This window comes from Mastacembelus armatus, chromosome 4 (assembly GCF_900324485.2).
Source record: "Mastacembelus armatus chromosome 4, fMasArm1.2, whole genome shotgun sequence".
NCBI lineage: Eukaryota > Metazoa > Chordata > Actinopteri > Synbranchiformes > Mastacembelidae > Mastacembelus > Mastacembelus armatus.
In genome coordinates, this window is record NC_046636.1 from 5988409 (window position 1) to 6110304 (window position 121896).

Consider the following 121896-nt stretch of genomic DNA (forward strand, 5'->3'; position numbering starts at 1 on the left):
TGGACTTCTCAAGTGCACATTCATGTTAACCATTTACTGTAGTTTTTGCCACTAGCATGATAATTGGGTGGCACTCAGTTACAAATGAAAGAATAGGTTCCAAAACTTTCAGTTTGATGGAATATGCCATCCCATTAAAAAATGGAAAATGATATTGTAAGGGCTGTCAGACATCCAGATTGTTGATGTGTGTTTACTACCATAACAAGAGGGCCTCTGAAATTCAACATGTCACTGCTGACATGCTACGGAAATATGTGCACTGCTTTAAGCTCCACATTTTATTTTGTAAGGCTATTTAAATGGAAATTACTATAAAATTTGAGGGTTCAAAAGTTGAGGTAATTGTCATTTTATTAAAAACCAATGAGGAGAGATGGTATCAGAGCACAAATAGTTGAGCTCAGAAGCTGGCTTGTGAAAATGGAAGTGAAATGATAGAAGTTGGACAGGAAGGTAGCTTGGAGAGAAAGCATGAAACACATTTGGACCAGTGCTGATAGATTCTATGAGAATTGAAATGTGGATTTCAGGAGCGACTGCAGGTGTGACTGCAGTAAAAATACTAACAGCTAATTACCTAAAGGGGCATTAACATAAAAGCTAACTTCACATTTGATGTTGGTATAAACTACTGACATTAATTATTAAAATTGATGTGTCTAAAAAGACTGAAAGTCCTATAATTGATACAGTGCTGTAAGCTCTAAACAACTGAAATTGTTAATAATCAGTTGAATTTCACACTGGCCATGTTTTAGATAAGTACAATTGTTGGGTCACCTTAGATCTCCTTCAGAGTTAACACTAATGAAACATGGTATTTGAAATTATTTGACATACGTATGGATTCAAAGACATAATAAGTAAATGTATTGGTCCTGGTTACAAGAAACCAATAACCACAGACAAGAAACCAATAACTGCTGATTGTGTAAAAGATGAACCACAATCCTTGGTCAAAGTTTGTGCAAGTATAATGAGTCCTGTAGCTCAAACCCAATGAAATTCACAGTAATAGTATTTCCTTTTTTCTGCTCTCTTCTTAACCAGGCCTTTGATCTTTCCCACTGATTCATACTGTCAGATGTGGATCCTTGTAATACCCAGATCCAGTTAACAAAAGGGAACCATTAGAATCAGGATCATGATCCAATCAGGACCCACAGCCACAACTGCAAGAACCGTTTATCTAAGCTAACACAGGCATGGTGAATAGCTATTTTTAGGCCTTTATTAACAAATGGGCCTAATACAATTGCTTCCCCCCAGTGCTGAGAAACATTCGAAAGCTAATCTCTAAATTACTCTGCAATTCATCCCAGATATTCCAGATGATTGTCTCACTGAAAGAGAACTAGCAGATGTGACCTAAAAACAGAAAAGATAGAGTCAAAGAGAGAAATTAGTGAATAACCTCTTGTCTATTTGGACAACTGTCATATCTGCAAAAGTAATATCATTGAAATTACATATGCCACAGGTTATTCTGGAAAAAAAAGTTTTTCCTAAGAGCAGAGAGACCCAAAACTGCTGAAAGGTTTGTGTTATATACATATTGCGTAAATTTCCTCATGATACACCTTTTGGCCCATTACTACTGTTTCTATGTCATGCTCCCTGTGTTACATTTATGTGGTTCTGAAAATCTACCACCCAAGTACACAGAGAAAATGTAGACTCACCTTGGGGGCACTATTCACTATAATACACCGTCATGTTAAAAGTCTATTCTATAGCACATAACTTGTGATCAGCAATCAGCAAACAGATAAAGATATACAAGGGGATAACAACATAGCTTTCAAAGATTGTGAGTAATTGAGTGCATTTGAAATAAATACCAGTAAAGAGATAACATAATGAATACACATTTATTTTTATGGTATATCACCGCACAATGTTGTTATGGATCTAAACAACCTTGACAGTAACTCATAAAATTGCCAGCCTGCTGTTGTGAGGCAGCTGCCAAGCCTCTACAATCCCTCACTAACAGGTGCAGAGCCCAAAGCACTGCTCATTAACACAGCTCATTTCACAAGCACCACCACATAGTCGTAACCATCCGGACAAAGCACGTGTGAAATGGCACATTATCACCCAATTAGCATGACCCTGTGTAGGGCACCTGGTCCTGATTGATGCAGACTTTCCCTGACTGCCACCCTGCATGTCGCACAAACAACTAAGGTTAAATGTGGTTAAATCAGGTATGTACAGTAAATCGTTTATAAATGTTTATAAAGCTGCTTCATTGAATTGCTGTTGAAACATATTTGTGTAGAGGTTATTTGCATACATAGAGTATGCAGAGAGCATGTCAGTTATTTCAATGCACAGGATTGCATTTTTTGCATGTGTTTGTGAGTGTAGGGTGCAGGAACTTAGTTGGCAGGCAGATGTTTACTCATTCATATAAAAAAAGGCATGAACCAAACAGGAGCACACGGAGAGTTACCTTCACTAGTGTAGTTGTATACTGCACGTGTTTGTCAGTTTTCTGGTGCCCTCAGAATCAGTGAAGATAAAACTGTTTTGGGTTGTGCATGTTTTAAGTTCTGCTCAGACTTTCTCATCTGTCAAGAATCACCTAGCGACCTGTGGCAGTGAACACTGAAGCCCATTTTCTGTCTCCTGTCTCCTGTAATGAAAAGCAGAGGTCTGCTCTGTCGTCAGCTAGTAATAATACAACATTAGGGCCACATGGCAAAGTGATAGGCTCCCTGTTATACATTCAAACCTTTGATCTGCACTTGCATCTGTATGGTTTAACATTTAAGATATGAAACTTCAAATGTTAATCATAGTGATGCAGTTGGATCATTTTGGACCCTGCTCTCACACACAAGTGTAGTTTGTAGGTGTGTTTGCCATAGCTGGTAAATTAAACACACTCTGTTGTTTTTCTCATCTAAAGTAAGTCCCAGAAGCTTGTTTAAGTTAAATCATAGAGAAATGGGAAGCTGTTGACAGTAACGAGCTGCTTTTCCTCCATTTTGTTTAGCACACTCTTATGCAGTTGAGTAGTTTAGAAAGCAGTTGTGCTTCTGTTTCCAGAGGCAGTCAGCACAATTGTGGTTTGTTGTTTCTCCTGTCTGTCTTGGGATATTTCCAAATGTTCGACCTTTCTCAATTTCCCACACCGGCCCTCATGCACTAGCATCTATTTTGATGTTTATTCACAATAGACAACATCCTGTCATGTTGGAATCCATATACTGTATGTGCATAGGACTAAGGCTCACAGTTACTCTGAGTTACTTTTGCTGTAGCTTTTAATCCATGCTACAGAGTAACAACAAAATACTCCAAATACCTTTAAGTGAACTGACAGTGGAATTGATTTACCCTGCTGAATAACATCCTTTTTATTTATGTATTTTAGTCAGGCCAAACATGCTAATGGTCTTCTCCATTTCCTCTGCTAACAGGGTCTGAGTTTCCCCAAGACCACAGTGTGCTCGCCACCACTTCATGGAACAGCTCTAATAATGGTAAATGCACACAAATAAACATACACACTCACAAAAATCATTGCCTGACTTGAACTGGGGAACACATCTGTTAGAAGCAATCCACTATATGTTCACAGTGCAATTAACACAGGCTGCATGGAACTGTAACCCCACATGTGTTTTCTGAATTCAGTGAGGTGTTAGAAATTGCACATCCTCAGTGAATGGTCACCTTCAATAAGTCAGACAGCACCAATTGTCCCAGTGTAGGGGATTGTTTATGGGACGAATTACACTATGATCTACTCAATATGTGGGATTACAGCCACAGGCGCACTGCATTTCCATAATTCCCACTGACCTACTTTAGTTCTCTCTTAAAAAAGTGAAGCTTCAAAATGTGCTGGTGCTTCAAGTACATCTTTTAACAATGTGCTGCTTATGTCCATCACAGTATCTTTCTTCTGTGATGGCCCCTTTATTTCATCAGCTTGCTCAGTTTGACTCCTACCCCTCATTTGGGCTAAATACAGGAAGTATAGAGTGTGTACAGGTGAGGTAGAGACCCGGAGTTGGTTGCAGATGTGCTGCAGGGGCAGATCATATGATAGAGACTGTAACACAGCAGAGAGTGGGAGTAGAATCACAGCCACTGCTATGGATTTTAGCTTTTGTAAATGCAAGAGAGGGCTGAGCATCAGTGGATCCTGTAATGAACTGATGTGTCCAAGGTCTTCAGTCTTGCAGTGGCATCTTCATTTGACAGGCACATATAGAACAAACTTTTCAACAAGCCACATGCATTCCACATGGTCAAAACCTCAAGAAAATTGACTATGGGATACAATATGGAGATGAAAATGCCTTGAAGTCTGCCTGACTCTCCTGCATAGACTTGGTCAGCTTGTTCCATTCCTTTCTTGATCAATAAAGATTCTTTCCACGTTATTAAAATTATTTATTGTGTGGCGAGGACAGCACTTCCTGATGCAGGAAGAATTCAAAATTGCTGCTCTGCTGTCAGTGCTGCAGGAACAACTGAATCAGATCCATAATGTTTTCTGGATATGTTATCAACACTGTTGCACAGAATTATCAGTCAAATCTGTTAGCCCCAGGCTTAGAGAGCCAACATCTGCCTAAATCCCCCACGAAGATACCCTGACTTGGAACATCCTCAGCAAGAGATTTTATTGAACTTGACCTTTATTTTTTTGTCTCTCCTTTCGTCTGCTTTGCTTAATTCCTCTGTTGCAAAGCCAGCTCTCCCACATCATCCCTCCGAGAGCAAATTCTAAGTACACAAAAACAGTCACGGGCGAGAACGAAGACAGTAGTGCCTGGACATGATTGAACAGTTTAGTCTAGATAATGATTATGGTGACCAATCAAGGATGTTTAAAAAATCCTAACTACAATGAGGAGTAGTTCCAAATAAATCACAGAGGCAGCTTTAGTTTTCCACAACAACATGAAATATGAAAACCTACAAGGGAAGCACATGTGCATGTGCATAACCATGTGTATCAAGAGTATCTGTGTGTGTCATTTTGAGCTCAGCCCCATGACTAACATCTGTTTCTTATCTGATGGATGGATGATGATTGTACCACTTGTTTTGTCTGCAGGCAGGGAATGGTTTTGATTGACCAAACAGACAGCATTCAGGTAGCACGGCTCTATCAGTATGCATCAGTAGCAGGAAGTTTTCATGCTGAAAGAGGCTCATTATTAGGTTGAAATCAAGGGTGATGATAGTTTAATGAACTCATTTTCCCCCAGGCCTTTTTCATTCTATCTTTCTTTCTCTTTGTTCCATGTTCTACAGTTTTTTTCTTCTCTTCCTTCCTTTCTCTGTTGGAAAGTGACCCAGCTTTAATGAAATTCACCTTTAGCCATAGCTGGCAGTGCTACAGTCCCAGGTTCTCACTGTGTCTAGTGAGTATGTTTAGTTAGCTGTGCAGCCACTCGGGTTTCTGAACTTTTTGTCTTGCTGAGAGCAGCCTTCCTAGCACAGCTTTGCTCTTGTGTAACCTGTTGAACGTAGACTTATATGTGCATGTAGAATACAGTGTTGCTGGTGAAATGAAGAGGTATTGTGTAACTTGTCTAGTTTTAAGGCATGTACAGTTTGGAAGTGTTGTGGTTGTGTGGGTGTGCGTGTGTTTACATTTGTGTGCCTGCATGTGAGTTTTTGATTGCACAAAACAACTGCAGGAAAATGCAGGCTGATGACAGGGCACCATTCAGTCGCCTGCCACATTAAAGGGACAGTCCGCAGCAAGGGTTTAAGTTTCACAGTGCTCCTGGTGCCAAATACCACAACACTCACCACGAGACAATTACATACAGAGTGGCTTTGTTACACAGACATTGGCAGGACATCTTTGCAGCTAAATCACTCGTTGCTCTCTTTCTCCTCTTCACTTCTCATCATCTCCTCGTCTCTACATTCCCTCTTTTGGCTCCCCCACTACTTTATTGTCAGTTATTATAACAGCTAATGATGTGTGCAAACGCACAGCTCCAAAAAGCCATTTTCTTTTCCATCAACTCAACTAATGAGACGGTGATAAAGTGACTCATTTTCTGTGACCTTCTTCACTTTGGCAAAGAACGCATCTTTTAAGAGGAGGTCTGTTCTCATTTATTATACGTCCTAATTTTTTGTTTTTACATAATATGGTTTGACTCAAGAGAGGCATTAAGGCAGGGAAGTGTTACGTCAACATTCAATCCAGGATTCAGTCCACTGCACTGATAAGTATGTAACAGCAGACCCCCATGACTTTGTGTTGATAGTTGCTAAGTAAAATCTAAATGAAAACACACACCCCCACACACTGAAGTGAGCTTGGACAACCTGTCATGTACACACACTCAGATAAATGTATCACCCAGTAGCAATGACCTTGTTTTGCTAGTGTGTGTATTTACACACCTCTGTGATTTGTCTCAGCATGCTCAGTCACACATCACATACATCAAATCTAACACCATGTCCTCCAAGTTCGGTGACCTTTTTTAAGGAATCAGTTTTTGTAGTGTGTTATGAAAGATTTTATTACTTTTTGTTTGATGAGGAATACAATGACAAAAGCACAAGTGGACATATACAGTAACCAAAAAACCCGGAAATACATATCAACCAAGGTGACAGCACCAGTTCAGACACAGCTCCAGCTCCAGACAGAGTCATAGAGTGAGCAGTAAATAATAATTATTGATTCTACTATTTATCCCTCACCAAATCAAATTTCCTATCAGGTAATTAAGAGAGAACAAATAATTATAGCAACTATATGTCTCGAAATCTGAAGGCATCCACACGTCAGGAAATAAAATTGCAATAGCACAATATAATGATTATCGCCTAATAGAGACAGCAAAAAGCTGTGCACATGAATGTTTGTTTGTGAGATTTAAAAAACTAAAAATACTTTATCCAACATATAAAAAGATTCCTAAAAAGAAAATAAAAACAAATTTATAATACATTTTTCCAATGATCAGTACTGTTTCACTCTAATAGTATTTTACCATTGAGGTCATGGCACTTGGATATGTAAGGTTAGCAAGTTGTTTGAGTTGGCTATTGCCAGTGTCAACAACACAGCAGCAGAGTGAAGTTTAAATAGAAAGTATTGCTATCAAGCCACATGCTTGATACGGATGGACTGCAGTCATGTCCTCCAGCTCTGGTGGTTGTGTGAAGAAATTTCAGTTGATTACAAATGGTAATGTAATCTGACTCAACAGATTAAATTAAAAGGTGAAGCAAAAAACAAAATAGAAAAACAGCTGAGTAAACACATTATGAAAGAAAACAAAACAAATGACACTAATTAACTGCAGAAGCTGCTGCGTCCAATATTGTTTTCATTCACTGGAGCTGGCATTTCCAAGGCGTACTGAAGCAAACATCAAATACACTGGTCTCTGTCTATGCATACATGGTGTCTATATGATTATGGTGAGAGTTGAGGAGTAAGTAGATGGGGAGAGACAGTAAAGAGTATAAGGAATGGATGGTGATCTAAACATTTTCTCAGTGTTGCAGGAGGTTTTCTCTGCAGAGCTGGAAGGTGGAGAGAGCTGTATAAATAAGGGAGACTGAGAACAGATGAAGTGAGAAGTGGGTGAGAGGGGGGAGAAGTGAGGGGGAAATGGTAGCGTGGTCAATGGTGGGAGACTCCTCACATTGTCACACACTTGTTAATACCACATTGCTCTGTTAAGCCTGAGGCTTTAGGGAGGACAGTGTGTGTTGTACTGTATATTCTGCCGAGCACGCACACACACACACACACACTGACGCTGTAGGCCAGGACAAATGTGCTCACTTCACTTTTTAACAAACACGTCAAAGACACTCATTTTGCACGCCTCGTTACAGGCATCAGATGAGCTGTACACACAACCACAAGGGTTGATATGGTGACAGAGAGCACCAAGTAAGGGCACAAGTATTCCCCAGCCAAAGTGCATGTGAAACCCTCTCCTTCCATGCCTCTCTCCTACGTCAATATTGGTGAGGTCTGTGGCCAACAATTTCTGTAACTTTCCAAAACTGACAATCCACCATTCATACACTTCATCCAGTGATCACCCAAGTGTGTGGAGGCGAGGAAGTATTCAAAGTCTGACCTTCTCTGTCTTATCTGTCATCTTAGTTGTCATATTTTACTGTGTGTGTTCAAACCCTATTAATGCTTTCCAGGAAAGACCATCCAAAAGTGGATGTCCCCATAGATATATTAAAATAATGTTTTGCCCTTTTGTATGAAGTCTTTTTACTCCATCAGTTGTGGTTATGTGGAATAGCTAAAACACTTCCCCCTTTTGATTTTGTCCATTTACGCCGTTCCAAAAAAGTTTATTCAGAAAAGATGACCATGTCCTCAGCACTGTTGACTAAAAAGAAGAAAGACATTGTGCTGTTTCTGCTGAGAACGGAAAGTAGAAAGAAATCACAGCTCAACCTCAGCCAAGACCACAACTTCTAAAATAATACTCCAGTAATATTAACACCAGCTCACTGTGGTTTATAAAGGGTCTTTTGACAGCAGTCACATGCCAGAAATCTAAGCAAACATCTGACAACCAGTCAGGTGTCATGACCCAAACTGCATGTCAAACAAAAACCAATCTGGGAGAAATCTGGCCTGATTTTAATATTAGTTATGGGGGGGTGTGACACGTTCGGGTTTAATCTGTGAAGTGAATAACTGCTGCTTTGATAGAGAAGCACAACAGCTTCATGACAAAACCCAGTAAATGTATAAAAATATATGGTATTACACGTACCATGTATATACTGTAATCAACAACAGAGGACATGTTAGGAGACACCAGTGCCACTGCAGGGAAACCCTGGTTGGGAAATGTTTTGGTAGTGACGTGTTCATCTACTTCACAAGCAACATTCCTGAAAACTCTTTTAAAGTCATCTGACATATGCCTCAAAAACCCAAAGCAGAAAGCTATAATATTTAGATTTGTTTAGTTTAGTGAATAGATGGTGTAAGTGATTAATTTGGACTGCACAGTAAAAATGCAAATATATCAGTGCGCTTGCATTAAAAAGACGTGTGGCTCTAATTCTACTCCTCAGCCTCTCCATGCACACACACTGAAGTTCATCTGACTAGTGTTTGAGATTCCCCTGTCTGTGCTTTTCCTCTTTTTGTTTGTTTTGGCTGGTTTGTGTAACCAGGAGCATTTCAGCATACCTAACTTGGGTTTTGGGGTTGAGGGAACTTTCCAGAGGTTTTTCATGACACTATACCAATGTTTTTCCTGCACATTAAACTCTTAGGTGGCCCTCTAGATGTTTTTTTTCTGACCACCTTGAAGAGAAATCCGGTCCTGGATATGATGCAGAAGATTTTTTTTTTTCAGCACCCTCTAAGCACATCATCACATTGTGTTATTATAGTGGTTTCTGATGTATTATTTTCATTTCTTGCCATTGTTCATTATTTTCTTCTCCAAAAACGTACCCACAACAAAGGTGTTGTTGCCTCATAAGCTCATACAAGTGGAGTAAAACCCTCTTGCGTCATACAGTCATGATGAAAAGTGAAATTAGGTGTCACCGCAGTGGAAACTTGCAAAGCCAAGTTTTGAATATGTATGCCTGAAAACACAGAGTTGCTTTACCACTATGATTTAAATCTGGGTCTAATGTAATACAATAATCCAGTGCCATAGTTTATTCTCATCATTTTATTTAAGCCTTTTGCTTTCTCTTTATCTAAATTTTCTTTCCTTCCACCTCTGCCTCTGTGTCTTCAAGGGCCCTTCTTCATCCGACTTGAAGCTCCCATGAACAACATCACCACCTCTCTAGGACAAACAGCTGAGCTCTTGTGTCGCGTGTCTGGCAACCCGCCACCCACTGTGCGTTGGCTGAAGAACGATGCCCCTGTCGTGCAGGAGCCACGCCGGGTGTCCTACAGGTCCACGCTATACGGATCCCGCCTCCGCATCCGCAACCTGGACACCACCGACACAGGCTACTTCCAGTGTGTGGCCACCAACACCCAGGGCACCGTGTCAACCACAGGCGTGCTGTTTGTCAAATTTGGTAAGACGAGTTAGCATGGTGACAGACACAGTTTCTGTGTTCAGCTGCCCCCTCTGGCTTCTTTTTACAAACATTTGTCTCAGACGAGTATCACTTGTAGCTGGCAGCTTGCACACAGAAAGAATCTGGGAACAATATTGTTTATCCTGTTGTAAAATTCTTCTTTCTTCTTTTTTTTTCCAGATCCACTCCCTACGTCTCTGCCTGGAAGGCCAACGTAAGTTACTTTTCCCCTAACCAGTTTTCTCTCTCAGGCTGTCTCTGCTGTACTTCGCAGAATGTAGTGTGGGGTATGACAAAGGTGTTTTTGAGCGCTGGTCAGAAGTTGATCACAAGATACTACGTGTCCAATTTCAGAAGTGATATATTTGCATATCTTCATGGATGCTAATGTATGGGTTCTTCATTTTGATGAGAGAATATCATGCAAATTTACTTTGGCTCTGGATGACAAATGCAGCTTTGTTTTTATCTTACACTTTTCATTGTAATTCATTGGCTTCTTGAAAAGAAGCACCATAAAAATTAACTGTAGTCAGAATGTGGACAACTTGGACTGTTGGGTGTCAATGGTCATTAATCCTAAATTGTGGCTACACACTATAACACACTATAAGGAGTCTGTAGCACACTGGTCTTACTATTGGTGAAACTGGTTTAATTTTAGTTTTAGCCAACTCTAGTCAGAAAACAGGCAGTGACTCACAAATTCGAAATCTGTGCTGTGAATTTAATTGCATTCGTCTGATTTCAGAGCTGTAACTAAGTTGCTGTAATTACAAGTGAATGTCCTGTGTCTACTAGTGAGTTTAGCTGATTAACTAAAATCTCCCTCAAAGATTTCCAGCATTAAAAGTGTGGTTTTTAGTATATAATGTTTTACCAAAACCAAACACTGTCCTGATCTCTGAACATGATCCCATCTGTCAAATTAAGGAGAGTCATGAGCAGCAAATAAGACCAAAAAATACAAAATATTTTAAAAAGTTATGAAAAAATTGACATTCCTCTAAAACATTTTCATGTGGTTTTCAGTTTCAATACTGCGGCCTAAATTAAAATTTAGTTTGTGTCTGGCGAGCTTCCTTTGCTCTGTTTTGGTGTCTCCTCACATTATGGAATAAAACTCTATGAACTTTCTCAGCTCGATGGATTCTTGGAGCATCAAAGAAGTTAAGCTGGATAGTGACATGATGCCAAGGCTCATCGCCATGTTCCATGCAGCGTTCTGTGAATCAAAACTGCTGGCACAAAGGGACTATCAGACACTTAGTGAATCCACCCGCACGCCGAGATGAGTATGATGTGCACAGTGTGCACACATTAGAGCCATGCACGAGTTCTCCTTCCCAACATCTGTTTCGGCCATTCCTTTGTTTACGTGTTTTTGATTTTTAATTAAAAGCTTTAATTAACTGAAGAAATCATAGTCCAATTTCTAGAGGGACAATAAAAAAGAAATTTCACAATATAGTAGTGCAGATAGGAAATAAACTAAAATGGAAAATTAAAGAAAAAAAATAGGAGGATGTAGTTTTTGCTTCAATTTAAAAGTTGACATAAAAGATTATTAGGATGCCGTTCCTTGACATGTATATATTATGATGTTAGAAACTCATGTCTCAAAAATTAGATTGCAACATTCTGTTTCAAAAGACTTAATATCTAGTCTACTAATCAATACCTGGACATTTTAAAGTCTTCATACTTTGTTATTGAAAACTTTATATCATCTTGAATCTTTTCTTCTTCTGCTTTCAAGAAATAGTGCATTTTTATTATATACTATAAAAGTTTATAAAGGGCTTCAAAAAACCTACACCCATAAATTATGTGGTACTGCATGTGGTACCATAAAAATCACATTGGTGAATTTTAGTAAAACACTTTATTACAGTAAGTTAAATCCTGCAGATTCATGCCTAGTTTTTAAGACGCCTTTGATCTTTCTAGGGTTCAAACTCTTTAAGACACAGCTTTAACAGACCACAGTACGTTTTATTGTTCAAGCATACCTTTGTTTGTTTTTTTTGTTTTTTTTTTTGTTTTGTATTGTTTTTTCAAAAATGAAAGTGTGGCAGTTTTGCAAAGACCAGTCATGCAATCTTGAGTCTCATTACAGTGGTTACAGCCTTCATTTAAATAGACAGGGGCCTCCTTTAACGGTGGCAGAGCTGAACTGATCGCTGCTGCTGCTGCTCATCATTAGTGTCACAGCCAACTTATTAGCAGTAAAGTCACTGTGGCAGCCATCTAGGAGACAGGGTCACCTAATGATGACACATGATGACCTGTGTCTGCTTACCTCATAGTGCAGCTGTACAAATGTCAAAAAGTCTGCTCCAGGGTTTTGAGGAGACATCTGGTGCAGACATTTGTCAGAGTAAATGAAATATATTCATTTGCCTTCCACCACATTTTATCCTCTCTCCACTAAGCAAGTGAGCACAGTTACCTCCATTTTCTGGGCATAAATTAGCCACAAATATTGCTTACAAATTTGCGGAAAAATTTCTTACCACCCACCTAACATTGACTTCCTCTGAATATCTTCTGTGTTGTCCTTGCTACAGTCTGTGCCCTGATTTCTTCCTCTCCAAGTACGCACTCTGTCGGGTTCAGGACATTACTGGGTGTCTGTGTGTGTGTGTGTTTGTATATACCTGTATCCTCAGGGGGTTTTTGAGAGTAGCCACAGGCAAAATTCAACACTGACAGCCTGGAATCTTGTGTCCAAAGTAACCGCATGAGACCAGAGATGTAAAGCAGAGAAACAGGAAGGAGGAGACATGAGGATGATCGAGATAGACAGAGAAAGAGGGAAGACATGGTGGAAAGTTTGAAACATGAACTTCTACATAAGCACAGACACTGTAGATTCCCAAGTATTTCTTCCAGAGCTGTCTTCAAGTCTTTTCAAGCATGTCTATGTGATGTGTAATATCATTCATGAGAAGTTTATAAGTCAGGTCCAAAGTCCTTCAAGAAGAGTCCAAGTCATGTTTTCAGACATATGCTGCAAGTTAGAATGAATGTCTCTTTGGCTTTTGGATTCTGATCATTCAATGACACACTGGTATTTTTGTTCCAAAGCTTATAGTGTTTTACTTAGTCAAGACCAAGTCCTTTGAGTATGGAGGCCTAATAATTAAATATGTAAGATATTTGCCAATTCAGTATTTCTTGTTTTTTCTTTTTTTATTTTCTTTGGTTTGAAGACTTTACGATCCATTAACACACCTAAAGCATTTTAATGAACACACTATAGCTTGATAGTGTGGCCCATAAAAAGTGTGGTACCATAGTGTGATTTTTATGGAGATTGTTGCCATTTTTGCCATTAGTTATCACTAAATAAGAGAAAAATGAGCGTGTTACCCATGCTCCTCCTCCTTCATTCTCCTTCCCCCATCATCCTCCTCCCTCCCTTTCCTCCCTTCCTTGGAGATGTTTTCATAGAACCAGAACAAACACAGAGTGAGGGGAAAAAATCTCGCCTGCCAAAACGAGACCCCCAATTTTCTCCATCTCTCTCTGTACCCTGCCACACTTCCTTCATTTGCAGAAAAAAAGAGTGAGTGAAAGGGAGAGAAAGAAAAGCAGTGGTAGCAGCGTAGGAGGAGGATGGTACCATTAACACTCAGTGGTACATGTTCTTCAAATTGCCCACATTGTGTCAGAACATGCTAAAACTGTCGGTGATGCAATTACACAGTCTGTTCTTAATCTTTTCATTTTGTCTTTTTTTCTTAGACTCATTTGTGCAATTAAATTAAACAGCAGAAATAATGAGCTCTTCTCACGTTTGGCAGGTGGGGCTGAAACTTGCTCTTTTTTTTTTTTTTTTACTGGTAATTTCATTGTTTTTTTCTTTCGTATTCTGTTACAGATACCTGGATTAGACATGCAGGAATTCATCAGAGTATATCAAGACTGATATAAAATCTTTGCAGCCTTTGTAGTAATTTTAATACAGCTCCTCAGTGAAGCACTATGTGCATGCTGGGGTTTGGCAAAGCATGGCACATGGCTTGTAGACTGTGAAAAGCCCTGTTAAGATGCAGTTTATCGTTAAAGCAACGATTCTCATATTTTCAACAGACATTAACTGTATAATGTGAAATGTGTTTCCTGTAGTGCACTGCCTGCACAGAACCAATCAACCATCTGGTGAACATAGTGCAGTATAGCATCTAAATTGCCTGATATTTCCCTTAGTATTTGGTAAAGCCAAAAAACACAGCTGTGCGAGAGACAATATTAGACTTCCATTCGTCAGGTGGTCGGAAACATGAGTCCAAATAAATGCTAATGTTGTTAATGTGGCAGGATAAATGTAAAAGGTTGTTTCTGCTGTTCCCAGTCGGCCATAAAGCCAGTTATTACAGTTTTAACTTCATTATTTCATAATTTCTCTATTTTCAAAAAGCACAGCTCCTTTTATATTTCTAAAAACTCCGACGTACTGGATGCAGAAAGTTTTAATCTGACAGCGGCGATAAACAGACTTCTGCAACACGGCCGCTGATCCCAGAGTCTCTGTCTGTGTTTATAATAGAGGGTTTTCTCTCTGTTTGAAAAGATTAATACCACTACACCCTGGCTGTCAAGGCTGTTTAAATTTCTCAAAACTTTCCCGACCACTTTTCTCTCAGCGCTGGCAAAAAAAGCAATTACAAAAATAGCTGCTTTTCTTCCCTCCTTCCCTCCTTTCCCTCCCGTGCCTCTCTGCTCTCTCCTCCGTCCACTCTGTACTGGAGAATGAAGGAGAGACGTTTTTAACAAAGAACAGATTCTCTCTGCACTGCTTTTTTTTCTGACCGTTTTTGTCTTTGCTCTAACCTTTCTGCACTTTACTTATTTTCAATCATTCATGACATTTGCATCAACATTTGCCTTTTTGAAAAACATTTTTGACAGTAATTGTTGAGAATGTGCTCTGCTGATCCTTTTGTATCATTTCAAACACTAAAATGCCTCATTTGACCAATGTTTTTCTCCCATATGTCAATTCAAACCGCTTTTGACTGTAAGCCCAAGAACCACACATGCCTGCAAAGTGGTGCTTTATTATGTATAGGTATCTATGTAATATAGTAAGTCCTTTGTTTATTTGTTGTAACTAATTTACTAGTTGAAATCTTGTTTGGGTGTAATTTGAAGACTCAATAATTGCTTTAATTAGGTGTGTTTAATAAACACACATATACAGTACAATATGCTGTAACTTTTTCTACAATTTTGTTTGTTTATTTTCTGTGTGTGCGTGTGTGCGTGTGTGCGTGTGTGTGTGTGTGTGTGTGTGTGTGTGTGTGTGTGTCGCTGTGGGGCACAAAAATCAGCCAACATGCAGCGGATGACTCGCTAATTAGCCAGCTGTCAGCAAACTGGATTAAATTGACCTTGTAGCTGACGTGACAAAAAGACTGTGGGGCCCACACTCCCATCAGCCCACTGGCAATCCAATTATCCAGCCAAAGCATCAAAGAGTTAAAAACAAAATAATTTGACTTTGTATGGACAGGACTGTGGCGTGTGTGTCTCACCCACAGCGACGCAGGAGTTGATTGACAAATTAGTTTAAGGAAATAGTTTCTAAAACCTGTAATGACTTGAAGATGTCACACTAAGTTGATCTTGGAGCTTGCTCAGACCTGTTTAAAGGTATTAGGCTCTAAAATACGTGTGTACTGTAATCTTAAGAGATTGATTGATACCCTGAAACCTCTTATCTCTTAGCTTTTCTATTCTACTGCAGCTGTTGTGAAAGGCTTGTACTTACAACATCTGTGTTATTAACATATGATTTATTAAGACGACAGGTACAGTAATTATACAATCAGTGCCAGGGACTGCCTTGTGTTCTGCAACTGTCGGAGGATAAAAAGATACCGTCAAGCGCTTTATCTAGCATCGATCTTCAAAGCATCCAAGAATCCTCACTGATGAAATCTCAAAGCATTTAAAATACTTAAGCTGCAATTAATTTCTTAAATGAGATAATTATTTAAGAAATCTATTGCATACATTTTGCTTTCAGCTATAACTTTCACCATTGCTGTCAACATCTAGGCCGACGGGCAAACCAAGAGTGACTGATCTGATCAGCCGGCTCACATTGGCAGCTACATGTCTTCAAAAATACAAGTCACTGCAAAGAAAATGTCTCACAGTACCAGTAGACTACATTGCCCATAGTACATTAGTTACTTGCTGAATGTCATTTTAAATGTAATGAGGACGAGGGCAAAGCTGACTGGATGTCTTTGAGGTTCTGAAAGTATTAGCTATTGCACAAACACACATCAGTGGCTTTTTCATATTTATTGTAGATACCCTGCAGTCCTTTTTGTGGTATTTACATTTTTAATGTGCCACCTTTGTGAAATACAAGGTAATTGAATTTTGACTTGCCAACCACAGCCTTCTTCTTCTACCTGCACCTCTTAATTGACTGTTTTCCACACAAAACTGACTCGTGGAAGCTGCGGGTACCTTGGGAAATCTGCTATAAACTATACTTGTATTTCTTCCTATTACCTATTATGCCTCTTTATAGATGTGGTTTAGCATTCTAGGAAATGCAGTTAATCACATTCTTTTTGAAGGTTTTACGTGAAAATGAACACCAGTTTCATGGCTGTGTGCAAAGCACAGCGACTGGAACGGCTAGCCAAACGTCTGAAGGTAACCAGCACCACTAAAATGCACCTATTAACAGGTTGGATCTTGTTTATTTAATCCACACAAAAACCAAAATGAAAAAAACACAATCCCCTGGTTCCCTGGCGACCTCACTCTGCCATCAGACTGCAGGAAGTCATTGCACTTGGCCAACAAATAGTCCAGCAAAAAAAATCCCCTGTAAAGCTACAAATTGGCATTTTGAACTTGCACAGTTAAGCTTCACTAACTGCCTGCTGCCTGTAGCTTCATGTTTAAGATGCAAGCATAAGAATGGTAAGAATCTTCTTATCTGATTCTCAGCAAGACAGCAAATATTCATATTTCCCAAAATGTTGAACTGTTGCTTTAAATGAATGTGCATAAATGTAACACTATAGCTGTGCTGGCGTTGCCTGTTTGATAAATAACAATCTGAAATGAAGCAGAAAAGTCTGAAGTGGTGCTTTCCTGACGTCTGTCCTGATCAAGGACACCTAAGTCATAAATGCAGATTTGAACCCAAGTCCACTGTAAAAACCATCCTCCTCTCTAACCCCACCACCCTGCTGCCTGCGGTAGTCTGTGAGTGCTGTTTTTGGTCACAATCAGCTTTTAACTCAGACTGTGAACTTTTATGTGCTGTATTGAGAAACTCTGGATTTTGGTTTCACTTCTCCACACCTCACTGCCAGTGCCTGTGGTTCTCAGACACTGGCCAGAATATATGATGATTTACCTCACACCACAAGCATCACACCCTTTCAGGCTGAGGGGATGACAGGCCCACTCAATTTTTGGATTCACTACTCCTCTACCACATGCTGATCCACTTTAGCACTCCACATCCGACTAACCCAGGGGGTTCTGTTAAGCTTATTTCATTTTTGGGATCCAGTTAAAAAAAAACTCACTGAGATACCTTTCAGAGCTGCCAACAACAGGCTCTGTACCCATGGAGTTTTCTCCACTCTTCCTTTAACCCAGAGTGAGGGCAATAGCTGTTGCAGGATCCCCATATAACCTTGTGGTCCTGCAATGTGTGGGTTATTACACTGAACCCACACAAAAACAAAGACAGCCCAAAAACACTTTTTCACCTCTGTGCTCAGACGTTGCACATTCACAGTAGACTGGAGCTTATTTTGTGTCACTACGGTTTTAGCCACCCGCAGTGACACAAATGCACGTCTACATAAAGCACTGCACACGCAGTTACTCTTACAAACCCTATCTGTCACACATGTTTAGTTAAGTCCTCGGCGGGGCTTAATTGCCATCTCGTTGTGGATTCTTTTTAGCGCAGTGCTGATTGATTGGGGATCAGGATCCTAATATGGCTCATCGGGGACAAGCCCTTTGACATGGCCTGGTCCCAGGGCACAGGCACTGTTTGAAACCTGAGATCCCACCAGAGCACTCTCCCCCCAGTCTGGATGCCTCTCTGCTAAATGCTGCCCAAGCTGGGGGCTTCAGCACATAAAGGCAGATGAATGTGAACACACACGGGGACTCTGTCATTATGTTTCGATGGCTTAAACCATTAAAGCATTTTACATTGTTAGGCTTTAGTAAGGGTGGAAGCTGGTCATCACCTGCTTTACCACACACCATGAGTTTCTTACACAACTCATTACAAACAGGGCTTTCACACTCAACATGGACAGGGCCCACTTCCTGTTTCCTGTTTCCCAGAATCCCCTGTCTCTGTCTGCTGGTGATCCTGTTGGCAGGTCTGGTCAAGGTCAGGCTTAAAAAAGTGTGTGTGCATTTTTGTGAGCGTTTCTCCCTAAGGGTTACAAGGTCTAGATGGGGGTATGTGGGGCTTCCCTGAACTCTGCCCTAAACCTCCCATGAACACACACATTTCTTCCCAGGAAAAAAAAAAAAAAACATGCACGCAGACAAGCATGCACAGAAAGTGTTCTTTCTTTGCCCTTGGTGGTGGTGGAGGAGCAGTGTGTCAGAGAAACACAGGGAGGCACAGTGTACCTTGAGTATTTCCAAGTATAAATAGAGGCTTTTGTGTGCAGTTTAGACTTATATCCTCCGAGTCTGAGCCAGGGGATATTTAGTCAATTATCGACCTTAATAAGATTAATGCAGCTTGATATTACAAGTGTTAGAGAGGAGCCCCTTTCTCTCAGGCACTTAAGGTCAATTTAAATATCAGTTATGTAGTTATTGGTTCTGGCGTCCACCAAATTTCATGCATATGATTAGGAGATGGTTTGGCTGGTAATAAAGCAGAAAGTCATGACTCTAAGTTTAGGTCCAGCCTCTTCCTCAGAGAAAGTTTATACAAGAAACACAGTTGCATGTCAAATCTAATTACATGAAAGCTAATGCAGTAATTGTTACAGATTTTCATTACAGGCATCTTGCTCTACAGAGATAAAGCAATAAAAGTGGGATGAAGATAGATATTATCATATAGACACACACATCACAACTGACATATTATCAAAGTCATTTCAGTTCATCTGTTTAGTTTGACATCAGGGAGGCAAACTGTGATGCTTAAAATATAATTAGTGTCAACAGGCTTATGACCTCTTGATGACCTCATCATTTGGTCTTTGACAGATCTAATCCTTAAACCTAGTCTTAAAGTGACACAAAAGTAAATTGTGTAGATGTAGAGAGGTCAACATTTTAGCCACTGAGGGTAAAATAATTTATTGAAAAAAAGCACAGTTTAATTTCTGTCTTGCTGAACCAGTTCACTCCAGTTTTTCTGTATAGCCAAAATAATTTTCACACACTGACATGTCAGTGCTCAGTGTAAGTATCTCTGAATCTTCATATTTAATGATGATGAAAACTTTGTTGAGATGCTACAGGAAATAATGCAAAACTGTTTTAAAAAGCACTTTGATCAAAAATAGGTTGTTTATCTGCATATACCTGTCCTTTTTGGGACTGCATGTTACTTTATCCTCTTGGAAACCTTCAAGATGTGTGTTTATAGTCCTGTTTGTGACTTTTGGCCAAAGTAAAATCTCCAAACTTGTTCACACAGCAAGGGAAGAATGTCACTAATCTGATTGTGTGTGACATTTAGTGCGTACCTGGGGTCATTTGAGATCGACTTTACTGTTGTGCCGACATTCCTTCAACATTTCTCCAAACATCTTCTGAAATTTCATTGTCGGATGTCGGTTTTATTTGTAGAATGACAAAGTGATAATTGTAGGTCACATATATAGTAGAGCTTTTCCTGTCAAGAAAAAGCTGAACTGTAAAAGTCATTTGTAAAGAGTCATCAGTAAGTCGTGCAGCGATGAGGCTGCAGAGAATGCATGAATTCATGAAAGCAGAGTGTTTGTGTTCCAAGTACCTGCATCGATATCTGGCATGATGATTTGTTCTTGAACTCATAACAGAAAACTGATCCATCAGGCAAAACCTCACAAAGCGACTTATCAACAGTTGATTAGCAGCTTTGTTTAACTGTGTGAATGTATTAAGTTGGCCATCCTTTAATCAGACTTAAAGCCTTTTCTGTTTGTTTTTGTGCTCTCTATACACCTTTGACAGCAGCATGTGTACATGGAGGTTATTTATGGGCTCCAAAATGTGACTGTGTTTTCTTTCCCAACAATACATGTCTTCAATGCCTCTTACTCACTGTTATCAAGGATTATTCCACTTTCCTCAGGAAGACTGTTCAAACGTGTGTATTCTTGTTCCTTAAGCACCGTCAGTAGCCAGTCAGCCAAAACATGTGTCCTCCTGTCTGTTTTAAGTGCCTGTATTTGTGTGTTCAGATTGGGATCTGTGATCTAGGGAATAAGCTGTTGTAAATCATGCAGGATAGTGTGTGTGTGTGTGTGTGTGTGTGAAGGCAGGGTTGCATGCTGTCTAAATCACAGAAGCAGCTTTGCTCTTGGCGATCTCTTTCCCGTGTTCTTTCTTTCTTTTGTGCTCTTTTTGCTTTTCCTGTTATTATTATTTCCACACGGACGTTTAAAAGCAGCCTGGAGTCAATTCAAGGAATGCTATTAGAAAAACTAGGCAGGAATTTTTACAACCACAAAAAAATGAAAACAAGAAGGAAGTTTGGAATATTACTCCTGAGGGGAAAATGTTTATAAAAACAGATGATAAGCTGCTTTGTTTGTAATATTCTTTTGTCAGGGCTAAAAATCAATGTCATTAATTTTAGTACATTAAAGGTCTAATTTTTAAAAGTATTTTTTCTACACTGTTGGCCCTAACGGTAAGAGAGAGATGATTAAGTCAGCTGTTATACTTGGCTGTTATACCTGATTCAAAATAAACATAGGAGGTCACTCACTAACAATTAAATAAGCAACTATTTATTAAAGATAACTCGCAATAAGCAAGCAGTATGGGTGTAGTGTGCTAACAGCAGGTGCTGATACAGCATGTAGAATGAACAGAGAATAAACTAAACAGGACTAGAGCAGACAAAACAATGCCTGAATGGCATCGGCCTACCAGGAGGGAGGGAGGGTGCCATCCTGAATGTTGACTGGCTTAGAGAGACTTCCAAAGAAGTGGAGCCAATCTGGGGCCATTCGAGGTGGGAGTGGCCAAGGAGGGAGGACTTGAAAGAGGGAGGCAGGTACTGTCATATGGTCCAGGGCCAAGACACGGTCCTTTAGGTAGCGAGCAGCTGCCACTCCTGTGATTGCACGCAGCCCTGTGCTGCTGCATTTGGAGTTTATGATGGTTCAGCTTTTCCAACTTGCCACCGCAGCTTATCGTGTGATTATAGCAGCCACAGAAACCATAGCGAAGGAAATGGGGGATAGAGCAGCTGATTTTACTGCAGTTTTCAGAATGAACAGGCAGATACAGTAAACAAAGAGAAATGTTATTGAAGCAGTAAAACCTGCTATGTTAATTGTTCCTTGTTGTTAGTCATATTGTCTACTTTAAACTTAAACATGATCTGTTTTAGCTGCATGAGGAGCTCACACTACAGGTGGATAACTGGGTACTGTAGGTGGATCACAGGTAATTGTGAAGCATTGCCATTGTTAGGTTTTTTTGTGACACCTTGTCAGATGTACAGTAAATGATGGTAACATACAGAAGCAAAATAAAAAGCAACTCTCACACACAATACATTGTTAAGCAGCAGGTGTGTCTGGCTGAACACTTTTTGAGACATATTTACCTTCCTGTCCTGCTAATTGACAGACTGATTGACACCCTGTCTCCCCTTATTGTGAACTCCTGATACCCTACAGTCCATCCTTGCATGTCAAATCATGGAATTTGTGTTAACCCTGTTATTAACACTCTTAAGCCCCTTCCACTGTCAACACTGTACAGGGCCCAAAAATGAATTCTTTTAGCAGAGTTCACTCCAGCTCTCTGTAACTGGGACTCATTCTGTGCACTGTTTTAGATAAGATCAACATTCAAGTTCCACAAGTGTAATGTTAACATAAATAAATGTGTCATTTCTTTCAAAACTCAAAAGTAATTCAATCGTAGGCAGTTTCTTCATAAAAGCTTTAGCGTTTTCCGTTCAAACCAGGCACAGGACCTGCTACGTCTTTTCTGGGAAAATTCCTCACACTCACTTGAAGTGATGCATTTTACATTTCTGGCAACAGAAGCAATTCCTTGTTTGAAATAAATCCAAGTCCAGTATACCATACTTAGCAATGAGCAACGATAGCCCTCATTTTTTCATATGGGATCACTCTGTTGATGCAGTGTGAGAGTTGATGTAAACGCCTGCAGCAAAAATGGCTGTCTGGAAAAGATCCTTCATTGGGTAGATCCATGCAAGATTGTATGTCTGTTATTTTTCTATCTATAGTATCTAATCTATTAATTATTGCTACTGTGATAAACTTTCAAGGTGGTAGAATCCTTCCCAACTGTTAAAATGCTGTTCGCTGTTCACATTTTTTTAATGTGAAGATCTTCTTGGTTTGAAAGTCCAATAAAGGCTGTAAAGTGCCGGAGTTTTTCATCCCTCCACTCTCAGTACACCTTGATTCTCTCTATCAACAGAAGCCTCTGTTGTTGCAGTCAGTTAGCAGTAGTAACATGAGGACCCAGGAGGGTCCTTCTCTTTCTCCATTGTATCCTAATGCAGTGCCTCAGTTGCCCTCACTCGCTGCTCATTCCCAGTGCGGTCACGGGCCACTGGCAGCCACACACCCCAGTCAACCTCAGCCTCTGGTGGCCATTTTGGCTCTCTGTCAGTGAGAGATCTTTACACACTGCAACCACACACATATTTCTCCGGTTTTCCTATGATAATTCAATTAGTCTGTGTACGAGCAGATGCCAACAAAAGAAGGCTGAAAACATGAATCACATGAATGCTCTACAAGTATAGCCCTGCAGTCATTGCTAGCTGTTGCAAAATGTAGTCTGCCGAGATTAAAGTGAAAAACTCAGATTTTTTTGCTGAGCACTAATTCTGTGGTACCTTTCCTAATTCTAAGCAGACATAATAATGTTGAACAGATTGTGTTTTCTCATTTTCTCTTTTTGTGTGTCAGACCTATTGCTATAGGAAACAGTCTATTAAAGACAGCAACCATGCAATTGTCTATTGTTTTCTTCCTCTCATCCTCTCTGCCCATCTGTTCATTTCCAGAGCCACAAGTGTCTTTGATTTATTGTTGGACACCTTCCCTTTAATACATACACGCCATCTCACACATGCATTGCCCTAAAAGAACCTTAAAATACACCTACAACAAACAGTACAGGTGGTTTTGCACACTTTATTAGCTCATTTATTTGGAATCACATAATTTACATCACAAATACCCTAAATAGGCTGTTCTGTTTTAGAAATTTAGTGTATTTGGCAAAGTCATCACTGATCAAAAGAAAAAACTAAACATTTGCATCTCTTGCCCTTGGCCAGATGTTAATGCATCTGGACACTAGAATAAAACTATATATCTTGTACTTTTAATGTATGTACATTAAAGTAAATATAATGCACAGCATTTTTTTTGTTTTGTTTAGGAGCTAAAAATAGCAAACACTGACAAACAATCTGACAAAGTTTCTGGTTTTCACTTTTTCTTCCAGCTTATTGTCGATTCAAAAGTCTCCACAGTTTATATTGAATATTTTCAAAATATCATCGGGAAGCTCAGAGTAAATTTAGGGACTTGGGGGGGTGATGCAGCAGCTGTGACCTCACGTCACCAGTAGCTCATCTCCTCTTCACTCAGCACCCACAACGGCTCCTGGAAACGAACCCTGAAATCTAAAATGTCATCGAGATCCGCCCCTCGCCTCCTCAGCCTCAAATCCCATCCTTTCTATATCCCCTCCAACAAAGAGTGTTGACTTTCACATCCCCTTAACCCCAAAACTCAACACAAACCCGTCATCCTCCTCCCACAGCCTGTTGATGAGAATTATTCAAGGTATGTGCTGAAGGCCTAAAGATTTTTTTCATGATCAAAACATGAAAACAACTAAATTACAGACCCCACTAAGACACATCTAAGCAAGCAGTAGTTTGTTTACTCTGGTATAAACAAATCATGTGCTACAGTAGTAATGTCACAGACTTTTTAGATTTTTTAAAAATATTTTAAAGAACATTTTAAGGAGTTTTGAGGGTAATTTAAGGAGGCTCAGAGGTCTTAGATACATAATTTTCTTTTTGGAGTCCATTGATTCAAATGCTTTATATCATTGCATATTTCAAGTCACTCTCACCTCTGTATTTTAAATCTCACAAAAAAGTATTTTCAAGTCCTGCAGCAGGGATTAACACAGACTATGAAACTAAATGTGGAAGATTTGCTCTAGCATGAACCAACATGTCACTAGCTTTGCCAAAAAGACGATATTTTGGCATTATTTAACCAACTGGAAAACTACACAGGACTTGGAATTCTTCCATCGTCTTTAATGATGCACTATGCTGTTTTTAGCCCTCTGTTTGCTTTTTATCTGCCAGTTGTCAGTGCTATCCTGTGTGACAGTCTGTGGAAAAAGTGAAGCAACGAGGCTAAAGCCGAGTCATCTTTGTAGTGGGGAGCGTCGTGTTGAGAGATGGAGTAGGTTGAGGGAACTGGCGAGTCCTGTGGAGATGGTGAGAATAGGAAGACAAGACATTTTGATTGATTACGAGTTTTAAAAGAATCCAGTTGTTCTGCCTTTGATGACAAATTGAGCTTGTTTTTGAGGATGATTAAATGTGGAGGCGACTGACTAAATCATGATTTTTGTGGGTTGAATGTTCTTCCTCCGCAACTTTAAAAGTTTTCCCTTTCCTGTCAATGGGACATTTGTCAAGACTCATCAACCGTCTAATCCTCATCTCTATGGTCAAGGAATGTGTGTGTACCTTTTACTGTGTAGTTATGTTTGGGTGTGTACATTAAATGCTAATCTCTCTAATGCTAAAGTTCACAAAAAATGTCCCACATTAATACTTTCTGGTTTTTTAGTTTGTCATCTGAACCTTTGTGTGTATACTGTATGTTATTTTAAAGAAATACTCAAGTGTAGCAGCGTATTTTATCCTGTTCCTTCCTTAAAGATATATTGCTTTTTTTTTTTTTTTTTTTGCTGAATTTCCCTTTTTTATATTGTCTAGTTTCATGATTTTTGGAATAAGACCTTTTCTCTATCAACACCCACATGACTGAAATGGAAAGTTAGATGCATCCTAGGGAGAATCAGTGTTGCCAATTCATAAATGTTGCCTAACTTCCTCAAACATCCACAAACAGCTAAACCTGATCCTGCCTCAACACTGGAACTGCAGTCTGCGTCTTAAAATCACCACCCAGGTGTAAATGTATGGAACCATTTGGATGTGAGTTGGCGGCGTGCTGGGAAAAGAGAATGGCTGCTTAGCAACTGCTTTCCTGAATAAATGTGTCCTCAGTACCTTGTTTAGTTTCTGTGGTGCGGATCGTCTTTCTGTTTAGATCTGGATTATAGATTGGGTCTTGGAGGGGAAAGCCTTTCCTTATAATTAACTATTATAAAACATTACACAGAGGGCCCGTGGTGTTGGTGTGTAAAATAAAAGGCCTGAGCAGCCTTCCACTGTTTACACAAATAGCAACCGCACTTGGCTCTCTCAGCCTGGGATTGCTTAGACACACATATGCAGAAATAAATGGATACATAGAAACAAAAGTGGTCAAAGATTTTCAGAAAACCTCAAATATCTGACAGTGATTAGTTTTCTATAGATGTGTATTTCCTACTGATGTTAATCACGTTGTAAGTCTTTTCTGCTGTATTGGACAGGATACAGACACTTTAATATGTGTCTGAGACATGGTTTTTATTCTAAGTCGACCTGGAGGAGAGTGAAAGAAATTCAAATGCTTTACAGAAAGGAGTGAGGGTTGATTTACGATTTGGACTGAGTGTGCGCAGTTTAGGTCCTTTGGACTGGCCTGAGTTGTAATTTGCCTACAGGGATCTGGCTGCATTGTGGTGGATCGTCTGCTCTCCCTTGTCATTTACTTGTCTGTGTGTGGCTTGATGTTAGTGTGGATGTGTGTGTCCACCATCCTCGGTGACGCACAACCAAGCTAACCTCTCAGCTGCCTGGGTTCACTCCAGCCCTCACTCTTTATCCTGTGTGATTTCTCGTGCTTTAGCTACATTTTCATATTCTGCTTCATCACATTCAGAATGGTAGTAGCCCCGATCTATCAACCGTCCCATTCACATAACGGCAGCTTTTTTATTGTGAGACTCTTGTCATACAGCTTTAATGTCAGAAATCATTTTCATCTAAAGAACAAGAAGCTTTTTGCCAAAGGAAAATTTGCTGAAGAGGAGTTTGTGAGTTTGTGGCTTGATGAAGAGGTGCTAAGCCATCTACAGGCACACCACAGCATGAACTCATTATTAGTGATATCCTCGTTTTACTAGGAAATTACATAGTCCAGGATAAAATCTGCTTAAGCATGTATCATGCTGTAAAATGTTACTGTATCTCTGCGGAATTGGCAGTATGCAAACCACTGCTCTGTAGACGTGATTGTGTGTTTGTGTTTTTGTGTGTGTGTGTGTGTGTCTGTGTGTCTGTGTGTCTGGAAAGCCCATTTATATCTGTACAGGCAGGGGTAGAAGGAAGGAGCTGACCTTGGCCCTTCAGTCCTGAGAGAGAGGGGGAACCTAAAGACCACATACTCACACTGCGCTTATACACCACTGGTATTACTAAAGTTGTGCAATGTTTGTGCAATGTATGTGTGCCCACACAAATGTTTATGTATTTATGTGTGGATGCCTTCACAATTGCCACCCTGTCTTTAGTTGCATCTTTAAAGCATTTCAGTGGAGTTGTAAAGTGTGTGGAGTAATTAGTGTAATTCACACATTGTCGTCACCCCTTGTAAAACTACCTGACTCTCATCAGCAAAGGCAGCAAACATGACTGGATGATAATGAAGTGCTAAGCCACCAGAAGTTAGCCACAATGTGAAATGAGGCATTGCCTCTATGTTTACAAAGTGGATGCAACAGTTTATTACTAAAATAAACAGTTTGTTAAATCATCAAATAAAATTTTAAAAGTTTAAAAATAGAGCTTTTTCAGAGTCAAAGTGTGTATATATATAAAATATCATAGTATTTTATATTTTTATTATTAATCTACCAATCTGAGCTGTAAACTATTGTTGTTTTTGCATCAAATATTTTCAAAAATGCCGCTTTCATGTCTGTGTATGTGCAGTGGCATCATACACTCTATGGTATTACCATATTTTTATTATAGTCCCCATATGGCACATAACACAGGCCAGCATGTGGTTTTTGTGTGTGTGTGTGTGTGTGTGTGTGTGTGTGTGTGTGTGTGTGTGTGTGTGTGTGTGTGTGTGTGTGTGTGTGTGTGTGTGTGTGTGTGTGTGTGTGTGTGTGTGTGTGTGTGTGTGTGCGCGCGCGCGCGCATATGTTGGTTTATATGCAGAATGAGAGAGGTGAGAGATCAAGGCAGAAAAGAAAAAAGGGAGGGAGATTATCAGATTTGAAAAAAATTGAGACGTATAGAACAACTATGTCACCTGGGAAGAATAAGGCAATAAAGTCAAGAGTCAGTGAAGGAAGTAAAAGTTCTGTCTCACTGTTCGTATGTTTCAAATTATGGCTCTCTGACGTCTCTCTGCCCTAACCAGAAATAAAGTCCAACAGCCAAACATTAATTTTTAACGCGGTTTACATCTGTGCTGTGAACTGGGATCTGTGTGCATGTGCACGTGTGTTTTAGATCTCTGCCTTTCACCAGAGTGGGACTTATCCTTAGCCAAGCAAAGGGGGGACCTCTTGTAATGGTACATGCAAGAAATGCAACCAGTGGCTTCTGTGTGATATACAAAGAGAGACTGACATCTAGTGGCATTTCTATATACTGCAGAGTATTTTGGCATCTGTAATTCTCCCCCCCCCCCTCTCCCTCTCTCTCTCGCTCTTTCTCCTGCTCCCACAAGTATAATTGTTGGAGAAAAGTGTTAATATTGTTGGAACAAATACTCCACTCCTCTGTCCTCTCTGTGTTTTGGTATGTCTTAGGGAGGACTTTGATGAAGAAGGATTCTGCCAGCCCTACAGAGGCATAGCCTGTGCACGCTTCATTGGCAACCGCAGCATCTTTGTTGATTCGTTACAGATGCAGGGGGAAATCGAGACCCAGATCACAGGTGAGAAACCAGAAATCTGTTTAAGCTGGTTTAACCCTATTTTTTTTGCAAAATCATCAATTTTGCTTCTGGTGAATCATCCAAATCTGTCATCTGTTATATAATAGTTGACATTCATTCATAATGTGCAAGTACACTTTAGTATTTTGTTTGAGTGTTTGTAGATTTTGAAACTTGTCTCTATATATTTTAAATTTATACATTTATTTAAAAATATATACAGCTACATTGACTGTTACCACATTAGCAAACCCATTGCTTTAAAAGGCAGACTAGTTGATCTCATCTCATGGCATACATTATATCTGACAGGAAATACTAACAGTCTGCTTTCATCAAGTGAGTTCAGCAATTCAACCATTTAGCAGTTCTTTCCAAAGCCTGCTCACATATGTCTTCAGCAACCAGGGCAGACAGAGCACGTTTGCAAAGCTGCATACCTTAAATCAGTAAAAACCTTCAAATGAGGACTGTTTAGAAGGTAAGCCTTAATTAATATGCGGTAGGAAGAAAACTGGAAATCATTCATGTGGTCCAAAGGAAGTTCATCAGGGTCACCACTCAGTGAAACGCACATATGGCTCAAATACTGTTTCTACGTCTGTGTTTCTGCTTCTGTATTTTTATTTTGTGTTTGCGTGCATATGTCCTCAGAGGTCAGGTTAATGCAGATGTTATTGATTACATCCGTGCAGCTGTCAGTGGCCATGAACCCAGACTGTAATCTGAAACATCAAGGACGAAGGATAATTAAGATTCATGATGCTAGAGAGTCATAATAAGCCGACAGTAAGACTGTTATTCATACATGTCATAGCCAGAACATCCACATTCGGTAGCTATTTAACCATCCCAAACGCTTTTGGGTAACTGCCAACTTTATGTATTCACTTTTTATTCCTTGTCTTTTCCTCCACCCTGCACAGAGCAGCCTTACTGATAATGACAACCACAGGAAAGCATATGTTTGCAATAACTTCAGACTATGGCTATGAATCATTTTAAACTGCAGCTTTCGTTGTCAGTCTCCCTCTTTGATCATTGAAGTGTGTAGATGCTCAGCACAGGGTAAAATTTTTTTAATTTTCTTTTTATGTATGAAAGGAATAATCTAAGGAAATCAGAAATAATTCATTTTTATACTCAACAAAAATATCAACAAAATAAAGCTTTAGCTTTCATCTATACGATAAATGTGTAGATGAATTAGGATGCCAGACTGTGTTGTTTTAAAGAAATTGATTGAAGTGATCCAACAGTCAATAAGGCCCCTTTCAATCCTAATACTGCTTTTGTCTCCCATTATCCCAGCGGCATTCACCATGATTGGAACATCCAACCACTTGTCTGACCGTTGCTCCCAGTTTGCCATACCTTCCCTCTGCCATTTTGCCTTCCCCACATGTGACCGCAGCTCAGGAACTGACAAACCTCGTGATCTCTGTAAGGATGAGTGTGAGATCCTGGAGAACGACTTGTGTAAGACAGAGTACATCATCGCCCGCTCAAACCCTTTAATCCTCAAGAGGCTGAAGCTGCCAAACTGTGAAGACCTGGCTGCTTCTGACAGTCCTGAGGCTGCAAACTGTCTGAGGATAGGCATCCCTATGGCTGAGCCCATTAATAAGAGTAAGATTTGTTCACCTGGTCATTCTCTAACATACTGTACAGTGTGCCTGTGTGAAAATAAAAATAAAAAGAGGGAAATTGTAGTTAAAGATAATAATATAAGCCTACAACTCATGCATGCTCTCAACTTTCTCTCCCCAAGATCACAAGTGTTACAACAACAGTGGCGCAGACTACCGCGGTACAGTCAGCATGACCAAGTCAGGGCGTCAGTGTCAACCGTGGAACTCCCAGTATCCTCACAGCCACACCTTCATGGCCACCCGCTTCCCAGAGCTCAACGGGGGACACTCGTATTGCCGCAACCCAGGGAACAAACATGAGGCCCCCTGGTGTTTCACACTGGACGAGGGGGTCCGCATGGAGCTCTGCGACATACCAATCTGTGGTGCGTAATATGTTTAGGTCTGCGAAATGATTCTATTTCGTATCGTTGTCTTTGTGAGACAAAGCTGCTGTTATTGTTAAATAATCATTTTTCACATCATTTTCCAATACTATGGCATCTTTAAATGTAGTACAACTGATAGAGTTCTTACTTCTTAAATATTGCCTTTTATTACTGTTATCATTATCATTGAAGACTATAATGAAATGCAGCCATACAGCAAAGAAATCTGTATGCCTCACTATCACATTACATTGTGCAGGTATGTAATAATCTCTATTTCTTATAATGGTCTTCTCTCTTCATCCATCCCCATAGACCATAAAGACAAGTCTGGAGGCAGCAACATGGAGATCTTGTATATTCTGGTCCCCAGTGTGGCTATTCCATTAGCTATTGCCTTGCTCTTCTTCTTCATTTGTGTGTGCCGCAACAACCAGAAGTCCTCCAGGCCTCCCGTGCCCCGCCAGCCCAAACCAGTCAGAGGACAAAACGTTGAGATGTCCATGCTCACAACAGCTTACAAGCCAAAGGTAAAGCAGCACAGGCACACATGATACTTTATGTGGGAACGATGAAGGTTCTTTCTGCTCCTGACTGGGCCTAATGACATAAACAGAGTGGACAAAATAATAAAAACACCTGTCAGTATAATGAAATGCATTTGGGATTTGCCTGTAGTGTGCTGGGTTGGTCTTTTTAAGTCATAAGAGCAAACTGCAGAAGCAACCAAAACACTGTCATAGCCCTCTGTGTCTCAACTAGGATATCTTGCAGTATGCTGTGTGTGCGTGTGTGCGTGTGTGTGTGTGTGTGTGCGTGCGTGCGTGCGTGCGTGCGTGCGTGTGTGTGTGTGTGTGTGTGTGTGTGTGTGTGTGTGAATGACCTGAGAGCACAGCAAGTCCTGGAATGTTCAACTGGAGCACTGGTCCTCTCTGTTTATCTCTTGTATCTCTTTTTCTTCTGCTACACGCCTCCTTTCCCATCTGCTCTCACATAATACATATCTCTTTGTTGCTCTTCTTCTGTCTCACTCTCCATCTCTTTCCTCCTGGACATCTTTTTCATCCTTCACTCTCCCCTCCTTTCCCTCCCTCTTTCACAGAACCTCTTTGTAATGGTGATCATCAAGCTCCTGCTCTGCCAACCAACACACAGCACACATTAGGATCTGTATCGTGTTTCTTTGAAGGCTGCACACTCAGTCATATCATGTCTGTTTATCTTTTTCTCTATAATTTTAGTGGAGGTGGGTGGGGGGTTATCTAGACAGTATGTCTGCTTGTGCAAAGCAGAGCTGATGCTCAAGGTAATGTGTATAATGTTACCATCAGCAGCTGTTGAGTGAACCACAAAATGTCACAGAAGTGTCAGAAACCATTAATATCTCTGTGTTGATTTGGGGATTTTTTTTAATGGAATGAAATGTTTTGCAGAGACACCCATGCATTTATGGAATTAATCTGTTGATTTTAAGCAACATTTGTGGACACAGTGTTTTGAAATTCCACACATAAAACAGGCCACATATCATCTATTGTGTTTAACAGCAAAAACAGAACGGCAACTCTCACCTTTTTCAGTATTTATGTATTTAGTATGTATCTAACCTGGCGCCTAAATTTTACAGCCTGCAAAATAATGAGGTTTTACATTTCATTACATTTAAAATATTTTCAATAAGTAGTAAATCCTTAAATCTTACAGTAATTTAGGTTTAGGTTATTGCCAAGTTAAGTGTCTTTCTTCCCTCTTTGTATCTACAACCTTTGGTTAAGTTAGGCTGCTACCCAGCAGGCTTTGCTGCAGGGTCACCAAGGGGGCACTCCCTGTGACAATCCATTTAGACACACATGATCATACACACACACAAACCTGCGGTGGTGTGAGGAGGATCTGAGGGTTTGGGTGTGGGGAAGAATGAAGCGATGGAACAAGCCCATAACTAAAAACATCTGTGTCTGTCATAACATCAGCATGCCTCCACACTCCACTCATACACACAGACTCACATACACCGAGAAACACACACATTAAAAGAATGAACATTACCCCCCTCAGAGCTCATACTGTGTGTGTGTGTGTGTGTGTGTGTGTGTGTGTGTGTGTGTGTGTGTGTGTGTGTGTGTGTGTGTGTGTGTGTGTGTGTGTGTGTGTGTTTGTCCTGCTCACTGAGGAATTTCATTATTCATCTCTTCAGTTCCAGGAATTGGAAAATCTCTGCCACCCTCTCCTCACCTTTTATCTTTCCCCAAGTACAGCTACACACACTCACACACACACATACCCATCCCATTGACACCCCATAACACCACCACCACACACACACACACATATTCTTGCTGCCTCTTTTTATGAGATCACGTGAATAGCTCTTAGTTATGAGAGATTAGTTGGCATTACCATGGATAAACAGCCTTACCTGTTGGAGAAAGAACTCCTCCACACGCAGGGCTATGGTGTTGCTTGTATACAGTGGAGCTCCATGGTACAGAGAAATCGGACATCGGACAAAGACATTACTAGTTAACAGAATAAATCTGTGTCTTACTCTGTCTTCATTTCTATCTCTCCTGTTATTTTTTCATGCAGAGCTACAGTAGATTTAATTAAGTCCAAATGAATTCTAAAAGTTTCTGACCTTGTTGTGACCCTACAGTTCAGCTCGGTCCAGATTGGATTTAACTGTCCAAATAAACCTCCACACTGACACGAAAGTCTGAAAAGGTCAATTCTGTTACTCACGATGAAAGCTTTTTTTTTTTTTCTGGTATATCTGCTGTTGATTGTACTGTTTTACTGTTTTACTGGCATCAGAATTATTTGTTTAGTCCTCCTAAATGCTGCTAACCTGTCAGATAAATGACATTTTAAAGTTGTGGTTGTTCTGCCAGATTTTACAATTTACCCATGTCACTTTCCATGGGGGGCTATTAGGAGCTGATGTAATGGACTGAGTCTTATTATGACAATTAACAACTCTCCAGGCTATACTTTTGTTATTTGTTTTTAAAGTGAAACACAGATTTGGTGTTATATTAGGCTGTTTGCCTGCATCCAATTAAAAGAACCAATGTAAACATAATGTCACCGTTTCACTTCTTCATTCAAGGATAACAGTGAGGGAAAAGTACTGGCCTAACAAAGAAAATAATGATCTAATTTGTATCTCTACCCAATGAGCTCATTTCTCCCTTTGTGTTTTCCTCATCCTTTTCTTCTTCTTGCAGAGTAAGGCCAAAGAGCTTCCCCTGTCAGCTGTGCGTTTCATGGAGGAGCTTGGAGAGTGCTCTCTAGGGAAGATTTACAGGGGTCACCTTTACTTGCCTGGTATGGATCAGGCACAGCTTGTAGCCATAAAGACCTTAAAGGATATATCCAGTGCCCAGCAGTGGACCGACTTCCAGCAGGTACCTTCTTCTTCCAAATGTACATTAAACTTTAAAGAAATATAATAAATGTTGTAAACCTATTATTAATGATGCAGGTGCAACAAATATGTGTAGCCTGCACAACATCTCTGAGGTTAATTTAAGGTTGTTTTAAAAGACCAACTACCCATTATGTGTGGTTTGCTAAAAGAAATGTGGCGCTAGAACGCTGCAGTTTTAAACTCCATGAGACTGCTTTCCCACTGGAAAGATCTCTTTTCCCACTGAAGCACTGGCGCATTTCCACAGAAGGTAAATGTAGTGGGCAATGAGAGACTTTGTAAGGCTAAAAATCACTGAACCACAGATGAATTAATCTTAAATAGTTCCAAAAATAAACTTGCTAAACTGCTGGCAGGTTGTACAGGTACATTTAGATGTTAAGTAGGATTGAAGTAGCTGACTCGTGTAATCCTTACTTTCCACTTACAGACACTGAAGCAGCCTTTAAAGTGACACAACACCCAAAATATATCTTCTGAGGATGAAACACTCATCACCAGTAGCATTGAAGGATGGCTATAAAAAGTGTTGTGAACAATATTAAATCCATTATCAAGCAAACAACCAACCATTTACATGCATTAAGGCCACGGTGCATGACTAAACTCAGCTGGAGAATCTTGAGTGAGAATCTAAAAATATTCTTTGTGTCCTAGTTCTGGTTTTTGTGCCACCATTACCTTTCTGATTTCTAAATGCAGGAGGCAGCAGTGCTGACAGAGCTGCAACACCCAAATGTGGTGTGCCTGCTGGGTGTGGTGACACAGGAGCAGCCCGTCTGTATGTTGTTTGAGTTCCTTCCTCAAGGCGACCTGCACGAGTTCCTCATCATGCGTTCACCACACTCTGATGTTGGCTGTAGCAGTGATGAGGATGGCACAGTGAAATCCAGCCTGGATCACGGAGACTTCCTGCACATGGCCATACAGGTTTGTAATCACCATACCCTACATATTTTTACATGGTAGTAGAGATTCTCTCTATGTTATCCTGTTTCTCCTTCCACCTTGCTGTGTACCAGACTACTTCACATCTACTCACCTCTTACATGATTGTTTTTGTCTAATCATACCTAGGTTGCTGCTGGGATGGAGTACTTAGCCAGTCACTTCTACATCCATAAAGACCTTGCAGCTCGGAACATTTTAGTGGGAGAACAACTCCACGTTAAGATCTCTGACCTGGGTCTTTCCAGAGAGATCTACTCTTCAGACTACTACTGCATCCAGCCCAAAACTCTGCTGCCCATCCGCTGGATGCCCCCCGAGGCCATTGCCTATGGCAAGTTCACCACAGATTCAGACATCTGGTCGTTCGGAGTCGTGCTGTGGGAGGTCTTCAGCTACGGTCTGCAGCCGTATTACGGCTTCTCTAACCAGGAAGTGATGGAGATGGTGAGAAAGAGGCAGTTGCTGCCCTGCCCTGAGGACTGTCCACCAAGGTAAATTCAAGTTCATTTTACAGGTGAACATAAACATAAATAACATATCCTATGAGATGAACTACATATATGGTGGAACCTTTTATTACAAATTTGTGCTGGAATAGAGCAGAAAGACATTCCTCCGTTTATATCCCCCTTTACCGCCCTTTGTTTACTGTGTTTCAACACAGAGTTGCATAAGGCAAAGGGTTCCGCAGTGTTCAAGGTTTTACTTCTCTACTTCTTTTTTGACATTTGGTCATTTTTACTAAATTATGACCATAAGTAAACCACAACTACACCCTTATCATCATATTTAGAGATGAACTTTTTAGGATAGAAGAGAAATATTTACTTTATTACATAATAATTGTTTAAAAAGATCCTTGTTCTGACTACAAATGTGGTCAGTATGTACAAAGTTTGCATAGAAAGCAATATATATCTTACAATTAGCCAAGTATTCACTCATCACTGTGGAAGTGATGTTTCATGTCTGTATTAACAGTTTTCGGTATTAAAATTTGTTACAAAAAATGTGTAGAAATTGTGACAGTGGCATATGTAGTAAAAAAAAAAAATCAAAAATTGTTGTCCTTTAGGTTCTATGGTTTGATGACTGAGTGCTGGCAGGAGGGTCCAGCACGTCGACCACGTTTCAAGGACATTCATGCCCGTCTGAGAGCCTGGGAGGGACTGTCATCTCACGCCAGCTCCAGCACACCCTCTGGTGGTGGGGGAAATGCCACCACCCAGACTACCTCGCTCAGTGCCAGTCCTGTCAGCAACCTTAGCAACCCTCGGTATGCTGCTGCTGCCGCTGCTGCAGGATACCTCTACCCAGCCCAGGCTATTGCCTCTCCAGGCCAGATGGCTCCGATTCCAGCCTGGACACCCATGGCTGTGCCCCAAACCCATCAACGCTTTATCCCTGTCAATGGATACCCCATCCCACCAGGATATGCAGCTTTTCCTGCCCACTTCACTGCCCCTGCTCCTCCAACCAGGGTAATCCAGCACCACCTTCCCCCTCCTAAAAGCCGCTCACCCAGCAGTGCCAGCGGCTCCACCAGCACAGGTCATGTCAGCGGAGTGCCCTCCACCACAGGTTCCAACCATGATGCCAACACACCACTGCTTTCTCACTGCATCATGCCAGGGAGTGGCGGTGGGCCAGCTCAGGTGTACGGACAAGTTTCCCAGAAGTCGGTGGGCGCACTGGACCACGCGTCACAAACATCAGCGCTGCTCACTGCTGATTCTGGCGTATTGATGTACAACGACTCGATCATCACCGCAGACCTGTAGATAGATAAATAGTTACACTCCATCTGTTCCGGACCCAGTATGAGAAGTATAGCCTCTCACCCAAGGTCAAATAATTCTACTCATACAGAGACCCAACAGAAACAGGCCTATAAGTGCATCTGGGTGTGCAAGAAACACTGCCACAGCTACACAAGCTTATTCACAGCTGTTTGACTTCTTAATGCCTTAAAACCAAGTGTACTTACTATCATGGTTTGAAAATGTTGTGTTGTTATTTTAACCTCGGTGTAAATACAGTACATAAGGCCTGAATGAATGAATGAATGAAATACAAAGGTATATGTTCAAAAGAACATTTTATTATGGAAAAACACTTTAGGTGAGAAAGTAGCAAGTCGATCCTGTGTCCTCTGATCAACTGTTAATCAACAACTCACTGTCAATGTGCTGTGTCCTCCCGGGTGTGACAGAGACACTGACTTTCTTATGATGTCCTTTAGGTGCCTTGTTGCAGTGCTGTGACTTGCTTATTGTTGGACGTATTGAAACACATATGTGCCAATGTGCTGTATATTTGCTTGTACAGTGAAAAACTGCAAGCCACAGCCAAGCAAGCAAGAATGGGAACAGTAGACTGAACAAAGCAGAGGTCAGGTGGCTGTAAACGATACAGCCAGCACCAACCTGCTCAAATACACCAGTACACAAAGCATACAGGTGATGTAACCTACTCTTTGGACCTTCGGAGTTACACATTTTAGGTTCAGTGCATAGCAGCCAGCCAGTTACGCAAGTGTTCTCCATCATAGCAGCTGAAAGTAAAATGTTCATGCCTCATCATTTTCACACAAACCCTTTTGGAAATGACACCTGAATGTTTTTGTGCAGCCTCGACATGACTGAGACTGGACACAGGCCTCTTTGCCTTTCAAACCTTAGTATGTAACTGTCCAGGCTATTGGATAATCCACACCACACCATCCTTACATCTCCCTTTACTTCCCTATGTCTTCCCTATGTGAGTATACACACTATTAATGAATCTCAGCCCCTTCTATGATGACTTTATACTTTTTTATTTTTCCAGCACCTATAGCTTCTAACTTCAAAGCTGGCTGCAGAGGACCCCCTACAGGTCTACAAATGAAATCACAAGGTGCTCTTGTCCTCTACAGCCTCCATAGACAAATGGGAGTGCTAAACCTCAGTCACCACATGTGGACTGTTTTGTTTAGTAGTGTAAGGTGAACTTTCAGCCCTCACCAAAAAAAAATTTTTTTTAAAAATCACATTTTATTGTGGATTGGATGTGATGTTTTACTTTTAATGGGAGAGATTCTTTTATTTGAATTTTGAAGGAGATTTTACTTATGAGACTCGACTTCATATGTCTTTTTTTTTTTGTCATTTCCTGTTTTATGATATCTGTATTCTACAAAAAAAAAAAAGACATGGAGATAGAAAAGTACACAAAGTAGGGTGGGTAAAAACACTCAAAGGCTCAAAGTAGAAAGTGCCATCAATAACAAAAAAGAGAAATGTTCCACCTTAATAAAAAAGAAAATTATAATGAGCTGGGAAAGTACTGTGTGCAGAGAGATGTGTGCATGCTGCTTTTATTTGGTTCTTTATCAGTAATAGGGAGAGCTGGCACCAACTGTACCTACATGAGGATGATCCCAACAGGAACAGCTTCTTTTGTTCTGTTTGCCTCTCTCTGATCACAGCTGTATTTTTATTTAATATGTCCATTGTCCAGTCGCAGGTGACCATTTACTGGTTGGATGCATTTACGTTGATATCATTTTGTAGTATGAAGAAGTGTGTATGTGTGTTTGGTCAGTGATAAATTTCTAGTCCTGTAATCACATAAATGATGCCTCGGCAATCTGTTATTATTTCGTGATGATAGCTAATTAGAAACACAGCTAAATATAAAGTTTTTGTTATTATTAAGAAAAGTCGTCAAACCAGCAGCAATAGCAGAACAATTTGTATTAGTTGTGATTTTGAACCTTTAAACTCCCCTCACTACCTGTGTAGTAGACAATCATTAGTTTTAGTCATTCAAGTGTTCTTGACCGCATGTGTTGCACTCTGCTATTTACAGATCGTACTATCAATCAGATGTATTTTCTAATCAACCACACATCTGGCATGGCAGAAAGTAACGAAGTGCACAGTAAAGACAGCACATTGCCTACAATGTATTTTTAATAGTACATTTTTAAGATGACATTTGTGGAATGTAGATAGACAAAACAGTAATCTGATTAATCTTCCCTTAAATCTGAGTTTACACCATAATTCCATGAAGTCACTGTTTTGAAACTGCCCAGTCCACATTAGAGTAAACCAACAGTGGATACAGAATTGGAATGCAGTTAATCAGATTTCCATTTTAAATCCAAGTCCAAAATTATTTATTCAGACCAGATCAGAAGAGTAGATAATTGTCTGTCATGAATAATATGAAGGGAGAAGCTCTGTTTTTGGAGTTTTGGAAGAGATTTATTCCTCAAGATGTTTTGAATAGTTTTAAGTTAATTTTCCCATTAAGATTTTTTTTATTTTTTTTTTATTTCATTGCTCTCGTTGTCTATGTACTTCCTTTCTCCTGTGAAGCAGGTTGAGCTACCTAGGCATCTGTGTGTAGACATGACTTTCCTACATGTAAAGGATTTATGTGTACCAATATCAGTGCAAAAACCACTTGTACACAAGACTGTGAATCACAACTTTTGTTTTTTTGTATTTGGCAAAAAAAATTGTTATTGTGCCTTTTTATTCTAACCAGTTCTTTAAACATACAAGTAAATTTTTTATTTCAATACCCATTACAGAAGGTTTACATGCTTATCCTTTTGACCAAGAGAGGCCTTGTCTATATATTTTGACTGAACATTTTTGCACAGATGTTTTGTATTGCAAAATCATTTATTAAATGTTGTTGTTTGGTTAATTTTGCTGTTAATGATAATATGCTTAGTTTTTTAGATTTTAGAATTGTAGTAGCAAGGGGAATCCACTAGGTACCACCAAATAATCACTTAAGTGAAGTTTCTTGGTTTTTGTTCCTTGACCCTCCAAATCCCAGTGACCATTGCTGACCAGGTGGCGGTGCCATTTAGCCATCTGATCCATGTAGGCACAAGCTTCAAAACAGCTGGTAATGATATTACTTCAGTCAGAATTTGGCTGTAGATGAAAAAATGAATCACATGGCTATGACAGAAAAAAATGTGTAATGTATACGTAATGTATATGTGTGTATTTGTGTACTTGTAGCACTAACAAAGGTGGGAGAACATTTTCTAAAAGTGAAGACACTTTTGGAAAGTTGTCAGTTTCTGACCCACCTTCAGAGAGCAGTTCGAGCAAAGCAAGTATTGACTTGGTTTTAGGGTTTGGGTTAGAGTCAGGCTTAGGTTAGGGTAAAGGCTGGGGTTGGGCATTTAGCTGTCAAGGTTAAGTTTAGGATAAGAGGTTGGGAAATCCATTATGTCAGTGACTGTCCTCCCAAAAATAGCTGTGCAAACGTATGTCTGTGTGAGAGGAGTACACATATAAACGAGTCTGCAGCCAACATCCTTTTTTATATATGCAGTACAATTCATGTAATTTGGTTAATTTGGTAAAAAATACATTTCCTGACACCTTAGAATAGAAATTGTATTGTTGTGACCACTAATCAATTTGAAAGATGTGAGCAGTTTGATCAGACATTCTTAACTTTATTATATTACTCCTTTTTTATTATTATTAAAAAATGTCAAGTATGCTGTTCCATAAGAGCAGATATGTTGCTGGTGATTTTTCTATTGTTCTTGGCTGGAAGCAGAAATCTCAGGAATACCTGGACACATAAAACCAAACTATCTGTAAAGCTAGATTTCACTACAGGTTAGTGATTGAAAATGTTTTTTTGCAATTTAGCTGAACCTATTCTTAAAAAAATGATCTCGCTGTCAGAACAAAAATCTGTGTTAATCTGTGAGTGTCTGTTTGCAGATAAGGAGGAGAAGAAGAAAAATTGAAGAGGAGCTGTTAGCAGTGATACAGAATTGACTTCTGAAAACATTTTCTGCTGCTGCTCTGGAACAGTTTGCATTATAAACAAGAAGCTGTAGCAGATTAAACTCCCATGACTACTTCTTCAGAGGCACAGTGCTCTGAAAGTATTGAATGTAATTTCTCCCAAGGCAAAAATGAAAATTATTTGCTATGCTTGCAAATGCTGCCAGCAAGAGGGGGAGGAGAGGGAGAGCAAAGCAAGAGAAAATAAAGTAGTTGAAAGAGCAAGAAACACAAAATCTGTTCTGATCTGAGATGTGAAGCTCATGTCAGAGGCTTAAAGTCACTGAGATCCTGCAAGGCATTTTGGGCATTCACATTCAGCACTTGTGATCTGTGTGTGCTGCTGGTGCTTCTTGAATTAAAAGTATTTGCACAAAAAATAGAACTTTTAAAAATATGAAATATACTAGGTAAGTGTGGCTTTGATTTGGAGGGCAATGACATAAACATCTAGGTTTGAAACCTTTAGAAATCTAAGTTGTGTTACTTGCTTTACTGCAACTAATAATTAGTTTCATTATTGATTAAGAAAAGTAGTTTAAAAAAATGTTTTTGTGAAATATTGGATGGATTTACTTTTGGCTTCAATGAGGCTTAACTAGACACTGCATTTTGTAAGAAGTCACAAGACTAAGAAGCACTGATTTAAACTATTAATAATACATTCATTTTATAAGCATATCATATGGGTTTTAGGCGAAATCTTATCTAAAAAGTAACTAGTAAGCGTCCTACTCTGACTCTGAATGATAGGTGTACTATCATTCAGAATATTAGAATTCCTCTGGTTCAAAGCAAAAGCTACTTCCTGCAAGCAAACCTGTTTCAGAGGACAACCACTTCCTCTTCACCAATGACAGAAGAGCCCTGAGGGTGCACTCAGTCTCTTGAGTTCATGCGTAATGGGCTTTAAAAGTATAGGACTAAAGAATGAATGTGCATTCAATTTTGAAGGGGAATGAGAAGGATACAGGTTGAATACATTGATTTGCTGAGCAGGTTTATGTGTGGCTTAAAAGTATGGCATAAATCAAAGAGATCAGGGTTAAATGTGTATCTGCTTTTTGGAGGCAACATGTAAACAGTGAGTCAGAGTAGAATGGTGCAATGCAGTGGGATTCAGAACCTGATTGTTTCCAGTTGTGGGATCTGGCTTTATCCCAAGCCACTGAGAGAACTGGGAGGCAAAATGAAGGATAGAACTAAAATTGTCAGAGAACTGAGGTAAAAATGTGAAAGTCAGTCTAACTATGTGTGAGAAGTCTGTAATATAGACTCATGCAATAGATGTTGATGATGCTGAAGAGTGTTATGCATTTTGGAATAGAACATTTTAAACTGAGGCCCTGCATAGAGACACTCTGGAGAATTAAAGGAGTGGGGTGAATGGAGAGACATAACGCAACGATATTGCATGAGGAAGAAGGACCAGGTTCATACAGGTCCTCGAAAACAACTGGAAGTTAATTACAAGTGTCAATGAGGATACTGCAAAAAGAGTGATGGTCTGTCCAGGGTACACCTTGCCTCTCAATGTCAGCTGGTATAGTGGTATAGTGGAATAGTGGTATAGTGGTATAGTGGTATAGATAATGGATGAAAGGTATAAAAAAAAAACCTCAAAATGTGTTGCAAACACTGTCCTATACATTTTGATGGTCGTCTAATCATTGAACTCATTTGTCAAGAATACATGTTAAACACTTGGTTTCAATTTTCCAAATGCATGGATGTGCTACTGTCTCCAGACCAAACAAACAATCAATGGATTATTAAAAACATAATAATAGCCCTTTGATAATGAAATAATTGTTACTTGTAGCCTTAGTAGATTTAATGCATAGTGTGTTAGCCTTCCCCTCATCAGGTCACCATATGAAGTAGGAGAGTTTCCAGTATGTCTCACATTTATCTTTCTCATGCAGGGAAGTAAAATACTGCTCTCAAATCAACAAGAGACTCCCAGCTTTGACAAATGAAGGCTTCTGCTTTGATGATATGATGGCTGAGAGGATGGGTTGCAGAAACATCGTGAGGAGGGAGGAAAAGAGACAGATACAGTTTCACCGTCTTCTCACTCTGTCATGGCAGCACTGGAAAGCTTCAACAAGCCCCTGATTGTTGGGGAACATGAGCTGTTTTTGTTGAGGAGCTGACAGGCGCTTGACCTCCGCTGTCCATGCTTCCACATACTGACCTTGGAGAGGGGAAGTGAAGTGAAGCCTTTGAACGTTTGTCAAGTTGAACTATCAGTGCCTGATTTAATTTCCTCCGGGTGGGGGGGAGTCGGCTTGCCAGATCCTGGAAAGGTTAGATCCTGCATCATCATCTGTCTGATTCAGATACATTTTCAATAGACATAAATTTAATTTTTTTTTTCGTTGGCTCATTCAGTATTTATTCTCAAAAAGATGAGACAATGTCACGGAGAGACTGACATCAAACAGCTGTATAAATGAGAAAGCCAAACAAAATTTTCGACACATGTTCAGGATTGTTTGGAACTTTTAAAATCACTTTGACATAATTGCCTGTAATAAACTTTAGACATCTCCCTCAAAAGCAAAAAAGTCAACTTCATGGTGGTGCTAAATGGAAAGTCAGGGGATAAATAAAGTCATTAGGATTTATCCTCTGGAGACCATGAATGGCTACCAAATTTCAATGCAACCCAGCCAATAGTTGATGAGATATGAGTCTAGACCAAAGTGGTGGACTGCCTGACGGGTCAACATTGCATTGCATGGAGTCACACTGCTATAGTCTGTCTATAAACTAATCACACAAGGCTGCATGCATAATATTCAGTCCCTGACTTCCTTTTAGTAACCTTATCTGCTGAAGTGCTGAAGCACAGCCTTGTGCTAGCTGTGTCAACTGAAACATTTTGGTCAGGTCAAGAGCATTCAGCTGTTTTAAACATTAACAGTCCCCTTCATTGTCAGCCAGATACTCACACAGCCACAGTCAGAAAGACCGGTGGAGAACAACAGAGTGAAAGATTGAAGTGAAAGATTGATCCACATTCCTTTTTTTTTTTTATGTAAGTGCCTTACATGTTTGAGATCACATGACCCCTCCCAAAAAATTGGCTGGCCAGTGTAACATTTGTATAATGTATCATCTCATTACATCACAATTTTGATAAATCAAGAATCATCTTTCTATTTTGTGATTTTGTATTACTAAGGCCCAAGCTGCTCAGGTGTAAATCATTTCCTGATGTCCTTATAGCCACTCTGCCTGCTTGGTCCTGATCGATGAGGCCAATCAATCATAAAAGCAGTAGGCGTTTTTAAAGGGAGGAAGGACCAGGTGTTCTTTTTGAGAGCAGACATTTGGCCTGTAGTACTCACACATTAAAAACAACTACACTACATTTAGGTGAGTGTTGAACATCAATTCTCACTGTCAAAGCTTGCTGGGAAACATAATTGAACTGAGCCATCGTTAAAGAAATGAGCTTCACCTGTGCATTTCCTGCTCTGATCATGTAAAATGTCACAAAACCAACTAACACAAAATACTTTGTCCTCCCTTCAGGCCCTCGTCTGATGAACTGAATTGAATTTGTAGGCCGGATATTTGCTACAAGGGTTCTCTGTTGTGAGTATACTGCCAGCTTTGTTCTAACATATACAGTATATTGTGTAATTAATTTGAAAAACCATGACTATCTGAATCAAAAAGAGCTTTTCTATGGTCAGACACTGACTTTGCAACACATTTCATGGAAGTGTTTTGATCTAATAACGTTACAAAAAACATTTCCATTTGGCTTGCAATGGCACCAATCTGACCTTAAGCTTATGAGTGAATCTGATTTGTTTGGTCAAGTCTAACTAGAGAGCAGACCAGTCTCTGCTGCCTAACATCTTCAAAGCACTATGGTACAGCTTGAATGGTCATGAGTGTGTCTGTTTAAATGCTGCATTGAAGATTTAGTGAACAAACTTATTTAGTGATAACTGGAATCATCTGTGAAGTGAGTGAGTGCATTTCTCAGCTAAATATCTTTGGACTGATGAGAAAAAATACCTTGATGTGTGGGAAATTATAGCATTTTTTTTTTTAAATACAAATGTTTACAAAATGAACAAACTGGTAACCCTAGAGGAAATTATGTCCAAGCTGGATATAAGATAATGGATATGATTTGGTCACTTAAAATGTAATTTCAAACAATAATAAAAAAAAAATACAATGATAAGGTAAATAACTTAAACAGGAACTCTAGTCACATTTGTATCCTCAGCTCAGAGCATTTTGTATCATTCATTATTAGTAAAGAACCTTGAACCCATTAAATGTGTGATAGATAAGATACATTAAATGTATGTTGATATAAAATGAATATTTGCATTGGCCAAGAATGAAAGCATAAATAGAAATGTCGGACTTTGATTCAGCCTAATTCTCTTTTGTTGTTGATCTCTTAAATATTATTGTGTACAGTAGATGTATTTTCAGTTGTTACACTTGAATGTGTATTTGCATATACTCCTTTCTTCTTGTTTTTTCCCTTCCCCTAATCACTCTAGCCTTAAGCCCTCTTGTCTCCTCTTCTCTGAATCTCCTACACTACATTCTTCCCCTTTCATCTTCTCCTTAACGCTCCTTCCACTCCACTCAGATTCTCTACCTAATAATCCATCCATCTTTGTGTTGGAATGGGGGTCTAATGCTTTCCATCTGTGTGTGTCAGTGGTGGGGCTCCGAGGGCAAGGCCTGCCACTCTTTATACACTCCCCCTTCTCCACTTCAACTCCTTTCCAACAAAACCCCAAGTCTGGTTCCACTCAGCCCTAAAGTTTAAGATCTCTCTCCACAGTGGGGCCCCTTCTGGCCTAAGGCAGCAGCAAGAGATCAGCCAGGCCCCTGGATCAGCACACCCTGAAACCTGGAGTTTCTGGGTCACAGTGAAATGAAAGAAGGTGTGTATCTAAGACACATGACTTTTTTTTCCCCCCACCTTCTCTTACCGTTTACAGCTAGCAGTCAACCATCAGTCTATGGTTATACAGGTTTCTCATTTTTACAATATTACTGTAGGCTCTACTGGAGGATTGGAAAATATGTTTAAGTGCCTATTTGAATCATTTCAATATGAAATGAACATGCTGGTTTAGTTTATTAGAGTATGAAGGTTTCAGTCATGGACCTTTTCTCAGGAATCAAATCAACAAAAAAAATGGTTCAAAAAAGGTGTAGTGGAGTCAGATCAGACAATACAGCCCAGATTCATATCCAACCTGGGACTATTTCAGCTCTGTTAAACTGATTTAATTCCACTATGCCAGCATGACCTTTGTATTAAATGTGAAAAACAGATGGATACGTAAATTTCATTATCTGTGGGACTGCACATCTGTTCAAGGTTTCAGCACAAAGGCTTTTGATATTTTGTCTCGTAGGAAAAGAAAACAAGAAAAAAAGAAAGTTTACAATATCGAAACACACATGATCCAAAAACACCAGAGTGATGTTTTTGGATCATGTGTGAGATTCATATGTGACTGAGGCCCCATCTATGAGGTGAATGAATAAAGCTGTGTATAGAAAGCTGTCTTCTAGATTACTCAAACATTTTGTGAAACTATTTGTTCATACCAGATCTTATTTGGACATAAGTTGGTCTCTTTTGCATTTTGCTTTGCATTTCTAAATATCATATTTATTTAATTGTGAATTTAAATCTTTACTATTTATGCACAGTTATTTGCCGCATTTATCTCATGCAGCTCTCTTAAATGTGTTTTATTTCTTAGCCTGTAATATGTGAAACACACTGTGCCTCTTTGCTGGGAAAGTGTTCTATAAATAATCTATCATTATTTATTTATAAGCCATTTATGAAGCAAAACTATGAAACATTCTGTTTACAGCTTCTCACATGTGACAATCTTCAAATTTTCTCTTTTGTGTCATTTTCATAAATTAAATATTTATGGGTTTTAATCAGATGCAATAAACATGAAAATGTTACATTTTTTTAGCCGTAACAGTAAGTCCCTCTTCAACATTTACACGCAGTATATAAACATTTAGTAAGTGGTTTATATAAACAATTATGTAGTTGAAAGCTGATTTACTAGTTTATTTATTTGTATATTGTACCTTAATAAACATGTAAAATTGGAAAAGGTTCATAAATAATAAACTGTGTGTTAAATGATGTGATATGAAACAGCCCACCCAGTGAGAATACACATGGCATGTGGACAGTGACAGTGATGCTGATGTTTAAAGAAAGACTAATTGTATAGAGGGCAACCCAAACTCTGCAGGAGATTTTATACTATAATGACATCTTGTCATGGTGGAAGAATACACTTCTGCCATCAAAAGGAAAAACAAATGCTGTCTCACATTGTTCCTCTGATCCAGTGAACACTTTGGGAACTTTAAACACACTAATGCTAATGTAACTAAATTGTAGATGACATCATAACATTAGTCTCTTTTTTGAGACTAATAGTTTGAGAGGGATGTTTCTTTGCACTGTATAGGCAGCAGTGAAATATTCATACAGCTCGGTGCTCTGAAATGCTCCTTGTTATCTTACCTCTTACACTGTGACCAAAGCAAAAACTGCAGTCTCAACAAAACTGCCTTTGTGGAAAAGTCCTGATTGGGATTAAAGGCAGCGAGTGTGTTGTGCACATTAGGCTCAAGGTCTCTTTCAACTCCATATGCAGAATCACTTTTGAGATCAGATGTGTGATTATGTTCACCCTCCTGTTTCCTGGTGATAAAGGTGTGAATGGATGTCTTTGCTGTATTGAAAGAGACTAGAGAAGCACTGTTCTGTGTAGCCTACTCTGGAAGGAATAATTTGGCATTTTAGAAAATATACTGCATTCACCTTTATGCTGAGAGTTTGAAAAGAAAATGAATGTTTCTCTCATGTCTGTATGCTGAATATAAAAGTAACAGCAGTAGCCTGGTTTAGCACAGAAACTGTAGAAAACAGGTAGCCAAATATAAGAAAACTGATCTTCCAGCACTTCAAATTGGATAAAGTTTAACACATTTTATCTATTTGTTTAATCCATGAAAAAACCAAAGTGTAAAAACAAGTGAGAAGGCTATCTATTTCCTCTTCCTTTCAGTCTTAGTTAAGCTAAGCTAATACGCTGCTGGTTCTGTCTTTACATTGAATAGAAACATGAGTGATATTTATTTTCTGTCCACAGGTAACAATAAGACATAATAGTAAATGTTATAGTAGTTGTTTCATTTATTCAAAAAGAAAAGTAGTGGTTTGTGTATTGTGTAATAGTCAAAACAATGTTAAGCCTATACAACATGTACTACATAGTTTGTCTAAGTAATCCTATAGTGTTTTAACAATTAGTACCAAAAAATCAACATTCATCAAACAATGTTATACTAACAGGAGACTAGAAAACAGTAAAATTGTAACTGTATTTTAAAAATGATGTAAAATATATTATATATGAGTAAGCTTTTGAAGTACTAGCAGGTGGACCTGCACTAAGCTTCACATTTAGCATTCAGATATGAGACAGTATCTGCAGCAAATGTCTTAAAGCATACAATCCACTCTTCAAGAATGGCCTCATATTAAAATAACACAAGCTTTTAAATAGCTTTTCTTTCTGCAACAGGCCAGTTATGAAATGTTACTGTTACTGATTGTGTATGGTTGGGAGACATAATACAGTTCTAAACTAAAAGTGACATATACATATATATATATATATATATTAGTACTGTGTTACTGTGTATGCCAAACTGATTTAATTCTACTGGTCTAGGATTAACAACATGCTTTTAAACCACAGATCTTTAGAGTTTGGTCTGAACAGTCTGTAAATGTTCTAATTAATTATTCATTGTTACCTGTGTGAAACAGACTTGCAAACACAATGACACAGCATGGCGTGTTATGGTACGCCTCTCCTCTTTTCTACATCTCCTCCCATCTTTCGCTTCCTGTCTCTCTCCTCTTCCTCTCCTCCCCCCTCTGCTTTCATCTCTTCTCCTCCTCTGCTTCCGCCGTCCTCCCCTTTTCATCCTCTCCTCTCTCTCCCCTCATTCTCTTTTGATATCTTTCTTTAAGGTCTGTGTCTGTACTTGCATGCAGCACACGCTCATACACACACATAACTCATGTTCACACACAAACACATGAAATAACATTTGGCATTATCAACACCGACCAGCAGGCAGTTTTCTAAACACACTGTTTGTTTATGTTTGTAGTGCCACACACACATATATGTACGGTATGCCTATATATCTCTACTGGTTTTACTTACACACACACACACACACACACACATCTTTTATACACACTTGAGTCATATTTTTTTCTTTCCTCTCACATACAGACATGTCAAACACAGCACTGCACAAAGCCACAGCCCCAGTTTTGAATAGAGCCAGAAATAGCTTTGGGTTTGACTTGGAATCAGCTTAAGTCTTCAAAGAGACAATTTTGATGTAGCAAAGGGAGTGAGAGAGGGAGAGGGAGATGGGGAGAGAGCGGAGTATACTGGGGAGAACAGAGCAGATCTGGTTGTTATATCCAGCTGCAAAAAGGGGGCAAAAACTTCAAAGGCTCGTGTTGCCATAGTAACTGTATGGTGCCTGTTTTAAAGCCCAACACTACCCCCCCCCCCCCCCCCCCCCCCACACACACACACACACACACAAACGTAGCAGATACACACACATGTAGCAGACATATTCATAAAAATGAATGGCTGTTGTAGTATAGTGGTAGTATAGTGGATGCAGACCAACTCTGTAATACAAAATGTTTCTTCTCCATCTCCATCCCTCTTTTCTCTTTTATGGATACTGTTGCTCCCATAACCAGCAGAGATCACATTGATGTGTGCAGTGATGGGTACTGCTGCAGCTAATTAAAACCCAATAGGGTTTTCCTGTGAAATAATTGGTTTAGTTTTATCTGGCAGAGTTGGAGTTGCTTCTTTATGTTTTTCTGTATTGATGTCCCTGTAATTATGATACGCTATCCCTTCATAGACAGTGAATATAAATCCCAGTTGTAACCAGATATTCCAGTCTGTCTCTGTTTTGTGTTTGTCAACCAAGTTTTGCCTGTATCGCCGTTGTCTTACAAAAGCAAAACTAACGTTTAAACATTCACTAGGCCTAAGTATATATATATTTTTTTGTTATTCTTCCAAGCAATATAAAATACTATTCCAAATCCACTAACACGTTTGTTTAGGCCACTAAAAATGGCTAGTCACCGCCATTTTCTGAATACGGCAGATCATACTGTACACAGAGAGATCTGGCTGCAGACAAGTTGGCGGAATGTAACCAGGATTCTGGCACTATCAAGCTTAGCTGGAAGTTCTCAACTTTTTCCAGAAGTAAGGATATGGTTAAGGTTAAACTTAGCCCTAACCCCTAATCCTAATCCTAGCCCTTTCCCTAACTAGAACCATAAACCCAGCATCGGTTGGGGCTTTTATTGCCAACTTCCTGCTTAGGTTTTTACAATGTAGTATAGACATTTAATTACTTATAATGTGAGTAATGTATGTATTAATTTTAAGCTGTTTGTACATACATAAAAAATAAACATTGAGAGGGTAAAAGGTAGTACTAGTCTGTAGTAGTATTACAAAAGCCAATAGTATAAAGGCAATAGAGATTTGAATGTCATCCAGATCAGCAAACATTGGATCCAGGTGTGTCAGTGTGTCTGTGTATGACCCCTGAATGTGAGCCTCTCTGCCTGTTTGATCCAATTAACTCTGTTTTTTTTTTTTTTTCCATTGGCTCTCTCCTTCTTTCATGGCCATGTGAAGCGCAGGGGTCTGTCATGCTTTAAGAAGAACTGGGTCTAGCTGGTTTGTCCCCAGAGCGTTTCCTGTCTGCAGATGGATGGCTGCCCAGACAGCCTGCAACACTGAAGCTGAGGCTTTGAAACTGCCAGTGAGTTCACATCAGCTGGGAACTGGGTGGTTGTTTACATCTAAAATGATTTCTGGTTTTACCCTGGGGGGATCACCAAGGCTCTATGACCATCAGCTATCACGTTACTCAGTCCGTCAGGGTCACTCTATGCTTGTATGTTATCAGATATAATTGGTGTTTAGAGCCCTTGAGTGTTATTTTATTCATATTATGTTGGATGTTTTGACATTGGCTGTATTGGACTGAATCTTTTATTATGTTAACAGATTTTAGAGGTACCCAGTGTGAAACATGTACGATACAATCGTCATTTACTTTTTCTAACTCACTTGATAAGAGCTTTTTAAAAAATTTATTGGGCTATTTTTATTCTGGTTCTTTCATCTCTATGATGGAACATGTAGGAAGGAAGAATCATGCCTTTCCTTAACATGATGATGAAAAGGAGTATTTGGAGCAGCTGTATCCAGAACATTTCCTTTGAGTGGTTTGAGGCTGACCCATGACCAGCTGGGAAGATTATTATGGCAAAGAGCAGTGGTGAGGACACTTACACAATACATCATTACCAGTGTCATGCAACTTCATGCAGTCAACCAACATCAAGCATAATTAATTACATCAGGTGTATTCCCATGGTTCTAAATATATTTTATTCTCTTAAACTATTCATCTTTTTTAGCATGAGAAGTGACCAGACTCATCATAGGGATATTTGTGGAGCAACAGCCCAGGGCTGCGTGCAGACATGTACTAGAAAGATCCAAACAACAATCAGTACAGAGTAAAACTAAAATGTCATGCCAACTCGAGTGGACAAAAAAGTTTCTGGTTTACCTCAAAAATGTCCATCTGGATGTCTGTGGTGATGATTTAATTTTGTTCAATGGACTTACATTTTCATTAGAGGCTGTCAGTTGTAGTAGATTATTTAAAGGAACAGTGCCTACAAATGAAATCATCAGGAAAATCTTTAATAGTTATTCTAATTTGGATTTAACAGAAAGAAACCTGCACTCACACAGCTGCTAGTAGCTCTATGAGGCTGCCCTTAGGCAGAGCTGTACTTTGAGTTGAAGGCTAATGTCAGTAGTTACTCACATGCACATAGTGATAATGCTAGCGTGGTGAACTATAACAGTTGTATAGTGTTTACCATATTAAACATTTTAGTTTAGTCTATCAGCAGAATATCATTTGCTAATTACTTTCGCGTTTCATCATCATCAGTCGACGGCGTCATAGAAAAATGAGTCTAGACCAAAGTGGTGGACTGAGTGGCTGTACAATCTGATAGGCTGACATTGCTACCCATGTAGACATGTTGCTACAATGATTCAAAATCACAACTTCTGTACATTTGAAGGTGATATAATAAGTAATATTCACTTTTTTGTGCTTGTGTCACACCTCATGTCTTTTTCATGAGCTTCCTGTGTGTGATCAGACTGTTTGCATGCCAGGCTTATATGTAAAGAGTGTGAGCATCTTTATCCTCCAAAGCACCAGGAAACTTTTTGTACAATATAAATTACAATTTTTTAAAAATCGCATATTTGAGTATCACGTAATGGATGACACAAGCAAAATCATGCAGTTATAAAGAGCATATTTTGTGTTCCTCTCTTTCTGGGCATCTGCTGGTAAGAAGGTTTAGTTAAGTGACTTCTCCATGAGATAGCTCTTGTGTGTTGTTATTTATTTCCAGCTGTTGTTTCTTACCTCTGGACCATACTTTTCTGTTATGTGAGGTACTTGTTTTACCAGAAAGGGTGTCACTGTAAAAGTCTAACAAGCCTCCACGTGTCACTGTCAACCCCTGTGTTTGGTGATTGTTGCGGTGGGGAATTGTCATGCTTAGTCAGTTGCATTTGGCTTTGGCTTTATTTACACAGCATGAGAAAATCCTATGATAGTGTTGTCTACTCTCCACACAGAGACTCCTACCCTAACAGAAGAATATTTTTATATTAACCCAACAGAATCTGCCTTCAATCTACACTCCAATTTCAAAGAAGCGCCCTGTAATAACAGGTCCTGTGCCAGAGTTTCCTGTTTACATGTCAAAAGAAGCTTCAGTCTCAGTCTTTGAAGGCAGATATGAAATACCTACCCGACCATGCAATCTCAGTCCAGATCTCACTTAATAAATTTAAATCCTGAATCCTGGACTAGCCTCACTTTTCTCACTGTTATCTTCCCAAACCAGGTGGCTCTGTGGATCTGTTCTGTAATTAAAATAATGCAAATGGGGTACTCCTGTAAAACAAATCCTTCTGTCTCTGTTAATGAAGATCTCTAACCACTTTCTTGTGCAATGAAAAAACCAGCAGCATTCTCTCCACAGAGATATGCCAGTCAGGATTAGTATTTGGCTGAGCTGCAGTCTGAAAATGATCCAAGAGATAAAGTGAAAAAACAATGAGAGCAAGTCAAACTGGTGTTGTGGTTATTATTTTATGGCCTGAACCCACAGCATTGATGGCTCATTAACAATGACATAGTTTGTTTTACAGGCCAAATTCTCTGTAGTAAGGACTATTTTATGGTGTTCTTTATAGCTGTTGCTTTTTCAGAAATCGATCATGAGGTATTAGATGTTGTTAATAGACATAAAATATTATCACTGCATGATGGTCATGGTCAAATCAAATATTTTTTTAGCTAATTCTCCATTATATGTACATCAAATTACAATTGCATACAATCATTAGTGGAACATTTCATTATTATTAGAAGTTGCATCAATATGGAATAGAATAAAAGATCCATGTTAACATGCCGTTACAGGTTTTTGAATAATCTCCCCTCTGTACCTGTAATGAATGTAATCCAATTAAATCCAGTACAGTAGTTTATGCAATACTTCCTGCCTTTACAAAGCTTAATAACTTCATCCTTTGTTTAGACTGTGGCTGGGAATGTTTGACTGAACTGTAACGTAATTTCAGATGCTGTTTATTGGGATGCTGTTGAATGGAAATGTGGAATATAAATGAATCATGTTGAAGCTTTTTCTGATGACCTGCGGTAGCACTATTCAGTCATGCATACAAACAGGAACATGTGCATATACATACATGTACATGCACAAATAGTTAGGTATGTTTTCCAAATCCTGCAGACTTAAACACATCCCTGACTGGAAACAGAGCCTTGATGAGGTTACCACTTCCTTTGTGATTGTGAAAAGGGAGAAGTTTAACATATTGTTTTAAAATGGTTTGTGTCTTGAGTTATTTTGGTCCACTTTAAATTATACTGGTATATTCTTTGAAGTGTTTGCACATTGCAAGAAGTTCAGGAAATGAATTCCATTTAAAAATATAAGTCATCAGTCCTGCCAATATAAATAAGGACTAGCGTGGCTCTAACAGAATTTGCAAATAAACGACACTTTGCCTGTCGAACATATAGATGAAGGTAAAACAACACAGTCCATAGGAAAAAAAAAAGTTTTTTTTCTCGGGAATAGATAATGTATGTGGTGCACACACTAAATCTAAACACTCAACAAATATCCTTGTGTTTGTTGAGTGTCTTAAAGCATCTGACAGCCATGTAAACATCTGATGGAGTCTGCAGCCAAAGACAAACAGACGACTCATTCAGGAGCATAGTGAAGTCAAGAGTCACAGATTCTTAGACTGCGGCACACCAATCTGCAAAGCTGCTGGCCTACTGCATCAATCACACTTGCTTTTTACAACCATAGCTATCCATTTGCATGAAATCTTTAAAAGACAAGTGTAAGAAAAAATGTTTGGTAACAAAAAAGGCATCTATATTTTGACCGATACACCTACAGCCTGATAACATCACTGGTAGATAGAATATCTATTTTTCTTACATGTTTAGTTTGAGACATTCAATACAATGTCTTACTGTTTCTTTGCAAGATCCCAAATTGAAGTTCAGTGTAACCAATCTGACAATGGGTGGTTTTTAGACTTGGTGTTTACTCTAAATACCACATACCAAAAATATCCCTTCTTTTGACACATGCGATTTCAGTTAAAAGAAAGATATTTTGGCTCCATTATGAAACAATCATTGTGGACAAGCTCCTGTAGCCTCACTCTGACAAAAACCAAGACCAAATATGGTTGAGTGAGAGACTCAAACATAAAATTGATATATTTGTATATGTCGACTCTGCAGGAAGTGACCCACAATGAAGACATGAAAATGAACAATGATTATCACGTAGTTAATACCTAAAGGACTTACAGTGCGTGTCTGGGCACAAAGCTGCACTGTGACATCAAGTATTAAAACGTATTCACTCACTCTGTTCCCTACAGGTTTACTCTGAGGGCGTTTTGGAGACATAACCCCAGAATTATCAGTCTGTAATTCAATTGTGATCAAATGTCAAAAACATGTCAGCCCTCCACAAACTCTGTAATTTAGTCATCTGAGCTGTATTAGTTTGAAGGTGCTAGGAAACCAAAGTTGACACACGTGATAATGACCTCCCTCCTCAGTGAGCTGAATGTTCTCAGGTCCTTTAAGAGTTTTCAAATGTCTTAAATTCAATTTTACAAAAGAAAAATAACAATGTGCCCTTTCTTCAAGTCTATTGTTTATTTTTACAATGTGTAACTTGTAATGTGATATTTCTGTTTGTAAAATTGGAGCAAACCAAGTTCCTGTAGGCTGCTGGCTGACCAGACAATCTCTAAAACATTACAAGAAGCAGTAAAAAGGCCACTTGTGCAGCTGCAAATCAAATACACTCTGCAAACCAATGAAAGAAAGAGAGGGGCCAGAGTCAGCTGTTGGATTGGTTGGAGTGCTGTTATAGTTCAAAGCCTCACATCATCTGTCTCAACAAGAAAAACAAATTAGCTCTCTATCATAGGTTTTTATTTTGCAGTTCCGCTATCAAAATGTGAAGTGACTAAATACACACAAGCCTCTGCTCTTTCTCAGTGCTGCTCTGCCAAAGTCATATGGAAGCTGTGATGAAAACAAGAAGTGGATCTTTCCAGGAGTGGAGCCTCTGGTGGTGGCTACACACAGTATAGTCTTCATTCATGTCCATCCTAAGGCTTGTTTGACCACAGTCATACCCACAGGTCAAAGAGAAAGTTTCACACTGTGATTATTTCATTGGCAGATTCCAATATTTTCAGACTCATATTGCACGTCTGGTATTCTTAGCATTTAAACACCAGGACTTTATTTTGAAGGCACTGAAGGTGCGTTTAATCATTAGTGAAGCTCTTGCCAGCTGACATCGTGTGAAATCATTTGACTTCTGGTAAGTCAGTAAAAAAATGCCCTCGTTGTCTTTACTTGGATTGTCCCACACGTCTTTTCTACACGAAGGCACTTTTCCCAGCAGCAGCTGAAAGCATCATGAAACCCTGATCCAGTGCTCCGGAGATCCAGGTGCCGGTAGGACTTTTGTGTTTCCACGCCTCCCACTTTCACCCCCTTTGTGGTGAATCTCCGGCTCTCACACACTCACTTTGCCAGACTTCCAGGAGTTGGAGCGACTGGTCGTAGACGGAACACTGACAACCTTAAAGAAAGAGAAAAGCGTCCCATCCTCTTTACGCATGGATATGTTCCCTTCTGCTGGGGGACTTGACGAAGGTGCGATGGTTTGCGCTGCAGGAATCTGTGGAGACTTGTACCGCAGAGAAGGAGCACACGTACTTTACCTTGCAAAGTTGTAAAAGTAGTTTCGCTTGAAGTTTTTTTTTTTTTAAGTCACCAGTTCAGACTCCGTGTTTCTCCAGCCTGAGGACCCACAGCCATCATGGCGAGGCGGACAGGGCATACAGCCGTGGGTTTGACGCCGAGTATGGGCGCTACTTTGCGGAATAAACACCTTCAGTTTCACCGGGGATTGTTGGCTTTTTCGTGGAGCTTCGTTTTCTTCTGCTCGGCTCTCTCTTGTGGATATTGCGGAGCTGAGACGGAGTTTTCCATCCTGGAAGAAGCGAAAGTTTTAGCCGATCAAATGAAAAAGCTGTCCTCTCAGGAGCTGGGAGTTTTTACCATGCAGGTAACACAGAAAAACCCGCATTTTATTCTTTCTAAATATGTTTCTTTGCGGAAAAAAACCCCGGTGAAACCCGCGCCGATTTAAAGCTCTTAAACCGACACAAACAGGATCTCCCAAATAAGGTCCACCAACAAAATCATGTAATAATCACGGAGGAAAACTTTGTTGACAGAAATGTCACAGTGTTACGAAACAATAAGCCCTTTGGTTGCCAGCGTTGCTTTGCTCAGTGTTGCAGCGCAACAACAGGCGCTTTGAAGTTTAGGACGCGTTTATCTGGGACACCAACACGCTGGAGGTTGTGTGCTTGTGTTTCATCTTTATTATTCCCTAATCGCTTTAAATGGACGCATTTTAACAGAAGATCGCAGTTATTTTAATACATTAGTGTGTGTGTGTGTGTGTGTGTGTGTGTGTGTGTGTGTGTGTGTGTGTGTGTGTGTCTGTCTGCTGAGGAGCCAGAGGAAAAGGTGGATAATCTGTCACCTTCAGTGATCTTCAAATGAAGCAACATCACGTTGTGTTTTCATGAAAAAGGAATTGCTCCTCTCCTCATAAATAAAAGCAGCTGGCTCCAGTCCACTGCAGTGTGTTAGGCCCTATCAGTTATGTCTGGTGATAAACAGATGTGCAGGTTAACAGCTGGTTAAATGTGCCGTTCACTAAACAACAAATAGACAATCAGCTTTAGGACCCAAACTGAAGTCATGTTGTTTCTGAATGAAAACAGACACTCAGATTGTGACATGTAACATGATGTTGGATCAGAAGTGACAGCAACTCAGGCTGGTCTGTTTTTCATATACCTAATAGATTATTATTTTTGATTGGCCTGTCATTTATATGGAGTAAAATCAGAAACTAGTCCCCATCACGTGTTTCCAGAGATCAAGGTGATACTTGAGATTCCTTATGTCCAACCAACAGGCCACAAACTATAGATATTTAGTTGAATGTGATACTAAATCCTAGAAATTGGAACCAGTGAGGTTTGCCCTGCATTAGACTACAGTAGCCTTTATTTGTTATTGATTTAAAAATGCTCAGAAACAAGTACTGAAACAGATGAACTACGCCTTGGTTATAGTTACTCAGACATGTTTTTTTTTTTTTATTCAGACTGCTTTCAGTGTGTATTGATGGGATTTATCCTGTTGCTCAAGGAAAAAGATGACGATGAAGATGAATATTTGTGACAATTGTGACACTCTGACATCAGGTTTCTGACATTTTATAGACCAAAAAAAAAAAAAAAAAAAAACCATCAGTTGTAGCCCAGTAAAAACACTACTTTGTCATGTCTGTCCATGTGGCGCTGCATTGAGTCACCAAATGGCAGGAGGTGCAGGGTGCAGTGCTGGGTGCTCTGGAGTGAGGGGGTGTTTAGCACTTCAGAAGCAGTGGAGCTCACAGGTCCTGAACACAGAGGGGAGGCAGCGGGCGGGGGGGCTTTGGCCCCAAATGGTGTTTCATCTTCTCTGCTTCCAGACTGAGCTGCCTTCATCCTGGCTCGGGGAGTCGTCTTTCAGGGCTTCCTCTGATCCCCTGGATCTGCCTTTGTCACCGCTCATCCCTCCCTGAGCCCCAGTCTGTGCTTGGTTTCCGGCTTGTTCCTGTTCTTCCTATTATTTTCTCTGCTTTGTTTTCGGGCCTTATCATTCCTGTTTTCTGCTGTTGCAGGTGTATTTACTAAAAATGAATCCCCTCTCTTTTCATCTGCCATTTTCTTTTCTTTCATCTCTGCCTGCCTGTTTTTCTTATCTGAATCAAATTGTTCTATCACCACAAAGATTCCGATTAATGCAGAATCATTTTTGGCTTTTGCCACTCTCACTTTATATTTCAGTTTCATATAACCCTGTCAGACTATTAATGAAAATATGCATCCTGCATCAATCTCTTGTATGGTGTTTTCCCACCAGGAGACTGTGTTGTTGTACAACGGATTGTGTTGTTGTACAAGCTGTAAAAATCTGCCTTGGCACAAAGATAATGTGTTTTTGACTGAAGCAGTACATTTCATGGGTTTGTCATGTTGGTTTTCAGAGATGTGCATCCAGTAAAAACAGTTTGCGTGTGCTTGTGAAAACAACTGCAGGAATTTGCCGGCCATGCTGGCTGTGTGGACACCTGCTCCGGTGCTCAGATGTGGCCTGAGTTGTAGTCTGCAGGTGTGTCAGATGAACTGGATTTCACTTCCATTTTTGGCATTTTCCCCTTTTCCCTGTGCAGTGAAGGAGGCAATGAATTTTCATGCTGGGATTTTTGTTGTTGTTGCTGGATTTAGTTTTGTGTTTGATCAGTGTTATTCAAATTTTGATTTCTGGAGGCACAGCTGACATTTTTTTAAAGTTTTTGAAGCGTTTTCTCCTAATGTTTTCTTTTTGGGCACTGAGACATCATCATGCAGTGTTCATGCTTGATTATTGTGGACAACATCTGAAGGTTTTGTTAACAAGTGAGCATCCCAGTATCTCCATTTTAAATGAAATTCTACCCATCTGCACCCCACCCCTCATTCTTTGGCAGATGTGTAATTCGAGGCTTCTACTTGTCAGTACTTCTGAGACACTGGGTCAAGCCCAATTGTCAGGGGACTGGAGTGGGTACAGTTCACAATCTGTTTAAGTTGATAGGTCAACTGTTCAAAACTGGTTTTCAGCTTTCAGTGTGGTTTTGTGTCTGGGTTTAGAGCAATGCTATAGTAAGTCAGTCTTTTTTGGGCATTGGTAATTTCAATCAGCATAAAATCAATCTGCAACCACTCTGATATATGCTTTGGAGTCATTTTCAGGCAAAGTGGTGAAACATTTGCTGGTTCCAGGTTCAAAAATATGAAATTTGTTGCTTTTCTTTGTGGCATGTGCTAGTAAATTTAATATCTTGAGGTTTTGTGCTGTTGATTTTAAATTTAAAAAAATCAATTAGGTGATTAGGTGATTATTAGGTTCAGCCCTGCACATTTCAGTTTTCAGTAATGAATTGCATTCTGTTGCTTTTACATAATTTAGTAAGTCACATTTTCCTTGTGTTGAATGTATTACTTATTTAAAACAGTCATGGTGTGTCTCTTGTTGAGCAGTTGTTTATTCATACTATTATCTGTATTTTTGATTCGTTGCAGCCTGGCTTTATTTCTCAGACCCTGTGGGTTCTCACTGCACAGATCAGAAAATAAAGAGTAATCGTCCTCTTCAAAAAAAAAAAAAAAACCTGATTTTTCATGGGTTTCAGGTTTTCAGGTCAGATTTTCTGTAGCTTAAAGCAGCAGGTTTTACATGGTTCTTTGGATTTGTGCTCAAATCTAATAGTCACAGAATCACCTTTCCATTTTCTCTGTTATTAAAGCACAGGCCGGGTGCTACTTGTATCATGTGGAAACCAGAGCCAGGACCACCACACATGATTCCACCTGTAGTTCTAGCAATACATGCTTGAACATTATTGGAAATCTTAAACGTAAAGGCCTGCATATTGTACATTGTCACTGAAGAGATCAGTCAGTATTTAAAAACTCCAGTTTGCTGAGAGGGTGTTTTTGCCCTAATGGCTGATTATTTACAAAAGAAGTTTTACTGTTAATTTTAAGGGTCTTAATCTACAGAGAAGTGTGGTTTGTTTTTGAGGCTGGCTCGTCCAGTATCCTGGGGCCCCTAATTGAATATTGATAGTAATTTGAGGGCAGTGAAGGTTTGTGCCGGAAAAGAGAAATTTGGGTAGCTCTGGCACTGTCATTAGGCTCAGATTTTCTGGCTTGGGTTTAGTCCAAGGAAAGCAGAGCCCAGACTCCTTTGTGGTTTTTTTTTTTTTTTTTTTTGCTTGTATATTTTATTTAAATGTATAAATGTCTTCTCCCTTTATTCCACCTGCCTTTATTTTAATCTTCTTATTCCAGTTTCTCTACTTTCTTTTATCTGCCTCAGGGCTGCATATGGTGTTTTTTTTTCCTCTTTTCCTCACTTTATATTGAAGCAGTTGCAGAGACAGGCAGATAGGGAGGAAGAGAAGCGTTTGTGGATATACAGCGGGACATCAGAATTCCTGCTAGGCTCTCTGCAGCACAGCTTCAAAGCCTTCTCGCCTCTTACTGCATCGCCTGCATGGCTGCATACTCAAAGACTCAAGGTTACTATGAGCCTCACAGGCCCTCTAATGCATGTGGGACTATTACTGTTTCACATTCATTCTCTCCTTTGACTTTGAGTCTGTATTTTTTCCATTTTGCTGTGTAACATCCTATATATCTAAGCATATTTTTTTAAATAAATAATATTAAGCTAAATTTATGCATGAACCACTGTACAACTGGTCTGACATGCTTTAGCACTCTATGCAGGATGTGTGGATGTTGTTTGATTAAGTCTCGGTGTACATAACACAGGCTCTGTGACGGAAGACACATTTGTGTTGTTTTTTTTTAACAGTCAAACATAAACCTCTGTACACTTCAGTATCAAATATATCTCTGAACACATTCCTGCATCAGGGCTATACTGAGGCCCCTTCCTGTGGGGCACAGAGGTTACATAATATAACCAACAATTCCCTGACAGTGCCCCACTGGAACTGTCAAAATATGGGACTGGTACCACTGATGTCACTGGTGAGGGATGGATATTTTCCTCTATCAGTCCTTATACTTCATGTGTCAGACAGTGTATGATAATGAACTAAGCACTTGCTTCCTGATTAACTTTTTTTTAAAATATATATGAAATTGTATATAAATATTTGTCTGCTTGAGGCAGAAGTTCAAACCCAGCTTACTTTCTTAAAGGTTTGTCACCATTTTAAGTGTTGCTTTTATCCAAACTGCTTTTTGTTTTGTTTTTTTGCGCTTTAGTGCAATGACTTTCATTTTATCTATTTTTAATGAAAATAGTAACATGTCATAAGCTGATCTATTTACATGACTTGGCAGGTAAACGTTTCTGTATTTTTGAAGTTGCATTGTGACAATGTCAATAAGGATTTCACTTTTTCTCTTCATTTTTCTGGAAAACCAGGCCTCTCATCCAACAGCTGCAAGGTCCCACGGCGATGTCTGCACTGTTTTAGAACTTGGAATGACTTCTGTATCAGTCTTCAAAATTCTTGGCTTGTCCAAAACCCAAGGAAATGGCCCAATTCTGTTGACTGTTACCTTTATCTTCCTGTCACAATACAGCGGCGAAAAGTGCAAAAGGCCATGTTTTCATTAAATGCAGGGCTGCTTGTATGTTTTGGCCTGAGTCCAGGCACTGAGAGGCTCAGGCGACCGTTATAGCCAACTGCCGTGCACCATAGTGTATCCAACCTCCAAACCAAACACATACCAACACAGTGAAGTCCCCAGAGAAGTTGGATGAGACTAGGAATGTCAGATGAAAATTTAGTCACTTTTGGATTTAAGAAAAACAATGCAGTTTTGAATCCGAAATGATTGAATTCATACAATTTGTTAGGCCTTGTGGCTTCAGCTTTTATGTTTATATACAGCTATATGGAACTGTGACCATGGGCTTTTATCTTCCATCTGTATGCTACAGTTTTTATCCACAAAATGTCCAAGGTATGGCAACATTGACTTGATCCAGACTGAACTATTTCATCGCCTATTGAACAGTTTTCCATGGAATTTTGCAAAATAATTCATGGTGGCAAGAAGATGAAACCTACTGACTTTTGTGATTCCCTGAATTTCCTCTACACATAGTGTGTCATTTGAAGTATGGCTCCATTTTCCTTTGGTAGTGATAAAAGCCTGTTGGAAGAAAGGTCTGGAAAGAAAACCACTTTCCAGGTTAAGTGTTTTTTTTTTTTTTCCCGTGTCTCAAAGTTTTCTGGACAGCATAACTCTCGATCATTTCAATCAGATGCTTTTAATTTTTTTTGCCATTTTAAGTACAGCCTAGTGCACCATCTCTTGGCTCCTGCTGGACTGCAGTCAGGACGGAGCATGAAACTGATGTTCTTCTGCACCAGTTTAAATCTGTCTGTAATGTTGTGGCTAGATCATTTATCTGGCCGCTTTTTGATCTGTTTCCCACATTTCTCAGTTGAAGGAGGCCTCTTTCTGTTTGGCCTTGACTGAAATAGGTTTTGCAGTGTTTTCGCAGTCATCTCAGCCTTTGCCTTTTCTTCTGCTTGCTTATCTTCCCCTTCTTGCATCTCGTACAGACCTGTCCTAAAATGCCATGCTCCTGTTAAGAATCTAGACGGGACATTTCCTTGGCTGTTATCTAAGTGGAATATAGTTAAACATGGTTAGATTGGGGAAAATAACATCAAACCTCCTGTCATTATCTGTTTTACATCAGGATGCCACTTGTATGCATGCATGCTGCATGTGTCCATGCCTGTGTATTGTATCTTAATCATGTAAAGAGCTGAGGCAAATGAGTTATTGGTTGATTGACAGAGAGTTGACCAAAAACCATTTTATAATTGATCTGTACAAACATTCACAGATTCAGAGTTTTCGCATTTGAAGATTTACAGTTTGACGATGTCACCATGGGCTCTAAGGAATTGTGATGGACAGTCTCACATTTTTTGACAGTTTGTAGATGAAGTGATAGTCAAGAAAACTTTGAGAACATGGATTGATAGTAAAAATAACCATCATTTGCATATTACACATATTACCTTAGCAGTTAGACATAGGGGGAAAGATGTCAAGACCTGCATGTTTATGGAGCTGGAACCAAAAAATATTTGTCATTTCTGCTTGAAAAATGACAGTTATCCTCTAGTTTTAGTGTCTCAAATTTAAGGATTTGACACCATGTGTTCCTTCGTGGGGTGAGGCCCTGCAGGTTTTTCGTGAAAGTAGCTAACTCTGTCCTCTGCTTATTAAAGAGAAAAACTAATTAACTGGCTTTGTTTAATCAGCTCATTCTCCTGTTTTAAATGATTCTCCCTTCTTTTCCCTCTCACTCTTTATTTCCCATTCACGATCACCCACTCTATCACAGCCTCACTCACTCTCTCACAGTCACACACTTGCACACACCCACCCTCAACAGACACACAAAGAAATAACAAACGCACTCAATGAAAAAGAGAAAGGGATCTTTATTGGTGATCCAGGCTTTGTGTGTGTGTGTGTCTGTGTGTGTATATGTGTGTGTGTTTTTTTTCTTCTCCAGATTCCTGCCAGTGTTACTTAGTTAGCTCCAACAAGGCTGACCTGCCAGTGTGAGCTAAGGGACCCCAGGCCACCCCTAAGCAAGTCAGTCCCTTCACTAGCAACAATGGGCAAGACTCAAAATGAACTCTCCATGAAAGACAGAAAGAGGGAAAGGAAAGGGGTGGTGGCTTTTGAAGGAAAGGGAGCAGTGAGCAAAATACCCGACTGGGAAGGCAAGGAGACTTGAGGGACCAGCTCCCTCCCCCAAACACTGTGCATTTGTAAAGCCCCATCCCCCTTAGTATGCACACATACTCCTACAGCAGAGGCTTTGCATTCTCGATGAGGAGAGAGTTGGAGCTCCTACTGTGGAGAAGCAGATCAGACTGTTTTCATGCCTTTTTTTTTCTTTCTCCTTTCTGTCTCACTCTGTTTACGCCACTCTTCCAGAGCACTGTGTTGCATACATAAAACTCACAATAAGCCCAGACGTCATAGTTGTTGAGCACTGTTAAAAAGTGTCAAGAACTACTGTTTCCAAAGTTGTCCTGAATTTCCATTGTTTTTATGCCTGCTTACAGTATTTTTGTTTTTGGAGAGTTTTTTTGGGTAAAGATTTAACTGTGCATATGTAATAGTAGGCTTTGTGGTTCTTCTTGTGGCAGAGGGCTATTGGGGGGGGGGGGGGGGGGGTTAGGAATGGAAGAATGGAAGAAGAGCAGAAGACATATTGAGCCATGGTAGAAGCCAAGAAATGGGATGTTCTTACATAGTGTTCTCATACACACCCAACACATAGTCACTGTCCCAACAATTCGCATCTCAGCCTCTGATGGTGAAGAATTATATGACACCACTCAAACTTCAGGCTCACAGGGTTGTGGAGGTCACCACAGTGAGCATGTCCACACAGTCATTCAAGCTGTGTAAGCTGTGTATCACCTCACACGTGTACATTACTGAGCATCTGGCAGCCACTATTGTATAGTAACTAAAACAGTGTCAGGGAAATGAGTATATTTTTCCTAGATTTAGATACTTTTATGTTTGGTGTGGGTAGCAGTTAGCTTAGCATAGCATAGAGACTTGAAGCAGGAGGAAACAGCTAGTTTAAAAGTTTGAACATACACCTACCAACCCCACTAACCATCACTAATTAATGTGGGTTTCAAAAAGAAATGCAGAAATTAAAATATGTGGTTTCAAGGAGCATTACTTGCTTCGTTTCTGCTGCCAAGGTAAGCTACGCTAATTGCCTTCTGACTCAGCTGCATTTATTAGCACACAGACCTGAGTCGGCCTTTTTCGTTAACTTTCAGAAAGAAAACAAATGAGCTATTATTTCTTATATATCACCAATGGTGGAAAACTTTATTTCAGACAAGAAATGGGGATTTTAACCAGGATACAATAGGGATTTGCAAGTTCTGTGGTTCATACTGTTGCATATTGAGATGGTCCTATGATATAGTATTAAAAGAAGGTAGATAAATGCTTTAGTTTCATTATCTGCTTTTCTGTTTCTTTTGGTTTTCCTTCATGCCTTGAGGTCTTCTCAGCAGTCTACCTAGATGCTGTCTGGTTTTTAGTTCCTCCTTTGTCTGTCTTCTCCACCGTCTTCATCTTCTCATCTCCCCATTCTCTCTGTGTAATTGTGTGTGTGGGTAGTGGTATGTGAAACAGTGTCCTGTGTCTTTTGTCTTCTGCTGGTTTGCTGCCTTTGAAGATGAGTCAGGAAGTGACCTGAGCTAATGAGTTGAACTTTGGGCTTGCTGCCTCTGTCTCTCTTTAAGACAGGGTTGGTTGGAAGATGAAAAGAGATGCAGTTTTTTATTTTCACAAAGAAAATGGCAAGGGGGAAAATGTGTTACAGCGTGCTAATTAGGAGGCAGGGAAGACTGTCAAGACTTTAACTATGTATAAAAAATGAGAAGACTTTGAAATGATGCTTTGGAAGTTCTAAATACATGTAAACACACTGTCTCCATCTCTGACTGTATACAAACGCATACCTCGCTTAAACAAAGATACATTTAAAGTATGCAGCTGTTTTAAGTTATCACTGTCTTTAAGCTCAATTATGAGTCTGCCAAGTGAGACTGCTTATTTGATCTAGACTGACTCACAAGTAATGGAAGACGGGCATTAGAAAAATCAAACAGGCTTTGGAGTTTTACACTGAAATTGATATATTCTCTTGCTGGCATGTCAACATTACATCAGTGAAGAATGCAGCTAATATTTCTTCTGACATAATTATTCCAATGCGGAGATCTACCTAGAGTTCAAGTGTATGTGCATGGGGGTTTTTGCAGAATTGCACTCACAGGGGACATTTTCTCCCCTTTGTGATGTAATCCAAGAGGAGAACAAAGCACATTTAGGTTAAACGTAACTTAGCCCTTACATTTTTTACTTTATTCAGCTCAATGCCCAAATTACATCCATAATGTCTCATGTTGGGTCCCAGACTCATAAAAACATATTGCTTTTGTTGCTTAGGGACCATCTTGAAATCATCTTGTAGCCCATTTTACAGTATATCTTGGTCACGTGTTTAAGAAACTTGCCAATTTTCCTCTTTTTTTTTTATCTTTCTGGTTGGGTGTCCAGGTTTCTCATTGTTAAGTCCCTGGTTCGACTTCAGAGCAACGTTACAAAAAACTCTTGGTTTTTGGTGAATTAGGAAGATAGGATCATCCAGTATTTATCATCTAGCACCTTGGTTCATAGTCTGGGTTCTTTTCTTTCTCTTTAATAAATTGTCATTCTCTATTCCAAGGAATAGAGAATTTTGTTTGAAAGATCAGTTTGGTTTGGAAACCAAGCCAACTCGGGACTTTGCATATAGACTATAAACAGTAGAAGGAAGAAAGCAACACCTAAAGAAACTTCATAAAATAGAAAATATTGTTACATAGCCTAATTTAAATATCATTTTCATCAGCCTGTGTCTGTCTGTGCTTGTGCCTGAGTATAGCCAGTGGTGGGAGACACTGATCTATTGTTAATACTTAGGCATTCATTTGTATTTTTCTTTAGCACAAGTCCAGTTACCCTTCCAAACTTCTATAACCCAGACTGCTTTTTTTCTTCCCAGAAGGCCCACTTGTTGCCAGGTTTGGCTGACTGGTGCCATGCCAGTAATTTGTAGTCTGTTGGCAGCGTCCGCCAGTCGGAGTTTCTGCTTGGCATCACTTGGCAGCTTAATGAAAGACAAATCCTGCCTATGCATGCAGCCTTTTTGTGCATTTTAAGGAACTTTTTTTTTTTTTCAGTTACGATATGTAAACAAGTGCCACAGTCAAATTTGCAGAAAATGTGCTTTGGTGATCCACTACATTAAGACATAATTTTCCACTGTGGTCCCGGCAGTGTATAACCTTTAGAAACTAGAAACTGCTACTCTTTACATTATTAGCTTCTACTTCAAACTTGCATTTGTAAGTCACACAGTGGTGCTGAGTGAGTAAGGCAGTTCTTGATATAACACGTCCATTCTGAGTAGCACCCAACATTTATTCCTTGACTTAAATATCTTACACATTTAATTTTATTTGTGAATGAGACATTAAATTAATAAAAATGACAGAAGCACACTATGCATTAATCACTTGAATAGCAGCTAAAGCTGAACCTGTGGCAAAATATGACTTTAACACTACCCACATGTCAAGGTACAGTAGCAGAATGATGCAGCATGCAGCAAAAGATTAATGGACAGTCAGAGCACTGCAGTTGATGAATGTTTGTTCTCGCCAAATGTCTTACCAGAAATGTTAATACATCAGTGTTACGTGGTCTATGAGTGAAAGGGCTAGTAGGCTGATACTGAGCTCTGTGGGAACAGGAACCTGTGTGCATGTGTGTTCATTTTTGTTGTGGGTGTGTAGTGTGGTAATTGACATTCCTTTGTCTATGTGCAATAGTGTGACATATGTACCGTATGTATGTACCCCTGGTATACAGCAACCAAAATTCATTAGCTGGGTGTAATTTTTGAGCTTTAATATCTCTTGTTGTATTAGACCATTTTCTGGCAAAATTCTGACTCTAGTAGATTAGGATTTTTGGATCCATGTTATACAGTGCCTACATTTACCTGCTATTTGATTCATTAAATAGAAACTAGGAAAGTAATTTTCTGCTGGTGGCAATAAAACATTTCCTTGTTAGAATTTATTAAAAGTAACTATATTTAGTCTATTATTAATAACAGTATAGTTGCCTGATGAAGAAATATGTAAATATTATTTTAGGTCGGTTCACCTCACTTTGAGAGGAGCAGTCATATGTCTCCTGCATACACTGCTCTCCTTCTCCACACATCAACAGCAGCAAGGCCACTGATCATTTACATACCTGAAACTTGTCAGTGTCCTTGGGGAACTGTCTTTCTCCTACCCTGGTGTTGCTTGCCCTCTCCTTCTCCTTTTTTTAAAAAAAAAAAAGAACTCACACTTGAGCTGCAGCCTACAGCAATGATCGACTCATGAATCTGAATAGCTGAGGGTTCTAATGTTTAGACAGCATAGGAACAAAATCTGATGCATATTCAGCTGGCATCCCCCATAGGCCTGCCTGCTATCGGCTTGACACCTTTGTGTAATGAAAAAACTGTCTGTGTGGGTTTGTGTGTGTTTCACTGGCCTGTTCAACCTGGGGCCTTTCTGTGTGCGTTGAATGTTCTTTTCCACGGGTACTCCAGCTTCCTCCCACAGTCCACAGACATGCAGTTTGGGGTTAGGTGACTCCACATTGCTCAGAGGTGTGAATGTGAGTATGATTGGTTGTCTATCTGTATGTGCTGGCTTTGTGATGGACTGGTGATGTGTCTAGGTTGTACCCCACTTCTCATCTGAGTGGGCTGGGATGGACTTGTTGGGGGGCTTGTTGAGGGAGGGAGAGTGACACTTAGGCTGTTACTTAACAAAGTCACACTCAGTCTCTTTGCAGTTCTGTGCTTTACTCCAGCCCGGAAGTTTCAGCATTATTCAAGCTGGGATTGATACACGTTTTGTTTCAGTATGAAGTGTGCAAGCTGCTTATGCACCCAGTAATATTCTGACCTTGCCATATGTACTGGTTTAAATTATCATGCAGACAGTAGTCTATACTGAAAATTTGGGGGAGGCATTGTGGGAAAATTTTATGCCCCATAGCCTTGACAAGGAACTTAAGGATCTGCCAGTAGTTTCAGTTTTTCCTTATCGTAGATGTACTTTTTCTGATTGTAGGTGAGAAGGGGGTTCTTGTTAGTAGCCCTTGCTCACAGTTGTGCTCACCTATATGGCTCCACCCATTCTCTCTGGATGTTTGTCAACATATGTCATTTCCCAGTGAAACTTTAAATTAAAGCAAAGCTGAGGTATGTGTGTGTGTTACTCAGCTGTATCTGCACGATAGTACAGAGAAGGAGGAGATTTGTGTATGTGCATGTTTTTTATGTGTGTACTTTGGCATTGTGGTTTCCTACCACAAGGGAAGGTCACAGCTCATAAATGGTACTCCTTTTAATTCACCTGTGAGAGTGTGTGTGTGTGCGTGTGTGCGTGTGTGCGTGTGTGCGTGCGTGCGTGCGTGCGTGCGTGCGTGCGTGCGTGCGTGCGTGCGCGCGTGTGTGTGGGGCTTTGGCTATGTCGACAGATCAGTTGTCAGAAAGTCGCTCAGTGTGTCATGTAGAAACTTGCTATTGAATGCATGATGTAAATGCATCATCTTCACGTGTGAGCCTATATGACTATGCGTAGATGTGCTTGTACTCTATAATTTACTGGGGCATGGGCTTATGTTTTCCTTTCTCACTGCAACTCCCAGGTTACTTCCCTTGGCACGCTGAGTGGCCAACACAAATCCTGTATCTAGTTAATAATCCTGTCAGTAAGATTAGCGCTGTGCTTTACTGTGTTGTGTTATGTGTTAGCACGCATGACTCTACTCTGTAATTTCATTTTTATTAGCAATAGTCACAAGTGGAATTTGGATTTGGATTTTTTTTTTTTTTTTTTTTGGCACATTGACATTAATGCTGGGGTTGATACCTGTTGTCCTGATCATATGTCTGGGGAATTTGCATTTCTGTTGACAAGCACTGGTTTTCAGTATATTACAGGCACAAGCTTTCACTGAAATCACACTTTTGAATGTTTTGCAGTACTTCAGACCACGTAATGAGTCTAGCCAATTAAATAGAAAACGTGTCCACTCAGTTGTGACGCTAAGCCTGATGTTGTTTATTAATATTGTGTGGTGGTGGTGAGGCATAAAGAGAAAAATAGGCATTTAGTTGAATCTGTATTTATACCAGAACTAGCTCAAGAAAGGTTTGTTCTTCATTTGTCCAGATAGCAAAGGAAAACACACAATGGCAGAGGGCAATTTTTCAATTTCAAACTCTGGATATAATTTTAAAATGTCACATAGATCCTCCAAATGTGCCCTTTTTGAATTCGTACTCAGTTCTCTGGACATTTTTTTTTTTTGCACCATACATTGTTATGATTTGGTCCAACTGAGCAGTTAGATGTGAGTTAGGCAGATATTCTTTTATATAAAAGATCTAATTAATCCACAACATTTATATCTATAAAGATATAATGTATAATGAAATACAGGTCAACAGCAGCACAAACAACATCCTCCAACATGCCTATGAAGTAGAAATACCTCTCTAAAACAAAAACTGATACAAAGCCACATTTCACCAGTCGTATTTTTATATGCAAAACTGAACAGGGCTCAGTTCACTGCAGTTCAGTGGAAATCAACATGGGCATAAGTTAATGTGTAATGAATATTATTTCCTGGCTTAGTTACTTTATATGTTAGCATGTTCAAATATGGCAGATTGTTTTTGTGTGTGTTTGCCATGCCAAAAAACAGGATCAGCCTGTGCTTAGCAAAGGGAAAACTAGTATCGTATGTTGCTTATGTCTCTCTGCAGGGCGACTCATGTATGTAACTGCCCTAGAGTACATGAAGGAGAACAAAGCACCGTGTCTATAGAGAGACCGTATAACAGTGGCCAGAAATGATCTCACATTGTGCTCAGAAACCTGAGGAGGAGACCACCCTGGGAATTTTTTCCCTCTGTCTTATGTATTTTCTTTATCTCTTTGCCATCTCTCCCCTTTTATTCCTCTGTGTTTTTTTTCTGCTTTTCCCCTCACAATTGCATTCCTGTGATATGAACACATATAATATTGTGTTGTTTCTGTTCATCTTTCCACTGTATCCCCTCACTTCATAGACACTATTTCTTATTTTCTTAATTTGGGGCCACTGTTAAAACTATCTCTTGTGCAGCTTTTGTAGTCATATATACTGTATACTTACTGTAAATTGCAAGTAAATGCCTTACAGATGAGTCCACAGCAAAGGAATGTGAAGATAATCCAGGACAGTTTGTGCAGACAGTTCAGGCGCCCCATCTGAACATCCTTTCACTTGGCTGAGAAAGGGGCTCTCTTGGCAGGAAGCGTATATCAAAGTTTTGAACTTATTGGCGCCTGGTGACGAGCCCTTTGCGCCGTGTCTGTCTATCTCTGACTTTTCTTTGACCCCGGCTTACGGTTTATTAGTCTCACTTCGTTCACACATCATAACTGAACCTTTTGACATCTCTAAGCCTCACCAAAAGAGTCAGTATGAAGGCTTGGCCTTGGCAGGGTGTACCACTAGGGTGTGACTGGGACATGTGGTGCCAGAGGCTGCTGCCAGACTGGCTTTGGACCCTGAGGTGGCTGTAGGTTAAGTGTTTTTGAGAATTTAACTTGGTTTCTGCTGCTGCCTGTGTGTTTCAGCCATGCCATTTGTCGTTCCACTCTAAATTGCTAGTTCTGAAGGGGTAATCCAAAAGAGTTCTCCAGCTGTAAAAAATAGAGTTGTTCTGTTCCCGGGTTCTTTTGAAATTAAGTATTTTTCCAGTTCTGTCATCACCATTTACAAAAGTCACCCCGAACTACAAATCTCAGCTAAAGGTCAGAGCAATATACTGCACACCAGCCAGCCATTGTGTTAAGCAGATGTTTTCTTTTATTCTAGCATTGTTTTCCTGATCATATGAAATGACCACAGAAATCCCAACCAACATCCTTTAGTCACAGTTATTTACAGTCATTAGTGATATTTACATACTATGAATGTACTTGTAGTGCATGGCTGCTCAGTGCATGATGGCTTTACTGCAATCACCCTTTCAATCTCAGCCTTATTCTGCGAACACAAAAACCTACATTTATGGGCCGTTGTGAGATGGAGGACCATTTAGAGCCCCTATAAAAACATGGTATTTGTTTCATTATCCTGCATTCTTTTGTTGAACTAATTTGACTGCAGTGTGTGAGGTTTTGTTTTTGTCCTCTTTCACTCTTAGATTTTATCAGCTTAATGGAGGGGCTCAGGTATGGAGCTTTGATCTGTCTTTGGAACCTTTTCACATTGGCTCCACATTAACAGTGAGTTGCTACTCCCATAATGCATTGCTGGCCTGGAGTTGCTGCCACTACATACTGATTGTGCTCCTAATTTCAGGCTAAACCTTTAGTGAAAAACAGTGGGATTTCCGTTTAGAGCTCTGTACCTTAAATCAAAATACATATAACGCACTTTAGTTTCCCTGGGATCATGAGTTTTACAAAGAGCCTTAAATTATGTGTAAACTTTCACCAAAAAAAAAATAGGAATGTCTCCATTAAGAATTAGTTTTTCATAAAGTTTTAGTATGTATAATTAGTCAAGTGTAATAAGTGCATGTTACTGTGGCCTCAGGCCTTGTTTTAATGACTCAACTGCTTTGAGATCAAAGGACCTTGCGTGCAGAGGTAATGACTTGCACCCAGCCTCCTAACACATAGACCCCACATGTGCTCCTAGAAACACACGCTTGTACTAGAAGGAGAAATCTGGATAATCAGAGGTGTGACCTTTTATGTGAATTGTGTGTGCTCGGTTAGCACAGTACTGTCAAAACTTCTTAACCCTGAGCATTTATGTAAGAAAAAAAAAAGCTTTTCACGATTTAGAGAATGTTGTCTTACTGGTTGCCATACTGGTGTCCCTTGTCCTTCAGTTGTCTTTCTCTCCTCTATTTCCATCATCCCAGATACCTCATTTAAGCTTCTAGAGTTTTCATTTTCAGCCTAGTTAAGCCACAGCTAAGCCACAATTCTGAGGGTTCATTACCATCCTTTGTCCTGTAACAGGGTTAAATGGGCTAATACCAGACATACTAGTAATAGGTTTGAGCTTGCAGGAACAAGAAAATAAAATGTCTACAACAGGACTTTACCTTTGTTTTTTTAACACTAATGCATGTCCAGATTTGACTACAAAACAAAACTTTTTACTCGAGTACACATGAATGAAAGAAAAAGAAGGAATAATGGAAATGATAAAACTGGCTTTTCTGCAGAGGTTTCTTTCAAACCATGGTTCTGCTATCCTTCTTTTCTCTTTACAGCTTGTTTGACCCCGCCCCACTTTTCCACAGTTCTCATCTCCCCCTTTGCTCCCTTCTTTTCTCCTCCACCCTCCAATTCCCTCCCTTTTTTCTCTCACATGTGGAAAGCATTATATCCTGTCTGGTGGAGAGGGAGAGCAAACATCCCAGGCTGAGACTGAGAGCCTCTCGGGTAGGTGTATGAGGTGGTGGGGAGGCTATTAGGATCTGCACGGTGGTGACTCTCTCCTTTGGCCGTGATGCTGTTTAGACAAAATGGGGTCTTGTTTTTTCAGAACCACAGCACCCAGTAGTTGACAGGCTTTCACCCTCCCACTGCACTGTACTGGAGAAGACCCTGATTGAATGAGGGGGAGGTAGATAAAAAAAAGTCCAGTTAGATCTTTGCACACTGGAGCATTCTCTTCTTCCGGCCTTTTGGTGAAATAAGTTTATGAAATAAAATCTTAACATTTTATATTAAAAGTAATCCATTTTTTCGGCATACATCATGTTTTACTCGTAGCCTGGGTGGAGTTAGCCAATAGCTAACTTATAACAGGAAACCACCTAACATGAATTCTCCAAATCAACGCAATGGCAGAGTCAGCGAAGAAACCAAAGAGTTTTGTCTGAGGAAGTGAAGAAAAAAAAAAGAAAAAGAGAGAGAGATTGACATGAGCCTGAACACGAATCAATATCGGACGGACTTACACTTTGAATTCGCCGGTTCCGTCAGCTTAGTCAACAAATTCACATGTATTGTGCTGCCCACAGGGAAGCTCACACGGCGACAGTATTTACGGTACTGGTAACAGATAATTGCACTTCTGAACCAGATGGGGGAAACTGTGAGCAAAAGTCACATAGTGTTGCTTTAAAGTTTTCTGATTTTTGTAGACCAACTTATTAGAATAGAAAGTAATTGGCAGATAACAAGCACAAACAGGAATTCTTTCTATAGTGTGTTTTGTATGACACCTTTTGCACATCTACATCAGAAGTGGTGTGCCTAAGTTATAGTTTACACAGTCCAGCAAAATTTCTAAAAACTTTTTTAATTTGCAATTTCAGGTCTCTGCCGTTGTCGTATTTTCTGACTGCATTGATCCTGCATACTACTTAAGATACATTCAGTGTGTTGTTAAAGTTAAATCAACACTGTAATGGTGTGAATGTATTTCTCTTCTACAGAGGACACCCCTCATCAATAAAGTGTCCAACCACATCAGTTGCTGACATTTCATGATAATCGAATATATGGATTGAGGTGGAAAATCATGAAGGTAATCTGGTTCAACAGGAGCAATATGAGAGTGTGGTATGAACGGGGTGGGTTTTCTTTTCCATTCATTATTCCTGTGAAGCACACCCAGTGCAGCCTGGAATTATATTTTTCTGAAGACATAAAGACTATGAATTATTTTGGCATTTGGCAGGATTTTTGGCACTTTTTCTAAGTCCACATAAACTTCCACAAGCACACAAATACATGCATAGAAGAGCTAAATCAAAAATAATCATGGTTTTTCAGTCCTTTAACTAGCAGACGCCACACACGCACACACACACACACACACACACGCTCCTCACACAGTGTGTGGGCCAAGGCTTTGGAGCCATTGCCTCAGGTTGTCCGTTAGTTAGATTCAAGCAAATTAAATTGACCTCCAGCACCTTCTAAATGCAGCAGCAGCAGTTGGCAGACACTCATAGCCAGTCATTTAATTAGCCAACCTGCTCCACTGGGTTGAAATAGAGACACACTTAATTAGCAAGGTTTTGGTTTCTCTGCGGCCATTATAGTGACATTTAGACATCCAGATTTGACATGCCTCTTTCTGCTTCTTACTGCTCAGCCTGCCTTCGTTTGTTATACTAAAGCATGTTTTGGCCAACTATGCAGACTTTGTCCATCCATTCATTATCTATACTCACTTATTCCTATGGTCACAGGGATCTGCTGGAACCTATCCCAGCTCTCTTTGGGTGGAAGGCAGTGGTACATCCTGGACAGATCACCAGTCCATCGCGGGGCACTTTGTAAAGACTCTAAAAATTTTGCAAATTTTACAAACAAACAGGAAAGTTAACTATTAATTCCTTTACATTTTCAGCAAAATGTGTGGTAACCTGTTTTGTAATTTATGACCAAGAAACATGCGAAGTATTTTAACCAAAATCAAATCATGCAAGTAAAAAGCAGAATTATTGAAAGCCACTCCCCTATTGGCTGTTTTTTGGTTTTAATTATGTTCACCATTTTTAAGCCCAGACCTTTATGAACTGTTCTCCATAACATAAGCATTAAAACCCATCAAAGTGGCATCCAAAAACTAACTTCAACAGAGTTGATCACAGTGAGCACTTTTACTCTTCTTACTGTTCTGAAGCTGGAAACCGCAGGTATTTTAGACTTTTTTGTTGCATTGTGAAGAGCAGCATTGCTCTCACTTTCCTGCTCCCAGGTGCCTGTTTCCTGACTCTGCTTTGTAGCATTTAAAAAAATTGAGATTGGGGAATGAGGATGGGGACAGAGACATGACAAAGGGTCTAAAAAAAAGTGTTAAAAAAACAGAACAACACACAAGCCCATCAGAGACGAAGCTCTGATGCTGCAAGTCTTTGTAATGCAATGAGCAGAGAGTTGGCTGGGGGCAGGGAGGGAAGGATAAAAGTACTGAAGGAAGGAGAGAGGCTGAGCTGTATAGCAACAGCATGGAGGAAGCAGTAGTTACTGTCCCTTGGGCTTTAGGCTTTTATGTTTCAGTTGTATGGAAACCAATCTGTCAGGCCTTACAGCTCCAAAACATCTCCAATGCAGCCTACTGTGTGTGTGTGTGTGTGAGATGTTCACATTCATAGAAATGTCCTACAGCGTGATAAGCAGTGGATGAACTACACATATATGCACCAGGCCAATGCAGGTTTGCCTATTCATAGTAGTCATTCACAGTGCATGCACAGTGACTTTGACTCTCTCACACACACACACACACACACACACACACACACACACACGCACACACGCACACACATACAGGATGTGTCCTGATGCTCCCATTTTGCCTCCAGTGTATTCACAGATAAACCCTGGACCACAGATCAACAAGCCCTGAAGACAGGATTAATGGGTGTATGGGTCTGTATGTGTAGATTTTTTTGTGTGCATGTTCAGCAGCCTAAATCCAAATTAGTGTGGCTCACAGCTCTGCTCTGGCCTTTGAAGATGGATGAATTGCTAATAGATATATTCCCTGTTCAGCTCAACCACGGCAGTTCTCCTCTCTTTCCCTAAGTATTACCTATTATTTACTTTTATATACTGGAGTGACTCTGTCTCTCTGTCTTGGGCTGTGATTGTCAGTCATCTGTCTGGCCTTTCTTCACTGCTCCACTAAGAACAAAAGAGTCACTTAAAAGGAGAAGAGCCTCTTGGAGTGGTCTATGGCATCCCCAGGAGAGCCTGACAGAAGAGCTGGAGAGGCAGGCCCAATTAAATGGACACCATATACATGTAGGGTTCTCACAATGTAAATATTGCTGTAAGGTGCTATTGCACAGACGATGAGGGAGTGAAACAGAACAGTAAAGGGAGAGAATCGTTTTGTGTGGGGCTCAAGTAACATCATGTTATTAGACAGATTTTTGGTGTGCTCCAAATGTAGACTGTAAAAGTTCGTGTGTCTTGTAAATTTGCTCAATCTTAATCCTCATCTTTTCCTGTACTGAAGGGGAATGAAGGGTGATTTACAAGCCTGGATAAGGCTGAGACAGAGGTTTTAGGTTAAGTCAGTTTTCTAATACATGCAGCAGAGAGCATTTCACTATGGATGAGTTGTGGTCATTAATGATCTGGAGTTTGATTTGATTCCATTGAATTTGATTCTCCTAGTGCTTGTGTTCTGTGTATTGTTGGTATTTATTCAGGCAGTTTCTTCATGAGCTTTGTGTTTGGTTCTTCTCTCTGTATATTTTATTGTTCATTTGTGTATTTTAAAGTGTCATCAAAGGCCAGCCATAGTAAACTAGTTTACTGTAGGCTACAAACACTGACATAAAAGCAGAAAATAAAAAGCTTTTTCCCATCTGACATCCTGTCAATGCCCTACATATCAGCTGGCCAGTTTAAATGTCCACAATGATTTTTGTCATCTTCTAGTGATTTATTTTTTCCATACAGTCCAAACCTCCTCAGAGGGTGGAAGCCTTAAGGTGTGTAAGCACATCTAAGTACATGGCCTCTGAATGGCTTCTGGACTGGTGTGCATGTGTCTGTGTACATTTCAGTGTTTGATTATGGGTCAGGGGAGGCCACAGGCCCATGGTGGCCCAGGCAGCCTCAGGCCTCTCAGGTTTCAGAGCTGAGCATTCCTCCCTGGCTGTTCCATAGCTGTGAAAACCGCAAAGCAGCTCCAACAACAAACACTCGAGGCACTGGGGGGAAAGACAGCTAACCTGTGGCTAATCAACAACAGGAGTTTTCTGTCTCTTCAGAAATTGTTCCCAGTTTTTTAGAATTGTTGGTTTAGTGAAAAAAAAAAAATTGTTTTCTCAATCCGAGTAGCTTTTCTGCGCCCTCTGTTTTGTTAGTTAGTTAGTTGATAGAATTTTGAGAGCACATGATTCCTGCAGAGTGATGGCAGCTCTGTTTGTGTGGGCTTTTTCATGTTTATTTGACAGTTCCACATCTTGAACCTATTGTTTTTCCACTAAGAAGGGTGTGGAACAGTAAACTGTCTAGGCTCGTTTTTGTTCTGTACTTAGTAGTGAAATATGCAGCTGTGTGTGTGTGTGTGTGTGTATATGTATGTAATAATAACATAATGAAACAAGGATTGCTGACTCCATCCAGGCAATCAGGATTAACACTAAGCATTTTAAGTTCTGTTGAAGACAGATTGAATATTTGCACTGTGTTTTTGCGTATGCAAGCCCATTTTTATAGTCCACATTAGATGTAATTGAATTTTCAATGATTACATTTGATTCTTAACCCTCAGGGGTTGACAGACGTGCCGGCGAGTTGTGTGGCATCTTCTCCTGATAAGGCTGAAACAAACTTAAATTACTCTGTCAGTTAAAGCGGCCTATATTTGGCCCTGGAGAGGGTGTTGTTAGGAGATTTGGGTGTAAACTTTGCTTGAATCCGTCACTGCCTGACAACGTTTCTCTGTGGTTGTGTGTTGTCTGTTATTCTATGGAGGTATAATTCAGTTAGAGCTGTGATAATTAGTCAGTTAATCAGTTAGTTGATTTGAAGAAAAGTGATTAAGAGCTTTGAGAAATATGAAGAGAAATATATTAAAATTCTGCATTTTCATCTTTTCCAATGTAAATGTGTTTTGCTTTTCTTGAGCTTCTGTGCTGCTAGACTAAATGTCCTTTGGTTTGGTACCTTCTGTTGAACAAAGACATTTCAAAGGTAAAATAATGAACAAATGAATAAATAGAAAAAACTATTTAGTTTTGGTATAAACCAATGAAGCTCATATTCCATTTTCAGGCTGTAGCTCAAATGTGAGAGTTCACTGCTTTTTCTTGTCTGAGTTAATAATAGCCTGAATATGTTGAGTTACGGAGAACATTTTGGTATACATTTTAATTTTTTTTCTTCTGTTCTGTACACCAAAGCATTAATTAGGGATTAATCCTTAATTAAGAAAATAATTGGCAGATTAACTCCAATTCGTCTGATGTTTAGGAGGCTGGCGTGCCTGCTAATGAAACAGATAAAACTTTGCTTTGTTTTGTCACACTTAGTAGAGAGCCCTTGAAAGGCGAAGAGGAGTAGCTATGGCAGGGCAATAACAGTCAACACTGAGCCCGCTTTAGGGTAGTTGGATGTGGTGCATTGTGGGTAATCCTTGTCCTCTGTAATGTGTCTAACAAAAGGGGTGGACAGGCAGCAGGAAATGGTTGCAGTCTGAAACCAGGTAATTTAAGGCTTTGTGTGCAGTGTAGCAGCTTAGAGTGAAACACCTGCCTACATGCTGCCTCAACACAACCATGAGGTTCACTCTGTGTGTAGCTGCCACATAGTACTGATGCCTGTGTTTTGGGAAATGTGTGTTTTCTGAGAGAAAGAAAATATTTAGCTGATGGGGACCAGGAGACCACCTGAATAAATACCTGTTAGTGTGTGCTCATATTCAGGCAGACCTTAAAATGTTTCTGGTGCTCTCTGAGTGCTGAGGTCACACCAGGACTCATTTTCTCCATGTCTTAATGTACCACTAGTCACTTAACAATATAAATCAGACACTGTTAAAATGTTTCACTCTGGAAGAGTAGTGGGGGAAATTTAACATCACCTTGTGAATTAGTGGTCATGAAAACCTTCATTTGGATCATGGTTGACCTCCAGACTCAGACAGGTGACAAATTTTCCTCCTTAACTAAAAAACTAATGTAAAAGACAGAACCAGACTGTCTGGGTCTTTGGGTTGGTTATTTTGGTAGATATCCAGGTTTTATTATCCTCTTTGGACCAATAATAAGCTGTCTGCAAAGGCACCTGTCCGAGCAGTGAAGTGCATCAGTATGATTGCTGTTTTCAGCCTTACTCTGGATGTCGAGCCAAGATGGTAACTAGATTACCATGAAGTTGGAGTTTTGGTGAGTGTCTTAAAGATGTTAAACTGACAGCATCACCACAGACAGGAAACATAAGGAGAAAGAGGAGTGTGGCATGCAGCAAAGGTCACCTGCCTGAACTGTTCAGAGGACTTTATGGCTGTCTGTCTTAACCACTAGACACCCGGATGCTTGTGAACTATGACTTTAAACTGAAGCACACTGTGATATTGTGGGTCATTGTCAAGCCTTAAATGTCATTTTGTTTAATGCAGTTTTCACTAGCATATGATGAACAGTTTAACTGTCATGTCTAGACATATACCACTTCAGCCCCTAGCTAGGAGCAACATGTGCTGGTTATGTTTGTGTGTGTTTGGCACTGTAGCATCCAGGATAGGAAAAGGTGTTTGTGTTTTGGTCGACCGATATGGGTTTTCTCTGGCCGATGCCGATATTTAGAAATCAGGACAGCAGATGGCCGATACATGATGCCGATTTTGTTTGGCCGATTTTAATTTTCCCCCTTCATCTTTCCTGTGTGTCGGTCACACAGACACATTTATTGAGGAAAGTTATCCGGCGTGTTTTAGCAAGAATATTCGTCTGAATTGCACGGGTTTCTACTTTCAGATTTGTTGCACACATGATAATCACGGTTAGCATCAATTCTAATACGCTACAATGTAATTACGCTTTTGAAACAAATGGTTTTCCCGTGCCAAAATTAGCTGAAGCCCTGTGTGTAAAATGTAAACAGGACATGGCTACAGTGTGTACAGAAACAGAATGAATAACATATGAGTTTATCCATACAACACATGCTACTATAACAATTTAGCCGCTGAGCTTGTTAGCATGTTTGGTACCCCTGCCTACAGCCTAAACTACAGCTCGCTAACAATACAGACCCAAAAAGTTACTCGCAATCCACAACAATGCTTAGCTGGTCGCAGATATGCTTGCCTATAAATCTGCCTAATGTGCAGCGAAATGGGCCGATGCCGATTAATTAAAATGTGTTTAAAAAAACGGCCGATCGATCAGTCGACCTCTAGACATTGCAGCATCAGTATTTGAATGTATCCAAACATAAACAATATAAGGAACTCTAAATGAAACCTCACACAGATAGTGAATGAAAATGCAAAAGATATAATGAAATTCTGGAAAAAAAAACAAGATCAAAGAATATGCAAACAACAAGACTGAGAATCTGACCAAGCATTCAGTGGCTAATTGGCATTTTTTTCATTTCTGACTGCCATGGACACATTTTGGCCACAGTGGCAGCTTCACTGTAGCCGGAAGGTTTAATTAGTGTGAATGGCACACAGCCACAAAAAGGTCCCGGTTTGACTGGATTCTTTACATATGTGAAGAAAGACAGTCATGGCACCAAACAACAAAAGGCCCAAATACTTTTAAGTGTTCAGTAGCCAGTAGTAATAATAATGCAGTAGCTTGTAAACCACTCCTTTTTGCAGTCACACTCTGTAATGTTCCAGAAAATAATAAAGGACCTTTGTGTACATGCAGTTCCATCATGTTAATAACAAAGTCTCTGCTCAATAGCACCTGCAACCAAAATCCAACTGTAAATAGGAGCTCTGCCAATACTCACCCTCAGCTGATGGATTTCAGTTAATAGATCTAAATCTTAAGCATTCCTCCTCATCTAACATCACTGTTCATTTCTGCTCTGTCTCTTTACAGAGGATTTTCAACTCATTTGTCTACACCGAGAAGACATCAAACGGAGAGACAGAAGTGCAGCAGGTGAGTAACAAAGGCTTCTTCGTGTGGGTATGTGTGTGTGCATGCATGTGCAGTGCATGGCATTGAGTTCAGCACCAATGAATACACACACTCACACATACATCACTATCACAGGAAAAGGGGGTTGATTGAAATTCTACAGCTGAAGCCTCATTGGCTTTGAAGTTCTCTGTTTTTCCACTTGTCTCTCTCTCTCTGCACAATATGAGAGCACTACTGCTCTCAGACAGAATAAGAAGACTTGAAAGAGAGAATGGCAGCTTTTGTAAACAAACATAGTATTTGCAGAATTGGGAGATTTGTGTTAAATGACCCTAAGTCCACACATAAAAATTGGTGGTTTTAGATTTGAAACCTGTGCACTACATTGCTGGCATCTAGTGTCAAGTCAAACATGATTGTGTACAGGCATGGTGTATCTGTGTGTGTTTGCACTTATATGTCAGGGATCGTGAAAAGAGTGACAGTAAACACCAGACTGGTGAACTGCCACCAGCAAGAACAGGCAGGTTGGCTTATGTTTGTTTGCATTTCTCTTGTGACTGTGTGTGCCGGTGTACCCATCTGTGTCAGCCCTTGCATGTGTGTGAGAGAGAAATATGTAGTACCTCTCACCTTGCAGATATTTACTATCCCAGAGGCAGCTCAAATTGGCCTTGAAGCACTAGTATTTCTTCTTCTCAAAAGACATGTGGCCTTTTTCATGACAAACCTGCACAAAATGGATACAGTTCTATAAGTCTAAGGTTCTGGCTTGCCACAAGGTGTGTTCAACATATTTTAGTAACTAAGAGTCCCATGGCAGCACTGGGTTAATTCATTTTGGTTGCTTTCTTGAAGAGTTAAACTATTTTATTTTCATGGCCACTTCTATGGCCAGATATATAGATTGTCTATGCCTTCAGCCCATACCCTTTCTGGGTCAGGTACCAAATAATACAGATGACAGCCCAGACATAGTTGGCTTGCTTGTTCTCTCTGGGCAGAGGGGCTGTCTTTGAGCCAAGGTGCATGTCTACAAAGTAAAAGAAGAATGAGAGAGAGCTAGTATAGAGGGGGAGAGGGCAGGAACTAGGTTCTAGGATTAGCTTCTCATATGAAAATTCATCATTCAGACGGACATGCAGACATCTCCTCCTCTCACTGTCTGTCTCTTTTTGCTCTTGTCTGCTCTGTGGATGTATTCCTCTTGGTTTACTCACAGACATGTGGTGCCAGTGGAAATCAGGAATTGAAAGCTCCTGTCTGCATTCATGCTGGTTTATGGTTCTGATGAGTACCATATTGCATTGATGTGTTCCTTAATGTCCTGGGAACATGTGAAAGGGCAGCCTGGTAGATTGAACACAGGTTGTGTCTGAGCCCTCCACCCCTTAACAGGGGACAGGGAACACACATTCTGCAGCCAGTTGGTGAATCAGAGGGGTCACTTGAGTCCACCATTAGATCCTAACAACCCTCCCTGAGCTCACTTCTTTTTGTTTATCTAACGAGCCTATTCAGGCCAGGTGTGAAGTGAAACCAACTCAGTGTGGGTCTAATGACTCTCACCTGATTTACATAGCTCACCTAGTGAGCCTATTTGGACTAGGGATGGATTGAAACCAACCTGAAGGATAAATTAGCTTTCTCTCTGACTGATGAAGCTACTCATAAGAGTGGTGAAACGTTTTGACCTAAAAACTAGAAGTCCATTTGCCATGACTTTACAGTAGTACTGCATTCAGTATACCTGAACCTGTGTTTGTGTGTGTGTAAGATACAATTTTATAGATGGCAGTCACAGCCCATGTAGATACTGTCTTGTCAAGGTGACATTTAAAAAAAATGGAAGTGAAAGGACAACTAGAAATTGTTCTATTCAAGTCAACAATGAGATTTTGGTAAATTCATCATTTTACAGATCTGTACTGCTGGCAAGTTTTATTGTCTTTCTGCTTTTAATCCAACAGTAAAAATGTCAGTGGTTATACTGACACATTTGGTACTTACGAAGCTTTTCTTGATGCCATATAAAAATCCAATTGACAAACTCACACTGATATGAGAGGAAAAGTTATATTTAACTATATATGATTGTTGCTGACTATTTTATCTTAGTGAAAGTAATAAATAGTATCTGAATTTCACTTTGGGAATTAATAAAGTTCATCTCATCTAATAACTTATACCATGGTACTTCTTATGTTGTACACTGCATATATTTTGAGCTTTCCATGTCTTGGTCTTGTCATTAATACTGCTGCCAGTGATTGTGGTCGAAGGCTTGCTAGCAAACCAGCGCAGGACTTCGGGCTGCACCCATTCCACCCACTCCAGCTTTGTGGTTTAACCAACCCCCACTGGGTGCTGCAAACCTTACAAGCTGGTTGGATGGGTCAGAGAGCGGAGAGAGGACCCCTCTGTTTTGGAGAGTGTGGTTAATCTGCAAAGCACAGGTTGGCTTTGGCTATGCCATGGCAGACTGTAATCTAAGCTTTAACTAGCATAGCTTAAAGTTTCTGGTTTCTCTTAAGTGACTCTGTTAAAACCTGAACCTAGTTTTCTCCCTCTGTCTCCCACTTGCCTATGGAAACACTCCTCAGCTGAACACTGGCCCATTTTCCTCTTTTTAATACAAAGTCTTTCTGCGGCTAATTGCCATGCTGTTGTGCACGACCATGTTCTGTGTGTGGAGGCATACCACGTTTATGTGTTTAAGTTCATGTCATTGTGTGAGAGTGCACATGTTTTGGTGTGTGCGTGTGTGTGTGTGTGTTCCTTGTGGTGAAGTAGCAGTAATTGTGGGCTGTGCCTCAGACCCCAGTTAAACCCCTAAAATGAATAGCGGCCGGCTGATTAGGTGTACAAGCGGTCAGTAGGTCGCGGTACATTTTGCTGTTCCTGGCTTGAATTGCAACCCTTTCGCAGGTACCGGTAATTATGGGATGTGAACAAAGGAGGTCCAGTTACTGTGGAAATAAGCCTTTTTCTGTATTCAACAAGGCTGAGCAGGTAACTTGCAATGGCTTTGGAAAGTATTCAGACCATTGCGAAAATTCTAAATTTTTTGTCGTACTTGTTCCCTAAATATACTCAAAGAAGTTTTTGTAAATATTTTGATCTGAGAAGGAGTTAACATGAGTTAACACATATTAAAATGAGACCATCCTCTTGTAAAAAGGATCCTCATGTTGTTTCTGCCGTTTGTGTGAAAATAAGACTTGCACAGTTAGGCGATATCTGGCAACCATAGTAATTATCACAGAAAAAAGGGGAGGTTAGGTGACCAGCAACTTGCCAAGTATCAGACTGGATATATAAGTGTTTGTCAAATTAGCTGACAAACATTCCCACTAGAGTGCCATTGCTAGTATGGCAAAAACAGAGCTAGAGAGAGAAGTTTAAAATTTGATCACGGACACTTGGCCAGTCGCTGTGCCAACTTGTGGATCAATGTTTTGGAAAGTATAAAGAGTAACTACACCCTAAATTACTGCATGTACTATATAAATAATATATAAACCTTTGCTGGCACATGAACCTGAAGTAGGCTTTTAGTTGAATTAGCTGTTAATGAGTGTCACTGCTTTGTCTAGGCCATGAGTAAAACCTTAAAGGTGAACATTTAATGAGGGCAGGAAACTAGCAGAGCTGTTGGAAAATTGGGGTGATATAGTTGAACTCTTTGGTTTTGGTCATCATAGCAAAGCAGTGTCTGTTACTTCACAAGGAGGGAGCAACTTTGGACAGTGCCCACTTGATTTTTCTGACCCAGACTTCAAAAACTTTGATTATTTATTTACACTGAAAGAGTGCTATGAAGTCATGTTTTAATGAGCAGAAGAAATGAGTATAACAAGAAAAACATCTTTAAATGTTTGTTTGGGCAAATTATTTTAAGATAGGCTTGAAAAGTAATGAACCTCAAAAATCATACATTTTTAGATGAAAAAATAAATAAATAAATGCAAATGATTGGAGATCTATAGTAAACTAGTGTATCATTTGACAGCTTTCAAGTTAAGAGGATGATCTATAACATTAAATTATGTACATGTGATTTCTCACATTAAGTGAAAATAAGTTCTTCACAATCTCCCTTAACATTCTTTCAAAGCATTTTGGTAAACAAAAAAGCAAGAACAGGGACCTGTTGTGAAGAGTTGCTGGTGCACTGCTTATTAATGTTCCCCAGGAGACTGCTGCAATGCTAGTTATTAGTTTCCCCAGAGAAGCTGGAACCCCATTTTGAAAGAGCACTGTGATATGTGCTCAGAACCTTGTCCTTCAAGAGGAGAAAGGCAAAGCATAATGCACAGGGTCTGCAATAAGCGCCCAAGTAAAAGAAAATTAACTAACTGTTCTACTTTTGTTTCGAAACACAGTTTTCTCCTCGTGTGTTTGAGTTTTTATGTATTTGGAAGATAAATTACAGTCTAGAAATGTTCTTCCAGCATTTACACCCACAGATATCTAACAGCACAATGCATTACCATCATTCATATATGACTATCTTTCACATTACTTTACAATATAATAATTTAAAAAGGCACAACCAAAGCTAAACAAAATTTATATGCATCATTTTAATAAACACATATATAACAATATAAATGATTTCATCTATCAAAAATTATGGTTTTAGACAGACTGTGGGCTTGACAACAATATCCCATTCAGCCTGAAAAGTGAAACTTTTTAATCAGTCTTGCAGACATAAAATAATTTATCAGCTCAAAGTGAATGTAAATGCATATGAATGAGTGTAGGTGTCACCACTGATGATTATCTAACATGTCTATGTTTCCTCTGTGCAGTTGGCCAAGAAGATTCGGGAAAAGTTTAACCGCTACCTGGATGTGGTGAACAGGAACAAACAGGTGGTGGAGGCTTCATACACTGCACACCTCACCTCTCCACTCACTGCAATACAGGACTGCTGCTCCATACCAGCATCTATGATGGAGTAAGTAACACGCCTAAACACACACTTTCTAAAACAAACTTTCTCTCTTTCACATTAGCACAGTGTTTACTCTTTTACTCACACAAAAATCTCTGTGGAAGGTTCAGTCCCACCTCCCACTGTTGGCAACTGCATTCCACTCTCCATACATTGCTATATACTCCAGCTGTTTTGATCATCTTTGGATTAGTTATAGCTTCGTGTAAATTACATCATTTATGAACTTGCCATGTTGGCATACTCTGATACTTGGCAGCCTTTTGGTTTGCTGCCATCCACCAATGGGTTTTCTGGGACCTGAAAAACAGGAAGGCACAGAGAAATTGGGTTTTAAAAGTAAAACTTTTAGAATGAAGGCCTAGATGTTTGATGGATGTGTTGGCATTAATCTGTATTCACTAGATTTTGAAATTTAATTATGACATTGTAAAACCTCTAAAATTTGCTAAAGAAATTTCAATAATATTAATGGAAAAACAAAGTTCTGCTTTAGTACGTTCTTTCCACTGTGGTTCTTGGAAATATGGTTTGGGAAACCAGGTTAAGCCATGTTGTTTTGTGAAAAAACAAGCACTGACAAGAGTAAACCTGGGTTTGAGACAGAATGTGTCAGCTTTGCGTTTAAAATTGCCTTAGCCTTTACACTGTAGACCCATTTTTTTTCACCCAATCACTAAATCCAGCAGACAAAAACACAGTTCAAAGCTGAGCCCAGACGGAGAGAGAGAGAGAGAGAGAGAGAGACCAGCTTTGAGTTCTAATCTACAGTGCAGCAGCTGTCTCTACCCCTCATCCTCACTCTTTCCATTTCTGTCTGTCTCCTCCCCTTTATCATCCGATGTAACCAGTTATTGCTCTCTGAAGTTTTTGTGCTGCAGACTTCACAGGCTGCAAGGTCACCTGTTTTTTCCTCAGTTGTGCAGATGGGAAGGCTGCCTGGCTGAGGGCCACTGGCCACCTGTAGCCGAATCATAAACATGACAAACTGTGCATGCATCTAAGGGTGTTCATATGCAAACATGCTGCATTTATGTCCTCACATGTGCAGTCTAAGCCCAAGTCTATAACCATGTTTTTACAGCACTCAGAGACAGTTTGAGGTAGAAATGGCAGAGCAAAATATTATGTAAGGCCTGGATAGAAAGAAATGATGCAGAGGAAGTCACATGGGTGGTAGTAGTGGGGTTGGACATACCAAGCTCAAACTCTGTCCAATAGATCCTTGAACTTCAAAGGATAATCCTCAGGGGGAGAAATGGTGGAGAGCTTGCTCACTTTGTATTTTGAGTTTATGCAGAATTGTGTGGTACTTTTAAGAGCCATATGGAAATTCACTTAGCTCACCCTTCCTGAGCACTCTGAAACTAGGTAATGCATCTTTTTTGCTTTCTGTTGTTTAAGAATTTTGCAAGATTGCCTTACCCTTAAAATTACATTACCTGGCCTACAGTGTATCTTAACATTTAGAAACTTTATTCCAAAGACATGAGATTTCACATAAACTTGATCAACATGATCAAACGTGACTCTTTGACGCATGCTTTTTGATTGTTGGCCCTATTGTGGTAACGTTATGTCTTGCACAATATGTCCTTTTGGTCCTGGTTTTGATTCACTACCATGTTTGTGAGGTGTGAAAGTCTGCAACGTCCAGCTGGTGACATTTTCTGGGCTGCTTCTTATTATCAAACCTTTGATATTGTTGTGACAAACCTCAAATCAGACTATGCCCCCCCGATCACTGGAAGGGGCATAAAATTGGACATAAAATGGTCTGGTGTGTCCCCAGCCTAAGGAACACGGGCATGTTAAAACAATTTTTTGTGAATAGAAATTTGTTGCAGTGACTTCTGGACTGGTGTCTTGCCGTCACTGTAAAGTTAGTAAACGAGTAGGAGTGGTGGATTTAACTAACTAGTTAATTTTAAACCTGTGGGGAAAAACAGGTTAACTGTTTCCTGCTGTTTCCATGCTTTCTGCTAAACTAATTGGGTTCTGGCTCTAGTTTTCTGCTTCCCTCTTATGTTGAGTGGTCGTGGTCGATCCTGTCAGGTGACTGCAAATTGAAATCAAATGAACGTGTTCTTCAAACTATCAAAGCATTAGCTAACCTGCCTACTTTAGAGTATATTAAAAACATGCTGTCAAAACACACTGCAGTGCAGTCAGTTTTTAACATGGGTTAACCCTCAATGAGTCCGGGAATTTATCTCTCTATAGTCCACTTCAGTGTCCTTCAGTAGTCTTCAGCTGTTTCTGAGAGTCTCAGCCAGGTCAGCCAGTTTAGAGGGAGGATCAGGTGGTTCACAGGGTGTCCATGTCTGTTAGCCACCAAGCTAACAGGCTATCATTTCACAGGGAGGCCACAGAGGGCAGTGCTTAGCGCCCAGTGGTATGCTTTAATCATAGCCCAGTTTCAACAACAGGCTGTACCTGAAAATAGTAAATGTATGTAACTCGTGGAGTCGGTGTGTGTGTGTGAGAATTTGTCTGCATGTTTTTATTTTCAACACGAGATCTCCGTGTGCTCATTTCAGCAGTTCCAATCATGTGCAGTTGTAAAAGTGAGAAGTGTGCTTGGGAGCAGCCAAGATGACACCTAATCGTCTCTTTTCACCAGTAGTTGTAGAAGAGATAAGCTGCAAATGGACTGTGCATGGAAAATGGTATTCATATGGTTCTGAGGGGGTCTTTTAAGAGGAAAACAATTATCAAAATAGACGAAGACAAGAACAGAGGAAAGTTAGAGGTAGAGGGCAAAAGACATGACAAAGGTGTCTAAGTTGTTTGGGCTGTTTCAGCTGACTGCAAGCCTGCCAACATTACATGTCAAATTGCAGTGGAAAGTTTGATGTGTTATCCATGACTTAGCGCAAACAGTGCCTCCATTCTGAAACAAGACCATTACAATATATCTTCAGGGAAACATGAAGGCTTGTACAAAGTTTCAGGACAGCTAGTCCATTTGTGGTGATATTGTGCTGAAAATAACTCTCATGGTATACTGTGCCCTATCTTTGAGTCTGTAATAATTTCAGGAAAAAATGATTTTTTGCACCCTCCTGGCTGTCATCAAATTTCGCTTTCCAGTACCACTGTGCTTGGAAGGATTTTTCTTTTAATGGAAAAAAAGAAAGAACAGTGGGAATCATCTTGTCCAAATTACCCCCCATTTTTCTTTTTTTTTTTCTTTTTATATGTTTTTAGAAAGATTTTTTAAAACTTTGAGACAACTGAAATGTGTGTGAGATTGTGCACCATGACTCCAACTCACCATCATTTATTTGTGCATCTGGCATGTCCCAAAGCTTATGGTCTTTGTAACTGAAAACTTACATTTAAAAAAATGGTGTGAATAAGCATGGAAATGTTTTGATCTTAATAATATAATATATGAGAGATAGTATTGCACCAGTAATTTGGAGTATCTTTACTCATAAATTGCACATACTTATTAGAGACACCATAGTGCTAATACTTAGCTCCAGTTTCTAAAAATGAATTTTCACTATGTGATCCACTGCCAGATGTACAGTCTATATCAAGAGTATATGTGGCATCAGTGAGCAGCTAAGACTTGCATTAGATCAAACTGATCTTCTAGTAGAGGTATCATCATCGTCAGCATAATAATGATACCTCTGTTTCCATATTAGAGCAGAAGCTGGGAACATACCAGGCAGGTTAGGAGAAGGTTTGTCTGAGTGACCTTAACAGGTGGGTTTTTTTTCCTCTGGCCACATGATTTTGTTAATGTACACACAAGTAAAGTACAAAAATTTAAATTGCCTTAAGGTTAGCCAGGACTCAGGGCTCCATGGTCAAAATCCTGTGGGCACTGGTCTTATTGGTGATCCATCCTTGATGATAGTCCCAGCCTAATCCAAGTACTTGATCCTCCCTCAGTCTCCTTAGCAGTTATGTTAATGTGTAGCACAGCTGTGTGAGGGGCAAACTAAAGATGAGAGGGTGTCAGCACTATTACACTGCCAGTGGTAACAGGTCATATACATGTATAAATCACTGGGCCATTTGGACACAATGGGTCAGGGGATCTCTGAGACGGAGCTTCTGTTTTAAGTGACTTTTAACATTTATTTTTGAAGGTCAAAATGACCAAACAGGATACAGACTTACCCAAAAGACATAAAAAAAATAAATAAATACATTAAAAAACATAAAGAGACTTAGAATTGCCCTTAAAGAGACACAAAACAGCCAAAAAGAGCTACAAAATATTCAAAATGAAATCCAGAAATAATCTAGGCCAAAGCCAACACTTTAAAGACATCAGATATGGTGTCTAGAGAACAGATTTAAAAAATTCAACAGAGCATCAATAAATTTGATTTTGAATATTTCTCTCTCTCACAGCTTCATTATTGTTGCTGGCAATCTGTTGAATTGTCTTCAGGATGATTTCCAATTACTGCTGTAGAAATACTCCCATTTTGTGAAATATGGTAGTCAAGCAAGCATTCCAACCATTATTAATATGGATATTCAGTGGAAAAATTATTTAAAGCACCATCCTTTGTCTTTGTAGTATTCAAAACTTAGCTTTTGAGTTAATACAGATATATTTTTTTGTGTTTGGTAAATCAAATCCAGCCTGCATTTTTGTTTGTTCTTGTGTCTGAAGCGTCCAGCCTTATTGCAGAACAGATTTTTCTGCCCTCATTAAGATGTCTGATCAAAACCGAAGCCTTCATCCCTCTCTCTCGCCCCCTCTCTCTCCTTCGTGCTCATATGTTTTTTTGATGTGGAATTCAAAGCAGCTGCAGATGTTTTTTTTTTTTTTTCTGGCTCACATTTTGCTGAGCGTCCTGCCCACTCCTCCTATGCAAAGTGGGTTGAAGGAGAATAGTAATGACTTTGGCCTTATGGGGCTATAAATGAGTGAAGTTCAAACACAGCCTGTACATCACAGCGCCTGTCAATCAAACCAGGCCAGTGCCAGGTCTGCAAGCAGAGAGAGCCAAACAGTCAGTGTACGTGTCTGTGTGTGTTTGTATTTGTGTGTGCATGTGTATATGGTCCTAAGCCAGAGGAAGGGAATCTAGTTGGGTGGCTGGAAAGATCAATGCAGCCAGGCTTGGCGCAGTGGAGAACAGGCTGCTCCTCTGCCTTCCCTTTTGTCAGTTCTAGAGATATAGTCTGTGGACACCATGCATTACCATCAACACACACAAAGTGTTTTAGAAAACACTGCTTATGCAGTTGCTTAACACTAAAACACCGTTGACATTTCTTAACATGCTACAGCAAATGTTCTTGCAGTGACCAAATCCAGTGCAAGCAAGCAACTCTGCTGGGAGTTATTGAAGGTATGGTTGGCGATTCCTTTCAGAAGCATTTGTTGTTTTTTTTTTTTTTTTTTTATATTTCTTGAATGTCTCTTGTCATCCCCATGACACTGAATAAATTTAATGGACTGATAAAACATAAAGGAAAAAATCCATCATCTGTGACAGGAGCAGGGCTGAAAAAAGCCTAACCAATCATTTTATTCGACCTGAAAGAAACAATTGGATGGCCTACCTCCCTGTTCACCCACTTCCTACTTGCTCTGTATGAGCCAAGAACTTCCCACAAGACCTTACAGCCAGATGTGTTATCTGTTTTTATAGCTCCATAAAGCTGTGGCAGAGAAGGTATCCTCAGCGACTCTTGTTCGCAAACGGAAGACTATCAAGAAAGCCACAACTAAAATGAAGTTAGATGTAGCAAGAACTAAAACCAGAAATGAATAGTCAGGCAGTGCATTTTCATTTCTTCTGGAGGTTAAAAAAGCAGGATTACTTCGGTTATCTACTTTCAAAATCAAGTTTCGTCTTGCTGATTTATCCCGGATTGCCTACCCCAACTTCATTAGCATTACTTTTTTAATCATAGCATTTGTTCCTTATGAGCTTATTCTGATTGCAATGTTGATCGCCTTGCTGTCAAACCTTTGCAAGTGCGTTACTGCCATCAAAGACACTTCCTTAGTTCCAACAGCCAAGAAACAACATTATCTAGTACATTAGAGAAAAAACATAGTGTAAAATTCTGTTATTTAAAGCCATATTAAATTGAGACCTAAGAAAAGAGGTAGGCTAATAGGCATGTGTGTGTTGTTTTTATCAGAAGAAGATTATTACTCAGAATTCTTTATTGGCTAATGAGCTAATGTAATATAATGAAAATGGCCCTAAAGTTGAAGGTATGTGCAGACCTGTGAGATTTTTTTAATTAAAGCTGTGAAGCAGTAAATCTTTTCTGACCTGCCTTACAAACAAAGGAGATATATATGCTCAATAAATTCTCCGATGTTTCCTGTTTGTGTGTTTAGGTTTGATGGAAACTTCAATACCAATGTCTCTAAGACCATCTGCTGTGACAGACTTTCCCCCACCGTCAACAGCCGTGCATTCAACCCTGGAAGAGACCTCAACTCAGGTTTGTTATTCACACAGGCACAGAAGAAACACACACGGCAACTGAAGCACAAACTATTTTCTGTTATATGAGCTGACCTGCTTTTATAAAGGAAACATTTACACCATTCAAACTTTGGATGTCGTTGTTCATTGATGGTGGTGAGTTTGATAAATGGATAATAATTTATCCAGCAGTTGCCATAGCAACTGGTTTTTAATTAAGAAGATGTATTATGTTCTTTATTCCTTTTATCTTCTAAAATGTTAAAAAGGAGACAACCTTGATCTAAGATGAAAATAAAGAGGTGTTTATATTCAAAGATGTTTTTTTAGTTTCTCATATGCTCCCCCACTCTCACCTTCTTTCCTTTCTTTTGTTTCACCCTATTAATTTTATAGTGCTTTTTGTAGCCTGAGATCAGATGCACACTGTTTGACTTTAACACATGTTTGCAATTGTATTCAGGTGGTATGTGTTTTTATCATCTTGTTGTTGAAGGGTTTTTAAGTTCTTTTTTTCTGTCTTGGCTTTAAATCAGATGCAAATTGCATGAGTTGTTGGTCATATATGTAACCCCAGCATCCACCACACAAATCTTCATGAGCAAGAGCAATGGAAAACAGCTACTTCATACATTAATTGGAGCTGCAGATTGCAAAAACACATTGCGGAATACTTCCACGTGAAACCCATGTGTGTCCTCACTACAAATGACAGTCTGCTTTTGATTAAGAACAAAATGGACCAAACTGACTAAAATTTAGACAAAGGACAAGTGTCCTGTTGGCTCCTTAGTTCTTTTGCCATTGCTTGGTTAGTGGTGCTGCACCTCCTGTTTCCAGAGAAATATCAAGCTGTACTACATGCATTTATGACACACATGACACACATGAACCATTATTTGGAATAATAGGCCACTTTCCCACATTGTAAAATCCCTGCCAGCTCTGTTCAGAACGTTTCGCTACATAACAGAGGGCTGTTTCACTTTAACACATCTTTGAGGGACTGCTTAAAGGCATCATGCTTCAAATAAAGTGCTTGTCAGAGTATTATAAGTACATTAAAGTAAAGTAATGAAGTAAGTTGTTGTTATTATTATTTTTATTGTTATACAGCTTATATACTAGTGCCACCCTTGAGTGTAAACATTCAGAGCAGATACTGTATAAAAGCTGTTTCAGGAAGCACTTTGTACAAACTACCACATTTGAATTACACTGAATCCTTCAGTCTTCCATTGCACAATGGCTATTGCTTTCTTTGCCATCCCCTTTCTCTATGAAACATCGAGCATCATTTGTTCTTCCTCTTGGATCCCATTGCTGCTCCCCATCTCCTATTTTTTCCAGATATCCCAGCTTGTTCATGTCTGTGCACACCATTCATAATGTGTTCCATTCATAACACGTCACCGTCTGCAGGGTTGTATTTTTTTTATAGGCCAGGCATGATGAGTTCAAGTTACCCCTCCACCTCCTCTCTCCTCTCCCTGTCCCTCACACTCAGCCCTCCTTGACCCCCATGCTCCCAGTGCATTGATTCTCTCCCATTTGTCTCAGCCCAGTCTAAACAAGCAGCCAGAGAGCGGAGGGAGGGAGCGGGTGGGAGAGTGAGGGATAATTGAGAGAGAGAATGATGAATTAAGGGAAGAAGAAAGGGGTGAGAGCCGATTGAAATGGAGTAATTGTATCAAGACTGCATTGTATTCTGGCCATATTCTCTCCTCTCATCTTTCATTTTACATTTTTGTTGGGAGGAAGGGGATCATGGTAGTGAAATAGTGGATGTTTGTTACATCAATGGTGATATCAACAGGTGGAAGTGAAAAGATTGGTGGATGAGAGATGACTAAGTTGGAGTGCTGTGTGATCAGAGGACTAATTTGAGTCATCTTCTCTCCTTCATCCATTTTTTCATTTTGCAGTCTAATTTCCTAAGCATGTTCATCCATTTTCTGGATTCAATTTAGTCTCACCTCAACCATCACATTTTGTAAATTATTTCTGAGGGGTTCTTGTATGTAACTCCAGATTCAGGCTGACCGATATTTTCCTTGCCAAGTTGTTTTGCTATGTGTGTGACAGGTTGTGAAGCTAAACATCAAATTAAGCTTCCAGAAATGCATGCAAGTACAATCTGAAGAATAGTGACATTTTCTTATGCACCAACCTGCGGTTGACCTTTGGTTTTGGGTGAAATGTCTCAACAGCTATTGGATTGGTGCATGAAATTTAATGTAGACATTCATTTAGAACTCATGTGATCCTGACTTTCCATACAATACGATGGTCAGGTTTCAATTTTAAATGAGTCCACTAGAATCTGTGAAACTAATTCCCACTACTTTTAGCTCCAATTAAAGTGCTAATTAGAAAATATTAGGTGATGACAATATAGGAAAAATCAGCATGTTAGCCTCCTGGCATTTGTCTGGATTTGCAGACTATCATCTGTAGGGTCTGAGGGAAAGAAGTACCATTGTGCAATCCCCAGAGCCTTTCACAGTAGATCAAAATGAGGGTGAACTCACATAGCTCTTTGAGTATGTGCTTCTGATGTTTCTGTAATATATTTATGATTCCATAATGTGATACTTAAAGCTATACCCAAACAGTATTTATGTATGATTATAGATACAGATGTATCAAATGGGTCATTTGCGATAGTCAAGTGTAGTAACGATGTAGGAATCGGGGGTTATTTGGGTCCTATGTCTTTGCTTACCCATCCGTTTCTGGGAAGATCTAAACATCGGTGGCAGAGTGGAGCACTGTAGCCTGACAGATGTATACATAGCCCTTCTTCCATGTCAACACAACTGAGTGGTTCCTGTTTATATGAGCCTCAGAGATGAATGGAATGACTGGGCAGGGGTGATGTATGATCAGCAATTCTGGTGTGCAAGAACGTTCTGAGTCTTAAAAAATAGTTCTTTTCCAACATATGCATATTTTATGTCCAACCAGAAAGGGGTGTATTTAGTTCCTTGCCATAGGGTTACATAAAGCTGTATTAGGTATGAAACGAGGTAAGTTAGCAGACATTTACGTTTTTCCATGAAGAGGATATTCCCCTTGAACTTTTTCTTGGCACTTACATTTCATTTGTGTGGAGAAGAAAATTGTCAAATTTCCATTTTTCTTTCAAGCGTCAGTCATGTGTTGCCAGATAGCAATAAAAATGAATGAGGCAAAGTTTATGTTGTGTTCCTTGAGGGGGAAAATTTCACTTCACTTTCTATCTGAATAAACTTGATAAGTTGACACCCATGTACTTACAATTCTGCTTTAACTAAAGATGTCCAAAACTGTGTCCAATAATTATAGCAACCCCACATACCCCGTCTGTCACTGGCAAGGTGTAATATTATGTCCTCACAACAGCATAACTACCCAAATTAGCCCACAATATCTAATGGCAAGAAAACAATTGGGAAGAAAGCATGATAGTGAAAAATACCAGATATCATGATGTTATTGAGTGAAAACGACAAGATGCTTATCTTATTTTTATCTTTTGTACAGCACCTTGGTTTTATTTATGGGCTTTATGAATAAATTTAATATGGTCTGATACATGAAGAGACATGGAGTATATTTTTAACACTAATTCTGTCATGTGAGTGGTTTGTCTAAATCACCCTGCTTCACACAGGAATCACAGTTCACTGCTGAACTTGAAAAGCCTCCCTACTGGAAGAGATCAGGGCATTTAAGGTTAAATCCTAAAGTACTGGTCTCCTTAGTTGCTCATCAGTATTTTCTCCGACCTGTTTGCCTTTCCCATTTCCCCCTTTTCCTTGAACTTTATCTTTCCCTTTTCTGCTATCCTTTTCCAATGTGCCCTTCAATTCTGCACTTATTTTAAATTTTCCCTGTTCTCTCCGACTCCTTCTTCTGCAGTGTTGGCAGACAACCTGAAGTCCAACCCAGGGATAAAGTGGCAGTACTTCAGCTCAGAGGAGGGCATCTTCACAGTCTTTCCTGCCCACAAGTTCCACTGTAAAGGAAGTTACGAGCACCGCAGCAGGTATTGATCAACCTCTTCTTTCCTCAAATCATTCAGCTGTTTGACTGGGTAAAGAAACAAAATAATTGAATAAACTGCTAGACCTATGGTTTGTCAGCAGGCATCACTTAGCGGACTATTAGAACAGACTGACTGAGGTCAAAACCACAACTACTTGTTCCTGCCTTCATCTTCCTCATCCTCTTCCACCCTTTCGTCCTTCTCTGTCAGTTGCTGTGGGGTGGCTCAGAGGGCATGTTGATGGCATGCTGCTCTCACACACCCTGACTACATATGCTCTTGGCAGAAATGTGGCTCTGTACCACTAAAGCCTGTTGGAATTTCACACCTCCAGTGTGGGTTTTTTGTGTCTATGGCTGAAAGATGTCTTTTTCTCTTCTCTTTTGTTTCTATATTCTTTGTTTCTATTGCCGATGCATTTTGCATTGGTTCTCACTTTTTAAAATTTTAGATTTTTTTTCCTGTTCAAATGGGTGAGCTGACATACAGCCATGAGAGAAATGAGATTGCTTAGCTTGCTTCAAGTGTGAATGAGGCTTTGTGAGCTCATTGCTCCTCTTCTGTCCTGTGTTAGAGTCCCCTTGTCCAGCAGACCACACACACAGGCACTGACCCCCGCACCCTCTGCCTGCCTCCACCCCCAGCCAAGTTGATCATTCACATATATATAGTGACACACATCATAAATAACATACACCACATTTTTAAAACAAATCTTGACACAACAGATTCAGATTTTTTTGACTTGTGTATTTACGTTGTTAGTGCAGTTTAGTCTGTTTATTGTTCTATTTATTTCAGCATTTTACTGTTACCGTATTGGGTGTGTTTGTTTCTGCCCATTCATTTCTTTGTGATGTTATATGTGTTTTCCTGCAGGCCTGTGTATGTGTCCGCAGTGCGTCCCCAGTCTAAACACATTGTGGTGATGGTCGACCACGGAGCCTCTGTAACTGACACCCAGCTTCAAATTGCCCGGGACTCTGCACTGGTCATCCTCAATGCCATTGATGAGCATGACAAGGTTGGTAGCATGGAATAAATGTCATATCTTTTACCTTGATCCAAAAAGCCACTTACCTTTATCAATATCAGTGTGACTCCAACCTCCCATTATAACTCCTCTCCAGATCTCTGTTCTGTCAGTGGCAGAGACAGTTCGCTCATGTTCTCTGGACCAGTGCTACAAGAGTTTGCTGTCTCCAGCCACCAGTGAAACCAAGAGAAAGATGAGCACCTTTATTTCCAACATTAAGGCTTCTGATGGAGCCACACAACATGCAGTGGGCTTCCAGAAGGCCTTCCAGCTGCTCCGAAACACCAGCAGCCTTAGCAAGCAGAGCACAAGTAAGAATTGTGATGAAGAGGAGAGCAATACTGTTAAATTGTAGTGATGCTGCATATTGTTTGTGCTGCGTCAGTGACCACTTACAGCTCTTTTGCACAGTAGTTTTTTTTGTATAGTTTGTGTGTAACAGTATAATCAACTTTCTGTTGTTGTATTGATATTAATTAAAGTGTGCTGTGTATGTTCCTGTCCTTTATCAGCGACAGACATGATGATCATCTACCTCTCGTCCGGTATCACGTCTCGAGAGTCATCTGAGCAGGAAAAGAAAGCAACACTCAGTGTGGTGAGGGAGGAGAACCGACACCTCAACAACTCAGTCATGATCCTCACCTACGCTCTCATGAATGGTAAGTCACGAGAAAATGGTCTTTGTAATAGTGATATGAAAGTACAACCTTAAAAAAAACACATCTTTTTTGGAAATACAGCACAACCATAGAAAAGGTTTGGCCATAACTTAGCCTATAGGTACTAATGTAAATTTCATTTGTTCTGCACATATATGAGGCTTCGTTCCCTTTCGACTCTGCTGGGAGCTGTTTCTGTGTCTTAGCTATTTTTCTTTATGTTCTTGGAGACAGTGTGTTCAGGAGAAGGAGGAAGGTTAGAACGGTGCTCACAAACCTCAAACCTCAAAGCCTTTTTGTTTTTATTGTGTGCGTCTGTGCGTCTGTGTTGGCGTGTATGCTTTCTTTTCCTCTTTCATTGTCCTTGTCCATCCATCTGCCTCCTCTGTTTCCCACCACCTTCTGCAACACACATACACACCCCTTTGCTGTGCATGCATTAGCCCACGATTCATACAAATAATTTTTGTGCTGGAGAATGGAAATTAGGTAGATCTAAGAGAAGAGAGAGTAAGACTTCAAAGGGCGCACAGCTCACTCTGTGTGTTACTGACAGAGGACCTTCACTGTTTAAAGAGCTCCATGATGAAAAGGATACAGAAATCTGTCGTACTCTGAGTTTATTAGCATTGCATATCCAAAAAACATTTGTTTTTTTTCCGGCTCTATTGCACACAGCTGAAAGGCCCACTCTGGGCGTGTGCGTGTCCTACTCCCTGCATCCCCTGCCAAATGTGAAGTGTTGATTGTTCAAGGAGATCAGCAGTCCCTTGGTAGGATAATACACAGTTGTTTGTATGTGCATTGATGAGATGCCCACCTCTGTCACCAAAATAGTCTGATTGTCTGACTTAATTCTGCCTTGTCAAAATGAATATGGTTTCTACTTGTTTCTTTTCTACATTTTGATCATAACCTCTTTACTCATTGTATTTTGTATATACCTCTACGTGGATACCTGTATATACCCTTCAGTTTAGTTCATTTAAGGTAAACGTTTTTTAGTTTTTGACCATTGTCCACTGATGTAAACATGGATCTTAACTAGAGTTTGTCAAACTTTTCTTTTTTGCGCTGCAGACCATTTTAATATTGACATTTTTAGCAACAGGCAATAGGGACTGCTCAGAAATAACCTTTAATGGACCATTAAGCCCAATGACATTGCTTCCTTGCAACCTGCTGAAAAACTATCGAAAAATGCAGGTTTCAAAATACGCATCATTTCATTTTGCATATCTTCTTACATGTTTGTTAGGCATGACTGATAACACAATATTTTAGTGACCAGCACCAACAATCCTTTACAACTCCAGTTTCAATTTCCCAAAAATGTAAACTCTGGAATGTAAAGAGGTTTATACAGCAAGAAGAACAGCAACTGACATGCTCTTAGTACTTAAAATAAAAAGAAGTTTGTCTGTCAACAAGATTTCCCATTTTTGTCTGTTTGACATTGCCACCCATGACGACATCACCACCTGTCACTCGTCCAGTGTTGATCACCAGAGCTGAGCCTTAGCATTAAAAAGGGATTATGCTGTTATCCAGTTAGTGATTGGATACTGCCAGACATTATGTGCTCCATTCTTCCTAATAGGTTGTGGGATGCCAAATGTTTCAGGTGACAGCTGTATGGGCTTGCTGTAGTCATCCATTCTCCTCCAAATGACCTCATGGGCTTTGGGGATATAAAGTCTGAAGTGTGTTTTAGTCGCATATTTTTTTTTTAAGTGATGAGGGATTTATCCATGTCATGATCTCTGAGGTTGGCTGATGCATGGGATTATACCCTATAGAAATTATGTTGCAAGATCACAAGCCAAGGCCTGTTATGTACTGCACAGTATGAAATATTGCTGCTTCCGTGATACCGGTCGACACCCATCATTTTGGGAAATCCGTGTGGCAGTGTGTAGTGAAATACTTTGATTAATCATCCTGTTTAATGTAACCTTATTGCTGCTTGGCCACATAAACTGAAAGACATTAAATGTTTTCAAAATACACCTGTCTTTTCAAAGATTCTTCATGAATTTAAGCCACTGTTTGATGGAAGGTCTGTGCTATCCAGCTCCTTTAAGGAAGCACACAGCTGGAAGGGAAAAGGGAAAAGCTGTTTGCTCTTTTTACCTCGCTATCAGCCACTCGCTCCACTTTTCATTTGTACAATTAACCTGTACAATTACATTAGCCCTTCTGTCATGCCGTCAGTTGTCGATTTGTTCTTAATATCCTTGCTTCATTAAATCAAATTAAACACATTCTGTCATCGCCTGTGCCCTCCCTTTCCTAAACCCATTCTCTACCCATATCCCTGCTCCTTCAGAGGGAGTAACAGGTCTGAAGGAGTTGGCCTTCCTGAGGGACCTCGCAGAGCAGAATTCAGTGAAGTATGGTGTCGACCGAACATCAGACCGAGACCGATTCCCTGTGGCATCATCATCAGGGTCAGCAGCAGCTTCCATACCAGTGGTGAAGGGTAGCATGATGGTTTTGAACCAGCTGAGCAACCTGGAAACAACAGTGGGCCGCTTTTACATTAACCTGCCCAACCGCATGATCGACCTGGCACGCTTCAGCCTGCCATATGCTGACCCCATGGGAGATGGTGAGCATTCTGGACCCAGCTAGACCAGACCTTTGGTTTGGCCTTACACTGAGTTTTGGATTATGGTCAGATAGCTAAGCTTTTAATCTGGAGTGAATTGTAATGAGTCAAATCAAAAGGAACAAAAAGAACATGAATTAATCAGTAATAATTAACACCCAGCCTATTAACAGGCTGGACACTGATCAAGCTGACATTATGTTGGTAGCAGTTGCATCATCATTTTAATAAAATAAATCTGCTTTAATGACTTATTTCTGGTTGATCCAGGTGCAGGTGACAATTCTGAAGTCAAAAATCAAGCACATCAACATGTTTGCTGGAATTAAAATGAAATGTAGTTTATCTGAACACTAGCAGAAACAGCTCTAATTAACTCAAATTTAAACAAGGTGGATATAGATAACTTGTCTGAGCTTGTGTAAACTTTACTTTGATTCTCCTTCTCTGTTCACCAGGCTTTATTATGACTGTGAGCCGGCCGTGTTATTTTGGTAACCTTCTCCTGGGTGTGGTTGGGGTGGATGTGAACCTGGCCTACATCTTAGAGGATGTTACATACTACCAAGACTCCCTGGCTTCATACACTTTCCTCATTGACAACAAAGGTTAGTTATAGAGATACAAGACCTGTGAGTGGGAGAAAACATTATTCTAGTGCCCATGCATTCATAATTGTTCATCATCTAAGTACCATATAAATCTTCTGCTTCCCTTTTTACAGCTCGTGCTCAGCAGCATTAACAGCAGTTTTTATAGGTACTGTACCACATAAGGCTGTAAAGACCTGTTCTCTAAATAAACCTTTCTCTAGTTATACAAAACATAACAGAACAGAGTCAGCCTGTTGCTTAGATGTCTAAGCCAGTAAGAAAACAAGCATTAGTTTAGATAAAAACATGTCTTGGTGTTCTTGGTGTTGTGGAATTATATTTTATTTTGTCTGTTTTAACTTCCTCCACAATCATTATTCCTTATTATACTTGGTAGTACAAGCACTTCTTTGGCTTTTTATTCTGTGTTGACCCATGCCTCAGCGCTGTGCTACAACACAGGGTGGTAGTGTTTATGTCCAGTCTTGGTTTGTCTTGGCCTCAGCTGAGGAGTCTTGACTAAACCACCGGTCCTGTTTTAACACGTAAGTCGTGTTGTCGGCCTGGCGGGACAGTGTTTGCTACATGTCACTGTAGTTGTAGTTGGTCACCTGACTTATACTGGCTGAAAAGTTAGCTACAGAAAACTAATGGGGAAAAGTAGAGAATATAAAATTGACTTTTGAAAAACTAAAATAATTTACTGTCACGTTTCTTCCCAGTTTTAATTTTTCATCATGGCCGTTCTTCAGAACGTGATCCAATCCAATTGTGTAACTTTTCACTTTTCTGAAAGCACTTTTTAATCCGCTGCTGGCAACAGTGGTAAAAATGGACAGTGTTGAAAAAATGTCAAAAATCTGGGGGAGAGGAGTTTGTGGAGTGTTTACAGGTCTTTAAATGTTTACACCCCTGTCACCCCTGTTAAATAAGCTGCTTTAACCTGGTTTGATTTATGTATGGTTTGGGGCCTGTGATGCTGATTAAATGCAAGAACCAGGCATGATTTAATAAAAAACAAACTGAAGTTGAAAGGAAAGGCAGCACACATTTTTGACGAGCTTAAAAGAGGAGGGAGTTGAGGACAGGTGGAAAATGTTTAGAGGGTGAGGCTTTGGGATAGGAGGAGGGAGATGATGGGAAGTATCATGAAGGAGAGACATAAAACATGTGAAGCAAATAACATTCACTCACTTACTCACCTAGCGGTTCTGTGTTCAGCATAAGAATGTAATAAAGCTAATTACTGAGAGTGGATTTTTACAGCTGGTGAAGGGCTACTCTCTTTTTTTTCCTCTACATCTGTTTGTTATTGTAACAAATATGCCATCAAATTACAGCTTATTACTGCAATGTGCTTATTAGTGCAGTAATTTGGTAAATATTGACAAATGAGTCTCATTAAAGTTATTAGCTGGTATTCAAAATGACTGCTGCCAGTTGCAGTTTAGGTAAATACACCCCTCATAAGAAGCTTTTGGACTTGAAACTAAAAAATAGATAAGTGTATAAGATATTTTTTCTATGGAGGGCACTTAGTTTACCTAATGTATGCTGTGTAGTGTAGTCTGCTATAGACAAGGACAGAGGTATATTGTACAATACAGCAAAATAATACACCTGCTGCTTTCTTTTATTTTATTAAGCACACATACATATACACAGGCTTTTTCATCATATATAGAGTGTATTAGAACTGTGCAAAAAGCACAAGATATTTTGTTTGTTTACTCCCTTCAAAACAGCTTGGCTTTCATTCCTATTTCTTGAGGCCTTTTTGTCTCCCAAAATGATTACTTCTGCTGTGAGAGCAGTGTTTATCATAGCACTACCAGACTAGTGTTTGCCACTGAGTTGTTTTTTTTTTTTTTTTTTAAGATGTGTTTGAAGGTTAGGTGCTGTTGCTTTGTTCAGGTGAATTTAAGATTTGAGGGAAAAGCAGCATTAAAATTAAACCACATTGGTTTATGCTGTGACCTTGTAGCAACAACAGTTTGACTATTATTAGATTCAAATATTAATTGGTTTGGTAATGAAGACATATGTACTACCTAAAGCATAATCCATCTACCACCCAAGTTGCTTTTTGGGAGAGGTTACATGCACAAGTGTCAAACTGTATCTGGTGTGAAAAATAACCTGAGATGAGGAATTCTACACTCTTTAAAATACTGTTTTTGAAGAAGATTGTTGTTTCAGTAACTTTGGAGCCAACACCAATTTATGATGTCATTGTAAACTTGTTTGACTCCCCAGGTTACACCCTGATGCACCCATCGCTAACACGCCCTTACCTGATGACTGAGCCTCCCCTGCACACAGATATTATCCACTATGAAAATATCCCAGGATTCCCTGCTGTCCGACAGAACATCCTTAGGTAAGCGACAATGAGGTATAATTTAACTGAATATAAATAACAGTTTTAAAGTTATGTTCAGTTTCTTAATCCATCTGAAGATGCGCTTCAAGTCTGATTAAAACAGTACATAGTATAGTTCATAGTTTGTTTTGTCTTTTTTCAGCCTCCCTCTAGGCAGTCAGATTATTGCTGTTCCACTCAACTCCTCTTTGTCCTGGCACACAAACCGACTCAGAGACAACAGCAAAGATGCATACAATGTCAGCTATGCCTGGAAACTGGTAGGTGATGGTATAGATGACTGAGACATAGCATATGTATTTGCTAATGACTAGTGACATTTAGTTTCACTGTACAGCATTTTGCCATCAGACGTGATTAAATCATAAACTCTCTGCTCAAAATACTTGCAGACACATTTACAATAAAAATAAGTCCTCATAAAGTACACTCATTTATCCAATTCTTACCGTGTACATAATTTTACTGTTTACCAAAGGGAGGTAACTATATGAATACAAAGATATAAACAGATGAATAAGACAGAACCTGACATTTTAAGAGTCTTAATTTGGATGCTAGTATGCAGGAATAAACATGTGCAAAATGATCCTATCTTTGAAGCACAGCAAGTGCTTGCACAGTCAGAACAAAAGTCAATGATGATCTTTGTCTTAGGGTCATCATGATAGTGAAACAATCAAACCCCCTCTGTAAATATTTCTTTATCATTACTGTGTGACTGTCTAAAAGCAGTCTTGAGATTTATGCTCCCAGTCTTTGTGTCTCCACCAAACCTCTGCCACCTTAAATTAGGCAGTGTAAAAAAAAAAACAAAAAAAAAAAAAAACTACTCTCACACCCAGAAACAGTCTGTTCCTTGAACCTGCCTTTCCTCTTTAAGTGTCAAGGTTTAGGAACAAATGGCAACAAGACAGCAATAACATCATGCCACACTGAATCTTTCTGCTTTTTGACATTTACACTTTTGGCAGGAGCAAAAATATCACACTTAATTTAGGCATTTCACTTTTAGCCTTTTTAAAAAGCTTATGACATTTTGTTTTTTTCCCCCTGGCACTGTAGTTCAAACACATCACTTTTGTGGTAGCTCATGGATCATTATGCAAAATGTTTGGTATGATTTGCCTCAGCATTTGGGACCAGAGTAGCCCTGCAGAGTTCATTAAGAATCAGTCAGGTGGAAGCAGTTGTTAAACCAGACCTTTATCTTCTCTGGAAGACACCTGCAGCTCATAAAACACCAACTGTGATGTCTCACACTGGAGAAACAGGGGGCAAATATGGATTGGAGAGTGTTCAATGTCACAGCTGGCTTCTAGTTTTGAGTGTAGAAATTACATTAGTGGACAGTGTTTTACATGTCCATCTCTTGTCCCTTTCTACAGGACTGCCTGCAATATGTTTGCCTCAAAGAATAGAACGATATTCTATATTCTTATGTTAAAAAACTCCACGAGTAGACCAAAACCAAACAATGATGATCGTTATTTGACCCGTCTAGACTACAGACTATTTTACTCTAGTTACTCTACTAGACACTGGCACAGACTAATGCATTTTTCACTTCATGCTAACAGTAACAAAACGCTGTATATCGTCAGCTTTAGCCTTTAATGTGACATAAAGACTAAGCCTCCTCCTTTCCTGTCTTGTCTTCAGGTTCAGGACACGTCGTTCATCCTGTGCATTGTGTACGTGCAGCCTGAGATCCCAGTGAAACAGCTGAAGAACCTGAACACAGCTCCCAGCTCTAAGCTGCTCTACCATCGTTTAGATCTGCTGGGCCAGCCCAGTTCCTGCCTACACTTCAAACAACTCGCCACTGTCGGTAAGAAATCCACACACCTGTACTAATATCTAACAACTTAAAATGATAATTTTAGTCTACAAACTATTTTTGTCCTGTAGTCAGCTCCAAAAACTTTTCTATCCTTCTCAGAGTCCCCCACAGTGATGTTGGCAGCTGGGAGTTTCTCCTCCCCCTATGAGCACCTCAGCCAGCCAGAAACAAAGCGTATGGTGGAGCACTACACCGCCTACCTCAGTGATAACACCAGGCTCATAGCCAACCCAGGCCTGAAGGTACACAGGCACACAAGCCTGGGAAACGCATGCAACTTAACAGCAGAGAGCTGACAAACACATGGCACACAGCCAGCCCAGCCCTGCAGTCAACTCTTAGACATTTACACTAAGCACATACAAAAACAATTAAACACTATCAATGACTTTTTAATACCTGTGAGTCCTTACAAATGCATTTAATAGCAACTTATTTTATTCCTTGAGACATTGAACAAAACTATCTGGATTTAACTTTGAAACGTACAAATTTTAAATGAGGTTCTGCATCTTTAGGAAGAGGATGAACCCCCACATGGTTTTTGGCAGTCTGTGTGCATTCCTGTCCTGGGGGGAGCAGAATTTGAACTCTAAGCCCTAGTCCCAGCTTTGATTCCCAGGCTTGTCTTAAAGACCCCCTCCAGTGACCTCATCACCCCTTTCAAACTCAGACGCTTCTCTGATAATGGTGTTGGGATGTGATATTTCAGGGTATTTTTCAGAGCTTTAGGAGTAATGGAATTCCTTTTGAATACTGGCTTTCAGAGCTTTTTCTGTTTGCGATTTCTTGATTTTCTTTGAAAACTGTGACCTTTAGCAGAAATGGAATTCACTGATTTCAAGTTTAATTTAAGTGCAGCATTCAGTAGAAGAGTAGAAATACTGTCGTTACTTTGAAAACAGGATTACCCTTTTTTTCTGGTTTGTGTGTAGTTTGACTTGAAGTATAGTTGTTGAAAGTTTTAGCCAACTTCTATTTCTCCTCCTGCTTCTCTAAACTTTCCTCAACTTTTCTGTCCTACTTGTTTTGGCTCTTTTCCTTTTCTGTCTCCTTTCCCCCTTCTTTGTGCCCTCACTGTCTCTTCTCTTTTTCTCCCTTCATCTTTTCCCCTCTGCAGTCCTCTGTCAGGAATGAGGTTATGGCGACCAGTCATGTCACGGATGAGTGGATGACACTAATGGAAATGAGTAGCCTCAACTGCTACATTGTGCGCCGTTACATAGCAACCCCCAGCGGGGTGCTCCGGATTTACCCAGGATCACTGATGGACAAAGCCTTCGACCCAACCCGCAGACAATGGTAAGGCTTACTGTGGAGGGTGTGAAGAGAGGAAGGAATGGGTGTCTCCCTCCCTCTCTGTCTCTGTGTGTGTGTGTGTAATACAGATTTGATAAGCCTTATTGTTTTACTACTTTACTGTGACACGGTTTTTTTTTTTCTATAAAAGATTTGAGAGTAGAAATAATTAGCATTAACCCTCTGCCTCTGTGATGTGTTGTGTAGGTACCAGCATGCTGTGGCTAACCCTGGCCTCATCACCTTCACAGGGCCTTACCTGGATGTGGGTGGGGCGGGATATGTTGTCACTATCAGCCACACTATCCATGCTTCCAGGTAAGAAAATTGAGTGCTATAGTTTACTTCGTCAGAGGTTATCAAGTCCTAAAGGTCAAGTCTCTTCCTGTTCAAATATAGCCCATTAACAGAATCACTGTGGACAGTTAAGCTCTCAGCCTGAAGGTCACCTCAGTTCTTTCTGTGCTGCTGAGCACATTAGGTGAACATATCTTTCCAGAAGACATTGCTTCTATGGTTTTTTTTATGGCGATGGGTTGCTAGCTTGATGCCCAACCCTTTTTCGCAGCACCTGGTATTCTTAAACAGTTTCCTGTCCATGTACTATCCAAACTGGATCCTGCTTACCTCCTGATGGTGGACATGGTTTGAGAGAGACTACAAAAGACCATTGACTACCTTTGTATCAGGGCTGTTTAGTGGGTGACATAATATTCTTCAAGTAAAAGGTCTGGGTTCAGTCATTATTATCATTCAAATATCTGTATTCCTGCTAACTCCTGATGAGCAGCCTCTTACACCCTGTCCAACTATAGAAGTTACTGCACAGTGTTTTCTGCACAGCTTATTGTAGCAGGAGGCTGTAACTGCAGCTGAGATTAACATGTTTATGTTTCTAGTTCAGTGAGCCTGAAGTACATCTCACTAGTACAGCGTCAGTACAATATGAACTGTTTTCCATGGTTCATGCAAATGTTCAGTATATACACAAACACTCACTATCAGTGTGTTCCTGGCTCAGTAAGCATATCATTTTGCAGTCTGTTGTCTGCATAAACATAGATTTACAGAATGTGCAGGTGCATTGTGTACAGGTGTTAATGGGGCTTTTTGCTTTTGTAAGTAAACATGTATGTGATGCCAACCATTTAATAGAAGAGGTTAACCTTTTTACAGAATGTTTGAATCCATCCGTGCTGCATTTAACTCTCTCCCTGTAGCTCTCAGATGGCCCCCGGTTATGCAGTTGCAGTGATGGGTATAGACTTCACTCTACGCTACTTCTATAAAGTTCTGCTGGACCTGCTGCCAATCTGCAATCAAGACAAGGGCAATAAGATCAGGTAAGAAGACGATAGATGTGATGGTTGGTTGACTTTTAATTTATTATCGTCTTTTCTTTTTGAACATTTTCTTTTTCATCCCCCCTCCCGTTTTCCCAAGTAAGACTAAAAGAATTAAGCTTGCAGAGAGACTGAGAAGAAAGAGGGTAAAAGCGATAAGCTGATTATCATGGTATTCCTGCTTGAGATGTGGCATTGCCTCAGTTCCAACATATGTTCTCCTGCTTTTATGTCCTCTTTTGTTTTTTGGGTTTTTTTTCCCTTTCTTTTCCACCCCCTACTCTTCCAGTTTGCTCTTCTTGCCATCTTTCTCTCTTCTTTCTGTTCTCTATCTCTCTATGCCTTCTCTGTTGGTGTTCACCGGCCATATAAAAGAGGATTAACCCAAAGAGGTCATGGGGCAGAGAGGAGTATTTGGCAGGAAGTTTTAGGAATGAAGGCAAGCAGAATTGGGCTGCATTATACAGATGGATGAAACTGAATTTAGTACTACAAAAAAGAATAATGGAATTAGTGGCTACTCTATGATTAGATATTTTAATTGAAACACCAGTAGTGACTCACAAGAAACAGTCTGTCTCTACACTCCTGACATTTATTGTATGGGTGTACATTGTAGGTGCTTTATAATGGAGGACAGAGGATACCTGGTTGCCCACCCTACTCTCATTGATCCCAAAGGCCATGCTCCTGCAGAGCAACAGCATATCACACATAAGGTAAAGCACGCAAAGACAAATATACCACTTTAAACATAACAACCACATCTACAGTTCAAATAACATCAAATATGCAGTAACTCAAACAATAAGTGACTTTTTCACCTTATACACTAATACACTAATACAATTTTCTGACAAATGACACATTAATATGGGATAACTGCATTGTAGTAATTTAATTGTACTGTACAACAAGTGAAAACTTTGCACAAACACCTTTATTCTAATCCTTGAACAAGTAAAATATACACTTTCCACTGAGGTTCCCTGCAGTATTTAGTTTGGAATTATATATCGCTTTCATTTCTCACTTTGTCGCCCTGGTTGTGTAACGGCAGGAGCCGCTGGTGGCTAATGACATCCTGAACCACCCCAACTTTGTTAAGAAAAACCTTTGCAACAGTTTCAGTGACCGCACCGTGCAGCGCTTCTACAAGTTCAATACAAGCATAGTGGTAAGTCAGAGACACATACTATAAATGGGTGTATGAAAGGCAACACAGAAACACAGATTCAACCTGATATTATCAATAATAGACAAAACACAGACACACTCCTCAAGGACTTTGTAAGCAATATGTAAATATTTGATAGTATAACACTGCTTCCCAGTGGTTGTCATTGGTGTTGCAACCATTAATTATTTTATTATACATCAGATCAGATTAGATTCAACTTTATTGTCATTCATTTTTACGTCACAAGTATGCATATGAACGAAATTACATTTTCATTGCTCGCAAGCTAGAGGAGCGGTAAAAGCATAATTATATGCCCACATTTTGATTAACATAGGGTATAATACCACCAAGGTTACACCAAGTTTGGTCTAAATGCATGTTGTCTCACTAGTATGTTGTTAATTTTTATATTTATTTATTATTTGTTCATTTATTATTGTTTTAATTTATTATGATTGAAAAAGACTGACCTTCTTAATTGATAGGGTTTTAGATGTAATTGGATTATAAGTCACTTAAACTAGCAGATGTGGGATGATACTGATCCCAGTCTCTCTCTAACTTTTTTCAGGGGGACCTCACCAATCTGGTGCATGGTAGCCATTGTTCTAAGTACCGTCTGACCAGAATCCCTGGTACCAACGCCTTTGCTGGTATTGTCAATGAGACCTGTGATTCTCTGGCGTTCTGTGCCTGCAGCACTGTGGACAGGCTTTGTCTCAATTGCCACAGGTCTCTATTTCATCATCACACTAATGAGGGATTTATTACTCAATTCAAAATCACTTTGGACTGTTGCTCATGTTAAAATTGCATGTTTATTGTAGGAGTTCACAAGAATAATCTTTAGTAAAGATAAGATCTGATAATATAATGCAGCAGTAATAATATATTGTGTTGAATTATATTTTGAATTATGTCATGTAATCAAATGGAAACTCAGCTAGTGAAAAATGACACATATGGATGTGAAAGTAGTTATTAGTTGACCAAAACGCAAACTACGAGGAGTTTATGGTTTTTCATAAGTGTGATGACAGTGTTTCTCACTGAACATGTAACTGTTTTTCAGAATGGAGCAGAATGAGTGTGAGTGTCCATGTGAGTGCCCTCTAGAGGTCAACGAGTGTACAGGCAACCTTACCAATGCTGAAAACAGGTCAGTGTACAGTCCACAAATACTACACTGCCTGTGATTTATGTTTAATGATATAGTAAAGACAAGAAGTGAAAGGCAGAGTATTATAGTGGTTCCAGATGATAGCTTGGTTCTTTTTATAAGGAAGTGTGGAGTGTACCATATAATATGTAATCATGTCTCTAGTGCTGAAAGATGATCTGTGACTAAACGCTGTTTTAAAAGCAGTGCACATTATAACAGAGGGCAAGTAATTATTCTTAATGGAGTGCCCATTAGTGTCTGCTCTTGGAAGCTAAGCAGGTCTGTGCCTGGTTAGTACTTGGATGGGAGACCAACTTGAAAGACCAGGGGCTGCTATCCTCAGACACTGAGGTTGCATCAGGAACGGCATTCGGCATAAAACTGGTCAAATCCACAATGTGGCTCAATTGATCCGCTGTGGCGCCCCTGAATGGGAGTAAGCCGAAAGGGAAGGAAGAAGAAGAAGCTAGGACTTTACGCTCAGTTCAAACAGCAAAGTTCTTATAAAATGGAAAATGGCCTAAGCATTTTACTAAAAATATCCCACTTTGTGTTTGTCATGCAGATACAAAAGAGTTAGCATGTGTGTTTAGAGCATACCTTATCAGCAGCATACATACTGCTTTTCTTACTCTTACTACATTCTTTCATCTATCTGTCCCAGTCTTTTCTTTTACTGTTTTTGCAACTCTGCCCATCTTTCTCTGTGCCTCACACCTCTCTCTCTATTCACCCACGTCTTGTCATTAACCATCAACAGCCTTTGACAGCACATCAGTGTTTCAAATGCCAATTCCTCTTTTATTTCAGACAGACATGTAATTATCATTTTTCACTGTCAGATTTTTCTCTTGTTTTGTGTCAAGCAGCAGAGATGTTTGTCCTTTTTAGAGCAGCTTTTCAGATATTGACATGATGAACACACTGCTTTGTGTTTCTGCTTTAATGTTCCTTTTTGTTAGTTTTGTACTTGGATTTGGTTGAATGTTGTCAGCTGAAAGATTTGACCTAGTTTATGTACTGTACTTCCATCTTTCTGCATTTTTACCTTGTGTGTTTTATGATTGTGTCCTTTTGTTGCACAGGAACCCTAGCTGTGAGGTGCACCAGGAGCCAGTCAGTCTGAATGTGATTGATCCCAATCTGCACGACACTCTGCCTCAGTGCATCAACACTCGCTGCAGCCAGAGATACACCAGCAGGTAAACTACACACACACACACTAAACTAGTCACATGCTCAGTACATATCAACAGGTGTAATATGTACGAAACATTTACCAATACATTCTTACAGAGCCATTAGACATATGCAACAGAAGCACATTAATCTACACAACAGCACAGTGCCGCCCAGTGGTAGTAAATAGGAAGTGTAGTGTTAGGTTTATATTGATGTTGAATTCATTTGGTCAAAGTTTAACTTGAAGTCCACTTATACAAAACATTTAGAACATTATTACCTTAGTGCATGTTTTACCCAGACATGTAACTTTGAGTATTGCATATCATTAGGCTAAACTCTAAGAAACTTATTAGTATTTTATTTTAATCTCCACACCCTGTTTCAGTGATTGCTTCGGCGTGTTGGACTGTGAGTGGTGCATGGTGGACAGCGATGGTAAGACTCATCTCGACAAACCATACTGTGCCCTGCAGAAGGAGTGTTTTGGTGGCATTGTCGGTGCAAAGAGTCCTTATGCAGATGGCCTTGGACTTGTAGGTGAGTGAAACATGAACATAAATCAAGCTATAGATTTAAAGATCCTTTGGTTAGGAAAGATTGTGTTTTTTAACAGTTAAGGTGAAAAGTGTAGTCCCTAGTGTCTTTTCTTCTGTGTACTGTAGTGTCCCATCTAGTAGCTGAGTGATGCCAGCCGGACTTCTTTATATTAAGTCGAAATGTTTCACCACTCATCCAAATGGCTTCTTTCAGTCTCTTAAGTCTGTAGCTTACCATGTCACCCAGCAGAGTAAAGAAACTAACAAGCACAAACAAAAGAAGACTAAAGCTTGTTATTTTCAGGGTCCTTGAGAGAGCAGAAACTTTACTTCTGTAGATCACAGATAACCAGTTTTTCTGGTGGACTTCTCTGTTGTTTGGTTATTTTTCTTTGATTCTGCTGTCAGTCCTTTCTAAAGCAAAACTGGCTATATTACTGTGGCATTTCACACTGATTAGAGAATAAACATGAAGAAGAAAATGTACCAGCATCGCAGCATGAGATGGGATCTGAGCCTGAGCTGCTTGATACTGGCTTGTTATATTGTCACTTCCTAAGCCATCTGAAATCTTTTACAAGATCTTTAAATAAACTCCTGCCTATCCTTTTTTTTTTTTTTTTCTGTGGTCCGTTCCTCCACAGATGAAGAGGTGGCATCTCTTAACATGATCAAGAGTGCCCCTGTGGGTCCTGTTGCGGGGGGCATTATGGGATGTATCATGGTGTTGGTGCTGGCTGTGTATGCATACAGGCACCAGATACACAGGCGCTCACACCAGCACATGTCACCACTGGCAGCACAGGGTAAGTATAACTGCTAGATGGATTCTCTTCCACCAATATATCATTTATGTAGCTAATGACAAACATTACATCTTAAAGGTGAGTAAAGCTGAAATTCAAATGCAGTTTCAGCATTACATAGTTGAGGATAATATATTTTGACCCTGGAGGGATCATGAACTAAATAAACACAAAGCATACTTTTCTGCCTTGGTAGCACAATTTTTCTGTGTCTTGTATTGCCCACTGTTGTTATAGTACTGTTGTAGTACAGGAGCAAGACAAGACAATCAAACAAGATTGCAACCTCATTAATAAAAATAAGTCTGGTAGTTGTTTGTATTAACCTTTACATTCCCTTCAAATGCTAGAATTTCTTTAGATGTCAAAGAAAAACAGAGGTTTAAAGCAGCGTGATTAACTAGTGCGGAAACTGCTGCTGGAAACAAACACATGACATTAGCAACATGCAGCAGCTGCTGCAACATGATTTGTGTAATTACTCAGCAATATTGACAAAAGCAAGACAAGACTATCAGACAAGATTACGACCTCATTAAAACTATTCGCTCCAAGTCCCTTTCAAACTGATAGTTTGGTAAACAACTTGAAACAGATGACGTGGCTACATTATCGTAACGCATTAGACATTAGGAATTAGCTCATAAAGTTGCCATAAACACATACGTCTTACACTTACATGGTAGTTTTTAGGTGCAACGTGAATTTAAAATAGTAGCATTTATCTCATCTTGGCCTTCTGCTTCTTTCCTCCCACTCGCTGCTCCTTCTTTTTGCTCCAGAAATGTCAGTGCGAATGTCTAACCTGGATAATGAAAGAGATGACAGAGACGAAGACAGCCACGAGGACAGAGGAATCAGTAAGTACTGTTTGACGTATGATGGACAAACATTTAAATACAGCAAAAGGATTTGATAGATCAGATTAGTTTACTATGTGTTACGGAGTACTGGGTTGATTTGTGTGCTCTGTTTATTTTCAGTCAGTAATACCAGATTTATAGCTGCTGTGATTGAGAGACACACTCACACTCCTGAACGGAGGCGGCGGTACTGGGGACGATCAGGGACAGAGAGTGACCATGGTAAGACATTTCATTTCTGTCACATTGATTAACAGAGATGGGGAAGTAATAATTCACAAAAAGCCTAAATGTGAAGACACTCAAAACCACGAGTTGTGTGCACTGCATACTGTCATACAGTACGTCAGCAATGATGGCAAGGGGAATTGAGTGTGTTGTCAGTATTGCCAGTAATGGGCTGTCAAAGCAAAACTTTGACACACAGTTCCATACAAGTTAAAAAATGCTGAAATTGTTTCCAAGTGAAGGTTTTAGTTGAGAAATCAGTTAACTGGCTACATATGACTATTTAATCTGCATACATTTAAATACCTGCTCTAAGACATGTTTCTGGTAAAACATTTATATATACAATAAAACAAAATAGGCCAGAAACAGAAAACTGTATATTCCTAACATGCAGCTGGAAACATATGAGTTTTCCTAACAAAAGGAAATTCCAAAACGAGCCTATCATGGTTCATTATGTCAAAAGTCCTATTTAAATGCATGATGGTCAAGCTAACATCATCAAGGTTGTTGAAAGAAATTGTTTTGTAAAAAATGGTATTAATTAAGCACAGTCATCAGCTCTGCACGGAGGTTTCTGTAACTGATCAGTATTTGCCTCCACGTCATTTCCATATTGTGTCATGTTCTTACACAACAGATAGTTCAGTCTAAAATAATCCGTTTTTTTGGACAATGAGTGACTCACTGCTTACAAAACTGCCAAGTTATGTGCTCCATAAAATAAGTGTTAACCACATGAGTTCTAGTGAAATTTTGCCTGAGGCATTGCTGTAAATTCAGAATATTGATTTAAACACAACATTGTAGGCACATCACCACTGCTACCCACAGCAACAACAACCAAAATTTCTGGATTAAGGTTCAACATTGCTCCTTAGTGTTGGAAAGAGTCGGGCCAGGTTTAGATATAGAATCCTGAAGGTCTCTGAACATGGTCACCTGGGAGGAGATCCTAAGGGGATTATATTTTCCACCTGGAGCTGAAAAGACGTGAGATGAAGAACATCTGAGTTTCCTTGATAAATCACCTGCCATAGTAACCCAGGCCTAAAGAGAGCATAACATAAAGTTTATTTCCTATAAAATAAAGATCTGTTATTAGTGTATATTATAGATCATTTGGGCTTTAGGTATCATACTTTCTAAATGAATTTGACTCATTTTGAATGTTAGAGCACAGTGTATTATCCACAGTTAGCTCCCAGTTCTTTGGCAGCTCTTTACCTCCTGGCTTGTTCTTTTCATAATATCACAGCTCAGAACCTTGTTTTCTCTCCTCTCTTGCTCCGGGAGAGTTGCTCATGTTCGCTGTAACCATTTGTACAACTTCTAAGTCTGACACTCGATGAGTATGGATGGACAGTTTCACCCACATGGGCTCTTACCACCTACATATGGCATCACTCCACTTCCTGGCACTGAGTATCTCAGCTACTTGTTGCATAACTGGTGATGAATATGAAGAGAGGAGAGTGAATTAAAGTGAAACAAAGACATTAGTAAGAGCTCAGCTGCATGTTATGTGCAGTAAAGCTGTTAATGCAGAGAGGATAAAAAAAATATGAGGCAGGACTGTAGGAAAATGGGGAAAATACATTTTCACTTGAATTGTCAAATGCTTTAATGGTTGCAATCTAGAATGTCATTTATGAAGAACATGTAAATGTGAATTACATGTTGTAGAACTGTTAGAGTAAAGCTCAGTTCAGAAGGATTTATGAAAAATGCCTTCATGATAAATGAACAAGAAACACCAGCTACGAAACAAATGAAAATGAAGGATGTGCAGAGATATAGAGATGCAAACATGATGAAAGAGGGGAAATAAAAGTGAAATACAAGGGCAAGTGGACAGAGATAGAGAGGAAGATGAGTCTGAAATAATGGAAAGAGGGGGTGTTAGTCCTTCAGGGTTGAAAACAAATTCATTACCACATTGATGCTACAAAGTTGCTGCTTCTCTCTGCTCAGTCAGAGGTGCCCTCCTACCACAACCCACTCATTTTGCTGAAGGGTATGATAAAACACACACATACACACATGTGGATCAGAGCATTAAATCTGTTAAATGAATGACACACACATTCAGAGTGCTGTTTAGGAGTACAGGCTTCTGGAGGTATGGTAGAACTACCCATTTTGTAATGAATGTTGCATCCTCTGCATAAGTACAGAAAATCCTCAGTTTTAATAATCATACCCTAGCATTATAGAGTTCATGTTTATACTCACAACTGCTATGTGCAGAACTGTATAATTTATTTTACATTATATTTTAGTGTGATTTCTAGATGGGAGCATTGTATCAGAAAGCCTAAGGCAAAATGTACAGGAATCATTTTAGACTTTGGGAACTACATTTATTTGCTGTCTTGAGGGTTTCTGATGGTTTGAAGAAGGCTGATGCCACTCTCATGTCTGTATGCTGAACGTGAAGCTACAGCTAGCAGCAAGTTAGCACAGCTTAGTCTCTGGTCTCCGTTAAGAAGTAGACTAACACATAGTGTGTGCTAGTCAATGTATGCATGTATTTTAGTCTGTGACTCAAGGATTTGCTTCCTGAAAAGTGGGGGAGAAAAGAAATCTCAATACTCTAATAATATTTGAATTTCACTTGGGGATGAATAACATTTATCTTATCTAATAATAAAAAATCTAAAGTTCATCTTAAATGTGCAGTAGCACAGTAGCTTTTCCTGCCCCCACATCTTAGGCAGGGTCCCTCACATGATACAGCTGGAAACTGTCAACAGGACACAGTTAGCTGTAGACCTGCCAAAAACTGGCTTTGGAAAAACAGGGAGAAACTTGGCCAAGTTAGCATCATCCAAATCTGGACCTTCTTTGAAGTCTTCATCCCTTGCTGTTGTTTAATCCCTTCCTTCGACTGTCCTATCTCTCTCCTCATCTTTTTTTCTCTCCTTGTCACTACCTCTGCTCTTTCTCAGCCTCTACTTTTCTTTGTCAGCTTTCTTTCTTTTGGCATCAAAGCCTGGCTAGTCTTTGGAGAAACTGGAGGGAATTTTGTGAGAAAATGTCACTTTGACTCTAGCCCAGGATTTTAGGGGAACTTGACAGAGGCATGCAGGACATTGACTTATTTTACATGATGCACACATTGCCCTTATATGACAGTATGTCACAGGATATGCTCACACACACACACACACACATATAAATGTGCATATATATATATAATATGCACATTTATATATGCACACAATCATTAAGGCACTCAGGCTTACAGGGTTATTTGCTCAACAGCAGTAACAGATTGATGTTCCCATCAAGCAGTATGGTGTTGGTGTCATTTCAGAACCTGAAAAAGATGGTGCTGAAAAAATTAAGAAAATGGGTTTATTTCCTGATCAACTCCAAAATGTTTTTTATAGTCTGACTCTGTGTTTCTGATGGATTTCATGGGCCCGAAGGGGATGAAACCCACTCAGTAGATAACAGGGATGAAATAACTGTTTACATTTAGGTGAATATTTAACCAAATGTATAAACCTGGAGCTCCAAGGTTTTGGTGAAAATTAGCTGCTGGAATGTTTTTTTTTAGCAGGATTATGACCATGAAAGTGTCACAAAATCAAAGGTAATTTTGGGCTGCTAGCATAAAATCATTTCCTACCTCCTTCTACCAGTAATATTTAGTACTACTACTGGTATTATATGTTCACCTATTCGCAAGCATGTTTCTGTGATGAATGTCTGACTGGATGGCATCATTTGCTGATTTGTTTCTTTCATTGTGTTTTCCCATTTCTTCTCAATGTATTGAAGCTTGTACCCTGCTTGTACACATGTAACTGCTAAGTTCTTGCATTTGCTTTTTAAATGAGGTCTTGAATACTTTTATACTTACATTGATATTTATAGCTTTATATTGCAGAATTTAAGAGTTTTATTTGGGAGAAAGAATTGTTAGATAACAAGATCAGTAATCCCAGTCTCTGCATGTCCTTTGTGTCCAGGTTACAGCACCATGAGTCCACAGGAGGACAGCGAGAATCCACCGGGAAACAACGACCCGCTCTCGGCTGGTGTCGATGTTGGTAACCATGATGATGACATGGATCTGGATACTCCTCCCCAGACAGCTGCATTGCTCAGCCATAAGTTTCACCCCTACCGGCACACACACACACACCACTACCCACTGCACACGCACCACCTGCAAGCTGCAGTGACTGTGCACAGTGTGGATGCAGAGTGCTGATCCTCAGTGTGGCATTGCCTCTCCTGCTGGAGATGGAACCTTTTTTTTATTAAGGATTTTTTTTAAAAACGCAAACATTTGTGCTTGATAAGACAGCACACAGTGTGCATTGTCAGGATGGACTGATGGAGAGAGATGCCACAGCTGGAGTTAAAAACCCACAGTGCCGCTGGGCAGCCCGGCCCTGTGCTATGAACGGATCTTTTGCTTGAAATAAATATTTGTCTCTTGGTCTCATTGTGCCAACATCTCCATTATCAACCCAATTTCAAATCTGGCAGGTGTGCACAATTTTACACATGCTGAAAATGACCTGACCTGTGCCAGTAAAAATCACGAAATGGGGTTTTTTGTTTGTTTTCTGAGGGAATTTGACATTCAGACGTATGTAAGAGCAAACAAAAAGCTGTTTGAGCTCAGTTACTGACTTTCGTTGAGAAAAGGATGCAACTGGAATCTAAAAGCCTTGAGAGCAGACGAACTCTTCATTGCACATGAAAGGCCAGAATAAAACTCACATCTATCCCAACCTCCATACAGGTTGTTTCCCAGAGCACTCCTGGACATCAACTACGGAGGAGTAAAACCGGTAATAAAACTGTTCAACACTCACCTGGATCTAATATGGGATTTTGTTACAGACTGTATTACAGATTTACACTCCTTGGTTCTCCAGGTTTTCACCAGTTTTTGCCTGTCTCTAGGGGAGTAGCTGCTGGTCTTACACAAAATACATTGAGAAGATGTTTGGACATTTACATGAATATTTCAAAGTAGGAAACATCTTCAGCAATTAACACTAATACAGGATGATACACTTATGAGAGGAAAATATTATTTTTCTACTATTTATTAAAGGGGTAGATTTTCAGGACAGATGAGGAAGCAGCTGCTGCTGACACAAAAGACAGTAGTAGTAATATGTACTGACCCATTTCATAATGCATCATATTTTGGACTCATTATTTTTAGTTTTTAATTCCCTAGAAAATCCTTAGACCATATGAAAATTGGAAAGACAATTTTTATTTCTTATTTTTCATCACATCAGCAACTTTGATGCATGATCAGTTCATCTGCATTTTTGTCTTTTTTGCTTTTAATGAGCAGAAGCATCTTAACCATGACAGGATCCTGTTTTCTATGTAGTGTGGTGAAATGTGTCCTTTAAGCAAGAAACATTTTTGGATGAGCAGGAGTCAAATCAGTTCTGCTCTTTTCAAAAATCCAATGAGTTTCTAATGACTATCAGTTAAATGATGACATGCCTTAATCACACCCTGTGTCAGAGCATTAGGAGGCTGTGGTCTGTGAGGTGTAGCACATATTCCTGTCTGATTTTACCATTCTGAATCACTGTGTTTTTGTAAGGGAAAGACCATCCTGGACATATTGTCTGTACCAGGAGGCAAAGTTTCTCTGCTCACTGGCCTTTCAAACCTCCTGCGAGATGAAGGAATAAAGAGAGGAAGTAACGCCAGTAAAACAGTCCTGGCTTTAGTTAGAGCTTAATATTTGGTATGTGAGGATAAATGGTGACCCTCAGAGGAGCCCTGAGAGATTCATAAAGAGTGAATGCTGTCCTCTCTGTCTGCCTGAGTAAAAAAAAAAAACCAATACAGACTTTTTAAAAACCCATTTCATCACAACCGTTTGCCTTTGAGGCCAAGCTGATATTTAGGTTGTGTTCAGGATTTTGTGCAAAACAAGTTGAATTTCCATTGATGCCCAAAATAGTGTCTCCTTCTTGTCAAAGAGAGTGAAAGAGAGAGAGATGCTGCTGTTGTACAGAGGTTACACCTATCTGTCAGCTCCTCTGTGGTTAACCACTCAAAATGTCTTCTTCAAGTCTCTGGTTTAACTGTTGTGAATGTGTGTGCGTGTGCGTGTGTGGGTGTGTGTGTGTGTGTGTGTGAGTGTGTGTGTGAAGAATGATCATCCACCTGGAACATGTTTATTGAATGCATTATTGTATTTTTTTAATGGTATTAGAGAATTATAGGTGAAATTATGTTTGAGAAGTCCACTTATTTTTATTCTGGTCACTTGACCTGATCCTTTCTATATAGTTTGGCTGTGCAACTGGTCAAATCATGTGTGGCTGACAATGTCTAATGTTTTTGGGAGAATCATTATGAAGTGTAAATACGAAAAGCTATTAATGTCCTGTACACTCCATTTTTTTTATGTTGGTAAGACATGATATATGCTTCAACTGATGCTCAGATATTTGGGTTAATATTTTGAATTGTCTGTTCATGGTGTCTCACTATATTTTTGATGCCTTGGATGTTGTTTTTTTTTTTTTTTTTTTTTAGATTTATTTTTCTTTAGGTCCATATTGGATGGAAGGCAGTACTTTACTTAAAATTAATACACACTTTTATGATTGAGAGACTTCTAGTTTTTAAAGTTTAATTGTGTCTTCAAAATGTTAAAAAAGCTTATCTCTCCATGACTAATTTAGATTTGCAAAATAACAGTACTACATCATTTCAGAATAATGACCAAAACACAACAGCCTTGTAGAGGATTCAGGCTACAAGAGATGCTATATTTTTATCTTCCGAAGACTGTCGACCATTTTCATTTAAGAGTTATTTTAGTGTCTGTCACTTCAATAGAATATTTACATTTGCACTCTAATCAGAGCTCATTATACTTCGAGCTGCAAAGGTGCTAAAACATTTGACACCTTTGCTAGAGCAGAGAGATTAAAATATAACATACATGTCTTCAGAATCTTTAAAACACTACTGTTGTTGAACTCATTGGATGTGTAATAGGCTAAATATTCCACTTAAGACTGAATTACATAAATGTTCATTATCAAGGTAGACATTCAGCATTTCCATTTTTCATAAATTTTTATGGTACTCAGTTTCAGTTCAGTTTGACATTGAAGCAGTTGTAGCATTTCAGGGCAAACGTTACATCAAGTGACATCTTACAAATAACTTGATATGTGTGATTGTTGGGGCAAATTTATTTTCTCCAAAATGAGTTTGATGTTTTAAAGGCATTTTTATCGGGGGAGCTTTTAAACAGTATTTACCAGCTGTTGTAAACAAGTATATATGTGTGTGTATAAGGAACACTCTGAATTGCATTAATG

At 39.6% G+C, this 121896-nt stretch overlaps 2 protein-coding genes across 3 annotated transcripts in view; both read left to right on the top strand.

The window, feature by feature from the left end:
• The window catches only part of ror1 (receptor tyrosine kinase-like orphan receptor 1), a 106524-nt gene extending 68592 nt beyond the window's left edge, over positions 1–37932 (top strand). The window contains exons 2-12 of one of the 2 annotated variants that reach the window (XM_026323813.1): positions 3435–3497; positions 9757–10047; positions 10231–10264; positions 28222–28349; positions 29661–29978; positions 30121–30366; positions 30685–30899; positions 33597–33776; positions 34502–34729; positions 34877–35241; positions 35826–37932. In XM_026323813.1, coding sequence (XP_026179598.1) covers positions 3435–3497; positions 9757–10047; positions 10231–10264; positions 28222–28349; positions 29661–29978; positions 30121–30366; positions 30685–30899; positions 33597–33776; positions 34502–34729; positions 34877–35241; positions 35826–36531 — 2774 coding nt within the window. In that variant the 3' untranslated portion in view covers positions 36532–37932. The remainder of the gene's footprint in view (positions 1–3434; positions 3498–9756; positions 10048–10230; positions 10265–28221; positions 28350–29660; positions 29979–30120; positions 30367–30684; positions 30900–33596; positions 33777–34501; positions 34730–34876; positions 35242–35825) is intronic. The other variant, XM_026323814.1, reaches the window with a different exon arrangement.
• An 18272-nt stretch (positions 37933–56204) lies between these two features.
• cachd1 (cache domain containing 1) lies at positions 56205–121129 on the top strand. The gene is made up of 27 exons (XM_026323815.2): positions 56205–56512; positions 81355–81417; positions 86217–86365; positions 92700–92806; positions 96694–96820; positions 97700–97844; positions 97951–98167; positions 98369–98518; positions 100848–101129; positions 101588–101737; positions 103979–104102; positions 104248–104365; positions 105768–105936; positions 106048–106190; positions 107069–107250; positions 107455–107565; positions 108468–108590; positions 109210–109309; positions 109651–109767; positions 110345–110505; positions 110846–110932; positions 112021–112137; positions 112506–112657; positions 113301–113462; positions 114245–114322; positions 114446–114547; positions 118537–121129. Exons 1-27 carry the CDS (start codon positions 56264–56266, stop codon positions 118779–118781), a joined length of 3930 nt encoding a protein of 1309 aa, XP_026179600.1. The 5' UTR covers positions 56205–56263; the 3' UTR covers positions 118782–121129.
• Positions 121130–121896: the final 767 nt, after the last annotated feature.

What these genes read in the sequence shown, in the direction of transcription:
- cachd1 (XM_026323815.2), top strand. Translation starts at nt 56,264, where the DNA reads ATGGCGAGGCGGACAGGGCATACAGCCGTGGGTTTGACGCCGAGTATG. An exon ending in AGTTACGAGCACCGCAGCAG is followed by an intron (nt 96,821 to 97,699) that starts GTATTGATCAAC and finishes GTTTTCCTGCAG; the next exon opens with GCCTGTGTATGTGTCCGCAG. An exon ending in AGTTCAATACAAGCATAGTG is followed by an intron (nt 109,768 to 110,344) that starts GTAAGTCAGAGA and finishes AACTTTTTTCAG; the next exon opens with GGGGACCTCACCAATCTGGT.